This window comes from Cinclus cinclus, chromosome 7 (assembly GCF_963662255.1).
Source record: "Cinclus cinclus chromosome 7, bCinCin1.1, whole genome shotgun sequence".
Taxonomy (NCBI): Eukaryota; Metazoa; Chordata; class Aves; order Passeriformes; family Cinclidae; genus Cinclus; species Cinclus cinclus.
Window position 1 is genome coordinate 9,619,038 of NC_085052.1, and position 132,283 is coordinate 9,751,320.

Here is a 132,283-nt window from a genome sequence, read left to right on the forward strand (position 1 = left end):
ACTCGCTCCCTCCTGCCCTTCCTCCCCTAGACATACTAATAGCAAACATACCACCAAAATCCCCATAAAAACAAAACAGCAAAATTCCTCCTCCCATAGGGGGGAAAAAAAAATAGCACAACTCTTTGGAGCGTTTCTGGTGGATTTGCAGCTCGGGGCAGCCAGTGAGGGGTGTTCAGCTGGACCCTGCTGCCCGACACCTGCATCCCGTGTGTTACCTGTGCCGTGCCCCGGCCGCCCGGCCCCTCCTGCGCTTCCACCCTTGCAGTCGCCGATCACCTGGAGCAAAATGCTTGCACGGAGGCGAGCAGGTCACTTTCTAGCAGTCTTCCTTCCTTAGAGCCTGCTGGGTTGTTTTCAAACTCTCCCCTCCCTTTCTCACATGCAGGCCAAGCCCTCCCGTAACACCCAGGGGAGGAATCCATTGGCTGGAGCTCCCCAAAACGCGTGGAGCAGCCCTTCCCCCCGTCCGATGGCTGGTGCACAATAGACCCCGCGTGTGTCCGCGCCGCCCTGGCCAGGCTCTGCCGGCTCGCCTGGGCTGGCACTGCTGCCGACCTCCCGCACCAGAGACAGCAGTGAAAAGCACAAAGAACTTGCCTTGGGTTAGAAACACCATCGAGCATTTCCCTTGCGCTCCCCACTGCGGATTTTTCAAAGTTTTACTTTCTGTTTTATATATTTTCAATAGGCAGCATCTGTGCTCCTGACACCTCAGCAGCGCTGTCTGATTACAGTCGAGTTTGTTACTGTGTCACTTGGAATAAGAATTTCCACACATAATGCAGACAGCAAAAATGTATCGTATCTGTTAGATCAATCTGCTCTGTTCAGTTGCCTGTCTCTTGGCCTTCTGCTTTCTTTCCCATCAGATTACTTTTATTTTTGCATCTTCGGCTAAGGTGCAAACACAGCAAACCCATTCTTTTTCATCAGGTAGCGTCAGCTCCAGGTTGAAGGGGTACTAAAACACGCCTTCGCTTTTTTTTTTAATGCTCAGTAATTAGAGCTGCTTTTGAACATCCTCGTGCAGCTCCATCCGAGAGCTGGGAACGGGGCTGTGCTGCAGAGCTGGGCGGGCAGCGCCTGCCGGTGCTGGGAGCCCTTTGCGAGGTGCAGAGGGATCGAATTGCGTTTGTTTGCCTGAGTACGGAGACTGAAGTGTCGCCCACTGCCATGGCTTTGCATAAACGCTTTCCCGAACCACTGCCTTCCTGTCTCTCTCGTGGCTTCGCAGCACTTGCTCCTCGCATTGCACAAGAAGCCTCCCCTGTTCATGGTTCTGAGTACACCCTCCTGGCAGCGGCAGCGCCGGGTTTACTCCGTAAAACTGTTCCAGGCATGTCTCCTCGGGGCTGCCGTTGTCATCTGTTCATTCCTGCCCTAACAAAGGGCCATCGTGCATCTGAAAAGACGCTTTACTGGAATGGGCTGAACTTGTGAAACGGGCAGAAAAATGGGAGTACTTGATTTAAGAGTTCCAGACAGTGAGTTCATCTAAAAGCTAACAACCAGAAACACAAAATGCCACCTCAACCACAGAATAATTGTCCCTTTTTACTGGTTTACTGTGGGAGAAAATCTTAGGGAGCCATTTATTAAAACAAGGTGTGTTATTGCCTTGTAATTATTATTTGACAAGATGAGGTCCTGTGATTAATAAATCATGTGCCTGCTTTTTGTGTGTATATAATCACATGCTCTATATTTATATAGGCAGAGGTTTACAGAACATTTACCTTTGTGCTTAGGACTGGCAGGAACTTCTGTGCTATCAGGTCGCCTATCAAAGGCACCATGTGATATAATCCTTATCGTGACCTTGCCAAGTTCCATCCTCAAAGCGATTCAATATTTTGCATGCACGACTGCAGTGGGAAGGCCATTCCAGAACCACATTGTCAAATGGTTGGTAATGATCTTCTAATCAAAATGTCTGATGCCTCCTTTTGATCATTTATTCTGAACCACCACTGGCCCTTAGCACCATCAGCTCTTCTCTCTTCCCTTCCTGGGACTATTTATGCAGAGAAAGCCTCATGCTCACAGTATTTGCTTTGCAAAATGAAGTGAGATAGCCTTTCCTCAAGCTCATCCCAGCCTTCAGTGCAGCCTGGGCTGCACTCCTCCTGCTGCCTTCCAGGATTGCATTTCTCACTTCCTATTTCCACTGTTGGCAAGTCAGTTACTTGGTGATCAAGGTGTGAGCTGCCAGGGAGCTTGTAGGGAAGGCTTTGGTCATTTGTGCCTATGACCACCACTTTCTGCTATCTACCTTTCTCTGTGTAATATTTCAAGCCTCTTTTCTCCTGAGGTTGCTTCACATTTTCTGTCATCAGCAAATTCACCAGTTCTCCAGTAACATTAGTGCCAAGCTCATTTACAAAAAAGCACTTTGTCAGATCTGCAGAGTGATGCTTAACACTTCCCTGGTAACTGCCCTCCAGCCTGACAGCCCTGCTGCTCTTACGCCAGGTCTTTAGGGGTTTATACCGTGTGCAAAATCACCACTCGCTTTTCTTAAGAACTTTCCACATGGCACCATGTGAAATGTGCAATGTAAGTCCAGAGAGGTGCGATTCACCCCAATTCCTTCACTAAACAAATGGCTTGCAGCTTGCCTTACCCAAGAAGGATAAATGGGTTTGATAAACCCATTTAATCTCATGCCATTTACCTCCCTCTCTTTTGCTAGCCTTTCCTTCACCATTTTTTCTGAATCTGTCCTCATGCTATTAAGCTGAAATCTTCATGCCTCTTCTTGCCCAAAACTGTTCCCTTCTGTACAGGTTTGCAGTGCTCCTGTCCCTGACTGAGGGAGGGACAGTTAGACATCGGGCAGTTCTTCCAGAGCTCTGGCATGTGGATTAGCCCGTTCCTCTGCCTTCAGTGCAGGAAGCAGCCCTGAGATTTGCTTCTATCCTGGCCACAAACATTTCCATACCACCATCCTATTATCCCTCACATCTGCAGCCACATGATTAACATCCTCAGCAAAAGTTAAAGCATATTATGAGTTCAGGTTTTGCACATACCCAATGCATATTAATCTCTATCCCCTACATAATTTCTTCTTCCTCCTCTTTTCTTCAGCCATATGCAATGACAAAAAGATTTTCCCCATTTTTATTAATGTCCTTCAAAAGAAAAACTCTGACTCCCTTTTGAGACATAGCTTTTATATGTGATTGGTTCTTCTGCTTTTTAAAATTATTCCTTGTAATGGCTGTTCGTTCTAAGTAGCATTTCTGAGGTATACATTTATTCCACTGCAGCATCTGTCTCCAAGCTTTACCCTTTGCCTGGGTTTTATCTCCAGTGAAGTTAACTAGAGTTTTATCCCCTATCCTGGAGTCTCATGGCAGTGAAATTTAGACATGTTAATCACCAAGCTCCTAAGGAAAGCTGACTATATGGATTAGTTCCTGTTACTTATTCAAATATGCCCCTTGGAGCTCTGAAGTTGTATCAGTCACGCCTGCCATCATAAATGGGATATAAATATTTTGAACAGGGTACTGTTTATGACTAAAAAACCTGCAACATCTCAAGTCTCAAAAAAAAAAAAAAGAAATTGACCCAACTGGATTTTCATTATAGTTGTAGGGTAAAAATAAGTAGCTCAGTGGCAGAACAGAAGTAGTTGGTCCTTTAAGAATTTTTTGTTGTTGTTTTTTTACCTTATAAATATAGCTGTGCAGTCACCTTTTGTGGTAAACACTAATAAGGTGTTTTACCTCACTGGGGCCAAGAGACTCAGCCAAGGTCTTTTTCTGACCATTGAGGTCTAAATGTCTACATGCTTTTCTTCACCCCATTTCACATCTGTTTTTTTCTCCACCTCTTTTCTCCCTCCTTCTGATTCTTCTCCCAGAAAACAGGACACTGTCTTTAAGTCCTACCTCTGGACTGAAGCCAGAGAAGTGTCAGCATACAAGGACTTGACATTTTCAGCTCTGTTGCTACAAGGCACAAAGGTTTGGCACCCAGTGGCTCCCACAGCCCAGCCCACTGAGCTGGCCAAAGAGCATAACATCTTCTGATCTCCTGGCAGGTGTCTGAATGTATATCCAGGCTCCCCTGCAGGCTGGACCACCTGGTCTGGAGGGAGTCAGTGCTGATGCACCTTCACTGTAGCCAGAGCTAGTGGGAAAACAGCAGCCTGGCTGCAATGCTGATACAGGGGAAACCACCTCCAGTCCTCATTAGTGTCCCCCAGGGTGTGGAGGTTGAATTGTCCTCTCCTGAGGGAGGTCCTCGTGTTCTTCCCTTGTGTGTAGGGCCAGTGGGCTGGAGGGATTGTGCTGGAGAGGGGCTGCAGTGGCTGTGCTCAGCCCAAGGCCATCACACCTTGCCCTCCAGGCTGCTGGCTGCATTCACCCAGCCCACACAATGACAAGAAAAGCTGGACTGCAGCCTCAGGCTCAAGAGATTCCACGAGAGCCCCTCAGCCGTGTGCACAGGGCTCCCGGGGAATGGAGCAGAGCTTGGGAACAGTGGGTGCTGCTCCCAGCCAGAGGTGTCTCCAGAGCACTGCCCAGGCTGTGCTGATGCTCCAGGTGGGCTGAGCGCTTCCCCCATCTCTGCCCACCCCAAGGAGCTGGCCTGGCACTCTCTGCAGGAGAACGTGGGGTGTGTCTTCTCGCTGGGGCACGAGCCACAGAGTCAGCACTTCGGGGCTGGGTTCCCACCTCTGACGCCGACTTACTGCATGACCTAAGGCAAGTCACTTAGCTGCTTTCCTGCGTTTCCTGACTCTGCTAAACGCCAGGGATAATAAGTAACTTTGTGTGAGTGCTACGAAGCTTTGAAATCTTCAGATGAAAAGGTGATGCATAATTGCAAAGCATTTTTTAATAATGCTAATCATTCGCTTCGTTCTGCATTGGCAGTCTCAGGCTGCAGCAGCCTCCAGCAGGCAGCCAGGGAGCATCAGGCTTTGCTCAAGTGCAGCGTTTTCCTGAGTTTGTTTTCTTTTTTACCTAATACTGATCCAAACGGGAATCTGAGCTCAGCCCAGGACCTGACAGAAAGCTGCAAACTCAGAACAACGCCTGGGCCTTGCAGGCAGGAGCTTTCTGGAAAGCAGGGGTATCTGGGGGAAGGGATTTAAACAGCTGTGTTGACAACACAGACAATAGGGATCTGACTCAGACTGAGGGGGGCTACGTGAAAGGCGGCACGATGCTGAAATTAGAGCAACAGTCAAGAGCAACGAGATGGAAGAAAGGAGGATTACTTGGGTTGAAATGCTTCTGGTTTGGAATCTGCCACAGCCACGTGTCCCAGGAGATGCCTGGCTGGCACCAGCCTACTCTGCATCGCAGAGAGCCTTTATCCTTTTAAATGCACTCTACCAGGGATGCAGAGGCTTCTGGGGCAGAGTGCTTGAGTGTGAACATTAATCCAGAGGATTACAAAGGCAGAGCTTTTGTGAAGCACTGCAGATAGAAAAAGATGAGGTTATCTTCTTTAGTTAGGCCTGCAGAGCTCATGTTTAACCACAATATTATTTTTATTTGACTCACTAAAATGACATTAGCTAGTGATGCCTGCAGCTCACTGCAGTCCATTACCTCCTCTTCCAATCGGGAGACTGTGCACTGCTGGAAACTCCTGTGATTTTATCACAATTTATATGCTTTGGGGATTATATCCTAAAATCCCAGCTCCTTGAAAGAAGGGAATTTTAGCTTTCATTTATAAACAAAATATGGCCCTGGCCCTCAGGGGTTTGTGGATGAAAGGTCTGAAACCATGAAAAAAGTGTGCAACCTAACAGCTAAAAAAAAACTGGGAGGTGAATTAACTGATCCAAAATTTTGTGGGCTAACAAAAAAAAAAGGTTAAGAAAAGAAGTAGTGAGCAAACAACTTTGTCTTGGGAAATGGGGCAGGGCTTGGGCTGACTCCTGGTTTTTTGGGACTTGGGGTTGCCAATATGCCTTTGAACTTTGTAGCCATTCATAAATCCTTACATAACAACAGCAGCCACAACGCACTGGAGGCCTAGAAATGCTGACATGAGGAAAGTGGTGGGAACAGATTATTTTAGCAACATATGACAACTCACCTTGAAGCATTACCTGAAGCCTCAACAACCCATATCCCCTTGGAAAAGGACCATTTTTCTGCTCTGGGAACTCATTTTGCACTGTAGTAAACCTTTTTCAGGTAGAGAAGAATTCAAAGGCTCCAGAAGATCACAGCAGGGCATTGAAAGAGGTTAAATACATGACTCGGTCCCTTCCATTTCAGGAAAGAGATTCTTTGTTTCAGTGGGTGGTCTTTGCCAAAAGCCTCCAGGACCAAACAAGAGCAGATGTGAGCTTCAAAACCCTCATAAGCATCACTCTGCTTTATCCTGTCTGCATCTTCAGGCTGTTCACACAATCACAATCAATGAAGACACTGCAGTGGCTCTAGCTCGGGTACCAGCTGACCCACTCCAACTCCCTGCTCCTGCTGAGCCAACATCAACTCTCTTAGACCACCTGCATGGTGCTTTCAGCAAACAGAATTTGCTTCCCACTTTGCCTGGCTGACAAGAAGTGATTAATGAAAGTGAGCTCATGCCATTCTTCACTATGGTGTGAACATACCCCAAGTGCAGAGAAGAGGAGCAGCTCCTGGAAGGAACACACCCAAACAATATTTCTGAGGGGTTTCTTCTGTTTTTTTTTTTTTTCCTTCTTTGACCAGGCTGGCAGAGCTCATTGCTCCCTCACAGTGCTTACCTCTGCTGCTGTTTTAAACAGGCATTTAACTTACATTAGTGCTCAACTAGTTTTCAGCTCAACCAGACTCTCACTACTGGTTTTAAGATCAGACCCCACAGAAGGGTTTTGGAAGGAGATGTGCTGATGGCTGAACTGCAGCAGCAACTTATGAATCAGCACTTGCCTCTGAAGGAAGAGAAAAGCAGAAGAGCATGTAACTCACAGCCTGTGAACAGGCAGTCACAGGGACATCAGTCTGCTGATATTTTGGAAGACTAATATCTAAAGTATCCATCCTGCCTAAGTGATTTTTTCCCAGTTGGAATCAGGCACTGGAATAGCTCAGGTGGAGTGGTGCTGACCCCCATTAGTATCAAGACAGACCTGGACTGCTCTTTCTGTTAGTCTCAGTGTTCCTTCTTCTCACTCTGCTATTGAGCACACCTGTTTGAGGTCTCCCTTCTTTCGAGACCCCCTGCAAATCGTGGCAAGGGCACCATGGGGAGCACTGACACCAGTCCCTGTGAATGTCTTGGTGCAGCCGTGTCTTGGCAAGCTTGCCACCACAGCTTCCACCTACAGAGGGTGTTGTGGGAGGTGACAGTGAACAGGGTAGATAAGCAGGTTAGAAACTCAACTCGGGCACACCAAAACAGCTTTACTTGTGATTGTAATAGTGAAACATGTCCCATTGCCAGCTGCTCAGTGCTAAAGTCCATGCAAGGCAGCACAAGCCTTGCTCATGCACATGCATGCACACCCACCCTCCAACATGGCCATGCCTTGGGAGCCAGAACCTCTACAATGCACTAATAGTACTGCTATGAAACTGGTTTTTACATCTCAGCAGTGACACAAACAGGCAGCATTTTCCTAGTTCTCCATTACAGGTGTGCAAAACACAGTGTGGCTACACCCTGTGAGCTCAAGGTGAAAGTGTGCTGCCAAGAACACATTGCTATCTGCCAAAGATAAACCAGCTGCAGTGCAAAAGTAGCCCAGGCAGAGAAGAAACCCACAAACAAAACAGGCTTCCTGTGTTCTCTAAAGACACCAAGGCAGTGTTTAAGGAAGGTGGAACTAATATGCGTGTCCTCAAACAAGGCTCAGGAACAAGGGGAGGACAGCTTTTAAACAAGAGCCTTTGTTTCTAAGGCACAGGGAGGAAGTTAGGCTGGGAAAGCTGCCTCCTGACCCAGGGCTGTGCTGCTGATACTTACTGTGTTACCTTGAGCAATAGTGTCCAAGGCTCTGCCTGGCAATTATTTAAACATTTAAAAGACTGAATTCAGCATGCCCTACACAGCTTTCTAGTTCACAAAAAGCTTTTGGATGTGCCCACTCATTCAGATGATACAGTTAATTAAAAATTGATGTACGCTTCTATTTCAGTTTAAAGGAAGCTAGTTCAGGTAGCTGAGTGCTGCTCCTAAGAGACAGCCCTTTAGCCAGAACAGGCCTGATGTGAACTGAGAGAGCTGCTGGCTTTGGATATCTGATTAGGAATCTCAGCCTGCAGAAGGCTGATGCAATTGTGTGTACATCAGCCCTAAGAAAACCATCTTCACGGTGTGGAAGATGGATCCTGGTGGCCCTACTGCTCCTCTGCCTGCTCTCACACCCCCATGACACTGACCAGGGTCTACTGACCCTCATGTTGGCAGTAAAAGGGGACAGGTAGGAAGGAATAAATGGAAACTACTTCTGCTTCTTTCACTTCTGCATCCGGGGAGTGAGGTTCACATGGTGCCATGAGGATGTCAGGTTAGTACAAGACTGTTCCATAAAGATAGGACCAGATTGCCAGTGCTGTAATGTACCATAACTCTGCTGAAGGCAAGGAAAGGGGAGGTGGAGCATGGCAGGCGAGGAAGGATTGCTGACCACCAGGTCAGTAAGATCAGTTCAGGCCCTGCAATGACAATCACAGAATCACAGCTTATTCTGAGTTGGAAGGGATCCACAAGGATCACCGAATCCAACTCCTTGACAACCCCAAAATTCACACCATGTGCCATTTGTTTAAATGCTGCTTGAACTTTTTCAGGCTTGGTGCTGTGACCAAGCTACCCTGGTTAGCCTGTTCCAGAGCTCAGCCACCCTCTGGGTGAAGAACCTTTTCCTAATATACAACCTAAACTTCCCCTGACACAACTTCAGGCCATTGAATGCTGATCTTTGTGGGTATTTCTCTTGAGTTTCACTGCTGCGTTACCCAGTTCCACTAAGATGTTTTAGGGAGAATCCCTGTCTCTTGTCCCTAACTGGAGGAACTTTCCCTGCACAAATACATACCACATGCTCCCTTGGCCTCGTGTTGCAGCCTTGTATCAGTGAGCGAAACATGTGAGGAGAGTTCGACCTATTGACACAGATTTGTGGAGACTGGTGGAGTTGGATGTAGGAAAGTAAGCCAAGGCAAACCTGTTCTCTGGGACTGCCCTCGCTGCCACCTGCACAAACACAGCAGAGTTCCAGGGCAGTGAAAAAGCAGGAGGGGAGAGGCTGTTCCACACAGTGCCTGCCAGCCCTGTTGATGTGCCAGGGCAGCGTCCCCCAGCCACATCAGCCTGGCCCAAAACAGGCAGCACCATCCCCAGCTCCCTGCATGCCCCTGTCCTCCCTCCTGGCCACCTTCCCACAGAGGGTTCCTGTATTGGGACAGCCTTGATCTGTTCTGTAGGCCAGGCTGGACAGCCCTGCTGTTTGACAGCCTGGTTATCCAAGTGAGGTCAGACACAGCATCACTTGTGTCAAGAGGCCAAGCTGATGTTTTGTTCACCTGTGAAGTTTTCCAGACCTGAGTTCCCTTTTCCACCAAGAATATTAAGCGTGACTAAGCCTGGACTTGAAACATTGTGTTTGAACACCACAGTTTGGGTTTTTATTTCTTAGTTTATGGATATATGATTTCATTTGCCTGATTTCTAGAGTGAGAGATTCACAGTTCCAATGAGATGGTATCACATAAACAAAGGTTTCAATACATCCAGGACAGAAGAATTGAAACCATTTGTGCTTAAAATATACGACGTGTGCCTCACCTGCAAAACAATTACTTAAAAGACACTGATTTAATGAGTTGCCGAGTCAGAAAACTGACTTCCAGCCTTTCTGCCTGTTTCCCCAGCAATTCAGTGGGGCAGACAGGACCCATTTCCCTCCCAGAAAGGGGGGTGGGAGGTGTAGCTCATGCTTTGATAGTGCCCTATGTCCTGCCTTGCACATGGACCAGACATTGCCTTGCATCAGTTTTCCTCCCAGTGTTTTCCACTAAATGAATTCACCAACTCTTGTGGTAAAGTCTCCCCTCAGCTTTTGTCTTCATTGCATTCTTTAATATTTAGTGCAAGAATGAATGTCTTTACGTCACCATGGCTGAGGCTGAGTATTTCCTCCCAGGAGCTCCGGGTGGTGGCAGTGGTGGTGAGCCAGGGAGAAGGCCAGAGTGGGAAAGGTTCTTGTATTGCTGGGGTGGCACTGGGGAAGACACTGCTGGAAAGAAGAAAAATTAGGAAAGGCAGAGGGAGAGCACAAGGGAAACAGAGTAACTGGGCAAACTTAAGGGACTTAGATTGAGATGACATGGAGAAAATTCCTGGCTAAGGAAGATTTTATGTGATGCTATGGCTGAGAAGACAACCTGGATGGAGACAGCAAAAGGCCAGTGGGAACAGACAGGTTGCCCAGTTCATTTGGAAATAAAGAGAAAAAGGGAAGTATGGATATATCTAGAGGAACTCTTGGGTTATTGCCCAAGAATGGGTAATAACAATTAATAATAATTACAGAGTGAACTGTGGAGATGTGCTCACTTCAACTTTGGCACCAGCTGATGGCAATCACTCACAATCTGTACATCAGGAGCTCCCTGGCAAGAACCACGAACAACAACTTGTAAAAATTATGTTTAAAAACAAACCTTTTGTGCCTGCCTCTGCTTCATTCTTACTCCTTAAACTTTTATTAATTTTGATTTTTGATAGATTCCCCTGGGAAGCTAGAAGCATGCTGTTTCTGGGACAATTGCCCACCAACATATATGCTTTATAATTCTCTTTATTAAAATCTTTCTTCTTAAGAAACACAAATTGAAACACTTTGCAATCAGTTACACAGATTAGTTAATACTGGTGACAGTTCCTATATAATTAAACAAGTACTAACAAATTTCAACTGTTTACAAACCAAAACTTAAGTTAACAAGATTATATAAGCTCAATAAATAGTACATCTGGTCCAGTTCAAGTATAATTCAACAAATCACAGCCTTATCCTTAGAGAATAGAAAAAAACCCTGAATATAACCAGCCTAACACTAATTTAGTGTTAAAGCCAATGTGACACTTTGTCTGATATAACGGGGGAAATGTTTAATACTTTCATTTTTTTTATTCAAAGAAAGTAGGTTGCAGATTGACGTTAAAGACTATTTGAGATCAACACAGATTTCACAGAGATGAAAAATATAGTCCCTATTATGAAAGTGCAATCTTTGGTTGAGATGTATTGAAATGGTTTTAATATATTAAGGAAGTTCTTTTTTAAATATTAGTTTTTGTTTGGCTAGACCTGAGCCTGCTTTGTGCTATATATATATATATATATATATATATATATGTGTGTGTGTGTGTGTGTGTGTGTGTGTGTGTAAATAAACAGCATGGATTATAGTGATGACGAATTATGCCAACTAAAAAAAGTCAAGATTTCAAATATAATAAACCAAAATAAACAATATCTTTTTACACAAGCTGAGGAAGGTAAGGGGCTGCCTACAGCAGAATTCTTCCTTAGCATAATAGGTAGTAGAGAGAAGTTGAGGAGTGCCTGTCAGCATTGCATGATGGCCTGTTGGAAAGGGAAGGAGATTATCTCTGAGTTCTCAAAGTGCACAGGCTGAAAACTGACCATGGGCATCATTAGGAGCTAATTGAGACTTGGGATTGCTTTCAAAACTGTTGAGGTTTAGGGGAGAAAGGACCTTCTCAGAAGGGGAAGTGCCTGTTTGGCTGTTCCAGGATTTTGTAGATTGCTGTTTTGTCAGGACAGAGCCCAAAAGGATGGGGTGTCCAAACCACTCTACAAAGGGGCTGGGCTCTGCACCTGCATTGCTCACCTGAGTCATCTCCCTCCAGAAGAGGAAACTGCACAGGGCAGAGATGCCATCCAGAGCCACCTCCTGCCTCACTGGCAAACAAGGGCCTGTAGCTGTGACCCCAACAAGGTACTTGGAGCCAGGACATTTCTTACTGAGCCTCAGTCAAGACTCCATCTCTGGAGACTGAAACTTAAATGGCTGGGGACCAATGGATACCAAGACCCACTGTATCAAGAAGGGATTTTGCATTCCTAATGCAGCTGTCTAAGGAAAAAAATGAGGTTAAATGCAAGCTGTGAATAAAGGGAGTGAACCTGGTTCAGAACCAGAGGAGGGGGAAAGTAGTTTGAATCATCTCCCATAAATCCAAAAATAAACCCCTGGGTAAACACTCATTTTAATTATTCTCCTGCTGCCAGTCAAAATCTCATGGTTACCTGCTGCTTTCCCTGCCTGCCTGTATCCACCTGTTGTCTGTTTTCACAAAGTGTGATTTAAAGCTCTTTGGCCTGGGAAAGTCTTTGTTGTGGATTTGTGCCTTGCCTATAATAAAAGCAGTGGACCTGTAGCTTCTGCTTCACTACAAATAAAGAATAATAACAGTGATACTTTTCTCATTTGAGGTTACCTGGGGATAAAGTTGCTGGAGGCATTTGACTTTGATATACAGTCAGCTATGTCTCACATCCAATTAAGCTTAACCACATGGTCTAACAAGCTCCCATTAGGCTGGTGAGAGCCCTAGTTTGATAGCAGGGTTAGCTTCAAAGATTTGATGCTTGCATTTGTAGTGATTTCCTTCCCTTGTGTTCAGTTTGTGCTGAAGGGCATGAAGGGAACTTCATATTCAGATAATACATGACCAGCTAGAGAGCTGCACTTTAGAAGACAATTGCACAATCTTTACTGCCATTTTCATCATCTTACGGCCTGCAATACAAGCTCTTGTCCTAATAGCCCTGTGCTCAAGTTTCACTGCAATGTGAAAAAAAAAACAGTCAAAGGAAAACCCAAGCCTTAAAGGAAAAATACCTGGTTTGCAATATTGGTGGGTTTTTCCTTCTTTCATAGGGGAAAGAAAAAAATCAAAACCAAAAAACCCCAAAAACCCAAACAAAAAAACCCAAAAAGCCAAACAAAAAGACAAAACCAAAAATGCCCCCAAAATACCCCAAAAAAACCAAAACCAAAAAAAGCCCAACCACAAAAAACAGCAACAACAAAACCAACCAAAAAGAACCACCACCACCAAAACAAAAAAAAACAAAAAACCCCAAACAAACAAACAAACAAACAAACAAAAAAGAAACCCAAACAAACAAACAAAAAAACCCAAAACAAACAAAAAAAACCCCAAAACTAGCTGTTTTAAATGACAGATGGACACAGGTCTTAACATACTTGAAGCCTAGACAAGGAGGATTTAGGCTGTAATATTTTTCATTTCCCCTTGTCATTTGGTAGGCTCTGTCTGAATCTGGGATGCAAAGAATCCCTCAACTTGCAAGAAGCAGGAATTCCAACTATGAAATCTGAATCTACCTCTGGTAAAAATGAGTGGAAAGCACAGGCTGCGGAATGGAACAGGGCTTCAGGCAACCACACCAGGCACCTCTGAGAGACACTGCCTGGCTACAGGGTACTTCAGAGAACGAGCACAGCTGCTGGCACAAGACATAATGGAACAAATACTTTGGTGGAAGCAGTTTTGGCAATTTAGCCACTTTGCAGTATTGTGCAACATCTCTGTCATTCTTATGGATAGCTAGAACCTTCTGGGAAACTGTTTCCTCTGCACAACATCTGAACAGGACGTCCAGTACCAGCAATTTTTACAGAACATACTGTAACGAATATTAGAGTCAGGCAAAGAATGGAAATGCCTGCAAATCCCCATCTGCCCAGATTGCACAGGGCATTTTATAAACTCTGGGATCAATCCTGGCAATGGTTTGCATGCGTATTCACTTTAGTACACAAAGCCCTATTGAAATGAACCAGAAACTTGTACAGTGAATTTCAAAGGGACTTTGCAAAATACTAAGCAACAACTGTGCAGAAACAATAGCTCATAATAATGCCAGAGTTGATGGTGCATCCTGTGTTCTCAGTGCAGCACTCCATGAGCCATCAGTTGTTGTATTCACCTTAAAAAATTCAGGGAAATAAAATACAAAAACAATATTAAAAATCTGGCGCCTTTCCATAAAAACCAGGAAAATTCAACGTTGCCAAGCTGAGGAAAAGCAAGCTTTAAAGAAAACAAAAAGACCTCAAAAGCAAGGATCTCGAATAAAATGTCTAAAAGAGACATGGTCCAAACACGTGGCACTTTAAAAAGCCTCTCGTGAGAGTTTCAAGTCTGTAAGACTCAAAGTTGGCACCCTTTAGAATTATCAAAAAGAAGAGTTTCAAACACAACGGTCCCTGGAGAACACCCTGACCACACCATGGAAAATGCTGAAACCAGAGCAGGCTGGCTGTCAGCACGTGCATTTGAGCTGCTCTTGCTGTGCTGGGCTCAGGCTCTGAGGTCCCTGGGACAGACTGCGGCTCCCCCGGCATTCGCACAACACCGGCAGGGTACAGTCAGTGCTTGACAACACAAACATTTTGTCATTTCACCAAGCTCTAAGACATGGAGGTGGCTGCTGATGGGGTTTACATTATGCCATCTACTCACTAGTTTTAGCAAAATGGCTTCAGATATCCTATGCAAATCCTACTTCTCACTGGGGCAATGAGTGAAATGGCTGAAGATATTTTAAGCAACATTAAAGCCTATAAATAGTCATATCTCCTTTCCTTCCAGCGTCCACTGGAGAATGCTGAGTGCTTCTAAGTACTCCACCTGACCTGACGTGTTACATCAGAACTAAAACTTTAAGAATCCCTGAGAATTCTGATTTAATCTAGGAAACCACTCCCAGCACACAGAGTGTGAGAAAGAATTGCTCCACTTCTAACAGATATGCCAGCATTGCTTCACCGTGGGAAACAGTTTCAGGCATTTTGGTTTTTAATGGCACTCTGGGCATAGATGCATGGAACATGCTCTTTATTTCCCTTCCTCTGTACAGTGCAAATTGACAGTTATATCATAGAAATTAAAAAATAAAAAATATCAGCATTCACTCATTACAGCTCTTTCAGTTCATCTGCATCATAGTTTTTTCTTTGCAAAGTGAGGAACGATGCCAGTGTCATCCTGAGGCAGAGGGCTGCCTTCTTCCTTCATTTTCAGGCTCTCTTCTGCAAGCTGGGATAGGTACTTCTGCAATCACATAAAAAAAAAAACCAAAAAACTGTTACCAAAACTGAAAATATTCAACACAGGATTCTTTATGCCTCTTCAGAGCTCTAACTCTTCCAACAACTCAAAAGGGAAGAAAGCACACAGAAGTGCCATTTTGGTGAAAACTCAAGCCAGAAAATATGGCTGTGTCAGGCAAACTACCTGAATGCATGCAGAGCCTCAGAAGTTCAGAGCTTTACTTTGTGCCATGGGGGGAACTGGTGACAGAACCTGGAGGACTCTATTCCCCATCAGTCTGTGTAACCAGACCTCACCTTTTCTCTGCTCCCCTGTACTACAGGGCAGGAACTAACTCAGCTGAATTCTGCTTGGAAAGTACTGGTGTATCAGAACAGAAATGTGATTTCAGAGTCTCAATTTTAAGTTTATATATTATATTTTCAGCATTTCCAGTTCGGAGATATAACTTTTGCATGAGAACATTTTGTTTTAAGGGAATAATCAGACTCAGTAATAATTAACACAATTTAGCAGTTTGGCTAGACTATTTACCTTTTTTGTGTTTCTCTAAGATAAAGCCTTTCACTGCTTTGGGTACTCAGTGAGATTTAAAAGTGCAGACATGGCCAGTGAGGCTTTCAGCCTTTTGGCAGTGCTCTTAGTTGGCAGAGCTGCACACAAAATGGATGATGAATGGGTATGGGTCTCAAAATAGTGATCAGATCATTAATTCAAGGTCAGCAGACATAGAAATGGATGGAAAGAAACTTCATCATCAGCAGCTAGTGCAGAGACACCTGGTAAATTCCAACATAATAATGTAGAGGTATTCTTAGTAATGACTTACACATATCACATACATCACACTCAAGAATTACTGACCTACTCATTATTAGGATCATAAAACTCTCCTTCTAGCTATTTACTCATTCTGTTTTATTCTGAAAAGACCCTTTCACATGACTGGAAGATTTTCTTTACTTGCAGGATTTCCCCAGAGTACAGTTTGCTCTTTGGCATCCATGGGGAAAAGATTAAATGAGACATGAATGTAAAAATACTAAGGTCTGTGTTAGCACTGACACATTCTCTGAGGTAAATACAAGTTTTCAATAAAAGAGGTTCATCTGAAAGGGACTCAGCAATGGTAATGAATGGACATACCCATGACAAAGTGATGACTGCACACTTATTACTCTGAATAGAGAGGTTGGCATCTGGAAATTACACAACTCTAAGTCTAGATCTCTGGGTGCAAAATTCCATGTGGCAAAAAGCCAGAGTAAATGTTACAGTAGTATACAGAGATATAGGGACCATAAAGGCTGGGAGACGTGTTCTGCACACTGTGAACTGTAATAAATCACTAACACTTGTCCCTGCATCAGATAACCCAAGCTTTTGGGGCTTTTAATGAGCACCGACCAAAATAAGACTGAGTTTTATCCACTTCCTTTAGACAATGTTGGCAACTATCATGAGTACTACAAACATCAGGTTCGAAGTTTTCAGATTCAGAAATAATCAGATTTCAGATAATAGAATGAGAGTAAAGTAAAAAAAATGTGTATTCTTTTCATTTAAATACAAGTTTTGACAAATACTGCATAAAGCCAGGGGAAAACAGGACGAAATACTGCAGTGAGTTGCCAAGGTAGCTTCCACCAGATTAATGGTGACAGCTTTCTGTAGCTGGAGGAAGTGGAGGGATAGCAAAAATGGAAATTTGTTTAGATGTGGAAATTGCAGTGTATCTGTAAATACAAATATCACCTGGGAAAATAATTTATTATGATGAAGAGAATTAAAAACTACAAAAAGTCAGCGAGGCTGACAAAGAAACAGCCGATTCTTTTAAATCAGTCGTTGATGTTATTCGAGGGGCATCATAATTAGGTGAAGTTGACTATTTTATTTCAAGACAAAACTGTCATCATATAAACAAGGCTTTTGGGAGAAAATTGGCAAACAAGTTGTTTAATTTCTCATTCAAATCCAAACACTGAATATATATTTTGGAAGTGGCTCAAGAAGATCACATGAGAGACAACAAGTAGCAAATCAACTATAAAAGACTCAAAGCCGTGACACAATTTGGGGCGCTGTTGGTGTCACTGGATGATGGCATTTGGCACTCAGGAAGGAACACTGCAGCAGCACTCCCATAGCTCCACTACAGTCAGTGTCCCTAGCTCCTGTACTGGTAGATACAATTGTTAACTTGCATCATCACAGGAGAAGACTCGTATTCCTTGCACAATGCATAAATGAGCATTATGGCAACTAAAAGGGTTCTAGCAACACAGAACAGCGATTTGAAATTTGCTAAGTTTCCACTTGAGCAGGCAAAAGTTGGACGAGACATTTACTTCCTGTATTTAGTAAGATAAGAGGTATAGCTCAACAGAACAGCCTGTTTTTATTACTGCATTTGGCAGATTTAATTTTAACAGCTTTTATAGTCTTTGTTCTTTTATCTCAAGTCAGTGGTAGATATCCACCACAGTACTCATGGGAAATGTCTTAATAGGGAGAAAAATACTTTATTTTCACACTAAGTCAGTTTTAGTTGGGACTATTTCTTACGACTTTAACAAAATAACTTAGAAAACATAGATATATATAAAAAATCCCTCTTCTTCCCATGGAACCAGTTTCCAGGATGAGGGGCAGGAGTTGCAATCTTTCTTTAGTATGAGTTTCTTAAGGGCAGACTTGCATGAGATAAACAGGCTGCATTGAGTGGTGCCACCTCTGGTGAATCCCTCTGGTCTTTTTGTATGAAGCAATAAAAGGAATGCAAACTGGGCACCTGTTTTTCAAGCTTGTACTTGGAGGGTCCATTATGAGCAAGCATCAGAGTTCTTAGGAAGCCTTTGGAAGCCAGACGCCTCTGTATGATTACAGCTATGGAACTTCAGGAAAGCCAAGAAGAAAATTCTCCCAGAGAAATTACTTGACTGTGACTGTCACTAGAAAAATCAATGCCTGCTAGCCAGCTAAGGAAAGAGAGCTATTACTTGAACAGAAGCAGAGTTACAGCATTTACTGTGGGCAGAGAGAAGAAACAGAGCAAGGAGGAGCAGCTCTGCTTTGCTCTGCCATGACTTTTGCTAAGAATATAAGAATGCCAGCACAAGTGTGTGTGTGTGTGTGTGTGTGTGTGTGTGTGTGTGTGTGTGTGTAGTGTACACACCCTGCTCAGGAGCAGGGGCTGGGGGCCAAGGCTCCTCTGAGCAGCCCTGAGCATGGGACAGGTAATGCTCAGGCTGTTGTGACTGATTCTATCGGTGATGCATCTCAAAAGCGACAAAGGCAGGTCTTGGATTGAACTGCAGGCACACGTGGTCTCCCTGTGCTGTTATCAACTGCTGACATGTTTTTGTTACATTCTTACGGAGCAACAAGCACTGACATGCTCCTGCAGATCCTGATGGAAATTACTCAGCAGTGGTGCTTTGCACACAGGGAGGGGATTTCAGTGGTCACAGGAAATGCCTCCTAGAGCCCGTGTGTCACAGTGAGCTGCAAGCTGGAACACGCTGAGAAACCCAAACACAGAAATGGGTCTGGCTACATGATCACACAAATGCCATGTTTAATGCTTCTGACATTAAGATGTACAAAAGGCTGCTGCTGGGGTCACTCCCAGTGACAGAAACATCTGGGACCCTCTGAAACAGGCATTAAAGATCTGAGCTGCATGCTGTGCTAGTGACAAGGACCACGTGTAGATCAAATTATCACCTGGCCTCATTTTACCTATGATCCAAAAGTTGATTTCAAGGATCTGAGAGTGAGAAATTAGCATGCTAATGATTGGAACTACTGAAAAGTTTGTTTACCTGAATTTTAATTTCATCTGAATTCTATCCACACAATAAAAACTAATTTTTGTTGCATCATCCACCTTACACACAAACCACCTCATGATCTTGTTGTTAAGTAGTTTCAGGTGTGTTTTTACCTGGAGATTTTTGTAGTGAACAGTACTCCTGCAGTGACTTGTCTTTGCTGTTTCTTCATTTGTATAGAAGAGTCCACAGAGCTTGCAGTAAAACCCAGTTCTAGGCACCACAAATTCCACACCTGTTGAGAAATTCTGAATTACATTAAAATGTCAGTTGAAATCCTACCTCTCCCATAATAAACTTGTTTTCAAAGAAAAAAAAATGTGCTATTTAGTTAAATATTAGGAATAGGAAGAGTGAATTCTGGATTCACTTCTCTGATTCCCTTCATTTTGCAATATTGAGCTGCACTTCAAAATCCTTGTGCATTGAAAGCACACCTTTTCTCTTCTCTCTTAAATGTGCATGCTTTAAAATCTATCTTCTTATAATATTGACTGAAAACTTCTCTCTGTAACCTCAAGGGCTAGAAAAGCAAAAATACTTTTTAGCAGTAAATTCATGTTTAAGTTACACAGATTGCTTTTGAGGATGTACTTCTTCCAGGTGTTTTGTTCATAATCAGTATTTACACAGTAAAGCCAATACTTTTGCTTATACTTTTTTGCCAAAGGCTTTTAAATTACTAAGTATTTTTTCATATTTATTTCATATATAGTCCAAGGGAACTTATTTCATCTCATCAGCTACTTTTTGCCATTCATCCGGAATGAATTAGCAATGATCTAGAAACAAAAACTTGTTTGTTTCAACAGCTACCCGTCTGTCATATACCCAGTTCCTTCTCTCCACACATCTGTTCTGAAAAATAAATATAGCAAGTAGCCTTAAAGTGACATCTTGTTGTAAGCCCTGGGTATTGCAGTGGGCGGCCCAACATACCCAGGGGAATGCTGAGCTCAGTGAAGACGTCCTCTTCTTCCCAGCCTGGTGCAGAGGGCCTTTGTTTAGACTCTACCTCCGGGTATTCCAGCGATCTCATTTCCAAGTACCTAGAATTTGCTTAACAAATGAATAAATGTATTGAATGAAAACAGTTTAATAAAGAGACATTTGTAAACTTCTTGGGAACACTTTCTGGGAGGATCTATAAATGAAGTAAAATCAGTAAGGAAAAAAAGCTTTTTCATTCAAATAGAGGCCTGTTTAGTGCAACTGCTACAGCTTTACTATGGTGTGCAGTCACTCCAATTTCTCCCAGTAGACCATTTTTCTATTTCTAATTTAATGTTATGTTTGGAGGGTTTTTTTTGTATTTTAATCTCTAAATAGAGCTATAACATTACACCCATCTGGCAGAAGCTCGCCCTGACTGCAGCTTTGTAACACATGTATTGCTGTATGATCAGTGGTGCAGCTGGGCTGACACGGGAGCTGCTGAGATGGTGGGAGCAGCAGGACCTGATGAATATAATTCCCCAAACCCGCCTTTTGTAGGATCCCTGCAGCATTGCTGGCTTCTTCTCTCTGGAGCCACTCTTCTCCCATCCTTACCTCTCCAAAGGATAGTTCCTGCTTTATGTCTCCCAGCCACTAAAAGATTTTGTTTTCTGAATAGTAGGGATGGGATGGTTGGTCCCTGCTGGCTGACATTAATGGACACAGCAGGAGGGTCAAGATGTGGAAACACTGGATTGATATGCTGAGGCAGATATAGCCAGTCAAAAGAACAGATACTGTCCCTTCCCCTTCCCATGATTTCTATAATATGAACTACTTTTATTTTAAAATAGAGAAATTTGCTATCACAGAGCTACAGAATTACAAATAAACTGGTTTGATTCCTCTTCTTCAGTCCTTACATCAAAGAACTACCTCACTTACCCTGAAAAATTTCTATTGCATTGTAAATTTTGCCTAGATAAGGGATATATTTTCTTATGAAAGAAACATATTTTGCCCAAACCAAACCCTTCCTGTCTTTCAAGTCTGTAGTTCAAAGGTCCGCAGTTTCTGGCTATGAGAATGAATTTTCTTCGCTTTTAAATGTGCCTTAAACACTTTTAAATTGCATGGTTTAAGAGAAAATAATATAAAATCCTAACTGGTTGGCCTTCAAATTAACTTTAATCCTACCTCAGCATTCCAATACTCCAGCAGAGAACCTGGAAAATCCCCAGTAAGATGGTAAACTCTTCTGAAGACACCCAGGGTCTCTGCAGCAACTTAAGTCCCACTTAAGTTGATTTCTGTTCTTCTGAGCTGGCAGCTGTGTTTGTAGAGGGCCTAGAGCTTGGACTGCAGATCCCAGATAACAAGTCCATGTCAGAAACCTGGGAAGCATGAGAAGCCCTGGAGCTTCCAGGCTCCCTGCTGACAAGCTGGAAGCTGAGATGCTGGAAACACTAGTAAATATGCTCTTGAGACACCCAACTCTTTCATCAGCTGGCTGCCCAGGAAGCCCAGGAGAGCCAACTTTGCCATGCCCAGACCCATGGCAATGTTATCTCCAAATATGCAAGTCTGGGAAGGTGTCTTCAGGCCAATCAGCTAAGTACTAAAAACCAATGAGTTTCAAATCTGTCCTGGAGGAATAAGTCAGCTCAAAAATCATCTGTTCACATGAAATGTTTTCGGCATTGCACCCCCAAAAGTCTTCCATCAGCTTCTTTTCACAAGCCCTTGCCCAACATATATGCTCTGGCAGCAGTTTAAAAAGAGCATTTCTGACCAACATACTCAACGTTGTTTTTCACTTCATCTCACTATGCACAGCCCATTTGCTCAAGTATCATTTGACAAGGAACTGAACTGACTTTCAGACCCTCAAGATTCCTCTTTTCCTGACAGCTAAAAAAAAATATAAATAGGTAGCTATGGTTATGTTTATTGACATTATCTCACAGCACATCCTATCAGTTATATTAAAGGCAGCATGCAGTAGATAACAGGACATGATAAGGCAAGTCCTGGCAAAAGGCATGTATTTGCATGAACAGGGACTGAGAAGTAACAATCTGTGTGTGATATCCATGTTAATAATGCTTCAGTACAGTGTGTAAGAATACCCACCTTGTCCAGGAGCCAGCCAGACATTACAGATACTTTTCAGCTGACCTTCAGAGACTGTCACTCCTTTCATTGACAATTCAAAATAAATTTAGCAAGGCATTGAAAGACTTCAGCTAAACTCATGTGAACCTTGACATGACAATTATAGCAGCTTATGCCTTTCAGAAAGCTTGCAAGCTGCCTATCATATTTCCTTTACACTATTCATCTAAGAGGCTCTAATGGTTTATAGCTTGGCCAAAGGCACTGGGGTTCTTTTACTAAGCTGCTCCAAGGACAAGCCTTGATACTATTAACAACACTTATTCTTGTTAGCAATAAATTTCAGTCTACCCTCAAAGAAAACATGCAACCTCTCTACAGGCTGAAGGGAAAAAAAGCAGTAGTTACCCTTGGCCTCTGGACACTCTTGGCTTCCATGTCTTGTTTCTTCACTAGCATTTTTAATGAACATTTCCGTAACTTCTCTGCTCTCAGCTCCTTGTGATCCCATCTGTTTGTAATCATCTATAAATGAATCAGGGAGCTGGAGAGTTCCTTCTTTCAGATGAGCAGAAGGTATATGGTGATCTTCAGGCTCTAAACGAGTGTTAGAGCTTTTATCAATTTTTCCTTCTTTCTGCTGGCAATCAGAATCCTTAGCAGATTGGTCTTCTTTCAATTCCTCTGGCTTCTGTTCAGGGTCCAGATTTAGGCTTGATGCTTCAGTTACAGCATCATCATTATCATCACCCTCATCATCTTCCTGACAGCCACTAGAAGCCCCACTGCCCTTTGATGTTCTGAAGTTTGTTTCTAAAGCTTTATGAGCAAATTTGTCTTCACTCCCGGTCAAGTGGCTGTGATTGTTTTTCAATTCTAACACAGCTGACATACAGTGACACATTTCTGAAGCAGCTTTATTTTTTTGATCAACTGGGACTATTTCTTCAAGTTCAGTTATATCAGGCTCCATAATTAAATCATCTTCTCCCACTTCATCTACTGTCACTAATTCCTCCATGTTAGCAGGATACCAGGTCTCCCCTTCAATTTCACTTCCACTCTCCCAGTCTCGGTCCTGTCACAAAGATGTAAAACATTTGAGAGACTTGTTGATTATAGATCATCACTCTTAAAAGTGGGCCTTGAAACCAGGAAGAACCTTGGTATGGCCATGCCTAACTCCTCTTGCGTTTTAGTTTCAAAGAGTGATATGCCTTGGTGTTGTGATTTTAAACCTTATGAAAACTACAAAAAATTTCTATTGAATTATCACATAAACTTCCCTTGGTGAAGATTCTGTAACTACCCTGGTGATTGCAGTCTCTCCAGTCCCCTGCTTCTTGCTTTTCTGTAAGCAGTAGAGCAAGCCACAATGTGTTACACTTTGTTATGCAACTGATGCTCCTATGTGATTCCCTTCCTCTACCTCCATCTCAGTGCAATGAAAATATACTGAACCCCATTCAAGCCATTGTGGCTTTCACTTTGCTGGACCAGGTCCTTTAAATTCATGGTGACTGAGAAAACAAGGCTTCCCTTCTGCATTAATTTCCTTCTACCAGCAAGATCCCCCTGCCAGGCACTGTGCTGGGAGCCACTGGCCTAAACTTCAGGAAAGAGCAGGTTTACAGTTATACTCCAAGGTACATATTCTGAAATACCCCATACGAGCAGTTACAGACTTACAGGACTCAGGCACTAATACTGGACTTGAGAAGTCTTAGAATTAAAAGGCATATCTTACTTTTAAGACACTTGCATCTTAGATTTCAACTCTCAGACTCCTTGTGTACACATAATCTATTAATAATCTGTATTCTCCTCCTGTTTGGCCATTCCCACACTTCCCCTCCTAGAATCCTAAAACAGCATGAAAACTCTGTGAGCTGGCACTGCTCTTGCCAGGAGATCAGTTTTCTGCAGCAACAGATATTAATATCTTCCATATTTGACCATCCACCCATGACCCTAAAGATATGAAGCTGGAGGAATTCCAGGGACATTGCTCTTCCCAATTGCAATGCAGCAGTAGGGGTGCTGTAAAGGCATTATTTAATTAAAACCAGAAACAATCAGGAAACTGCTATCTATAGTTCATAAGACAAATGTTCTAAAAAGTATTCATCATAGTCCCCGCTTTCCCCACAAACTGACCACATGTCCTATTTTTGGGAATGGTTTGCGAAGCTACCCAGTTCACTTGGGCATACATTCCTTACAGCTGCCACTGCCAAGCACTATGTATGTGAAGCAATGCACACGAGCAAAGAGTAACTAAAAAAAGAGTTCTGGAGACATCAGGAAAAGTTGTCCCTTAAAGCAGAGGTCAAGATAAGGCAAGTTAATTTAGACAACCTCCTTCTCCAATCCCTTTACATGTTTTTTTCATGAGGGGTTAATATTTAATTAGGGAGAATGTGCTACCAAACCCGGGGTTTCAATCATTTTCTCAAAGAAGCTACAACAGCTGTGTCACCAACCTTCTCTTTCCTTGTGTTTTCCAGAATCTCTCCGGATTCTTTTCCTTGTTTATTATCTGAAGGTGAGCTCTTCACTGGAACTTTCTCCTCTTTTTCAAGCTAAAATAAATACATATACACTTACAGCAACACACAGTGGTGCTCTAGTATATTTCTATTCTGGGTTTAGAGAACCAAAGTCACTCACAAGGTCACATTCTTTATTTCTAAAGTTTATGCAAGTCAACTAGGCTGTGGGAAAAGACCCAACGATAAATTCCATTAGCAGAGCTGCACAAATAAGAATTAAGAAAAGGAATTTTAAACAAAATTAGAGGTGTAATTTATATCACAGAATTGGCTAAAAGACAGGTGGGAGAGAATGTCAATTCATTAAAATTTCCAGCCTCCACTCTTCTGTTCTCTACCCACATTTGTTATGTTGGCTCAGCTGTGGTAAGGAGAGCAGCAGTGTTAAAACTCTGCAGAGACCTTGACTGTTTTGTTTATTGATGTAGGATCAGTTGAAAATGGAATAGATTGTACAGTTCATACTTTGGAAGAACAAAACCACAGTTCTACCTTGTACTTAGCAAAAGAGGGACACAGCAAAAGTGAGTTTAAGACATACAAAACTATTTCTTCCTTTCAAAATAAATTACTAGAAATGGTCCCCAGAGAGGTATGCCTTTAACAAAGCCACAGTAAAATAACTTGGCAAACATGCAGAGGAGTGTGATTAGGATGCTGTCTGACATTTCTCTCTGACATCTCCTCCCAAGGAATCATACATCATAGTAAAATACCAGCCAAAGGAGAAAGATGATAAAATGTGATACAAACACACTTATCTATGGCATGAGGCAGTACTGCTGCTGGTTACTAGTGAGTTACAAATCTAGGAAATTCCACCAATTTAGCCCCAAATGAGAAGGTGGTCAACTGGAAACAACTGACAATGGCCCCAGCAGCACAAAGGCACAAGCAGGAGATAGAGCCCTGGTCAGCCAAGCAGCTCTGCAGCCTCCCGTGCCAGCAGCCCCGGGGGTGGATGGCAGCAGCCATCCCTGGGGGACTCCAGGGTCGGCAAGGTGGCCAAGAGCCAGTAACCAGATCCCCAAGGGGTGGGGATGTGAGTATGGGCTGTGCTGAGACTGAACAAATGAGGCATCTGGATGTGTTCCCCCTCCTTCTTTTTCCCAGTGGAGAATCAAACCCACAGACATTGCAACTTTACCACAGGAAGCACTTCTCCAGAGATTGCATAATTTTATAGGTGAGCTGATTCAGTAGTTTCTGTCATGGCAAGAGATTTCTGCCAGAACATTGAAGAGAGTGGTGTGAATTATCCCTGCCACTGTTGAGGGTAGGGACACGTGATTAATGAAAGCAATTGCTCTGTTGAGTTACCCAGAAAGAAATGTTTCTCATTAAAAGTTCATTCCCTATTTTAATAGTACAGCATCCACTTCCCTGTATAAATACTGTGCGTCTCTGTAAAGTATCACTTTATTTCCAGATGAATCAGTCCTCCTCACTGGCAGTGGAAGCAGGTGATGGATGCAGAAAGAGCAGCTATGGGGCATTCTGCATAGAGTTAGATCTGCGTGGTCTGGGCAAAAATACTGACAAGATGACCTCCGAAGACTTCATCTATGGGCACATTCCTTGATTTTATCATGGAAAAACATTTCACATTGCTGGCATCATACCCACAACAAGATATTTCAGAAAATATATTACTTCAGAAAGTACATTTACACTTCTTACATATACTTTTAGATCGCTATTTACCTCATTCTCAGGAGGTTTGGTTTCCTTCACATCATTGTCTTCAGCAGTAGCATCTTCATGGTCTTTTTCCGCTTTCTTCACCTTATTCATTACACTTTGTTTTTGCCTGGAGCCCTCAGATGCTTTGCTATGCTTCTGTTCAGCTGCCTCCTCCTTGGCAGTGTCCTCGCTGTAAGAATGCCTGCGTTCCTTTAACTTTGCCTCTTCCTTTCTCTTAGATCTCCCAGGTAAATCCTGCAGTTGCCTCTGAAACTTGTCAGATTTTGACTTGGAAGATTTTCGGTAATAGTCATCTTCCCTGTTCTTGTAACCAGATAAAGGGTGAAGGGACCCAGGGGAACCAGTCCTTAAGTATTTTTCTCGGTGCCCTCTGCCTCCTTCAAGCCGTTCATCCAAATCAAACTTGTCCAGTTGGCGGGAATAATGTTTCCTCTCGTGTACCCACGTGTCAGTCCTGTCCCTCTTCTCATCCCCGTTCTCTCGCCATTCTCTGCTATCTCTTTCCTCTTCCCGTCGAGAATAGGGCGACTGATCCCATGCCTCTCTCCCATTTCCCCAGTCGGTCCTGCTGGTCCCCAGCGGGCTGTGTGGTGAGCTGCAGGAAGTGAAGCTGGGCGTGTGGGATCGGGGTGACAGTGAGCGGCTTATGGGGCTGCGGGAGCGGGGCCTCTCTGTGCCATACCTGCTGCAGGGGGAAAAGGCAGCTGTAACTGGCTGACCCACTGTTGTCTACAATTCTTGTACACTGGAACCTCATGGGGACTGCCCTGGGGACTGCGAACCTGAGACCCCAGGCCTTTCACAGACATACACTGCACAGCTGCAAACAGTGAACAGGAGAAAAGGCAGTGTCATAGCCACAGAGCTTAACTAAATCCCCACAGAACTGTCAAGAGTATATTCATTCACTCTTAAAAGCGTCTCATAGGGGTTTAGCATTAAAAGCTTTAAATATGTTAATACCTTTACAATGACCCTAATGTGTGTGCCCTTAATACTCACTCAGCTAGGGCATCTCTGACACAAAAGTGACAAAGGCCACCTGTTTAAAAGAGATGTTTTAGGACTGTGATTCCTCTCCAATTTTGGTGAAAGTTCCAGAAGTCAGAGAGATCAGAAATGTACCCAAATACATTTTAATCTGAACTGCCTCCTTCCCACTTGGTCTCAAAGCACCCCCAAGCCTTAAGCTTTTCACTCAACAGGGAGGAGAGCAGAACAGCTTCATTTTTGCACCCTTCACATGCCAAACATATTTTCTGAGACACAATCAGTATGAAAGAATTATTTTCATAAAATGCACAGTTTCAATCGGACCTCATTGTATAGGCCCTGTACCAACTACCAAACTATATAAAAATATATAACATTTTATAAGTGAAATCCAAATTAGGAAAGCCAATGAAATAAGAGAGGGAAGCACATAGATAATGCTTCTTCTACCTGTGGGCTTACAGATTTCCAATTCTAAACTTGGGAGAAACTTTACCTGTCCACTTCGCGCAGCAGGTCTCTCTCCCTCTGTGAGTGGATGTCCTGGATTATAGCAGCCACATTCTTACCTGGTTTCTAATAAAAACAAAGACACTGTTTAGCAAAATGCTCTGCTCTCCAAATGGATAGAGGTGATTTTCCTTCAAGAAACAGTATTTGTGATTCAGTCAATTGCACTATAACTAGAAATATTTAGTTTCAATGTTGTGGTTACACTGTCTTTTGCAGTTGGCTTCTCAACTGCATGATCAAAGCAGTAAAATGATACAAATGGAAAATTTGCTCCATTATGTTGTAACACTCTCTCCTCATGCTTGGCTGCTCTAACAGGCTTTGAAAAGTAGCTTGTTCTCAAACCTTGTTACACAATCACTACAGAGCATTTTCTAGGAACTGGATCTAAGAGGAAACAAAACAGACAATTTTTCAGATACAGAATCAAATATGTATAGCAGCATATCTCTGATCCTCTAGGTTCGAACAGCCTTCGCTTGATCAGAGTTGCTAGTTCTGGAGTATAGCTCTAAAGGACTATGTTTAGACAAGGAGAGCTTCAGAAAAAGCTAAGTGCAAGACATATATTGGGGTGTTGATTACTCCTAGGATGCACTACACAGATCACTTGGAGCACACAGATCACAAACACTTGGAGCACACACAGATGAGCAATATAATTATGCAGGAATTCAGAAGTTTTTAGCAGCATATAGCTCATGCATATTTCCCTCTTTACATTTATTTATTTGCTTTCTTTCTTGAACAAAGAAAATAATTGAATGACCTGAAAAACTGTCATTGGAAAAGCAGAAAAATCTTCCTGGAATGTAAGCAAACTATCACATTCTTCTTGATAACTCTTTCCTCTTTGTCAAGATGCCCAGTCTCCACCACCTAACATCCGCTCCCTGTGCCACATTAGAAAAGTTTGCCCTGATTTATGAACTTTTGGAGACTCCTTTTAAGTCTCCGTAAACTGGTATACACATACAGGAGAGAAAGAGGCTTTTCCAAAGGGCATGCTAAACCATCCAAGTTCTTTTTTTTTTTTTTTTTTTTTTTTCCCAAGGCTCATAAAAGGACACTTAACATTAAATTGGAACATTACAGAGCTGTTCTATAAAATAACTTAGTGCTGTGTTAGGTAATACAAAATGGAGCTTAAAAGCTCCATTTTGTATTACCTAACACAGCACTAAGTTATTTTATCCATTGCCGGTTCTGGTCCAAGTCACCATGAAATAAAATTACTCTCTTGGCATTACATGGCAGTATATAAGCCACTATAAATACTTTCACAAGAGCAGAGATCTTTGGACATCACTCAAGTGTCCACAACAGAAGTGTCTAGACAATATTTCTCTGGTTCGACTCTATGTTAAAAGAAAAAAAAAAAAATCTTGCTTTATAACTTGTGAATTTCATTCACAAGAAATACAAGGAAATCAGCATGCTGTTTAGTCCTTTTACCACTGTTTGGTGTCAAGACTGTGCCATGGCTCAAGCATGGAAGCAGTGAAAAAAGCATTGTTCTGGGCTTAATGCCTGACTAAAAGGATAGGACCATCTTATTTTTGCTGATATGTTGAGTCTTATACATGGCTGTGTTTTAGACCTTTGTTAGTACCAAGGAATATAAGGAGCCTGCTCACAAGGAAGCTCAGAAGGGATTTTTGAAATAATGGCATGAAAACATCAGAGAAAATGGGGTTTCTTCCCAGACTTACAATTTAGAATAAGAGCAAGCAGCTAAGTGCAAGAGATCGATAATATACATTTATTAATTTATTTCTTTTCCATAATATTAAATCATTAATTAAAAATCAGTAATAAACAAGAATCTTTCTAAATATATTCTCCAGACATGCCATGGAAGCTCCCATGATTTGATCAGGAATGACCATCTTACCTTCAGCTGCAATTCCTTGTATCTTTTAGACATCCTAATAAGTAACTTGTCATCATTTATCATAGCAGGTTTTTCTTTGTAGTACTGTACCATGGCTTGGGCTGCTTCGCTGTAAGCCATTTCCAGAAAGGCCTAGCATCAATGGAGAGAACTTTACAATCTATTACATAATTAAAAAATACAAAAAGTACAAAGAGAGAAAAGGTAGCACGATCAATTTTCTCTGGATCCTTCTCATGCAAAATGTCTTGATAGTACAAAACTGGGTGGCTTTCCAGGCCTGAAGCTGAAATGATAGCACTCAGTCTATTTCTCAGTCTTTCTTTCACTGCTAATAATGGTTTCAAATCAGCTATTAAAGCCAATGTGTGATCTTAGAAGCTGGTTCAGTTAAAAACTAAATGATTGGTTTCCAGCCTTTCCTGACTGGCAATGCTCAAGGCCAGGCTGGATGGGGCTCTGAGTGGCCTGTTCCAGTGGAAAGTGTCCCTACCCCTGCCAGGGGATTAGAACTAGATGTTCTTAAAGTCCCCTCCAACCCAAACTATTATATGATTCTGTGATTTTTAAACATTACAATCTCAAACGTTTTCCACTGGCATGGATTCTACATTTTGTCTGCTTCAGGAATGTGAAAGAAGATATTCTATTCTTATCAGCTTACACTACTGGTATACTTAAGCAACTTAGGGTAGACTTAAGCTACAATAAAGAACAAGAGAAGTCTGAAAGTAACTCTAACAAATGGCTGAGAGAAGGCAGGAAGTAATTAGCTATAAAAAATGTAGTTAGAGTTTCACAACAGTTTTTCATAGAGATTGACAGGATTTTTAAACAAGAACTCATTTAAATGTGGTCATGTTTATGTCCTTATCTAATTCAGTGACCGCCAACTTTCTTTTTCACTTTGAGAGCAGGATTCATGTAGTTAAGTTTCTATTACTAAATAAGAGTGTTCCCCCCAAAGACTTTGTCTTCATGTTTTTATCTGCATATCTTTATGTCTTTATGCCTATAGATGTCAACACTGGTAACCCCAAATGTACAGTACCTGATTAGTAGATTTCATGAGGATATAGTTGGTGACCTTTCCAAATGGGAGGCCCAGGTTAATGACATCATTCTCTGTGCAGCTTCCCTCAGGGAGGTTGCAAATGTGAACAACTCGACCCAGTGTAGATTTCCTCTGGGGAAACTGGGGGGGGGGGGGGGGGGAAACAACAAAAAAACCAACAACCAACTAAACCCAATGCTTTTATGTTAGATATTCTCTCTACTAGATAACATCTTACATTTCTGCAAAAAATGAAATGTTCTGCTCACCTGCTATTAAGAAAAAATATTCTTTAAAAACTTGCATTTTAGCATCCTGGTTTAGAAGTACAAGTGGAAAGGGAAATATTTAGCTGCAGTACAGACTACAATGGAGTCTCTATCCTTGGACTTTGCAAAGTCCAGAGAGGATTTCTAGAAGGGAGACTGTCCTTCAAACAGGATCAATGATATTCCTGCAAAAACTAACTGCTCATTGCAGTCCTTGCTGAATTTATGGATATTGGAAATCAGTTTAGGTGACTACATGTGTGCTCAGGACAGCAGGGACTAAATTTAAATCCTTCTTTGTGGAACAGACTGGGCCAGGGGTAAAAGTAGTCCCACTTAACTTGTGGGTCACACAGCTGTACCTGGGGTTAGAAAACCTGCTCCTTTCCCCTCTCACTGCAACAACACATGGGAGGAGGGTCTTTCCCTTGGGAGGACAGTGAGCACTAGACATACAGAGGCAGAGTTCCTGAACTAGGCTGGCACAGGCACAGAGCACTGGAGTGGTGATCACTTCCCAAGGATGGAAGTCTATTTTGGAGTGCTGGGGCAGTTCTGTAAGAGCTGCCCATCACCCTGGCATGGGAAGCAGTCTCTACACTCCCTGTGCAAAAAGCATTAGGGTACAGCCAGAGAGAAGGTTAATTTACCATAGCAAATGACAAGCAAAACATCACTCGCATGGGATTAAATCTTTCCAGACTACCTCCATGCTATGACCTCTGCATTAGGATTTTACTGAAGAAGTAACTCTACCTTCAGTTAAAATTGTGCCATTCAAAGGAAGATGCAAATCATGTAATCTTGTGGGATCAAGTTCACCAGAGCCATCACAAATGTTTGGCTTGTCAGCAAGTTCACAAGTTACAGAGCTAATGTTATCTTATTTACACCTCCATCCTGTTGCCTTCCCTTCAGACTTCACCACTTAACCATTTGTGTATTTTTGCTGCATTAGGACCCTGCATTACACAGTGATCTGCTACTTAGCTTGCATCTCACAGAGCCCACCCAGGTGCATGAGGTAAGTAAAAGAAGTGCAAAAGTCCAAAAGTAAGGTATTTTACTGGCAGAAAAATAACAAAGACCTGATCCTGAAAAAAATGATGAAGCACTCAACTCCTTCAACTCCAACTGAAGGGAAAATGTAGTAATGTCTGCATGAATCTGGCAAGGCAGCATGTATCACAGAACAGAAGAACTCTACTACAGCTAGAGGAAAAGGAAAAGGAAACATCAAATGCAGTCCCCAGCATAAGAACACCCCAGGTCACCAGTCACCTTCTGTTTGTTTTGTTAGATCTGTTCAAAGATGGTATGTAAGAGTCTATTAGACTAGAAAGGCTCAGCTCCTCCCTGCCTTGGCTCCAGAGCCCGTGTTCCCACACACAGCCCTCAGTACATTAAATCAAACAACTCTAAGACATTGCCACTTCCTCACAATTGGCAATGACTTAAATTAAAATGCTGTGCCGTAAACCTGCTGTAGTCCTTGATTAAGAAGTGGTCACATACTCATGCCAGAAGTCAACAGGCTGTCCCAAGCAATAATCTTGTCAGCTGATTGCAGTTAAACTGGATCCATTCATTAAACAGAGCTGTAAATCATGGCCAGAAAAGGAATATACACCTTGCATATCTACAATCAGGAAGTTAGAGGAGCTGTTGCATGTCAGGTGTTGAATGTAATTTTCATTACATCTCCAAGTTAACTTTCTTGGCAACCAATGTCCACCAGAGGTTACCAATGCAGCTGCATGGCTATTAAAAAAAAACTAAAAAAAATTATGAACAGCAGCAAAATGCACTTCATATTATTTACAATATTATTTCACCAACCCAATTTGGTGGGTTTTTATCACAGAGGTTTTTTTACATTTTTTGTCACTGTAGTTGTTTCTTGCTTTTCAAATTCTTTATCCCTTTCTTGAGCTTCACAATAAAATTTTTTGAAAGATAGTAAGAAACCACCCATCTCATCCCTCCAATGCTAATGGCTCTCTACGCCCAAGTGAATACTGGTAGCAGTTGCCTTTTACAGAGGGGTAGAGTTATTTGCAGATGGACAGCACAGAGCAAGCTCTTCCAGAAATCTGAACACTTTGTTTATGATTACATGCAGGGTCAAGTGTAATCTCCTACTGCTCAGTTAAATGGCAGCAGCTTAGCTGAAAGTGAATACTACCGTGCAAAGGTGTAATAAATTATAAGCCACCTGGGTTGCAGAGTGAATGACAGCTGGCAAACTCAATCTTAACACCTCTAATATAGCTCTCTGTTCATCCAATGGGCTTCTGAAGAGAAAAGGGATTTACAGCGTCCAGGAAAAATCAAAGTTATTGTTTCTTTTATGACTCAAAATGCAGCAGGTCATTCAGAAGAAGGACTTCTTCAACAGCTTAAATGATAAATAGTGACAGATTCTAAAGAGAAATGACACTGGTATTAGCAGTAATTTCATTTGTTGCAAAGCTGACAGACATGATGAAAAGGAACATTCCTCTGCACCCACTACTAGTCCACCTCTGACCTTGGAGGCAGCTGTCATGAGCAGCTCTGCTCTTTTCTGGCCTGCACTCACAGTGTCTGTGACAGGCAGAAGCTGAAACCCCTTCAAATAACCTCTTGCACAGTAAAACTGCACGGTAGAAAATTGGTTGGATTAAGGAAATCTGGGTGAACTTTCTGCAAGCAGTGCCTGATGTGAACTGGAGTGTCACAGGGACACAACTCAGCCTGGCTTTTCAGAGTGTCTGAGACTGTATCAGGAGAGATATATACATAAAAGTTAACAAGGTGAAAACTTGAATCCCTGGATTACTGCTGCTATTCCATGTATGCCCTAACATAAGTCTTTGGTGTGTCCAGCTCTAGTCGTAGCTTTCTGATACGTGAGGAGTTTCATTTTCACCCCAACAACTTTGTATCTTCATTATTAATATGGTTTGCTTTTATTTTCCTTTTTCCCCCCCTTTTAAAATGTTTCTGCTTTGCCATTGTAAGAACTCCTTTCAATGTTGGGTTTTTTTCTAGCATTTTTTTATTATAAATCTAGGCACTTGAGTGTGCATTAGAGCAATGTAACTGGGGACCTGTGTTGAATGCAGGGCAGGGATTAATAAACCTAAACCATGGAAGGCTCCACACCAAAGCGAACTTGCTGGAAGGCTACCAGTGACAACAGAGGGTATAAATACTACACTAAAATAAACTAAGGAAAAGTTAATCCAGTATAATGAACTGGTCTGGGACCTCCAGGCAAATAACAGTGAAGCTGCAGCCACTGTCTTTGCCACTATTGCTGCCTGGGAGAAGGACCTCAGAGTGAGAGAGGCAGAGAGCAATTGCTACCAGTAAATAACCAGGGAAATAGAAGATTGCTTGATGAGGTCAGTCTTGAAGGTAACTAAAAACTAATTCAAATCTTCAGTTCAAGCTGAAGCTGACCTTCCTGGGTCAAAAAGACTCAGATAATGGGGGAAAAAAGTCAATGGAAAGCATACACAAACCTGTTTACCCACCTCCCCAAATAACTCAGACAAGCAAACAACTGTTAGCACTGGAAAACAACAAAGTAAAACAAAAACTACAATCAAGTTCATATTAGCTCAAAATCAAAAGCATGGAAGAACTATAGGGAAGTTGAAGTAACAGAGTGAATATTCAGATTACTGTCTAAAGGAAGCCTTCAGGGTTTTAATTCCAATAAATAGAAGTGGTTTCTACAAGAATCTCAACACAGACATCAATTTGTTTAGGTACTCACTCTTACCCCTGATGGAGGAGAAGAAAATGTAGGACCTGGCTGGCCAAAGGGTCTTGCTGGTGTAGTGATAAAAGATGCGCCAACATTTGGTGGATAATCTGAACAATGGATTACACACATTTTATTAAAATCTTGGCTCATATTAATTGCATTAATGTGTTCAGTAAGCAACACCCCACTTACATAGTAAATAATTTCATAGTCTCTACACCAAATTATACACTGTTTTGTTGTACTGTGAAAGCAAGTTATTGTTTGAAAGAAAAATAAATTCATATTTCAAAGGGCATGGTATTTGCTTTCATTGTTTTTTGGGCACAACTCCTCAAATTTTTTCCTTGGAAACCTTTATCACATTCATTTTTAAAAATGCAGTTTTTCTCAGAGACTGATTTCCCTTTCAATTAAAAAAATGTGTTTTTAACTATTACACATACAGCCATTCACCTTCGATACTAGATGGGTTGAAAACTGCTGCATTATTTGGTGATAAATGCAATGTTCCATCTGCTGAGCTTAACACACACCGGATACCAGTGCTGGAAAAGAAAGAAAACAACTTTAGGAACATGCATGATGTGCTAAGAATATTAAAGCTTAATTGTTAGGCAGTAAATTCCCAGTGGAAAACCACTGAAGTAAGGCATACTCTGTTAACAATTGAGTTTGAAGCAGTCACTTTAAAATTATACTTACTTATCTGAAAAAGCCATACATTTTTGGATGTGAAGACTTCCCTTAATGTGCTGATCCCAGTCCTATGTTGAAACAAAGAGACGATGAACACAGGAAAAATCCTGAGACAAATTTACAGAAGATTATTCCTCCATTCAGTTTACCTTATTCTAAAAACGATACTGAGATGCTGAAGATCAAACTGTGTGATGTCAGAGCCAAGCACACCTTTGACCATTGCATTTACTGATTTGTTATTTGAATGCTAAACTATCAGTTACTTTACAAAAGGAAACCTTCTCTGTATTAGCTTTTAAATTCAGTATATTTCTAGCAATGAAGTTATTTCACTCTTGCTGAAATCATCATCCTGCAAGGTGCTAAGTACCCTCAACTCCCGCAGTGTCCATAAAGAAAGTGTTCAGTATTCAGGGCAGCCAGGACAGTGCCTATTATTTCACTAGATCAGCAACATTTGGCAAGTACATTCAGCTATTTACATTTCTATGATCCAATTGAGGCAGTGTATTAAGCACCAACAGATCCGCTGAAACTCACTTCAATTGTATTCCCCCTCCTATTTTTAAGTGTTTAAAGAAAAAAAGAAATGCCCAGCATGCCCTAGCCAGGGGCTACTTCAGCCCAGCCCTGCAAGCCGCAGAAACAAAAAAAAACTTTTTGCAGAAACAAAAAAAAACTTTTTGCAAGCAGTTGCTAAAAGAGGAAAAGGTAAACACCAAAGCAAATATATTCAAATATCCCAAATCCCCGGGGTACATAGGGATCAGGTACTATTTAATTTGCTGATCATTTTCCTTCCTACATACATGCTGTTATAATTTTATTGTCAGGCCATCATTAGCATGAGAATACATACATGCCTTTGTGGTTAGGTGCTGGTCCTGTGATGTGACAGAAAAGGTCATAAGGACTTGTTGACCAGGGCTCACCAGGAGGCCAGAACAACCATGGATGGCTGTGGGCCTCAGATGGCCACTTAAGTTGCCTTCTCCAGACCTGACCTATATAACGTGACTTACAACACGCTGCCTGGGAAACTGGGAGGTTGTTTCTTGAGGGTGAGGTTGAATTTGGAGCTCCCTTGGCAGTATGAACAGAAAAGTGAGAGAGAGCACAGTCTGTACCATATGTACCGAGCAGCTTCTTGCTTTCAGGTCAAAGTCCCTGGGGACCTTGAGCCCTAAATTTTCCTATGAGACACAAGAAAGAAAAAATTCCTCCAGAGGAATAGTTAAAATAATTTTATCAAAAAATGCACTGTTTTTTAAGCAAGCTGCTTCCATGAGGTTATTAGGGGGAAGCCTTGGGGATCAGAAAAGGAGAAGCAGATGAAACTACAGATGTGGGGTTGCAACACTGGCTTGAGTATCAGGGGATCAGCTTCAAGCTCCTCCCCACCTTGCTTCCAGCCCTTGAGGTGAGCTACGACCTCGGCTCAGACCTCAAGTTTAGACCTCACGTTTCTCACATCAGTGCTGTAATCTCACCATCTTTCACGGCAGGATGTGGAACAAAACCGGATCTCAAAGCTCTGGTAACTGCCACAAAACAGATGTACCATACCCTCAGCAAAACTATGGCCCTTTGTTTCTGCGTCTCTCAGGGCACTTCTGTGGGGATGGACATTGGCAGTGAGGGGTGGCAGGGACTGGTGGCCAGATCAGTCACCTGGCAGCCTGTTCAAGGGTCTGAACCGTGCCCAGGGACACCCTCAAACGACTCACCTTCAGATCGAAGATCTTCTTGTCGCACAGGGCGCAGATGTGGGGGAAGTGGAGAGGGGCCACGCCGCGGAGGTCACCAAGCTGGCCTGGTGGCAGGGAGCGGGCGGGCAGTTCGGGCGTGCCACCACCGCGCTCCTCCTTCTGCCTCATGCGAGGGCTGCCGAAGCTCTGCGCGCTGTGGTTGAGGCGGCCGAAGGCGGGGGGTGCGGCCGTGCTGAACTTTGTGTCAGGTGTCGGCTCTTCGGGGTTGTACAGCTCGTTTCTTATTTCATACTGCTGCTGACTCGCTGACGGCCACAGGCTGTCGCCGGGCATGAGGTCAGGCTTGTTTTGGCTGGGGAAATTAGGGATATTTTCCCACTGGTTGCTCGTACTGCTGCCATGCAAGACAGGGCCGGGATCTGCTTTCGGATGGGAGCCTGTGTGTGGGTCGCTGGGGAAGGCCCGTGCTGGCCCATGCTGTGCTGCCACCCCGTAGGACTCCTTGGGAAATGGCGCTGCCGCCTCGTGCTGCAGCTGGCCAGGGGCCCCAAAGTGACTTTCGTAGCGTGGCCCTGCTGCTGAGGTGGCAGCATGGGAGCCACCAGCAAGGAAGCCGTGCTGGCTGGACTGCTCCCCCTCCGAGGCGAATGCCGGAGAGGCGGCAGCGACGACATTTTGCTTGTTGTACTCATAAAAGCCCCCTGCAGCAGTAGATGTGGAAGCCTTGTTGAGACCTACCATCACGGGTTGCTGGCCGGAGGTCGGAGCCATGACGCTTCCAAAGGGATTCATGACAATTGTGTTGGGGGCCTGGGCCTGGACGGCTCCCAGCCCTCCCCCCGGGGTGGCTAAGGCAATGCCACCAGAGGGGAACCTGGTGCTGGCAATGCCAGGGCCCTGGGGTGGGCCTGCGGTGTGGCCCTGCGGGGCGTTCATCACCGTGGGGTGCCTCAGCTGGTTGAAGAGTGGCTGGGACATGGCCACTTTGGAGAGCACCTGGTTGAGGACAGTGGCAGCGGCCGGGTTGTTGGTGACGGCGGTCTGAGCCAACTTCAGCCTGTGGAGCGTGAGCTGTGCCTGGAGCTGTGCCAGCTGCAGGCTCGCCGGGGAGGGGAGCAGGGGGCTCGGGGCGCCGACAGAGAATGGACTCTTCTCCAGGAGCTTGGCAGCACTGCAAAGGATCAGCATCTGAGTTAGCCAAAAATTCACCCCATGCCTACCAATGCTCACCTCCGGTTAAAGCCCAGCATGGCATACACAGCCGCTTCCAGAGATTTAATGTATCCGAACTCAGGGAAAGCAAAGGGGTGATTGAGGATCTATCCATAGCAGGCCATTTTCCCTTTCACAATGGCTGCTGCATCTCTTTTAATCAAAAAGTTAATTGGTAGGCAACTATGCCAAAGATCTTGCTTTAAAACCCTAATTTCATCCCTCATCAGCCTTTGGATCAGAGCTTCAATACTCATTCTAAGTATCCATAGGTCTTATGCTTCTAATGAAGACCAGGAATGGAGGCCATACAGGCCCTCCCACACCATCCCCAAATCAGCAATATTTCCCCTTTTCTGCACTTCATGCAACCTCCAGCCTCTCTTCTGAGACATCACTGGTCCTGACTGATTTTGTGATATCACCATTATTCCCTTTTTCCACAAAGCAGAAGGATATAAAAAAAAGGACATTAAATGGGATTTTAAAGCCAGCCACACATGTATTTCCCACCTAGCACAAAGCAACATGAAATATTCCACAATATTTATTTTAATTGTTTATAGTTTTTGTATTATTAATCTGCACAGCAGCCTGTTCTGTAACAAAGCCTGTAGTTCTCTGCTGAGCAAATGCAAATATAGAGGAGGAAAAAAACTGAATGAGAAGTAACAACAAACAGGCTGTCCTGAAGAGTTTTCCCTGTTCGGCTGAAATGTAAGACAAAATTTCTGCAGTACCAGCTGGTGAAAATCAATGTCTTTATACTTCCTAGAAATAAGAGGTACACTGAGTGTTGTCCTTCAAGTCTCATAATGGGACGAATAAATGATTGAATTGCCTGCTTGAATTCCAGAGCTCAGAAAATAGGAGATAAATTTTTCAGCCATATAGTGGTTCCTTGCATTTGGAAACACCTTTGAGACATCTCACCAGCTCACAGCACCACCACCAAACCATCATTTTCATGCTCCTACTGGAAAAATATTATCCTTCACTTTCCGCCACCTCTGCTCACAGACGGCACAGCTACTCAGTGCATTACAAATGACTGTTCATTCAGACAGTGAGAGGAGAGAGCACTCACACAACAGGGATGTGATCCAAAGCTCAATTAATCTATATTGTAAAAATGTATTGAGTTTCAATTGAGGCCTTTCAAAGTAGCAGGAACTATGCATCAACCACCATGCAACCCTCACTGTTAATAATTGGCCAATTTGCTAAACTGCATGGATGAAGCTGTAGTTAATGATAAATGTCTTGTCAGCATGCTACATTTGAAAACCACAAATTAGGAAAACATCTGCTTAAATCCAAAGTATGACTAAGAGAAAATGAATGGGTTTCATATTTAACATTTAACTTCCACTAGCAACTGCAAGGCACATCTGTCTCCCAAAGCACAAAACACCGTTTGGATAAATGCATCATTATGTAATGACACGACTCCCTGCCAGCACAGGCTGACACCAGTGCTCAGCTTCAGAGCTGAGGTGCCTTTTGTTTGCCCATGTGGTTTTTATCACTTACTCTCTGACTTGCACTTACAACCCAGTTTGCTGTAAATTCGATTATGGATGAGAATCAGGGCACAAGTTACAGCAAAACAACATGGAGGGCCTCACAAACCCCAGCCCAGGAGACCCTGAGGACTCTGAAAAATTGCTGAGGAATGCGTGTGGTGAGAGGGTCTCAAAGAGCAGGGGATGCCACAATGGCACAAGCATTGTCATTGCCACTGGTGGACATGACATGGCCCGATATTGGGCCACCAGCATCTAGAGTGTCCTGACTCACCACTCTTTTCTGTAATTCACCACAGACCTGACAACTGTTTCATTTTATAGCTAGTTACACCCTTTGTTCTTTAACTAGCTGCAAAACTCTTTTAAAAACTTTTACAAAGCATGCAAATAAGATCTGCCCAGTGGTCTCAAAAAGAAAAGCCAACAGCACGTTTTCAGCCCAGAAGCCACCGATGACTCGAGTTCCCAGCAATCTAATTCCACTGTGCAGCAAGCCTACGCAGCAGTGTGCTTATCCCAACAGCTGCAGTCGCGTCCCAGCTCTGGTGGCTACCTGCTGTACACAGGCACAGGGTCCCTCTCCAGAGAAACCATCTCAGTTTCACTTGACACTGCCACAAGTCCTGAAGCTGCCTCAGCCTCCTCATGTTTTGACCAAGTTTGGAGCACTGTTTCCAAGAATCTGCACCCCCGGCTGGGCACGCCCTGGGTGCTGGCTCTCCCCAGCTCTGCACTGGCTCCTGGGATCTGCTGGGTACAGGGAAGGCAGAGCCAGGAGTGCCCTGCACAGCTGCACTGGAAATGCTCTGGCCACTTCAGACCAACAGCCTTTGGACCCTGCTGTGGAGCAGGGCAGCACCAGCTCCCTGTGCCTGCCCATTTCATCCCTGGATTGCAAGCCAGCAGTCCAAACCAGGGAAAGACTGTGGCTGCAGGAAACATTACCAAAAATGAATGTTGCATGACGAAGCCACAGACTACAATCCACTTAGAGAGGGACAGAATAAAAGGAAACAGTTGTTCCCATGCACCAATAGGTTTGGGAATGGCCAAAGCTTCAAAATCCATGTCTGTTATGAATTTCCAGATTTCAGGGCGTTTCAGGTTGCAAAGTTTATCCTCCCATAGCAGAAACAGAATATTTTATCATCTAACCAGGGCAAAGAAGGAAGTGCTTGTTCTTGGGTCAGTGGGAAAGCAGATATGCAGATAGAAGGTTGGAGAAGAGCTGTACATAAAGCACCTTTTAGAGAGTTATACAGATTTGAGAATTTCTGTTCTGCTGTGAAATACACAGCACAAGAGATACACCAGGCCAGCATGCACAGCTTTGAAAGTTTCTTTCTTTCTATTCTACTACCACAATGTTTATATATTTGATAACATGATTTTGTAAAGTATCTTGCTAACTAGCTAACCTACTGGAAAATGCAAACACAAGGTGAGGTTAGCACTCAGCCAGGGTATTTTGTGGGTGCCATTCCCCACTTGGACACACACACACCTCCCACCCCCAGCTCATCCTCATGTTACCAAAGGGCAGCCCCCACCTGCTCGTGGGGGGTCTCTGACACAGGATGATTGAAAGCAGCTGAATGAAGCTCTCATTCTCCATCAAGCACTCAGGGAATTGGCCTACGTCAGACAGAGTTAGCTCTATCCCGTGCAAAACATTCCCGATTATAAGGTCAGCAATGTAAAAAGTAAACAGAAGTTGTCCTGTGCAATTATTTATTTAACACCCGCTGTACAGCTGGCCTACACCAGCACCACTAGGAACATCAGAAATGGTCTTTCTTTGCTGAAATAATGCCAGGCAGGAGTGCTGCTGCACAGTTTCAACAAAGAAATCCATAGTCCAGAACAAGTTTTCACACAGCTGAGAGACAGGAGTTGTAATCCTACATTGGTATTGCTGCACTCACAATGCGATTGCAAACACTGGCAAGGTCATATCACCATAAATCAATTCAGCCCACCTGCTAGCCCTGTAATCTTTATTATGCTTTTAGCATCCAGGAACAGTGTCAGAGGTAAAGTGTCTAGATGGCTGGATTATTTGAGCAATCCTGTCTACAAGAGTGATGAAAAGGTTGACCACAAAACATGTCTATTAGAAGAGACCAGCAACATGGAGCTTGATTTTCAACTGACAAAACTAAGGGTTTCAAAATGCTGCCCAGCACCTTTCAAAATTAAGAAAGAAATTTAAAAATCTGGACTAATAAATTGATGATCTGAGTCACAACTATATATATACTTACAAATATTTGAAGTGGTGCATAAGGTGTGAATTTGAATGTTTTAAGAAAAAAAGACTAATTCATAGCAGTGCAGATTTTTTCTTGTATCTTCCATGAATCTTGCATATCTTCTAAGATTTTTGTATTCCCTCCCCTGAGATGTGTCTTTACATATAATTATACCTACCTGTCAAAATATTTGCATGCAAAATTTCTAATAACTTTTGTTCCAAAATGTGCCTTCCCCCCCCTCCCCCAAGCAGTCTGTATTACTGTTAAAATTTCAGAATTAAAATGACAAGGACATTAACAGACCCAAGTATCCCCAACTTATCGTCACTCTGCACTAGTACAGTATTGGATTTGAACATGTGGAGTAGCATGCTGGTTTTTCTAATGCTGCTTCTGCATTGATTTTTCTAACAGTTAGTAAACTTTAAATTTATGACCCAGGACTCTTGAATACATCACACAGAACCATTTCCTAATTATGCAAGCACAAAATCATTCCGTTATGCAGAAATGTGAACATCCCTTCCTGGTAATGTATCATTTATGCAAAACATATTGGGCTGCCTTCTCTAAACTCATCCAAAACAATTGTCACTGTATTAAAAAAGCAAATAAAAATACCTTAAAAATATACAAATTAACTGTTCAATGATGAAGTTGACAAGATATTAGGGTTAGACACAATTTTCAAATTAAAATGCATCATTTGACAGTACTTCATTAAAATTACCTATCTGTATGTGAGGACAAAATCCAATGTCTTGAACACAAGGGAACAACAATGTCATATTTCAAACACTGGTAGGAGTAAAGACAAAGTCCACAAACTCCACGACATATATTAATTATAAAAAAATAATTATTATAATTACATTTAGTACAACGCTGTTTTGCTGACCCTATTAATAATACAGGGTCTATATTCACTTTTACTTGTTGAATAAATCCAGCACTTATACCAACAAAGACTGGTGCATTGGTTAAAAAATAAACTCTGGAAATTTTTCCTATACCCTTAGATTGTTTCTGGCTGATACTAAATAACTGTTCACTTCCACTAGAAGGTTTTTTTTGTTTGTTTGTTTTTTGTTTGTTTGTTTTTCTTTTGGTTTTGTTTTTGATTTTGTTTGGTTTAAGTAAAATGAATTTCTTGGTCAGAAAAGCCTGGAAAGACTGCTGAAAGGAGAAAACCCTTCACCTTTATAAATTAAGCTCTGAAATCATCTACAACCAATTTTTTTTTTTCCTGAGTTCTGGTTAGAAATGATAAAAAAAGAGATCATGTTTCCTAGTAAGTTTAGCTAATGATGGGGCACACTAAAAACCTTAAGCTACTTTAATACATGCATAAGCTGCAAGTAAAACCCTTCTTATCCCAAATAATGATTTCTAAAGCCTTCCATTATGCTGAGAGGAAAATAAAACATCAGCCAATGTATACATGTGCTTTGCCAAGTGAGTTTTGCATGTTTGGCAATGCTAAACTCTATCTGGACAATTGTCCAGCCTAACAGTTATCTGGAAGATGAAATGTAAAATATTATCACAGAGCTGCTAACCCTGATGTTTACAAAGCTAATGGGAGTTATGTGCTTGCCTCCTACCAAGAGTCCTTCTGTTCATGTGAAACTTTTAAGCCAAAAGGTTCTCTTGCCAGGCAATTTTCACTGAGAAAGGAATAAGACAAAGGGGCAAAACACAGTAGCTTTGTCTTGGATAACTTCTTTGTTGTGATCACAAAAACAAAATTGGAAGTGATCTTAGGAAGACGGTTACACCAGTTCCTGAAGTGGGATCAAGCTGAACTGAACCATTCCGGACATATTTGTTTAGTCTGCTCTTAAGAAGCTTCTTTGGTGGATATTTCATGACCATCAGGGATAATTAATTGCTCAAATCCCCTTAATTCTATAAAACTCTTCAAAAGCCTATGGTGGCTGTCTGCTGACACCCTAAGCCCCTCTTCCCTTGCACACAGAGAAGGGCTTCTCTTGCCTTCCTGTAGCTGCTGCTATCCTATCTTCTCTGCAATCACCCCAGCTCCTTCCTCTACACATGTTGTGTGTGGTGTTTGTTTGCAACCCCGGCCTGACTGCTTTTCTTTATAACAGCACTGTCCTGTGGCTCCCTGTTGCACCCAACCCCTTTCCTGAAGGGATGTTGCCCAGATATGCTGGCTGGAAGGAATCTCAGGAGCTCAGCTGGTCTGACTTCCCACACCACGAGGACTAGCTCAGTCCTTGCTTCTTTTGACTGCCCAATGGATTAACTGTATTACCATTTAATTTTATGCTCATCAATACTGCATCACATTACATCAGATCTGGTTTGTCAGAATTGTTCTGAATTCTCTTGGTGCCTCCAGAGAACTTGTAAACCCTTTCCTCTTGGCACCAATTGCAGATTTAATGGCTACTTTGCTCACCCAAGTTATCAGTGAAGGCATTGATTAAACTAAGGACTGTTCCAAATAAGGAAACTGTGGTGCGCTTTCCATTTTCTCTCCGAACACCAGTAATTCAAGGACATATTATCCACCTTGAAGCTCTGCTTTGCATGCTTAGGAGACCATGTTTTTCCTCCCTGACAGTCACTTCTGTTAAAAAAACCCCCAAAAAATTAATATTTGCATTTGCAAGAATAAAAGGGTAGATCACCTCTGGTGAGACTGATTTGTTATTAACAGCTCTTGCTCTATATTTCTGGGGAAGTTGTCTCAGATTGTTGTTTAACATCAACTACATGTTCTGGCTTCTTTTCAACAGCATTTGTTTCTATTTCATTTGAGTTGCTTTCTGTTGCTGAATCCAGTGCCATAGAAAACAGCTGGCACTTACAACACCAGAATAATACCAGGTACCACCAAGGTATGTGCTATCCATCACATTTCCTGTATATGTTACTCAGTACATGTTTTATTCTGAAAATATGCTTCTTTTACTGTGTGGAACTACAGACTACATAGTGGGTTGTTGTTGGTTTTTTTTTTTTTCTGTTTTCCCCCATGCAATGCATCTCCCCATAAAAATTTAGTTAGGTAAAGTTCAGCTCTTTTCAAGTAAGGCACATAGCCTAGTAAATGTACTACCTAAACCCAAGACTCTAAGTGGTTATTTCCAAAAGCTGGGAAAGTTATCGTATTGTTTCATGATATTTAACTGTTGTTTGTTTTTGATGATGCGCCACAGTATGCCAAATATGTCTCTGAGCATTAGTGTGCACATAGGAACATTAGTCTATATTTTAAATTTCAGTAGGTAACCATATTAATTCCTTTACTGCAAGCATCTAGCTGCAACAGCTTCCCAAGGAAATCAAATCCTTTCTCTACTGAAATTGAACTATAATTTAAATGTACACTACAACCTGTCAGAAACAGCTATAGCACCAGATCAGTGCCCTTAGTAACATGTTGCAAAGTTCTAAATTAGCAGAGAAATCATGTCACAGTTTTGCGGAGCTTTCAGGGCTTGCTGTTACAGTCTGGAAGTGCCACACTGCCTGTGCCTGCCTCCCGAGCACCCTTCCTGCAACAGCTCTTATCACCTGGGCTTCAAATACCCTTTACTGACCGAAGTCCTGGTTGGTTGGATGATCCCTGCGAACCGACAAACCAGCAGGGGTCCTGTAAGGAGGGGTGTTGGGGAACCCCAATAATTTTGGACCCCGACAGCCATGGGCCCTGTGCAGATGGTGGTATCGGGGTGCTAAGTGCCCGTGGCTCAAACCCCTCCTGCTCTTGCCCCAGGTTGCCAACAGAACAGCCCTGGGGATTTTCCTGGGGCTAAGGAGCACAGGTCTTTTAGGGGATGAAAGCAGAAGAGAAGGTGGTATGGACCATAGTGCAAATCCACAGGGTGAGCAAAAAGGCATGGACAAGACTTAGCATTGGTGGAGCCAGATAACACTGTCAGGAACAGGGCAGGTGGCTCCAGCAGATGCACCCCTGCTCTGGAGTGCTGTTGCTCCACCACATGGCTCTGTGCTCCCGTCTCCCCTCGGAAAGAACAGAATTCTGGGGGGAAAGGGTCTGGAAAGCTTATTGTAATGTAATGAAGAAAAGAAAATGCAGATTTTAGTAAAGTAAAAAACCAGGTCAGAAACCCTTTAAAGGTTTTTACGTGAGCACACAGACAAACATTCAACGAAAAAACAATCATCTCCATATAGTATTTACTACAAGAGATATTACAGTAATATCTCACTACACCTCCTGCTACTGTGTTCTCTGCATGGCATTGTTAACCACTACAGTAATAAGAAGTTTGAATGTATCAATATCATGCAGTACCTGGAGGCACAGCTGTTTTTATTTATATGTTGAAAGTAGGAGCCATAATGTGTTAGGTCAATGATTCCTCGTTTGAATATGCCATTTTTATTTCACAGTAATGTAAGACAATATAAAAGCCCTTTTACCAAGGTAATATCTTCAGTTTGTAGACAAGAAAATGACATATAACTGTGGAAAGGGTAGATGACAAAGAAGGATGATTATTTCTAAAGTAACTTCATTTGTGTTCAAAGAAAGGATTGCCACTTGTGGGGGAAAAAATTAAACTCTCCTTTAATTTTAAATATTTGTGTCAATGATGCATTTGAGAAACTTAATGAAAAAGCTTATTAGTAATCTAAGTCTCTGTCAGAACACTACTGACACAGGCTGCAGAAATCACATGCAAACCTGAGCTCTTCTGTTTGTACCCTAGGTCAGCCGAAAAGTGACAGCTTGTCACAAGTCACCTAGGAGTATCACAATAATTTCAGAATTAATCTAGTATCACCATCTCCCCTGAAAGCTGTTTACATGCTGTGTGCTACTAACCAACACAGCACATGAGTGCACAAGCAGAAATGCTGGAATATCTCCTATCTGAAGTGGTTGAGATGATTTATTTTCTCTTTACTGCTAATGTTGAAATGTTCACAATTTAAAGTAATAATTTTGTTAAAAACCCCGAAGCTTCAGTTATTTTTCAATCAGATTTATGATTACAAAACTAGAACGTCTGTGGATTTCCTAAGATAAATATATTACATGACCACATACTTCGGCCTATTTTTCAGTTTTTCTTTTATGCATATTTTAAAACAACATAAATGTTATAAATTCCTATTGTTTAGGTACTCACACACACACCACTGGTGTACATAAATTATACATGAACCTTGTGAAGTCCCAATCTAATTTAGCTGTTACTGAAGCATGCTGCAAAGCCTTTCCTGATTTCACTGTAGCAAGAGCAATGCTCCTGTATCATCCTGTATGCTTCCCTTTTTGGTTATATTTAATTTAAGCATAAACATCAAAGTTTGCTCTCTTTCCATGATCTCTTTGAAATCAGCCTTTTATACTAGGCCAAAATATTCATAGTGTTACAGAGAAGTAATAGGCAGTGCATTTTAGCCTAGAAGCTTTCATTATCTGTTGTGCAATGAATGTTGCTCACTGTTTTCTTTAATGCATTACAACTTCTAGGCTAAAGAAATTTAATGTGAATCGTAAAAGATATATAGGAGGTTTTCTTTAATTTTATTATGTTAGAGGGCAACAGAGTTATGAATCAGACCTGAGCATGTTTCTTCTGGCAGAAAACAGCCTGTGCCAGAACTGTTGCAACTCTTTGGCTTTGAGAAATTTAATTTATTGCCTTGAATAATAAACTGCCATTCAATCAACCTTGTGAAACAAAATATAAAACAGGACTGTGCTTAAATCTTGAACAGGAACCAAAAGAGTTTTCCACAAAGGAAACAAAATTGGAAGAGGCACTTTGTATTAAATAACATCAATTATTTTGTTCTCTCTTTCTGTCTGCCTTCAGTATTAATTAGGAGTAACTGATAGTTAATATGCTCCAAGCTCTGCACGGTAAAATTGATTAGTATACTAAGACAGAAAATAAGAATCAGTTTTTGATGAAAAATATCAGGTTTCAGAGCACTGCATGTGGCAGCTGTGAGGAAGGAAAAAGTGTGAAGATATTAACCTATCCCAAACACTGAGCTGGGCATTTGCCCAGTCTGCTGACAGAACTGTCAATGGAGATAGCCGACCACTACTTTTTGGTTAAGCACTGCCTTATTTCTCCCTGATTTTTGCTTGATGCTTTGTCCATTTTTACTATAATGTGCATGGTCTGCTCAGTAGCTAGTGTCTTAAATGTTTAAGAAGCTTACGTGACTGAAGAAAAACAAGTTTTTACTTATCCCACTGGCCGGCACATTAGATGTTACACCTTGTGTTATTGGTGTATCTTTTAACTGCAAAACACCCTAGGACCCAGATTCATTTTTTGTGTGAAAAGATGTCTAAATTATTATTTCTACTGCTTTTTTTGTAAAAAAAATATTTTATTTAATATTATTGTACTTATTTACTAAGCTTTACTTCTGAAAATAAAAATCTCTCTTGAAGTATAAAGTATCAGTTATTGGAAAAACTCCAAACAATACGACAAAACAAGCAAAAAATAATAATGCCCGTGATTCTTCTTTTTTCTTTTTTTTTATTCCAAAGAACTCTATTCATAGCCTAATGAAGGCATTTCCAAATGTCTTTGAAATATTTTGGTATTCTGAGATCTCTCACATTTTTGTGAAAAATTCTTTGCCCACTAGTTGTAAACAGCACTAATATAATTCTGCTTTGTGCCTACTAACGCAGACTATAAGGCTTATTACCGGGTGGTTAACCATGGCAAATCAATAGGATACAATTGGGTGTGGAATGTCTTTTAAAGTCTAAAAGCCCTTTATTAGAAAAAGCTAAGCACGATAAGAAGCTACTGCCCAAAGCAGATCGTATCTTTAATCTGAAATCCCAGTTAGCTGTTGCCGCCAGAGCTGCACTTCCCTGTCTTTTCCCTTCATTACGGACAGAGCTGTACTTCAAAATTAAATTTTAAAGATCGATAAGATACTCCACTTGGCCTATTAGTGTCCCTCCTTGCTGAGAGGACGGGGACACAGGCATTTTGGCACAGCGGTGGGTGGACACGGGTGACAGGACATGATCTTACCTTCTTGCAACATGAAGGGCTGTCGGGAGCAGCGAGCGGGTGCGGAGGGAGCGCGGCCAGGAGCCGATGTCAGCGTTGCGCACATGCCTCCTGATAACATCCCACTGACATTCTACCTGCTCTCTGCACCCTGATTATTTACAAGCTTCCTTCCAGAAAGTCACAACTTTAGGAATGAAGAAAACCCACCCCAAATGGAGGACTGGAAGGCGGATCACGTGGCCACCAGGAGCCGGTCCTGTTGCATTACACGCAGCAAGTGTGGATGGCAAACAATATCGGTTGATGTTTATGCCATATGTTCTCGATCTCTTCAAGTAAAAGCACCAAAATCCTGCTTCTGTACAGTATAATACCACGGGATCCTACTGGGAAGAAGGTCACAGTCTAATTAGGCAAACTGCGGAAAAAACACGGCTCACTAATGAAGACTGAGAGAAACTGAATTTTACAAAGCAAGCCCTTGCTCTGGAAGGCAACAAGTATTACTCAGCTGAAGTTTTAACAGTTTCTTAAAGTACTCAAATACATAATATTTCATCCCCTAAGCAATTTGTCCATGTTCGGGCTGGCTGCTTCCTAAGGACAGTTGAGGTTTTGAGGAAAGCCACTGCTGATATTTGCTAGCTGGAGCAGTATTATCGCTCAAATCAGCTATCTTCCCGTTCGGAAATATTCAGCGAAAGGAAAAGTCATCATCCAGAACTAACCCACTGCCCCAACAGTGTACAAGTGCTGACCTGTGCCACAGGTTCTGCTGGGACCCAAGAGCAAGAGGTAACGCAGAGCCTGCACACCCGCACGCAGCCTTCGGCAAGTTATCGCAGCAGGCTTCTTCTTACTGCTGATCCACCTTTTCCTTGAAGACCAAAGCTTTCCAAGAACAAATTTTTCACTTTCATAAACCCAAATATGTTAAGCCTTACATCTGGGTGGCAAAATCAAGGATCTTTCCTGTATTTCACATTACTAAAAATTTAACATAGATAGAAAACCTTCTATTTTGCTGCCTCTGCTTCTAACATGACATAGTATATATGTCAATTAAGAAATAAATTCTATTAATAAGAAATAAATTAACTGTTCTCTCATATCCATGGGTCAAAATAAGGCAAATATTCCTATTTTGCCACAGGGACGTGAGCCTCTTCAGCCCATCAGATGCTGCTCCTTACAGCAAGAGCTTGTTAAACTTCCTTTTTTCAGCATTAGTCTGGAAACCTTTCGCAACAGCACTGGCACTCTGTATGTGACATGATCCTTCTATGGAAGATGCCATTTCCAAAATTACCTAAGGCAAGCCACAAATTAAATCAGCCTGCAAGTGCACACCTCTTACCTAAAAAAAAAAAAAAAATAATAATCCTGCAATACTTCACACTCACCCAAAGTGGAGACTGGAGGATTCTCCATCCATATTTTCTAATTTTTTCTTGCCTTATTTCTTCCTTCCAGCACTGTGTCAGAGAGCTCTCCCCGCCCCTCAAAAGGAGAAAACTATTGTTCAAATTGTTGGCTTTTGTCCAAATTACAAAACCCCCAATGCTTACGAGATGGCAAAGACCATGACTGAAAGGGGAAAGGCACCTAACAGGTGGTCCAAGGGGGGTTCCTTCACACATACAACTCCCATCAGGAAACAGCGTAAAATTCAGGGGAAGGAGAAGGAATTAGTAAAAGCTACAGGGCTTTCCTACAGCCTGTCACATCTCCCTCCCGGCACAGGCACCCTCATGCTCTGCATCTGCATTACATTAAACAGGGTGAAGAAACACAAACCCAACTTTCACTCGAATCTGAACTCTCCACTTCATGTCACCCTCAGGACAATCATGTGAAACACATATGGCGAGCTCAGCCTGGGAACCGCACGGGGACCTTTCCGGCCAGGAGCAGCGCTAATCCCCAGCACTGCCCGCGCATGGCTCATGTGACTGAGCGCTGCAGGTTGTCCCTGCCCGCAGCTGCCTGCCCTGCCTGCCCAGGCCAACTGCACCCTGTCAGCAGGACACCGACCGGCATTTTTTCCACCCAGCCAGAGCAAGCCAACGGTGAAGGAAAGCAAGGAGAGTAACACGGGCAGTTTGATTTCAGAAAACATTGCCTAACACACAGGCTGCATAGCTGCTGATCTCTCCGAGGATGGAAAAAATTCAGTCTCTCAGTTATACAGTTTTCCCCAACCTTCATTTTCGTCTGTCATCAGATGCTTGAGTTTCCCTTCACAGCCAGGGAAAGAACGTGCCCCAAAACCACGGTGTTCCAGCAGTCTGGCAAGTCTCATCCCTGTGGCATGTCCTCACCTCATCTATCTGCTATGCTAGGAGGAAAGAAGAAAGAGAAAGAAACCAACATCTAGTCCTTTCCCTACCTGCCCACATGGAAAGACCTGCCATTCAGAGTAAATCATTTAACAGTCACTATTATGTGCCTTTTTAGCTTTTCAACCTTAGAAGTGATCAAAAGAGATCAAAGATAAACATAAATTTTGAAAGTGGATGAACTTCAGAGAGAGACTGTGAAGTCTCTCAGCTGGTTCAGTTTCAGCTGGGAGCATCTTCATTGTTTTCAGATAGCCTCAATGTCCAAATTTTTGACACATGCAAGGTCTTCTGACTGCCTGATGCCCTCTGCTAAGGTAATATGATGCTCTCAGGGGCTGGTGAGATGAGAAAGGCTCACTGGCAGTCTTTAAATATTAGTGGGAGTAAGGAAAAAAAACCATTCAAACCACTTGGATCAAAAAAATGAAAAAGCATAGATGAAGTAATGCAGCTGAGAACAGATTTTAGCTAAGCAGCTGTGACACAAGGAGAGATACTGTGTCAAAAACAAGAATATATTTGATGAGGAGCTGTAAGTCCTGTGATGCAGCTTTTCAGGAAATTTTGCTCTCTACCACCTAATTTGGGATTGTTTAGGCTTGACTTTGTAATTTAGCAGTCAGTCTTTTTATACAAATGACCTAAGCATAATTTCTGGACTCCGATGTCTCTTCACATGATTAAAAATCTCTTTACTGCAGCAATCACAAAAAATATATATATATATATATATATATATAATATATATATATAAATATATATATATATATATAAAATAGATTCTGCCCCTATCTCCAGAATTTCTGGATCATAGTACTACTGTTACAAAAAATATCAGTACGTCATTTGGAAAACATCCTGAGAAGTCAGATGCATTAATGCAAGCCAAGCAGGAATGTGGCAGATCAATTTGAATATTTAAACAGCAGAATTTAGAAAAAGAATTAAACCAAAATCTCCAGATGCAGGAGAATTCCCTACTCAGAGAAGATTACTGAATAAAGAGCACATCCTGATACTTGGATGGAACATGAGCCTAAAAGGCTCTTGGCATAAACCACCTTCTGCAGAGTAGGGTTTAGAAGATGCTTATCTCCATATTCCACAAAACTGAGCTTTAGACTCGTGCTTCTATAATACCCAAGAAATGAGATGCTGGCAGACAGAATTGTGGTTGGATCTTCTGTAAGAATTCCCGTATTTCTGTAACAATCAAATAAGTTTTTTTAAATGGAGTGTGTTTCATCTCAACCTCTACAATGTAATGGACAGTAAAACAGATCATCTTCTTCACCCAAGAAAAAAGTCAAAAAGCTGTGTTCACAGTGCATGCAGAAAATGCACATATATTTTTTCTGCTTTTACTCATAGCCAGTCACTCCTCCTGAGCTCCCATCCTGCTCCATATAGCAACATTCAAACTAATTATTTTAAATAGGGAAGCTACAATTCTTTTTGTAGCCATTAGAGCATTACAGCCTGACTTGACCAGGACAGGAAACCACCTTCCTTACTGGGACTGGAATCAGACAACTTCATCTACAACTTCTTTATGATAGACAGGAAAACGGAACTTATGTCTTGAATGTCTACATCTAAACTAATAAGTTGAAGACCAGAAATATTTCACACAACTGTGATTCCAAAATGTTTGAGTATCTGGACATTGACATTTTTTGAACAACCACTACTAAGACCATTCAAACTTCATAAATACTTTTCAACATGATATCAAGAATCAACAACAGACCTTAACATAGTCTTCTGGCATTATAAGTGTAATTACTGTTAGATACTAAAAGACAGCCACATCAATATTTCTAATTTTATTTTTTTGGATGCTCAAGTTCCTGTAGAGATTGAGGCTTCAAAGATTGGCAGCATCAAATCTAACTGCCAATATATACTACTACTGAAATCACAGTGTAGCACTGATGCCAGGGTCCAGGTCAATTCTGGTCCCCAGTATAACAGGGGATGAGTTGTAAAACCTGGGTTTGGGAAGATAAAGTACCCTCTGGGTCACACAGTATGAAATACCTGTGTTTCACCTGAGGTCAGACTCAACTGTTAAGTGGTCCTTTTTAGCTAAGAAAACCTCTACCAAGCTTAGATTTGATCGTGTGTCCAACATTCATGCTTCTTCTGGACTTGGTTCAAGGACTGTTCTAATCAAATACTCTAACACAAGTGTTTTTGCTGCATATAAAACACAATTTAGCAGAGGAAATAGTAATACTTTAAGCAGTACCAATAAATCCCCAGTCACCTATATGTGTAATGTAGGCTGAAGCCTTCTAATTGCAGAGAAATGCTGGCTTCCTGTTGGCTGCTTCCAACAAAGGGCAGAGCACAATTACCTGGTTTTTATGATGTTTTTCCTACTTTTCTGTTATCCCTACTAGATTTTGTATTGTAGTCCACAGTGAATGCAGTGGTTCATTATCACATAGGGAAATAATTTGGTGGATGGGACAGCAGGTGAAGATGGTGTTCAGTGCTCAGCTCCGTTAAAGAGATCCTGAGCAGTTTCCATAGGTGCATTGGTTTTCAGTTACTTAACTGGATTGCCTAAAATCATCCTGCACAACACATCAGCCTTGAAGTCTCTTGTCAGATTTAGTAAGCCTTCAGTCAGGTCCTACTGCTATGATCCAGCCTATGGTTGGTAATACTTTCAAACACTTTCACCCTCTGACTCGTCTACTGAAAGCAGAGCCTTTGTTCATCACTGGAGCTTCAAAGAGAATAATACGTACAATCAGCTTGTCTGCCCACTCCAGAATTATCACATAGATAACTCAGAGGGCGACCTAGATGTCCTTAATGAAAACTCAGTAACAAGTAATTTAGTTGACTTTTGTCCCATTTGGCCATACACTTGGAAAAGGACACGGTCAGACAAGCTTTCACCAATACAGGATGGTATTTCCTGCAAGATGTCTGGTCCTGCTCCATTATTTTCACCTAATACAATGCACTGATGTTGTAAAAATTAAAACTCTTGCAGAACTGCCATTAATTTGCAGCAAAGGAAAGATTCATTATCTTTTTCCTCTAGGAATGAGTGTGGCTCAGTACATAGAGCTAGACATCCCAGCTCTTCAGCAGCTCTGCCAGGAGCATGCAGAGGTACGCAAAAAAGCTCTTTCCCTGTCTTATATGTCGGTCCTGAGGGGTGTGATGGAGACAGCCAGTCCCAAGTGCCATCTGCCACGCTACATGTGAGCATCACACTCTGCTGCCCCTTCACATGCCTGCCTGGATTAGCCAGTGTCAACAAGATAGTTACACCCTTCCCTATATGGGCACATGTGGGGCATCCAACTCCATGTGCACCATGGGGGAGGGACTGCAGGGAGAGGACAGACAAAACACAGACTTGAAGTCTTAGGAAGCACTGCCAATCTACTCCTGACTCTTGAAACAGGATCAGAGACCCTGGGAACAGAGCCCTGGAGCGGAGTAGAACACACTGAGCAGATTTTGTCCTGAATACAAGTCACCTGATTGCAAGCTGTAAGACAACCCAGCATTTTGGTACTGCCAGCCTTTTTGGTTCCTCCTCTCTCACCCTCTCCAGGTTTTGCACAGCTGGTGTGGTGAGTACAGCAGCCCTTGAACATCTGGAAGTGATGCTCAGGGGAAAAGGCTCAAAGATCTCACCAGCCTGGAATATCTCCAGGCAGGGCGCATCTATCACCAGTGCTGCAAAAGCAGAAGGGAATAAACCCAGGTTTTACTGGGTGCTTTCCCTGTCTATCGCATGCTGTGTTTGCTCAGGAGAAGGTTGTTGACTAGGAGCATGAGCAAGGATATGCCAATGGTCCTTTTGGCCTCCTGGTCTCCAAGGAGAGAAAGAAGAAAAGCAACATGAAGTCTATAAACAGATCATGGAAAGGATACACATGTTTAAAATTAAGCTAAAGGTTGGCTCAAAGCTGCCCTAAGGTGGTAAATCTGGGGGTTAAGCAGAAAATTAAATTGTCAGCAAGAACACAAAGAGGGTGGTTGGTTAGAATGTATGTTCTTCCATTTGAGGCATATACCTTAAGGGAAAAAAATGTATTTTCACATAAATCAGCTGAATGTAAATGTGAAATATAGCATGAAAATCACAGGAATAAGCCTGAGATTTAATACCAATACTAACATCTAGGATGAGCCATTTTAATAACATCTCCACTTTGCTTCTACCCAGGAAAACATGCTGATGCAGGCTGGGAAATCTGAGGAGCAGCTCATGTGATGCAGACTCCTGACATTCCCCCAGACATGACTAAGCTTAAACAAGTGGCATTATCTGGTGCATTTGAAAGCAAGATGTGAATGTGATCATGAGGGCTTTTTTTGGTACCTCTCAAAATGTTCCTGTTCGGGATCAGGGTGGGGTTTGTGAAGTGAAGGATATTACGAACAAGGTAAAATTTGCTTGCAGCTTTCATAGTCTTGCCAGCCTTGAACTTAGGAGAGAGTGCTGAGAGCTAACAGCATGAATGTATGAAACAGTAATTCTGTGAAAATGCCTATAATGGAACTGACACCATACCTCATGACAAAAATAACTACAATTATTATCACAGAAAACACAGGCTTAGCTAGAGATAGAGCCTAAAAGAGGCACTCTTAGTCAGTTTTGCAAGTTTTACATCATCATAAATACATTGGTATTTTAAGTCTGCTGTCTCCAAACGTAAAATTAAATAGTAGGTTACCACAAATGTTATTTTCCAATCATGAAGCTGAACACATAAGTGAGTTTTGTATTAACCAAAAAATGGAATAAAATTAAAATAAATGTATGATATGAATCCCATATGCTATTACCCAGGTGTATGTGCTCAGCTCAGAACAGCAAGCTCAAACAGCACCTAAGCCCCTGTGTAGGCACACCCTAACCCTAAAGGCACACACCCACCACAATGCCTGCACAGCAGTTTCCCTTATTCTTAGCATGGGATTAATTTTATTCTACATTCATAGGTGCTTTTAAAAAAACCCTGATATTACAAATAGACTTCTGTTTTTGAAGAGAGTAGAGCAAAGAGATTATACTTAATTTTAAAATATTTTCAAAACATATATGGCATGGAGTTAAACAGCCTCTTCCAATACAAACCAATGTATGTTTTCCATCTTAAACTTGTCATTTCTCATCTTTCCTTTCTAGACTTTTGCATTTAGTTCAGCAACTATTGGAGGTGCTCACTGGCTGATACTGCCACCCAATGGCTCCTTAGTCATTAACAGATTACAAAAAATAAAATCAAAGCAGATGTAATGCAAGACCAGTTCTGCTTCCGCTACGGAAACAGAAAGTGCCTTCATAGTAGGACATTTCCACTAAAGAGCTCCTCTGAAAAATGACCACATAAAATACATGTTAAAAATACTCATTTGAAGATGATGGAAATGGAGCCAATTCCCAGAACTTCAGCTGAATATTCTCACTACAATCTCCAGCAACAAACATGGGTAAGTTACTCACCTGACAGAGACACCAGCTTCTGCACCCAGTCCTCAGCCAGGCACTTCGGAAGGTGTTGCCCCACTGCAGGAGAGGGGATAAACAGCCTCTTTCTCCTTCTCCTTCTCCTTTTTGGCTTTCTAGCTCTGGCTACACTTTAGCCCTTCCTGACATAAAGCAAATCTGACTGGCCCTCAAAAGACATTTTAATTCAGGGCATGGGGAGGGATCCAACAAATTATCTTGTGATCTCTGAATATGTATGTATGTATGCATGTATGTAGAGAAAGTAAAAGGGCTTCAAGAAGAGAAGCAAAATTATTTAAAGATTGAGGAGAAATAGAAAACTCTGTTTTCATTCCTTCAGTCAAGTCCATGAGACATTTTTTGCCCGCAGGTGGAGGTGACCCTATGGTGGAGAAAGCAATACGAAGCTTCCTGTGGGGAAGAAGACGGGGGTTTACAGCTGGTGCACACCTTCACTTTTCCTTTGAATAACATGGGAGTTCCCTTCTTTCTCCCATCCCAAGTGGTCCTGAAAGTGACTCCCCCTCCCAGGTTGTGAGACCCCTACTGCATTTGTGGGCCCCATTTCTCTCATAACCAAGGAGGGTCAGACAGCTGCACTACAGCCCCAGCCTGGGCAGCTCTCAGACAAAGAGCAGCCTTGGACCACTCCTGACTCACACCCAACACCCAGCAGCCACACAACAGGGAGTTATGGTGAAGCCTCCAGGAAGCAGGACCCCAACAAGAAAAACAAGTGATTGTGTTTTTCCCTGAAAGGCTACAAAGGGTTACATGCAGCAGAAATATTATCCTGCATTATTATACATGCTACAAGGTCACAACAATTTTACTTTAATACAGTTATCTGATTCACAAAGCAATGTCCAGTAATTAGTTATTTTTGTTATCTTCTTGTTAGCAAACAAGACTGATCCTGCTTTATTTTCTGCATACAGTCATGATGACAAACATCTTCATGTGTATTTGCTGTGTCATAAGCAGTAATAAAATAATTCCCTTCTATATATCAGCAAATTTTTTCCCACATGCAAATTTTAAGTACTAAGACACCCACAAAGAATGCACTGAAGTAACAGAGGGGCTACAGCTGGTCTTCCTGCTCTCTGTGTGTGAGCAGAGCATCTTTCCCAAAGTGGTACTCGGTGTGTGAAAGTGGAATAACCACTAGATGGGGATGTCTGGCTTCAGAATGTTAAAAAGCCAAGAGTTAAAAACAGTGTAACAAACTCTGCAACAAAGCTTTTTCAGGGCACTAAAAGGAAAGGATAAAAAAATTAAAAAGAGGAATAGAGAACACATGCACTTGCCTTCTCCACGTCTTTTGCTCTATTGAGTGAAAGACCATGAAATGATTCATATTGTGCAAGGGATCAACGGTACAACAGAAAACAGGTAGAAAACAGTATCAGATCAATGTGCATATTTCCAAACTGACCTGAAAATAGTTTCAACAAATATCTAGGCAAGAGCAAACTGCTGGTGTATCTCCCTGATCTTCTACCAGGTTCTCCCACTTCTGACCATCTCTCTTCTCTGGCAAGGGATCTTTTGCAGTTCCACCCGCTTGTCTTTTTTCCACCCTGCTATCCACATGGGTCCTCTCCCCTCCAGCATCTGGTGGTGAAATCCTGCCTCTCCTCTGTCCATATAGTTTCATCAGGTTACAGCTAGAACTTCAATGTGCATCTCCTGTCTAAATTAATGGGACCCACGCCTTCATAAGATGTGCATGGCCTTCACCCCTTCCACCATGACAGAGCTCTTCAAGTGGTTATGTAGGTCCCAAGGCTTGAAGCCCTTCTTATAAATCCTCATTCTCAAACCCTTCACAGCACTGGCAATGCTCTTTCTTTACCACGTCATCAGCTTTGGGGCCCACATGCTCACTTGTCCCTCTTTCTCCCTGTGAGTGTAATGCCTTCTGCACTAAAATCCAGTCTTTTCATTGATCACTTTTTCTTGTCCCAAGGTAAAAGGTTACAAACAAAACACCCCTGTTCAATGCTTTGAAAGTAGCTGGCCACCTCCTTTTAAAACACTGTTGTATAATAGTGAAAAATGGCGCAAAACTAAAGACAAAAATGTTATTAAAAAAGTTTCCTTCAACTTGAGGTGCAAAATTTTGAATTTACTTCTAAAGCTGTGTTTCAGAGATGACACATATTTAGTCAGGCTTTCAAACTCTTGATTAAACAAACAAAAGAAATAGTCAATGTCCAGTATGCTTTGCCATAGCTTTCAACTGATAGAAAGTAAAGATAAACACAAAAAGCACTGCAGGCTGTATTCCTGACTACCATTCTTTTCTCCCAAAGATAAAATATTTATTGATCTCAGCAGTACAGACTCAGCCTCCTCTAGGCATTTGCTGTAACCTATTTGAGATCTGAGAAGATGCTGTTTACGGTCACATGGGAGCCTCAGTCCGTTTACAGTGCAATTCTCTGTCACACCACAGTGACAGAATTAGTGACAGAATTAATTTTTTTTCAGTGTAATTCTACAACTCCCATACCTTTGTACTGATAAACATTCGATCAGGCTCACTGCAGATTTTGAAACTCTCTGCATCTGACTGTAAAGGAGCACTTTGTCATTTGCAAGACAGCATTCCCCATGCTCTGGTCCTGCTCAGCGCTCTGTGCAGCCAGTTAGGCTGTGGAATTCCTTCCCATCAGCCATGAAGAAAGTAATTCTTAGCATTATGCTTGAGCATACCAGTATCTGGGTGGGCACTCCTATTTACTAAAAGAATATGTGTGCATCAGAAAAGATGTTAACTACAGCTCCATGAAAGATCCTATGCAGAGATCTCTCGAGGAGCTGCAGACAATACTCCCAAAAGGAAACCTGATTCTATTCTCGGAATTACAACATCATCCACTACAGCAAGGAAGCATAAAACAGCTCATTAGCAGCCCTATCAAGTGACAGACCTAAAGCCAGCTCCAAAGTCACCCACACCTGTCTGCCTACAGTGACTGCCAAAAAGCCAAATTCCTTTGGGATTAGAATCCTTGTCCCTTTTCTACATCTGGATCTTACAACCCCAATTTGCTCCAGGGAACCACAGGTTTTAGAGCAGCAGAGTGCACAGCAAGGGTGAAAAGATACGCAGATGCTGTAGATCACTCCCCACAAATTACCAAATTCCACAATGTTGTGTTTTAAACATGAAAATGCAAAATGCCCATCAATTTTGAGTGTCGCTGTTTGAAGTAGCACAATATTAAGTCATCCAGCAAAATATACACACTGGCACTTCTAGCACACCTGGTTAATTTATGGTTATAAATGAATATGCACAAGCCCTACCATGATCTTAAGATCTCATTTATAGTAGGCACCCTGAGGTGTTCTTTTGATGGAGCAAGAGCAAACAGTATTAATAATATGCTAGTTATTGTGTGGTTTCACAATGAACTCCAATACCACAGTGAAATGCCTTAATTACGATAAAGCTGAGCAGCGCTCTTAAAAGCAAGCCTTCCACATCACGATTCACAATGATCTGAATGTGTCATCAGTCTCCCAGGATCTGCTTTCTATGAGGAGTGGGATGTTTCTAACATACTTTACATACAGGCCTCAGGGGTGATCTATAAAGAAATTTGTTAGTGAATTCAGAGAAATTTAACTAACAACTGACAGGCACATGTATCTGTCAGAGATTCAGCAACAGGGCTACAAAGATCACATCCACATCATTCATCTCTCTATAGGAAAGATGGGAACAGCCTCAGTTAGATCAGACAATCTCATCCTTCTGGAAATCTTCCCTAATCATAGCAAACTGCTAGAAAAAATACGATGAATAGATAATACAACATGGTAGAAAGGGTGAGAGGAGAGAGAGATGCGATTTTTTCTGGACATTCTAATAAGAAATTTCAGATCATTGTAATGATGTCTTGAAAGTGTGAAAAGAGACTCCTCACTAATGCTAGCCTTGTTTGTTTTCCTTCCTGATATAATTAGCATTATTACTATCAGAATTTACTGCACTGTTACAGTTAAGGACATAAAACTAGATGCAATAGAGCAGGGGTAGTACATATCTGTAATAAGACCAGCACCACTGATCCTATAGCAGATAAAATTATACAGCAGAAAATTAAAACTCACACTGCAAAAACACTACAAGGTACAGCACCGAGGTACAGCACACTTGTAAGCCCACGTGTAAGAATTTTTCAGAAAAAAATTACAACCTTGCAAGAAACAAAAGGTAGAAGAAACCTTCTGAATACTTCCCTGAGTGATTCCTTCCACTGCAAGAATATAAACCTACATCCTTTTTTTGTATACATTGAACTCCGTGTTAAGTTTTCATCCCAAATAACATTGAACCTAAATAAGTGAAGACATGAAAAGAAGGCCTGGAGCTTTTCTGCTTGGGAGAAAAAAAGGATTTAACAACAGCCTGAGTTTCTTGATCAGTTCACTACAGCTTCCTTATTGTCTAGAACTGTCTTAAATTGCAATTCTAATAGTAGGCTTAATTAATTCTTAAAAGAAATGCATGGTTTTGATGTAAGGAAAAGATGCACTAACGCTGGAAGACCATTTAATCTCTCTCTTAGCTTAAAAAGACTTGTCTAGCAAAAGTTTGAAGCACAATAATGATCCTGAAAGGAAAATCTGAATGGCAGCATCCACATCTAAACACCCACTTGCTTTCCTCCACTGCCAAACTGGTATAGAGTCAGCAGCCAGCACAGACACCTAACCAGCATCTTCCAAATTTTGGAACAAGCCTGCATGAACAGGAGGAAGGGCAGAACCAGAAGCAGTTTTAAGCAGGCAGACAGCTGGCCTGAGAGTGGCACAGGAATTCAGTAATCTGAAGGGCTGCATTCATGGCCCACGTGAAGGGACCTACAGCTCCAGCTGCAGGATGCAAGTGCTCAGAAGCCCATTCAGTTTAGAGATTTACACTGGAGTAAAAAGTCACATATAATCTCAACATATTTGTGAGAGAAGTTCAACAGCTCCTTATTACAGGCGAGAGGGCAGTAACTAAGAAGAACCTACTTACCAGGCTTCCCCTCCGGGCCAGAGCATTGAGACACTTCAACTATTTCTCACTCAGCATTTTGCCTTTCACCTTAACAAAACATGCACAAATTTTAAGGAATTTAACTACCCCACCTGTGATTTAAAAAATCCCTATCTCTGGTTAAGAATCTATTTGGTATAAATGTGCTAAGAGGCATCACCTTCAGCAGGGTTTTTAGGAATAAGTACCTACCTTATGAAGATAATAAAAGTCAGATCCATTGGAAACAGCTGCAGGTTCTTCTAACACTTGAAGGGCATCTTTAAAGAAATTCCTGGGACCTGTAGCTGTAATGCCTGGTGGGAGAGCGCAGGGTTCTGCCTGGCTGCTTGGTCACACACACAGTCTGAAAGTTGATGCACTGGATTCTGCTCTGCACCACCGCCCTGCGCTTGCTCAAGCAGAACTTCAAACCTCACAGTCTGTTTGGAATAATACCTTAAATCGTAACCCATGTCTCCCTTCCAAAAATGCACACTAACCCAATTAATTCCTTTTGTTTTATCTGTTACACATAAACGTTGTTCAACTGCACAGTAGATGGCAGTAAATCTTTACTTGCCATGTTAGAAACCCTCTGGCCTCCCGTAAGAATTTAAACAATTTGTGAATACATTTATGACATTTTTCAACATACTGCAGAAGTAAACTCCCATTCAGCTGCATGACTTCAGCTTTCTCACCAACCTTTTCCCTAGGTGTACACACATGATTCTATTATTTCACACATGGCTCATTCTCAAGAGTTCTTTTATTTTTGAAAAGCAATGGGATGTACATGCAGTTTAGTGCTCTCAGATAAAGACTGGCTTATTTCAGTGTAAGGTAATCCAAAAACTTATGAAACGTTAAATAGAGGATTCTTAATCACAGCTGTAAATGTGTTGACACACACAGAGTGAGGAAGGGAAGAAAACATACTTGGTGTTGCTGACAATATGTCAAACAGTATTACCAGAAAGAGACAAGCTGCAGCATGAGATTTGGATGACACTTTGGGAAACAGATATACATCTCGATTTGGATTTTCTGCCATAGAAGAGAATCCTCTTTCTGCCAAGCCTCTGCAAAGTTCTAAATCCACTTTAAGTACTCTAATGTTCATTATTAAACCTCTTCTATCAAAGATGCCATTTCAAGTTTTAAAACACTTCATGTCCCAGTTCACAAAAGGTATATTTGCTAAATAATTTTACAGCTACTCAGATATGTCTGAGTAATTTATAGGACACTTAAAGCCATAAAAATTGAGCCAAGAAATGGTTTTCATAGAGGGTTTTACCCAGAACATGAATTGGTAGAGATATTTCCAGTTCCCTGCCTTTGCTTTTGGATCATCATCAAAATGAATGAAGATTTGCTAGACAAGCATTTTGATGAAGTTCACAGTCAGTTAAGTGGCCATTTTTCCAGTGAAATTGTCAAATTTGCACTAGTGAGTAAGGCAGCCCTTTAAGTGCCTTCTCTTCCAGTGTACAAATTCAGCTAATCTCCAAAAAATATTGTTATGCCTTGCTGTGTTTCAGAGATTTCCATAAAAAATAGTGAGAAGCCATAAAACAATCCCTCTTTACAAATTAATGATGATACTAATTCAACCAGATTAATATTGTACTAACTTGTAACAGCACACAGAAATCTGGTTTATATCACATCTTTCTGACGGACTGCATTCCAAAATAATTTTGGTGCCAGCTCTCACATTCCCAAAAGTGTTTTAAAAAACCACCTTGCAACCATCTGTAGAGGTCTCTTAGCTTGCATCCAGCATTGAACACTGACTCTCCGGGAATTCTGGGATAGCATTCAAGATCAGTACCCTGGCATCTGCACAGGGCAGTGCAGAAGTGTGAAATCTTTGGGACTCAAAACTCCACCAGAAATGTCTTCTGATCACGCTTCATTTATATGAAAGTCAGTCAAACAGCTCCTGCAGCTCTATTTCTCATGAGCAGCAGCTGAATTGCTTGCACAAAGCAATTTGCCTGCTGCACTAAAGCAATTGCCTCTGCATTGCTCCAGTGTGCTGGGGCAGCAAGGACAGAGATTTATGCCAGGACTCACAAACAATACTGCCCTTGTACCCTTCTGTTCCAGCGTGGGACTTCCTTGCAGGGCATGGGGAGTGCTTACCAACAATACAACTTTTCTTCAACAGAATAATGTTGTAGATTCATTTCTCTTGTAATTTTGAAGTACTCTGTACACAAAATTGATGTTTTATACATTTTAAAAGATCCCATCGGGGAGGACTAGGAGTCATTTGCTGCAGAGACAGAAGGCAAAGAGAAAGCTGCCTACGAACACCAGTCACAACACAGATGAGCTGGATGCAATGCAGTATCTGCTCAAGCTGAAACTGCTTGAACCCAGGAAGAATGTTAAGAGGAAATTTTCCTTTAAATGTTCACAGCATTGTTAGGTGAACAAGGAGGAGCAATTTCAGCCCAAGACTCTCAATCAGCTCAATGTAATTTGATTTAAGTGAAGCACAAAGGAACCTTATCAACTGTACTCTGATGTTTCACAGCTTATGATCATCTCCCTTCTCAAATGCTGAACTGGACACCTAACAGGGCCACAAACTTAAGATTTCCTTGTCAAATTTTTATAAACCCCCTCACAAGATAATCCAGTATCTTCAAAGTGGCATTATCTTCCATGATTAGAGCTGAAAACTTGCTGAAGAAAAGGCTGTAATACACTATAATTTAAAAAAAAAGAATAATGTCACTCTTTTCTTACCTACTAATTCTTCCTTCACTGAAGGACAAGTCTAACTTTTGGTGGGTTATTGATGGAATTAAGGCAGTGGAATAAATCAGTGAACCATTTCTGTTGCTTCCAGTATAAGCAGTACTGGAATTCTTCTGTCTGTTTAGGCCACAGACACTACAATCAATGAAGTTCTGTAGGATGGAATTATATTTACATAATGCAAAGAAGCATTTGCTTCACCCTCACCATAGGATAATGTGTTCAGGAAAAGAAAACAAAAATCCTTGTGGTGATATGTACACACTCACTCTGGAGAAGATAATATTCCAGTATGAACAAAATGAGCTAGATAAACATCTCTTCACACTCTAGTAAGTTGTGAGCCTCCTCCACATCAAAGACAACACACAACAGCTGAGTCACATGCAATATTTACAGGATGTCCATTTGTCCAGCAGACAATGCCCCTACAGAGCCTAAATATCTTCAGTCTGAGAGAGAACTATAGACAATCCTCTGATACTGCCACAGTGAACACAAAAGATCCAGACACTCATAGGCTTGTGACCTTTATCACAGCCCATCACAGGCTGCTCACCAGCATGTGGACAACCCTATTTATGGCATCATCAAACCACTGCAAGTTATCCCCTGTCTGAGAGCTTGGAGACCAACATACCTGAACCATGAAATATTGCAGCATACCTCACATGGTGCTCAGTTTGCCCTAGCAAGACAGACAAATCAGGGTTATCCTCAACCAGCCTTGGTTTTAGTTTTTTACAGGTATGGGCACCAAAAAAGGAATTGATGCTGTGGTATGAGGAGCCAGTGCTCACACCTGATTCCTGATGATCAGATAATTTCCATGACACAAATAGGAACAGAAAAAGGATTTTGGCAAAAATGTTTGCTCATGAGCCAGAAATCAAAGTGGAGGAGTAAAGTAGTTGGGTATGATGAGAGATTTTACTTTTCACTACTTCTCCCTTTTTAATTCTTTCATTGCCTCCCTACTGGATAAATGCAACTTGAGTCTGTGTCTTTACCTAAAAACTGCTTCTTCAATCTTCGCCTTTTGCAAATTTTGGTTCAATACTGATACTACCTCATCTGCCTTTTCCACTCCTCTGCTTTTTATGCTGCATAAAATCACAGGTTTGCAAAGTTCAAGTCTGGACATGCCACTGGCTGACCCATTACCCTCTATGCCACAGCCTGGGAGGCTTCACCTTGTTCACTTAATAACATGTATTCGCATGGAAGCAAGACTTTCTGCAAAACACCACGGTTCTGACCCAATTTCCCATATTATTGCAATGGAATTGTATTTCAAATATCATTTTCTGAACTTACTACTTTGGATTTGGCTTTAGAACATATTGTGTTTATGAGGGCCCACTGAGGTTACAATGTTATTGTTATTCAAAACTGCAGGAGTTTTTATGCTTCTAGTGAACAGCATCTAGGTTCACTCTAAACTATTGGTGGAATTGCTGAATAACACTGCTTACAAGTCTCTATGAAAAGATCCCTATTGGAAGGAAATTCACTATTGCCAATGGTTCTCAGACATTTCAAAGTTTAGGGCTTTTAATACAATAAGAAGTTGTTGTACAGAAAATGTGATTCTTCCCTAAAAATAAAAGGCCTGGGAGATATGAAGCAAAATACATCTCAAACCTGAAATCTCACTATATATACAAACCCTTATAAAACAAAACTAAAAATCTTGAGGGGAAAATAAGTCAGCTAACTCCTTTTAACAGAAGATTACATTAACTGAAACAACTACACTCCTACTCTCCTCAGTCTTCATCATCCCTATTCACCTTAAAAATTTCTGCTATATTGTTTCTTGCTTGTATCAGGCTAATCACACTAGAGCTGCACAGACCATTCCAATCATAACTTTCCAATGCTTATCCCTTCTTCCTCCTTCTTCCAAATTATTGCCACATTCCATGTTTTTTTAATTAAATTCCCAGGGCAAAAATGTCTGGGAACTTCTGGATCCAACTCTTGAGATTCTTTGGTGCCAGTAACCAGATGGGTTAGTTTTAGTTTTATTTTTTAGTGCAGTTCTACTAGGAAAAACATTACCATATTCTCACTAAATATTGATTTCAGTGTACTGTATCCTTCTGATTTGATACAACAAGGTTATCCTGCTCTTTTCCAAAGAGAAACGAAGTATTTATTGGAAAGCAAGATATCTCTTGAACAGGTTTTTTTTGTTGTTGTTTTTTGTTTTTTGGGGTTTTTTTTGCATCAATTCTAACTCCTTTATGGTCTTTTTCTGGTACATGGTCTCAGTCCTTCCTAGTGTCATTCTCCTGGAACAGTAAATTCTTCCATCAGCCATAGATTTTATTTTAAACTTCCCAGAGAGAATATCCCTGTTGACTTTTCTGTGATTGAGTGTGAAGAGTGTAGTAAATATTCTGCAATGTTTCTTTACAAATGCCCAATTTAATTTATTACTTCTAATTTTTTCTTCTCAATCAAGTTTGCTCAGAAGATTTTTTCCCCAAAGTGATGAAATTCAGCATTTCTGAAATGCCACATCAGCATGTTAGCCATCCAAACCAGCACATGCCTCTTCTTTGGGAAGTAGGTCAGGCTCAGTGGTCCCTAGGCAACCACCGAATCTCACTGCCTTGATCAATTCATCTGCATCCCTGTTCATGACATTTGAAATGGGTTCAGCTGCTATTGCGTGCTGTGTATTTTGCATTAGAAGATTATTATCTGTTTTTTTGCAATGCTAAGTGAGTTATTATTGGCTGCATCAGGTCTCTGGCACATTGAATAGCTCATTTTTAAATATTCAATATGTACTTTCCTTCTCCTCCCACATACTGCCATACAACAGACTAGCTCCTATTGGTCTCTGACTTTATTTAATGGATTATTTTTCAGACCTTGATTATCAGATTCATCCTTATGCAGTCAAAACTCGGTAGTTATGAGTTACTCATCAATTCTTTAATACTATAACATCCAACTTCATTTCTTTTTTTTGTACTCATCCTTTCTAAGATGTGGATGGGCACATGAGAAGAGAGGGAAGCCACAGAGTACACCCCCAGCAAACTGCATTGTTCTACAGACAGGCACTGTCAGGGCATTTGAAAGTATGAGAAGTGAACAGGCACCATATAGCAAGGCAGGGACCAGAAAGCACAAGGGCAGAGCTCTGTAAATCTGCTTTCACTGGGGCCAATGAGATCTCTTGCAAAAGTTGCATCGAGTGCCCAAAGGTGCTGTTCAGACACAGTAGCCTGGCCTGGCACTGGTTCAGCCACTGAAATATCCCATGAGTTTTATGACCCTCATCATACAAGTAGTTCCCTGAGGGTCTAGCAATACACATTTCTTAAAATCAGTGAGAATATCAGTTCCCTCTTGCTGGTTTCCCACTGCCCATGAGAGCTATGTGAGCAATTTCTCTCTCACATATTTTGCATTAGAGGATCAATCTGTTCACTGCAAGATGAGTTCAGTTTGTACATTTGACTTAGCAATAACACCCAATGCAGTAAATGAAATGTTAATTCAATGCCTTTATATCTGCTTCTTGTAAAGCCAGACATGTTTTACCTTCCAGTTTGCAAGGTACAGGCTGCTGCATGCAGAGAGCTCTGCAGCTCCCTGGAACGCAGCCCAGACTCTTGGGCTCCACTCTTAGGATAACTTCTACTGGTTTATAAGGAAACACCTCTTAAGGTGCTGCATACTTTTCTTCTTTTCTCCTGACAATTATCTTCTGGTTATAGCTCTGAGCTAAAATGAAAACCAGGACTGTTTTTTCTTAACTATATCTAAGGACATTTTGTACAGGTAAGAGCAAAAAGCTAAGAAAGTCCAAACTGCAAACCTAAAATTAAATTATGATGGAGAGACTAAAGCCAGCTACCAAAACATGGATATTATTGTGTGAAAGTAATAACTGTATCACACTCTTTCATACTTACTGTAACTACACCTGTATGATAAAAAAAATGTAATATACAGAAATTAAACACATATTTCCTATTGACATACTTGGATTTAAAACTGGTGAAAAGGAAACAATAAAAACAAAATATGTGAAATGTAAAGGAAAATGAGAACAACATACTTTTGAAATGTTCTTGCAGATGAGTGATGGGCATGAAACAATGTTTTTTTTATATTTGGTTGAAAAAAAAATGTGTTACCTGGTTATCTGTCATAAAAGATGCAGAGAAGTAAAGGAAAATTTCTTCATAGTGATTAAAACTGGCATTTAGATCCCAAAAGAGACAACCACAATACGAGACCAAATTCAGCCACTGACTAACCCTGGCCATCGCCCGCCCCAGCTCAGCTCATGGATGGAGGGAGCAGTCATTCCACACAAGCAATTTCAAGTGACAGCAGTTTTACCTGACATACTCAGCAAATGCATCAACAACACAAGTGAAGCAGATGCTGCATAGATCTTCACTGGGGAAAGTATGACAAATATACCTTGACTAACTCCTCACCTCCATGGGATTGCTGCACTAATCATGGCTTGTCTTAAAATCACCATTAGCTCTCCAAAGCAGCAAGTCAAGAAGCTTAACAACCAGAGGCATTTAGGGAAAACTGTTTTCATCCCTCCATATCCCACCAGTTGCAGGGACCAGGGGTCTGGGGCCTTGGCTTTGTTGTGTGACTGGTGTTCACATAGCTGCAGCCTTAAGACTTGCTGGGCATGACAGCCTGCAGACACAGCAGATTTCCATCTGTCTTCATCATCAAGCTGTGGCTGTCAATCCCACCAGCTTCACGGGAAACCTTGGTGTTACCAATCAGCTTAGCCTACTGTACACACGCCACACAGCTATAAACCATAAAATTATTGTTTTTACAAGGGCAGTGGATTTAAAATTGCATAAGCCCTTCAAGTGAAGAAATGGGAGGCTATTGCACTGACTTAAATAAACATGTAAACGGATGAAACTATATGCACCAGTGTCTTGGGATGTATTTGAACCTGGAAGCTACAATATATGTATTTATGCACAAAAGAGAGAAGGTATTCTGTATTCCTCACAGAATGATTTCTACAGGAACTGTCCTTGAAGCAGCAGTTCACCACATGATCTCTGAAGCCAGCAATGGCAGCAGCATCTTCTATGGATACAGAGAAACGACAGGTGGGAGAAGCAGACAAGACAAGACAAGACTTCTTTTAGGTGTACAAAGTTTGTATTTCATTCATGCTATTTCTGAAATGGAATAACATCAGCAAGTAGTCATGAGGCCACAAGTTAGGAAATTACATCATATATTTGGCAAGGACTGCAGGATATAAATAAACATGAACATCAAACCTTTCACAGAAACAGATGCAAAAAGGGATTCATTTGCCCCTGTGCAATTTGCAGTTTGCAATATTTACGTGTTTTGTGCAAATTGTTTTTTGCTTCCCAGGAGTCAAGACAGATCTGAGAGAACTGGGCTGAACATTCCTACATGAAGGGCAGTGGGTGATTGTTACAAGATGCAGAGCATAGCACAGAACCTAACTCAGTACACCAAAAAAGCATAAATCCAAGAATGTATGCCAGGAACATTTTTCTCTCTTTCCATTTCCCCATTCAGAGTAGTTATAGAAAGAGAAAATACTCAGTGTGCTACAATCTAGTATGAGTAACCCTTAAAAAAATTCTCTGTAGCCAACCTTACAACAGAAACACACTACTTCCCTTCTTCCCTTTGGATTATTTTAAACACATTTGTAAGTAGTTCAATACCTAGAGGCAGACCCTGCAAAGATAAAAACACTGGAATAATTTTATTACCACAACCTGTCTTACATGTCCTTCTTGGAGCAGATGTGCACACATGCTTTCAGAAAAAGGCATTGTGAGTAGACAAACCTAATTGTCAGGCCAAATAATTTGATAAATATTAATTCATAATAATGCAAACCAAACCAAACCAAAACAACCCAAAAAACCAAAACAACAACAAACCAAAACAAAAAATCTCTTTGGAAATACTCTTAGCACTTTTTCCATGCTGATCTTTAATAACTTTCCCTCTTCCTTTCCATTCCCACCAGGGGATAAGCAACAACCTCAAGATGCTGCTGAAGAACTATGCAAGTGAATCCTACCCCTTCCACTAACAACCCTGCTTGCATGGGGACAGTACTTTCCAGCGACATTATAAAACAGATTCCAGGCAAAATATTTCATCATATCTTACTGCCTGGCAACAGCAAAATACAGAGTTTTTGGTATGTACTATGCAAAATTATACAGAATAAATTCTTGCTATTCAGCTCCCCCCCATCTTGCAACACTGTAAGAGTTTGAGAAATCACCTCAGTCTGGATTTACCACATTGAAAATTTCTATTGGTGGTCTTGCCACCCCATAATTAGCCTTTGATATTTCAATCTGCAAAGTCTTTTCTTTGTTGAAGAACTCCAGTGTGCTTTAGTACTTCTGCTTAATTATGTTTTGCTGTTTTGGATTGTTGGCTATTGAGTGTAATGTACTTTTTACAGGTGAGCAAGGAGAAGGAAAACAGACATCAAGCAAATCCACCCAAAGCAGGACCATGACACTGGCATTTTCTTAAATCAGATTAGCACACATGCGTAACTAGCAGAGATGTACACACATGGCTTCAGTAAGCCTTCCACAAGTTAAATCAATAGTGCTCTACAGCAGAGAAGTTCACTGCTCACTGAAGCTTAGGTAGCTACTGTTTGAAACAATGCACAGGTTAAATAATTGAAAATTCCAGAAAAGTGCCAGGAAAGGTGGACAGCTTATCTATTCTAAGATTTGTTACATGTCTTTGTCTTGCAGCTACAATTCATAACTATATGCAGAAGTCCTGAATTCTAAGCATTAAATTGGAATCATGATCATACAAAAATAACTATCCTGCAGCATAAAATTAATCTAAACACAGAGAAACTATTTCAAGCAAATGGCAGTCTTGCTGATTGAGATTTTACAGATGTTGCAAGGATATTGCTTCCTTGCTTCTAGCACTACCATAATTTTAAAACACAAATCTAAACACATCTTTATAGTGTTGGCCTTCAGCCTTCACACAGGGCTGCTGTAATCACTCCTCTCCTATTTTTTTCTTATTTTTCATAAGGATTTTACTTATTTTTATCATTGCCTCTTACTCATCCTCTCTTGCAGTACAGAGTAAAACACAGAAGTTATTTAAACACAGAAATCCTTAAAGTAGATTTCACTGGGGTTAGGGGCTATTTTTAGCCCAACCAGCACAGAGATGCACCAAAGTGTTTACTAGCTTGAACACAGGTCATAAAGTCTGCATTTGTTCAAAGACCACCTGCACTTTAGATTATTTATGATCAGTGACAACTGTGTGTTACTCTCTAACAGGCAAATACATTTAACCCTTCTCTATCAGCCATAAAGCTCCTGAGTGCACTCTGCAGCAATGACCTTTGTGGTGTCTCTCAAGTGTGTCTTTCCATCCTTGTACCTCTGGAAATATACAGGGGGCTCGCTGCCCTCACATTTACAGGCTTTTCATGCTGCTCAGATCATCAAAAGGGGAGTCCCATTTGGACACGCAGGGACAAAATCCCTCAGGAAACCTCCCAGAAACATCAGGCAAATTATCTGGAAAGCAAAACAAGCCCATCTGCAGAAGATAGTGGAAAGAATTTGAGAACTCAGACCTGAGAACTGCATACGTTACTGCATATCCATCACTTCACATTTTATCAATTTCAGTATTGTTTCATCTCAAATTAATCTTGCAGGTAGTTATAAGTCTATGTGAAATATTCAGATATGAAATGCAAAGCCCCTTACTCTGCACAGTATTGTCAATTATCTCCTCTACTGCCTTTATTACCTATTATATTTGTATTAGCTTCCTGTTGTCTGCCACTGTCACTCCATGTCCCTATGGCAAATTCATGAAGATGTTCCTAAAAGAGTCTCCTGGCCCACCTCTCCCTTGCTGACTGCTCAGGGTAGGAGGCTGAAGGAAGTTGCAAAGGGCAGCAAGACCTTAATTGGTCAGGTTTGGGCAAATACAAGAATTTGATCAGAGGTAGTGGTTTACAGGATCAGGACTCAGTTGCTCTATGGTGGCTCTTTTCTGCTTCATTAAACATTCTGCATTTTTTCTGCAGAAAAGCTGCTGTATGGTTCAGTCCCATAACAATACAAAGAATGGAAAAATGAATTCATGATTTTTGAAATCAAGGAAATTCTCCCTGGGAATACTGCATTACTCTATTTGCCTACTGCAATACAAATATGATAAGCTTAGATTTGTAATCACCCCTGGTTTCCTCTACAGTCAACAGATAAAACTGGTGGTCAACAAATAAAGTCACATGATATTTATCATTTGGATTTTGGATTGCCTAGATTGGGAACAATGGAGTATTTCTCTATGACTTCTTACCGCAAGAAACAAAAACAAGTTTAGTACTTTTTTTGCAAGCCTACTGAATAGAACAGAGCTTTTTAAGTCAAAACAGATTCCCATTTTTTCTCCTCTTTACAATCAATTAATGAAAAATAATGCATAGATCATCTTGCATCTAAACCAGGTGCACAGCATCACCTGGAATCCACTCTCTAAGCACAGAAAACAAATCTGAAATCTGACTTTCAAAACAGAATAATCACTCCATTCCTCACCAGCTCCAGTTCACCATACAAATTATTCTGGATGAACTCTCATTTGTTATTTGGGTGAACACAAGTCTTCTTGCAATTAATGTCCATGAGAACCCAAGCTTAGTCTGTGTCACTTGTCATGCCTAGATGAATACTAACACTAACAATTTTACACAGTGAATTATTATCTATCATGTAAGTAACTACCATGACCTCCTCAGTGCCTAGTATACTCAGAGCAGTTAAAAACAACTATCCTGATGTTATTCCAAACTTCGATGAAGCCAAGAGAAAGATTTCTGTTTATTTCCAAAAATAATAAATTATTTTAAGTATATACTCATGGCAGCTTTAAAAATGTTGCCTCTAAGTCCTTAATTCTTTTGCAATCAAAATATTTTTTCCAAAAGTATTTGGTCATACAACCCTAGCAGGACTCCTGGGGTTTCCTGCAAGACCACTACAGTCTGCAAGGTTGGGTTTCTGTTTCTCCACTGTCACCCACCAACCCGGCAAGCCCTGGGAGAGGTGGCTGTGGACAGGGCTTTTGGGGCTGGTCTGCTGGATCTCGGTAAGGGGCTGGGCAGTGCATGATTGCATTTTGCACTTGTGGAGGCAGAAACTTGAAGCACTGGCTCCACTCCTGGCTCCATCCCAGGCTGGATGCCCTGGGAACTCAGGCAGAAGCTGCTGAAACCACCAGCAACTCCTGGTTCTCTGTAAAGAGCTCCCCCAGCTCAGCCTCCTGAGCAAAGGGCCAAAACAACTCAAAGATCTCAGTTGCCATGCAGCAAGAGATTCAGAGCCAACGCCTCTCTCAAACAGGAATCTCCTACTTGGTTCATTTGAGAATTTAAAAAAAAAAACCCAAAAAAAACCAACAAAAAAGCCCAAACAGTTAGAAATTTCATATCTTAAATGCTAGCAAGAAATAGCCCATTAGTTAAGTTCAAACAATACTCGCTGTGTCCTTTCATAGAGGGACGCTGATTTAACAGGCAAGCTGACACATTCTGCACTGGCTTTATCTTCTAAATGATTTCATACTCTGTGCCAAACTCAGCACATTATAATAATCTTGCCCTGGAATGGAATGTAGGAGAAATTATTTATTAGAAACATTCACATACATATATACTTCCCAAAATAATTTGATGTTTGCTCATATTAGTAGCTGGAACAATAAATAGATTAACAACTTATTATCTCTCTCTTCTATGAAGATTATAACTCTCTGCTCCCTGGCAAGCACTTTGGATTTTGTACAACAACATTACATTTCATTCTGCACCACTGTCACATAATTTGGTGCTATGAAGCTTTTGTGCAGGATGTCAAATTTGTTACAAAAATCTTAAAAGTGAATTAAATTTTAGGTTGTTTCATTCAATTGCTTGTTGATGCCATTAAATATCTTCTAAATCCATATTCCTGACAATGCAGCTTGAACTGCAGATGACTTTGAAAAGGAACACTTGTTCATAATTAATGAATTAGTTTACACTGCTGAGCCACATGGAGCCCAAACTTCAGCCTGGTTGCACAAGTGATTTAGAAAAATATATGCAGCTGAAATTAAGGATGCCAGATTTACCACTGGGATATTATTTTGCATTTCCACTGATCTCCATAGCATTGGTTAATAGCAAAGGTCACTTTGCATTCCAGCACGCTTGAACAATCCCCTGAAGAGCAATGCCTGGGGCTCTGGAGAGATTCTGAAGACTAACAGAGAAGAGGGGAGGTGAACAAGGACAAGATGTCACTGATGTCTTGAGGTACACCTTCATAAACAACCAGAACTGTTAGAACTTTCTGATTGCCACTACTATTTAATCAGCATACTTAATGTCATTCATTACGATGAATATTCACTCACTGATGAACAAACCTTCTGTCACATTTGTCAGCAATAATCAGTTCTTCAGAGGAAGGCTGAAGGCCTCACAGCCCTTTGATGAACATGCCAAAAGACACCAAGATAACCAACAGTAAAAAACTGAAATTGGCTGTTTAAAGATTATGTTCAACTGGCCGATGTACATCTCCTCAAACTCTCATGATGTCTGAGAGATTAAAAACCCTTTTGGCAGTGAGACCTTTGCAAGTGTAGGGTAATCTGCATCTCCTGAACATCAGATCCCTGCCTCTTTTGTCCCCCCAAGCTCATTTTCAAGCTTTCAGTTTTGCTCGGCTAAAGATAAAGGGGGTTCAATGCTATGCAGGTGAACATGTACAGCTCCTGCTGCTTTTGGGGTAGAATAAGAAAAATAGTGCTACTCCCACATGTTCATATCTTTTAAAAAAGCAGTAAAACTTGAATTAAAACTATGGTAGAGGAATTAGGTATTTCGGGAAACAAAACAGCAGATGACTCCCAAATTTGGAAGGTTTATTCCATCAATGAGGCCACAAATTTCAGGACAGCCCAAGAAAAGCTGCTACAAACCCAAGAGAATGGAGCTCTCCAGCTCAAGTGCAGCAGACCTATGCTCTGATATAATGTACAAGGATTGAGCAGTGGCCTTACAATACTTTCTGAAGATTAGTGTAATATTTCTTTCTTAGATAACATAATTATGTCAAGAGTCAGTCCCAGTATTCTAGTCATCAATACCTTTATGCACTGTCATTAATATATTTCTAATTTTCTTATTCCTAGGGAAGAGATCCCATTAGGATTAGGTATAACGCCTTTTACTCACACAATCTTATTTTATAACTTGCCGTCAAATGTATCCACTGGGGAACAAAGAACAGAATTTTTCTGATGCTGCTATGTTACTGTCCTGGAACAGATGTCCATTGTAAAAGATTTTCAGATTATCAGGATGGGGTAAGAGGAATGTGGTCTGTATAGGGACATTTATCAGAAAGAGGGCATTGTCCTCTGACGCAACAAAAGGTACTTTAAAAATGTTTTTAAGTAATTAAACAGAAGGTTATTTCTAAAATTCAACACACTGAGGAATTTGCTTCCCCAGCTGAGGAGTGTGTTTCCTTGATGCTGAAATAGACTCAGTAACATGGGATAATCCTTCCTCTCAGTCTCCACATATGCCAGTGGATATGTCCATTAGGGACGCGGATGACAAGGCACTCAGACAAGAGTCTGGAAACCACAGTTTACTGCTGAAGAAAACATTAGGCTCTTCTTCAGTCAGTTTTCCTGAGATCAAGAAAACTTTTCCCCTACTCTAGTAGGATGGAAACATCTGGGATAATTCACTTTGACAAGTCACAGAACAATTAAACACTTAAGAAGAAAAGTAATCTGTCAGCTTGCGGGGTAAAAGAGATTCACATTTTGTATCTCAAAATGCAATGGTGGCAGAAAGTTGTGCAAACATTAATGAAATTTCAGATTGCAATCCTGTGGTTGTGAACAAGAAATTATACCTTTTATCTAGCAACAAATAAATGCAACTCGTGCAGGAAAGGAAAGACGTCTTACATGAGAAAAAAAAGAAGCAAGGGAAATTAGTCTGTAAAACTTAATTCCTAAGATACTTATGTATCTGGCACGGGTCAAGCACTAGAAAAGATGCATGAAGGAAAAAGGTTCTGATGTGGATCCATGTTGCCAGAGCTCTGGAATGCTGCAGTGTAGGTTTAAAGAAAGTCTTTCTGAGAACTGCAGGATCCACATGACACAGTGCACACATGGTGCATAGTATGGCATTAACTGAGGAGAGGATCTGAACAAGTAAAACATCTGCATCTTCTCCTTTTTACATGGCTACAATGTCTCCTTCACAAAGGAATTAGGTGACCCATCTGCATCAGAGCTAGTGCTGGCCAATACAAAATTTTCCTCTGGAAAGGATATTTTTCTAAGGACAAAAATCTGCTTTGAGAGTTCAACTTGAAGCTATTCTGCACACAGTGTACTTCAATAACATTTTAAAAAATAACCTCTGATTCAGTTTTCCTGATTTTTAGTTTATTATGGTAGTATTTGCATTTTTTCCATGCACTTTCAGTGTTGAAAAGCCAGAAGTAGGTGAATAAAACTGATCATGTATATAAGTACCAGGAGAGACCTGACAAAAATAACATTTAACCAGCGAGGAGGCGCCCACAGGCCATATGTATGTGGGTTTACCCATTTCACTGTGCATGACTTGGCTGTGCAATACATATTTTACATCAGCTTCTGCCCTGACGTTGTTCACATTAAACCCTTGTAAGAAGATCGACAAGCTCTTAGGAGGATATGAAATTACTGACACAACAGAACATACATAAGCCATGGCTTAATTCAGCAATGTCTTTAGGTGGTCACCTTTTCCTAGAGTATTTCCAGCTTCCACAAAAGTTTCTGGAAAGCAAGAGAGCAATATTTAAAAGTCAGCAACGGTTTAACTTAGAGTCTTACATTATTTACATCTATTTATCTTTTCTTTCCTTGTAAGGTTTCCATGTGACGGGAGAGTAATTTGCAACTGATAGCACTGAAATGCATGACTTTGCATACATTACCCACTATGGTGCAGCATAGAGATATTTCCAGATAGCTTAAAATAAACTGGCTTGAGCACAATAAATGGGTTGAGATGTAGCAACACAGAGCTCTGCCCACAGCTTCATCCATCCCAACAAGGACCAAGAGCAACTGGCACAGCTTGCAGATACATTAGGCTTGGATCAGTGCCCACCTCTGCCACTCCTACACCATTTTGAGAAGGCATTTTATTCCATTTTAACAGCACTTCTGCAGAGAAAGCTTAGGCCCTTGCTACCCATGTCCTCAGTGCGCAGCCACTTGTCACCAGCCCTTGCAGCAACACCCACGTCAACATCAAACAGGCAAACTAGCCATGCCACATGCCACAACAGCAGCTGTGGCATCTGCAGAGAGCAGGAGCCTAAACCCCTCCCTCAGACCCCCATGGAGACCCTGCACTGGAACAGCCACCATGGTATCCTGCATTGCTGCCACACTGGGCAGGGGTCAATGTAAAATTAAGGAATAAAGATTTCATATACCTCAAAGGTGATTTACAAGTGGAGAAGAGAAAATGGGACAGAAAAAGATATTTTCCTCCAAATTCGTATGTCACATGAAATTTCCTTCTTAGCATACCAGGTCCTTTCATGATATAGAAATCGTTGTGACTTATAAAATAACAGGATGATAACATAAGAATCAAAACAAAAATTAGATGTCTGAGACACAAAACTATATAAATATCTTTGAATTTATAAAAAAGTACTGCAAAACTTTCAGTATCTTCTTTTTTGCCTGAGCAATTATATGTTAATGTTCTTAAAACTGCAAATATCAAAGAAAGAGAATCAGATTCACTCCTTCAGTGAAATTCCTTATTATGTAGAAAGGAAGTATCAAAACTCCAAAGAGTTAAAAGACCAAACATTTAGTATACTTTGAAATACTAAGTTCATACTCAATCGTTCATCAAGTTTATCTCTTCCCAGATTCAGGGATGTGACCTTTTCTGGCTTTAAAGCACTTACCAAACATCACTTCCCCAACACCACCTAAACAAACAATGCATTTGTATGCAGAGTGCCTGTTTTATGATCTGCTACACCAAGATTTCCTGAAGTATGTTCAAGAAAAAGGTCAGGTGGAAGAGGACTTCTTTTCACCTGCACAACCTAATTAATTTGCAGTTGCTTCTGGGTTTTGGGAGGCTTTTAATGCTTCAGTTCAATTTTTATTCTACTCCCTCCTCCAATCAAGAAAGGAATCTAGAAACTTAAAGGATAAGTCCAGGAAAAACTCACAATTTATTACAGAGGCTTACATAAAAGCAAAAACAGCCGCAGTGGATTAATGTATTTCCTTTCCCACAGCTTTTTCACTTAAACCATAACTGTTCGTATTTACTGCAACTCTTCCATCTGCCAGCAGCATTGTGCTGACACATCCGGCACACAGGCTGAGGACTGATGGCAAGGAGACAGGTCCCACCACTGCTCTCAAACTTTGTGATTAATATAGCATGAAAACTGGTGAAAAGCCACACTTACAGACATTGCTATCAACAGTGACCCAAATCCTTGTTATTTCAGCTCTTTATCCTAAACGTGAATCAAGTCTTTAACAACATAAAATGCTTATAAACAAAAACTAAAATAGATTGTCATCAAAAGCTTAAGGGTTATAATCAGACTTTCTCCTTTTTCTTACAAGTCCTGCATAGCCTGTGTAGGGGAAGAAGAAATGGCTCATGCAGGCATTTGGTTTTTCTTTTATGAAAAGCAGTACAACCAAAGAGGAGGTACTTACCTCTTGACAAGGTCAAATAGAGTCCACATCACTGTCAGAATTTATCCTTTGAACCCAATCCTTTCAGCAGGCATATATATAAACACACACACTTGACAATATGGGAAGTGTTACTGATAGATAAGTTATGTAAATGATATAGCGTACTATAATCACCTCTAAACTTATTCTCAGAGGTTTCTGGAAGAGATCAACCAGCCTCAATGTCACTCCAGTGCTCCAACATGACAAACCCACTAACTGCAGCAATGTCACAGTAATCCTTCCAACAGCTTGGTGACCTCTTTGCAAACCTCTCTCCAGCCTAACACTGGCCTGAAAAAACCTAGCTCCTCCCCAAACTGAAAAGCGTGTATAAAACTCTATATGCTGCTTCCATGCAGTGAACTTCAAGAAAAGTGATCTTTTCTTTTTTGTGATGGCAAGTCTGTTTTGGAGGATGGCTGTTTCTGAAGTGTCATTCTTAATTACTAATAAACACATTGACTGCAATTCTGACACTGACTTTAGAGGTCAGTGGTGTTTTGCCCCTCTTTCATATTTTCTTTCCGTCCAACACTTTCTACATGACCAAGATGGGCAAACTCACAACAAAATGTGGCCATTTTAGCAGCATGAGAAGACCACCAAAAGCCATATATACACCCAGTTGTCAAAAAAGCTAAAATCCAGAGGTCTTCAGACTACTGGAAAACACAGCCATCCTAACCACCAGCGTCCTACTGAAGCACCAAGCAAGTGCAACAGAGCCAGAACCAGTAAAGTAAACCCATGTAGCTCCCACACCATGGTAATGTTGACTTCTTCCAGAGGTCAAAGCAATGCAGTCTTCCTTTGCTGAGAACAACAGGCAGGCTTGGTGATACAGATGTTTATTCACTGGGAATACAAATCAGACATACCAGTTTGCTGTGCAGAAAGCCAACAAAAAAATCCAACCTCAGATATTTCCAACTGGGCTTTACACTAAAAACCATGATGCGAACACAGACAGTCTTTCCCTGCCCCATGAAGTTTCCTGGCAGGTGTTTTTTCCTTAGAGATGACTATTACCATTGATGACGCACATCAATGCTTTTCACGGCCATTTAAAAAGAAAAAGCTGCAAGCTTTCTTAACTCTCTGCTATAAAATTTAACCATTTACATCTTAGCACAAATAATATTTCCATGTGCCACACTAGTCTCATCTGATATCAAGCTGTGAAAAAAGAATCACCTACTGATCTTGACAGGCTTAAACGTAATAAAATGACTTTTGGTCAAGCGTGTCAGTTAAGACAGCAATCTCATAAAGGAACCTTGTAAGAAATACCACCCATTGCTGTTCATAAACACAAGCCTGGTTTGGCTATATTCAATTACAAGCAAAGAAGGATAATTAAACAGTTCATGATATGGAATGTCTAAAACATGTGCAATCTTATTTATGTTCTCTGCACCTGTGTTTTCTATGGCTTAGATTATAATACTGAGCTTTTAAACTGCACTCAGAGAGTATCCCAGTTCATTCACATGGGACTGATATGTTCTATTTTTAATTAATATGTAAATTTAAAAGGATGCAGGATATCCCAGAGCCTTATCACTAGCCAAATATATACTGGCAAATAACTATTAGGATATTTTTTCTTGTGTCAAGGCAATCCAAGTACTTCCAGAAGTAGTCTGTGTGCCCCGTTTGTCAGTGTCATTCTTCCCCTTTGTTCTCTCCACCTTTATTTTGTTCTTTTTGGTCCTTCAATTCACATTATTTAATCCACAGTGTAATGGAGACCTCCTGTAGCTCATTTTTCAAAATGGATTGTAACCTCTACCTGTGTAAGCTGCAACTGCATTTTCCAACTCTCGCAGCAATGAAACCACAGAACCCTTGCTAAAGCCCTCTAATCCTTAACAAAGTCTTTGAGGTGGAGGCACCCACTGCAGTCAGAAGTGTGCAGAGGAATGGCACAGGCAGCTCTCGGTGCTCGGTGGTGGCACTGAGGGTGACAGCTCCAGCTCTGAGGTGGCCGTGACTGCGGAGCGAGGGGTGACCAGTTCCCCACTAATGCCAGGTGGGTAATTCAGCAGGTTTATTGCAACTGCCTTCCCTTGTCCTAGCACCGACACACTGCTCCCGCCCTAAATATCCTGGGAAACATAGCATCCTCCTGCTTTTACTTAGTTACTACAGTTTGATTTAATTTTTGCACTATCATGGTAGATTACTGTAATGTCTATAATTTCATCTGCCCTATATTCCAGTCATTATTTTTTACAGATCTTACAGGAGTTACAAAATAATTCTCAGGTATTTTTATCTTGCAAGTTTCTTAAAAATACTTGAAAAGAAAGCACTGATAATTGGTTTCAGTATAATAATTGAGTGAAATAAAATAGTTATTAATAAAAAAGGTAGTTAGTTTCAAACTTCCTAAACTCAAAGAAAGAAGAGACTGTGCAATATGTGTGTTTCTAGACAGGGAATTCATAATATACATGACTGTTCTTTTTTCCAGGTAGTTTTCAAGTGTGCGGGTAACACGGTATGATATTTTTTGTTTGGTTATACTTTCCCCTAGGGTAGAAGGACAAAAACGGCTCAGTACAGGAAAAGAGCAATTTTACAACTGAAAGAAAACTAAACTACTTTCAACATATTTAAACACATGCAAAGGAAAACAAATTTATATCCTTTAAAATTTTAAAATGCAACCTTAAACCCACTGTAATAGTTAAGCATAACCATTAGCTGAATTCTGTATTATAATGTGGACTACTGGTAATTAAAAATATTTATACAATGATCTATTTTTTTTTATATATATATATATATCTTCCACAAAAATCTAATGTCAAAGTTGTCAGATAATTTTCTGACACAAAAAGTTTATATTATTCAATCTTTGTAGTACACTGACATTTAACTATAACATTAAAATGCTTTTGCATTTGTTCTCTGGACAGCACAGAACTTTCTGAGCTCAGTGAAGATTTCAAGAAAATTTTTTCTTTGCCAGTATTAACAACACATATATTAACTTCCAAGAAATAGAAGTTATGTAACATTTTAACTACTCTCACATACTGATGAAATGACTCATTTAAAAGATTATTTTTCCCTTACTGCCAATCAACTGTCCTTCATATTTACTATACTTCCCTTATAATGTCCTTCTTAGAAATACACGGAAATATACTTAAAATGTACTAAAAAAAGAAGTTTGAAAATACTTGACTGAAAAAATAGCAAAACATTAATTCAAGCCAGGTATTATTTTTTAAAAACAAGTTTCTAGCATAAGAAAAATTATTTTAGAACATTCACAAAGAATGAGATGTTTTAAATAAGATTTTCCTACTATGACAGCCAACACCTAGAATTATTTTCAATGCACTTGTTTTTCAACAACCCAACAGCATAGCAGCTTCTAGCTGTATATGCAACTCAATCCTCTCAGAACAGCAACAGAAAAACAAATTTCTTAAATGCTGAATAGATTATCAGCAGCATAGTAATGACAAATTATTCTAGAAGTTATAACAACTATAATACTTTCTCCCAAGTAATTAGAAAAACATCTGTTATTTACACTGGAGTTTTTGTTTATAACTGTTACTCTTTCTTTTCTTTTTACCTCTAGGTGATATTTTATTTCACAGTAAAAGGAAGTGCTTAGCCAGTTTTAGATTATGAAGGATTACACGGCATTAAGACTGTCAGTAGAAAGAGTGAAGGCAAACTGTGAACCAGCCAGATTAACACCAGTGCTATCACCAGGGTTTTCCTTCCAGCACCTAACTTTTTATATTTAACATATTGTCTAATTTTTAGATTTAAAACTAATCCTTCAAACAATCTTATAATTACCTTTATTTGAACTTATGATACGTCCAGTGCTATAGTTCCAGTATTTTGCAGACTTCTCTGCTAAGAAGGATGTAAAAAATACATCTATTTACTATTTTGTAATCCGTGGCTTCTTAATGATTTTTTTAAAGATGACAATTATACAACAGATGAAATTGAACATTCCGTCTTAGTAACCAAAGCTGAATACAAACAAATTTTAATACTCTGAACACATTACTGAGACTTGTACTCAAGAAAACCTACAGAAACTCAGATGACTGAAATACACAAGTAATCTTAATTTTTGGGATTTACCATAAAAATGAAACAGCAAAAATAAACATGCTGAATTGCCCCTCAACACGTACTGCATCACTCTTTTAATTGCAGGGTTTTTCCAATATTAAAAACATCAAAACCAAGTTTATATACTTTTAAGATTATATTCTATCATAAACAACGAGGAATGAATACAAAAAGTAGTCATTAACATACTTATCTACTAGTTTCAATAACCCATAATTTCAAGTGTGGTTGTCAACCCTTTACTTTCAGAGCTTTCCTGAAAAGTTTAAAACTCCATAAATAAAGATGACTATAACCACATTTTTTTATTACAACTGTTTTGTAAAATTTACTTCAACATATATTCTGAAACAGATTCTTTATTTTTATATTAAGCAATTCTACACTACTTCATATGCAGGCAATTAGGCGATTTAAAAAAAAAAAATCTTTGAAATAGAAAGTAGAGTTTTAAAAGTTTCCAGACAACTTTTGTAACCACTATTCCTTAAATCTAGCAGTGTTAAGAATCAGTTCATGGTAGTCCATTTATGGTTTCCTTTTTGCCAAACAAAAAACAAAACAAACAAAATATTACACAGCCAACAAATCTTTTTGATGGGATACACAAAAAACAAATCCAAATTTAATAAAAGCAAACAACACTACTTAGGAAAAATTTTGACAGAATTCCCTGAGAGCATATTTAGTTGGAAACAGAGACAGATGAATTAACATGAAGAAGTACAGAAACACATTGTCTACCAAAATATTTCTTCCTTTCATTAACTAGCCATTTATCTTAGAAACCGTTGAAATACATTCTGCTAAAAGCTGCCTGCTAATATGATGTTCTTGGGCCATTTTCACTGCACATTGATCACAGGAAACACTTTCATGCTCTACTGCAAATGTACAGGTATTTTTTAGCACTCTTTCAAGCATAGAAAGAACTTCCTTAAACAACCTGATTATGTGTTTAATGTTCTCTGCTTCATTGGACATTCACATAGATTAAATCAACTAAAACAGAAAACAATCAACAAAAATAAAGGCATAGATTTGATGTGTTTGCTTACAAAATTCTAAGTGGACAATGAAATGCATTAAAATCTACTCAAATTTTTTGCTTGTTTATTATCTTGTTTTATCGCTTGTTTTGAGGTTTGGTTGTTTTGGTTTTCTTTTTATAAAAGCTAGAACTAGTTTAAACAGTCTCCCAGAAGTTATTTGTTGAAATTATTTTACAGTTTTCCAAGGGAGACCTGGGTTCAGACTTTAGGGTTTGGAACCTTCAGTGGAAAATCTGCCCAAACTCCAATCTCCCACATGACACAGAAACCTGCCCTCTAAAGGGATTTAATCAGTCAGAAATCAGCTCCAGAGATAAGATTCAAATGCTGGGTCCAGTAATTCCAGGTGTTCTCAAAGCCATGTTAGCATCACAAATGGAGAGGATTTTACCCTTGCCCACATCCTGTTTAAAAAGCAGATGTGGGGGCTCCCTGGACCCTGCCAGAAAACTCTTTGTTCCCAGTTGACTGGAGGGCTAAAGAGAACGGGGTTTCTCTGTCCTGGTTGTGTTATGAAGGAAAGAAAATTTTTAATTCCATCGGTTCTTTAGGGGGCACTTCTCAATGAGAGTGGTCAAGGTTACCAACATCTCCACAAGTTTGACAGTTGGCTTATTTAAGGCACTTTTTGTTTTGTTTTTCTCTCAAGCCCAAAAATAAAAGTGAATCAATTTTCATGAATAATATTTCTAAGATTGAAGATCTATTGAAGAAAATTAATTTGGCTTGGGCTTTAAATTGTCTCGTGTCAACTCCTCATAAAGGAGTATTTGAAATTCCTGACTGGACACAATGAGATAATTTTCCTGTGCAACGAAGCCAAATTCCCATTCTTTCTTTAGCTATTTCATTGAGAAATACAGCATTTATTCCTTCTGCTGGTTCTCTAACAAATCTTAATACTGAATATTAACACCTATTTTGCTTAGATACCAGAGAGCATGAAGAGGATTCCCTGGGAAGTTCCCTGAAGCAAAGATTAGAAAAATAATTGCTAATTCTAAAATAGAAATTTTCAAGCTCCAGGGGGACTAATGAACAACATACAGAAAACCTCAAGCCAACTGATTTTGGAAATTTTGCATAAAATTAAAATTATGAGAGAGTTGAACAGAAATATCTAAAATTAATTTTTGGTACAATCTTACTGACAGATATGATGAAGATACTAAAAGGAATAAAAAAAAATATTTTCATGTTCCTGAAATGGAATGGTTCATGCTACTTCCTGCTCTTTGAGGGCAATAAAGCAGGATATATTTTTGGTATCCCTTATTAGATAATTTGGTAATTTATTGGAGTTCTAAAACAGCATGGTTTTATTAGTTTTATGCCTATAATATATCTACACTGAGTAAAAAGGCATATATAAAGAACTGTTCCTCAACTATTTATTCCTAAGGAATGCAATTCCATTCTGATTTTATTAAGTGTACTTTAACAATGGCTTTGGAGTATTTTTAAAAGATAAACAAATTTTATGTCCCATCAATGTGGTATTTGATATATGGTACAAATGAGTAATTTGAGATATATTATATATACAATATAATTTGATGTATTGTGCAAATGAGAACTTCTTCACAGGTTTTCTCCCAGTGCTGTACACAGAAGCTCATTGCCAGCACCAAAAAAGTTTCGCTGCAGTTTAGCAGCTCCAGTTTTCAGTCACACAATGCTGAAGCAGCGACAATATTATGAGTTTTCTTTGCCATTCCATTTATTGGGAAACATTTTAATCAAACCATATGGAAGACCAGCAGTAAGATCTGATTAAAAAAGTAACCTCTCTAGCTTTCACTCCAGCTAAAATAAAAACACACGGGTCACTGCTTAAGAAAGCAAACTCTAAGCGAAGAACTGCAAAATACCACTGAAGGAATCTGTTACATTCAGCACGGTTTTTATACTCTGCTGACTTGCATTACCTGTTTGATACATGAAGAGCCTGAAAGCTGGAGTTTGGAAAATTTTAAAAGTCACCGTGACAAATTTTAACACAAAAAACATCAATGTGTTGCAGATGTTAAGCCATTTCTACTGCTCAAGCAGAATATTTGGGCTGTTTAAATCCTTCAAGATAGGTGACTGAAAGAAATAATCCCAATTCTCCAACTGCAGAGATGAAGAGGACCTGGCTGGGACCAGAATAGCTCATTCTTTACCACAGTTCATTTTTTTTCTGTTTTGAATTATTTTGTTTTGTTGGGTTTTTGTGGTATTTTTATCCTTCTAAGCATTTTTTTTCCTTTTTTGACAGTTGCAAAATGGGTGAATGACACTATAGAACATTGACACTTCCATTCAGCAGCTCCCCAGATCTCTAACCAGGAACCACGTACAATCTACTGAAAAAAACAACAGTACGCTATTAAACAGGTAAACACTCTTGTATCTACTCATCTAGTCCTAGGAGTCACTGGGGATGAATTTACATTTACAATCCATAGGATTAGGGAGTGCTTCAGAGCAGTTTATGCTGCTAAATTTGCAATTTTTTATAAAAACTTTTCACAAATCTGTGTGCTTGGAATTATCAACTTCCAGGACAAGGAGTGACCACATTGTCTGATTCAGATTTTTTAGTTAATAACTAGAACTGTTAATAGCTAATATACAAGTATCACTTGTGGGGGTGACTGCAACAGAAACCATTTATTTTAATAGTAACTAATAAGATACACCAACAGATTTCTCCTGAAGGATATGAAGATATTTGCTGCTTAGGGAAAAACAGGGGCATAATTAGGCTACGAGTTATTCTATGATTTCCTCCTAACTTCTGTTTTTCACCTGACACTGAGAAATTATCCATAGTGTTATAAGCATGATATCAAGGAAATATCCGTTCAGCTCTTCTAAATACTTCTTGAATTTACTCATACCAACTTGCAGCACTTTTTTGTTCATTCAGTACAAAAATACTCTGAGTTAGACTTCATAAAACTCATTCTAACCATTTTAAAACAGTTTGCTCAGGTCCATGAGATTAATATTGCAGATAAATAACACTTAGACACAAAGCAGTCAATACGTTGAAGATGTTCAGAGAAGACCTTATACAAGCACTACTGGACTGTGCAAACTGCCTCTATGATAACTATATTTTTTCCAATTGAGAAATAATTTTGAAAGAATTTCAGTTTTCCTTTCACAGCAGTATTTTTCCCGAGTACAGAAATTTTTGCCCATTGCCTAATAAAATTACATAGATGCAGGTGTTAAATAGTTTCTGTAAGGATTCACTAACACATGGTCAAATATATATTATTTATCACCTTAATTTTCTTTTTCAGTTATAATTTGCCACTACTACCAATCACACAATAATTGCTCATGTTGGTAGGCATGTCAACAATTGGCATAAAAGAACCTCCATAACCCCTGAAAAGAGTATTCGGCGTTTACCACGAGGAAAATATTCCTGTAATGTATTTTCCATGGTATGAGTAAGTTGAAGAGACAGAGGCAGCTTAGTGATTATTAATAATTACATTTTTATACAGTCTGAACACACAAAAAGAACGTTTCATTTTTCTGTTAAAACAGAAGTTCATAATTTTCACTTCTGCCTTCAAAATTCTGCTTAAATTTTGCAAATGTGTCTTTGGATAGGGAACCATTTGCCAGTTAAATGCCTATATTGAATAAATTGTTTCTTCTCTTTGTACCTTGCCTTCTAGTAAATAAAGTTGCTATATTATGTAAGAGACTGAAAATAGAGGAAAAACTATCACTTTGCCAAAACCATCTATATTTATTCATAGTGATAACCATGTAAAGTTTCTTATGGGATTTTCTTCTTGTGCATTATTTATAGCTAAAAAAAAAATAAAATTTCACAGTTACAGTTAATTTCCATTATTTTATTCTATTTTTAAAATACCAACATAAATAACGCAAATCAAAACATACAGTTTCTCAGTTATATACTTTTTTATTATTAACCCACAAACAGAGACAGAGTAGCAACTCTGCAGTTAAACTGCTTTGCTCTTTCCACACTGCAGGGTCCAAGAATTTGGAGCAGGGGGCAGTGTAAAACCAAAACACTAAATGGTTAAACCAAACTCTTCATTTAACAATGTAACAAACTTTTTTATGCATTCTAACAGCTTGCACAGACCCTGGATGTGTTCCCTCTAAAGCTTCTTTCAATGCCTTACCTTTATGAGGGCCTATATTAAGTTTTTATCACTTATCTAACAAAAAAATCTCTTAAATTATACACATAAATAACTTCTTAAATAAAACATTATGCAATTGCACTGGTCTTCTTAAAAAGGAATTAAGATGAGTTAACAGGTTAATTTTTAAAAATCTCAAATGCACCAGAAAAATACACTTTGAAAGTACACCTATTGAACAAAACCAATAAATAAACAAAGATATTTATAATTTATTTTAATACTTCCAGATTGTGTACATTAATTCATGCTTCTAATACATTCCTATTTAAGGAAGCATGGTTTCCTATCGCTTCCTGGTCTCTCTAGCAGTTTTCTCCCACAGCCCTGTAGCTCACTGAGCCTTGCTAGAGACTAATGAGCATCCTCAAAAATAGAAAAAAGTTTGTGACTTCTCCTATCTAGGTCTTTTAAATGCCAGCACTATCAAGCAGTCACCCTAGGACCCAGGAAGGATAATGGTATGTTGTCAACAAAGGAAAAAAGAGATAAGGTCTTCGGTGCCCACCCCCTTGACCTAACAAAAACCTGGGGCTTGATATTGGTCTCCAGGTCAAAAATAGACTGTCTGCATCTGAAAGCAGCAGAGTTACACAGTTATCCTTTTCTTAGTCGTTTTGCAAACCACATTAAGAACTTCAGAAAAACAGCACCCATATATGCTGTGGAATCATTTGGGAACAACAACTCTGAATGATATTTGAGAAAAAGCATGTTTTACAAGAACAATAGATGCAAATAAGAGAAATAAATCCTACCCTGAAGTCCTTTCTCGTGTACATTATGGTTTCAAGAGATGTCTTCACAAAACCACCAATAACCCATTCCACTGAAAATTAAAACCAAAACACGTAGACCTCCCTCTGCCTTTTTCACTCGACACAATATCACACACTGAAGGCACAAATACTTAACAAAAGATCGGATAGCCACACACATCAGTGATATACACTGCCTTCCCCCTCTCCTTATCTATCAAGGAAAAAATAACATTAACTGCCAAATGTTATTCTAAACAATTTTAACAAACCAATATCATCAAGTCAAATGAATACACTACCTTTTCTGATTCATTATCTTTGTTTTTTGTGTTTCTCCTCTTATAAAATTTTGTCTGCTTTCCTCTGATAAAAACTCAGTAATTCCCCATGCTCTTGCTGAGCACTCATGTGAGTTCAAATGGCTCAAATGCTTGTGTTGCTCAAGCCAGTATAGCTTAAATCCCAGTCAGCCAGGAAGCCAGGCAGATAAGCACTGGCCTATGGAAAATTTATCTTTTGAAAGGGAACAGGGTGCTTGAAACAGAACTTAAGGTCAGGACAATCTGTAAATTAATGTAAACGAGAGTTTGTAGATCAAGGATCCAGTAAATGCATTGAACAAGATTACCTGCCAGGTTCCACTAGGTATTCCCAATTACAAATCAATTAATTTTATCTAATTTGAATAGGTAGGTTTTGGATCCACACTTTCTCCACCACAGAATTTCATAATTTAATAATAAAATTAAATAAACCAGATTCTGAGATATGCAGTTTGATTACTAAAAAGGTGGTGGAATGCTTTTTAGCTGAGACATGCAGATTTCCTTGCAAACCAACAGAACAAAAACATTTTCCAGTGGAAGGCTCTTTTGCATAAGAAACTTTTTCTTCTTTCTAAAGGAAAATTTTTGTTTTTATTTTAAAATCATATAGTCTAAAATCAACTGTTCTATAAACTGAGTACTGGAGGGTTGTTTTCCAAGACTATACTCAAACATAAATTTCATAATGTGCTTTAAATTCAAGATCAGAAAGCTTTAGAAAATAATATTTGCCTTTGAAAATCTTCAGGTGTAATGGAGTTCTAAGGCATTGAATAGTTGCAAAACAAAAATTTAATGAAACCAAGGGGTAATGTGTCAATAGTAACTGAAAGCACTACTTATTTTTAAGTAGTATTTATGTAATAACATTTGACAAAGTATCAGCGTACAGAACAAAAACACTCACTAAACCAATGAAATTAACATTATTCAACTACATTTGTTCTTGAAAGCGACTTCCTCTTATTTAAAAGCTTTGTATTCACAAATTTGAACTAAATTAAATTAATGAGTTATATCCAAGCCTAAGCTAAAAAAATAGTTTAAACAATAGTTTAACGTAAAGAAAATTTCAAGGCTTTTCCTGTATGTGCTCTGAAAAATAATTCAAAATACCACCAAAGAGATTCCGACATTCCTAAATAGCTTTCATTGCATAAATTAAACTAAATTCTAACCTAAATATTACATATATTTAGTTTAGAAGCAATACAGAATTTGACCTGCCTGTCTCCAGTCTGAGATTCTAACCCAACAGGAATTTCTTTCGCCAGAAAAATTAACTCTTCCTTTTGGAAGAGGGTTTTTTCAGTGACACACAATCTTCCTGATGGGATACAAATAAATGCATGCGTTCTCCTTCTGCACTACATATATATCCAAGAATGGGAAACAATTTAAAATTTACTCATAAAATATCAGCTTCTTGAGCCAATGATTTCACGTTCTGTGCTCAATGTACTTAGAGAGCAAGCATAAAAATTGTATGTTTCTGTAGCTGTCTTGGAAGGAAGAAATACATTGATAAAGTAAGCAAGTATGAACTACAGTATGAATAAATGTGAGACATTATTTTGTTAAATGTATCTAAATAGAAAATATTTAATTACAGTAAAATTGTCTGATGTGCCACAGTATGTTACTGTTGACAGATGGAAAAACTTAAGTGATTTTCCATTTTGCTTGTCCAATTCACACAGCAGTTCCACATCGCTTCCCCCTAACCCATTCAAAAGAGGCCCTTTACAGGACAAGACTTCTGGATGGTTATTGGTTTGATCTCATCTATTATCAATGAGAAATAAATAAACAATACTCTTTGATATCCTGTTCTATGATTTCTGCAAATAAAAAAAAATTCTGTAGGTAAAACAGAAGATCATGTCCTGTGACTGCTTCATAAAAGCCTCCACCTTTAAACAGAAAAAGGGCACTGTTAATAAGCACAACCTGTTGTTTAATGACTAAAGTGGCTTATGCAGGAGAAATGGTTTATGGTTTGCTCTGTTGCTTTCCCGTAGAAGTTACAAGTTCGACATGGCGGATTTAGATAAACACAGCTCCTAAGAAACAATGATGAAATATGGTACTGCACTACTGATTAAAAAAAATTTCCTAATGGGGTTAATTAGAAATTGAGAGCTGAGGCAGGAAAAAAAATGTGGTTAAGAATGTTAAAGGAACATTTACATCATAAAAAAAAATCTTACTTGTATCTCAATATTTAACCTATTCATGCTAAATGATCCTGTATTACTGCTTCAACAGAAAGATGCATGGAAGTATTTTAACCATATTATGTCTAAAGAATTTACTTCTAGACAGACAGTTTTTACACTGAAAGACAACTTTTTTCTTTTAAAATTAGAAGATGGTAAATTCACAAAAAGCAGAAAGAAGTAAAATCTTTTAAAAACACTGTCTTTTGATCAGCTGATTTTCCTACTGGCAGTACCACTTTAAACTGCGATGGAATCTTAAAAACTGTCCTGAGATATCTAAATCAAACTCAGGGTATCTAACAAATTTCTCAAGTTTCTATGACTAATAGTGTATCACAGAGTTGGTAGTTATGGGCTAAATGCGATCCTGACCTTTTGTGCTTAGGGCTGTGAGCCCTGCAGTCTGCACGCTGAGCCAACACAAAATCTGCGCTTACAGCAGGGCTCTGCACACCAACAGTCCTCCCAGGCAGGATCCCCACTCAGTTTATAGCCTCTTTAAAATACAGGGAAGTGTTCCTAGAATCACAAAAGGTTCCCTACTCCTCCTCAGGAAGTTAATGTCTTTTACAGTTATTTCCCCTTTGATCAAGACAGCAGATTTTTTTTTGGAGAGACCTTGTAATGCCAGAAAGCCACTGTTAATAGAGCATTTTCAGGCTTTAGACAAATGTTACATTTCCAGAATGTAAAGTTTTCTCTTTCTATCAAGTCTGAAAATCTGTGGTCTCTCTCAGTCAAACAAATGCTGAATTTCTATTCCTACCATCTTAAAACAAGTCAGTGGGCTGAATTTCTGAGCAACAACACTTCCAGGTCTCCAATGTGCTGTGATTCTCTACGGCATTTCTTACAAACAGGAAGAAGCAATGGATATTTCTACTTTGTGCTTTATACACAAGTTTCAGCTGTTGAGAAAGAAGTAGCCAATTAATATACCCCCCCCGCCAAAAAAAATTATAAAATCAAAGACTTGGTAAAGAAGAGGAAACTAGGAATATGGCAGACACAGACACGGCAGGACATCAGGAAGACTAAACAGATTTCATGTGGGAGAAAACCTGATGAAAAAGTTGCTGAGGAGCAGAGGAAGAAAGGGAGAAGATCTGTGGGAGAAGAGCATGAAAATAGTATCCTTTCAGGACCTTTTCTCCACCTCTGTCCCCTTTCTCAGCCCTTAAATAACTGGTGAGCCCATTCTCCACAAACTTTTTGCAAGAAGAAGAAAAGTTGTTACATGAAACTGAGCATCACAGCTCTTCCCCTGGGCTTGAAGGAATTTTAAATGAAAAATGCAATTAAGTCTCTCCTACTCTTCAATTTCCAAAAGCCACTGTCATTAATTTTTGTTTCAGATGACAAGCCACAGCAATCAGAATGGCAAAGCACTTCAATCAACAAGCCTGGCTGACTGACTACAAACAACAAATGCTTCTTACAAGCAGCCAAACTGAAGATCATCAGGAAACTGTAAAATGAGACATGCGCATCATGCAAACCTCTCCTCTTTCCATCCTTCCCTACAAGGGGTTGATCTGATACTGAAGTGTGGAATTCCCCAGAGACATGATAAAGGAAAAATAAAAACACCTACCAGTTAATCTATGCCATGCATGATAGAAAAGATGAGGGAGTCACTGGGTAAAACAATAACACAAACATTAAAAAAAAACCAAACTGTGTTGAAAACTGCTCTTCTTTCCAGTGTTTCTCAGCTGCTGTTCCAACCCTCCTTGCCTGAAAGCCTACAGACAGGGTACAAAGGGCCATGCCAGATCAGATCAACTAGCCCAGTGATCTGAACCTGCCAATGGCAACCTGTGGCAGAGAGTCCATGGATAGATGAATAGACAACCACAAGATACTAAACCCACATAGGAAATTTTCTCATTTCCAGAATCTAGTAAAACCCATGTATTTATGTCTCTTTTGCTATTCTCTCCATCCCATTTTTCTGGATTTAACCAAAGGGTAGGATAGCCTAAAGAAGTGCCTACAAAGCCCACTCTACAGGATAACTGCCAGCAGACTGAAACCTCCTACTCCAGCCCTAATTTCCCTTGAACACTTCTTGTATGTAGACTCAAGTGAGAAACCCTACACAGCTGAACGTCAGGATGCACAGGGAGTTTTCCTTCCCCACGTACTCCTCAAATCCTCCCTCTTCACAACAATACTGCACCTGTCCCAATGCAGTACCCCTGGCGCCTTCAATTAATGCTGAGAAAATCCTGAGTTAAGTACCTACTTAAATTTGATGGGTTTGCCATTCAAATGATGCTCTGTCAGCCTAATAAAAGCACCAGTTAGTAAACAACATCACTGCATGAACATGGGCAGAATTATGAGCAACTGCAAGCTGCAATTAATTTGACCTTAGCCACCATGCCCACACAACCAGTGATGCTAATGCTGCGATTTTATTTCAGATCAATGTAAACAGCAACAAATCAACATTCCTGTCATTTCTCCAAAGAGCATTCAAAACTACCCAGTGCAGCTAGGGGAATTTGCAATTGAACAGATGTAAACTACTTCATAGCCTTGAGGAAAATGGAATTCATTCACCAATGTGTAGCTTGAGCTAAGCTAATCCAAGTTGCATATCCAGTTCTCCAAGAGCTTTGAGTAGCAATCAATCTTCCTGCATTCACCAAGTGATTTGTTAAGCTGCAGTTTTCATAACATAATAAAGAACATATGGATTAACCAGCTATTGTTCATAACAGCCTGATGAGCCTCTTAGTCTCTTGGTTACTTACTGGGTATAACAGTATCCAGTGCAGTGAAACAAACTGGGCAATATGGATTACATCATGTTCTACCATCTGGAAAGCATTACAATATAATCACTAATACTGTGAAGCCTCCTGAATCCGTTCTTCATTTATAACGCGACTGTTTGAGCTCCAGAAAGAGCATCTGAAGAGTGATTTGTAAAATATGTTACTGAAATCCTAAGTAGGATATTGTTCTTAATAAAAACCATACCTAAGTACAAACTCGATTTTCAGCTTATATCCTTAACCAATTAGGTACTGATGCAAATCTCCACTGATAAGTTTTTTTGCTAAATCCATTCTTGCAGTAGATTAGTTAGCTCAGAGATACCATACTGGGATAGAGCCTTCCAGGAAGGTGATTTGAACATTCCCCAGTGCCTGGTTAGCACCCTCTATTATGTGTACAGAGAGACTCAAGACTGATGGCATTAGACAACAACACAGAAAGGTGGGTCACAGCTCAGCGAGTGCACGGGACAGGCTTGCAGTGGGCAGAGCCACTGCAGTCACAGGAGCTGTAGATTATTCCTGGTCTACCCACTACTCCTGTGTTGATGGGTAGAAAAAACTGCTCATGGTCAGCTGCTGAAGAGAAATGCTGCCCTAAGAATGCACCACAGAGCAACGTGGCAGACAAACATTGTGTTCTGTATAGTCACAGTTGTCTTTAGTGTCACCCACTTTTCCCACGATGAATGTCCAGCATCCTAACTTATTTCTGGCCCAGGGTACACGTGCTGCAGGGCTCGTTCTCACTACAAGAGAAGCCAGCCTTGCTCCTTGCCAGCAAGGGACTAGCTCTGCTTCTGACATGTGAAGCAAAGTCTACACAACAGCCCTTAGATCCAATTCTGTGAAACTTGTTCCACAGCTGAAAGCCAACAAGGGTCAACAACATGCAGCAGTTTAGTTTCACAGTGAATCCCCTTTACAAATAGCCCTGGACTGATAAATGCCACCATGCTCCTTAAGATATTTTTTCCAGTAAGACAAAGACAAGCCCTTAATAGGGCAACCTGCAGAGAACTCAGTAAATGAAACCTCTGGATTGGCTTTCCCAGGGAGCCATTCCCATTTTACTTCCAAGACTTCAGTATCCCTAAGGAGATACGCAACAGCGTGATTATCCACAGTTCAAGAAAATATATCTACATCTGTGTGCATGTGTATATATACGTAAACACACACACTCTTCATACAAAACCACATTGATACAACAATCTCAACTATCCCATGATCTCCAGATTCCCAGCTCTCCAAACAATCAGGTCCGGCTGACCCTTTCACAAATTTATTACAAGTGTGGTAAAACCTATAGAAGGAGCACGTTCTAGAAGCTACTGTAAAAGTTAGGTCATGTCACATGTCTTGCAATAATCTGAAATCTCAACTGGAGAAAAAGGTAAGCCATTTGTTTCTAAAATTGCACCCTGAAAATATAAAGTCAGTTTCCACCATATCAATGTGTTGACTCAGGGAGCCTCAGAAATGTGGTAAGAAACCAAGAGATATTTTGGACAATATATCTTATCATATACATCGTTGTTCCAACACTGATTTTACACAATTTCCTGGTGGAAAGAGCCCAGGCCTTTTTGGATGACACAGCAGCTGTGTGGGAGACCAGAATAAAGTATTTATACATTGGGAAAGGTTAGTGATATTAATAGCTAAAAATGTTCATAATCTCTAAAACAGGAGCTCCTTACATAAATAGAACTACATATAAGAGCACAAACACACACACTCCAACAAACACATGCACACAAAAACGTAGATGTATTACACACATCTCTTACTAACACTGAGAGAGATGTTCTCTATTCCACCTGCATGATATGCTACACAAGAAAGTTATTTTGTCTGCTTTCCTTATCAGATCACATGACAGAAATTTTGCCATTATTTTTATTCATTTCAGTGAAAAGCACTTTATGTCCTGGCTCTTTAGTTTTACTACCTACTTAAACAAATACATTTCATGTGCCATTTTTGCAATAAAAAGGAGGATGCTTCAAATTCTTCAAATAAAGTCAACTATTGCAACTATTTAAAACCCTAGTATGAAGGAAATGTAAGAATTTTTATAGTCTTTTTAAAACCACAGGTTTAGCTCAGCTTATAAATCCATTCATGTGAGCTCTGCAGCATTCAAACAAGTGGATAAATGCTCAAGCTGCTAAAAAACAGATATAGTTTCCAATTCTCCAGTTATTTAACCCCATCTATTGAAAAGGACATTAGAGAATTCAGTGTCTGCTTTAAAATAAGATGGTAAGACATTACAAAAATAGTTCTTTTTGCCACCTTGAGAAGTTCACTTTTAAGATTATCTAGAAGAACAATCAGCAATTTTTCTAGACCTGCAAGCAACAAAAATCTTGCCCTTTCAGAACACTTCAATCAATGTTGAAGGTAATTGCTGTCCTGATCACCAGCTCATATTGAACAGATGAGCACTAGTAAATCAAAAGCTGTCCAGGTCGCCTACTGTGGATCAACATATACACAATGGCTGCTTGCCCATGACTGGAAATCCTTCTGATTGCTTAATGCTGTCAGGTGCTTCATTTCAGTGGCCAAAACATAACGTAACATTCCAGAGGACCAATTTTTTCAGGCTTCATTTCAAGCACAGAAGTATGTGGACACCATTAAAACCCACCGATTTTGCCAAGATGTTTTTGTCAAGCGTGCGTTTCACTAATTCATTTACAAAAATAAACTTTAAAAACTAATCAGTTTAGAAAGCTAAACAGCAACAGAAGATGCAGACAAAGATGACAGAAGCAGAAGTTCTGCAGGTGCTGTTAGTTCGGCATTTTTAACATTGGACTACAGTCTCAATTGGGGAAAAGACAATCTATTAATGTAATTAGCATTATTTTTAAAAATTGTCCAGGTGAACATCACATTTGTATTTAAGTCTGAAAATCAAATTTTACATTTCTCAAGGAATAAGTGGCCTGTGTATTTTTGTACAGGATGCAATATCCTCACATAAATCTTTGTGCTGACAGATTTTCAATCTGAAGTAAAAAAATGGGCAGCAGTACAGGAGAGCATGAACAGGGAGACAGAGGCCAGCCAAGGCAGGAGGATTTACAGAAGAGATGGTTTGCCAAGTGTTTTCGGGAGAGGGCAGGGAGGGGGTGGAAGCTTGGAACAAATCAATGGGCAAACTGTTCCAAGCACCAAGATTGGCATGGGAAGACACGTCCAAAAGACTGACTCCAGGTTTGTGTTACTTAACATCACTGTCTGGCTATCTAACCATACTGACACTAACCACTGTGAATAGCAACACGTTTCTCACCAGTGATACAAATGCGCTGTCATCCAATACCCAAATCTATGAAATCTCTGGCATTTCTGGTAAGCAGAAGATATGCGAAAGTCCAGCAGTGAGAACAGCAAGCAGGATTTGCCTGGGCAGATGTAATCACACTTAGTGCCATGCCCAGGTACCAGCCACCCCAAGGACAATTTGTACCAAGTCATTTACTCATTTAGCTGTCAAGGGTAGGAGTGCAAATAGACTCCCATACGCACGCTGCAGGAGTATGTGGATGAAGGCAGTGCCTTTCAAAACCGATCATCTCACCCAGCTTCATCTACCTGACAGCTCACGAAGGACTCTGCACAGTGGAGCCTGATCACTGCTTAGCCAGACATGAGAAACTGCAGGGAAAACTTCCCGAAATCTCCGTTGTCACAGCTACTCCCCACTAACAAAAGCAAAGGAACCAGGAAAACACTGAGGAGGTTTTTCCCATTTTGCGCTATGGTTAGGGTCAAGAGCTAGTCACACGAGTATGCAAAGCACTGTGCTCTCTCGGGAGTGTCCTTTCCAGGTGCAGGGATCAGTTGGGAATGAGTCCCACAGCCTGTGCTTCAAAGAGCTGAAAGTCAAAGAAGTCAAGGCACAAATGCCACAGGGAGCAGAGACGGCCTTTTCCTTTGGTACCTGTGGGTGCAGCGCTGGGTTCATGGGCGGGGTGTTCCGGGCGCGGATGCTGGAGAGGAGGGTTTGCAGGAGGAAGCACACCCTCTGCAGGCTGACACTGCGCCACCGCAAAACAGCAGCGCTCTAGGCAAGAAAAGGCAGCTCGGTTTGAAAGGAAGCTGCACGGATTTTTTCAAACTCACTGAAATGCAGGATGAATAATTCAGTACATCTAAATCAGCAGGGAAACGGCACAAATCTATGGTATATAAGCAGTTCCACTGCATCTCCTGTTGTGGGACCACATTGCCGTTTTCACACAAGCAAAAGAAAAGACAAGAAACCAAAATAAAATAGGAATAACTTTGCACAAAGCAAAAGATGTGAAGAAATTAAAGAATAAAAAGACATTAATTTGAATACCTACATTTTAAATGCACTTTCTCATTATATTTTCCAGCAGAACACATGGAACAGATATACAAGAACCTTATCTACTTGCTAATTTTTAACACATCAAAATGGATTTTAAACATTCACCATGAGTTTTCCATCACTGTAAATAATAACAGAACTACAGATTAAGCATAAAACTAATTAAACAAACATCAAGTAGCTAAAATATGTCTACAGTAGAGATTAATATAATTATAGCTCAGCAATTTGAGAAGAGAATATTTTGAATAAGTAGGTAATTAAGTTAAGAGAGGCCTAAAGAAAGATTTCACACTCACATTCATATGCTGAAGCAGTTTAAAAATAGAGAGCAAGAACTGCCTGACTTCATGTTTTAATTTTAGCTGGGTGATGAGCTGGTCCCAAAGACAGAAAGGGACAGCAGGATTTTTTCTCAGCAAAGTGCCCTTCGTATTTTTATGTGAAGGAAATGCAGTATGTTCTATTAATATCCTGTTGTGGCCCTACATAAGCCTAGGCACCCTTTCAGTCAGGAAAACGTTCTAGTTTGCTTCTTCAAATCATTTCATTTTCAAAGACATACACAGAAGTTAGAGAATGTCCGCACTGCTCCGACCACTCCACAGGTAAATAACATCCACACAGGAATAGACACTTTGTTTTCCCATCAGTCACTTAATGCAACTACTAAAGCTGCAGTTTTCTATCATGAGGAGGGAAAAGCAAATGATTGTGTTTGCACCTTAACTTCATTCTCATTTTAATTAAGAGTTGGGAAAAAAATGTCAACACCAACCAGAAAGGTAGGTGGGTGCAGGAATGAAGAAATGTTGTTTGACTTCACGCTGGCATAATGCCTAGGCTCTCCCAAAAAAAGCTGTGAGAAATACACAGACTTTTCCCACATAAAGGAAGATTCTTCCTCTGGGTACGGCTCCCTCATATGCTGCACCTTCCTGACACCTCTCTGATTAACCCAATCCAAGCAAAAGCTTCCCCAAAACAGGATCCTGCCAATCCAACAGTATTTCAGGCTGGCAAATTTTGACAGTGGGATGGGACTGAAATTCTTCCTGTTCAATAGCATCACATTGAAAAGTTTTCTGTCCTTCAGGGAATGATGGAAATGAAGGCTAACCAGCTTGTAGATTATTCTTCAGTCATACTCTTCCCAAAGTGACAACTATGCAAGTGAAGGTCAGATTCTTCCCTAAATCCTCAGGCATCACAAAAGCACATTTTTAACTAAGAGTGGTTTTCTTGATAGATGACAATGGTTAAAACCTAGGCAGGAGACCGAGTTAATCCTCCAGTGAAAACAAGCCTGCTGAAGTCTCCTGCTCTCTTCCACAGCTACATTCCCTTGCTTGTATTTTACAGAAACAATCAGCAGTAAGACTTCAGAAATGTTCCCCCTCTTACATTTGGCATTTATTTATAGATTCATCTGAGGCTTCACTTGTAAAGTTCCACATGCATTAATACTGGTCATTGATTCACTCCAGCTCCGTCTGTGAATAAGCATTTGCAAACTTTATTTGCCAGGGAAGTGAAATGCAAGTCAGTCGAAGTTTGCATTAACATCCTGCTGGTCAGCACTTCCTAGGTGAGCACGTCCTGCCACGATGACCTTTAGTGTGTCCAAAAGCACAGAAGGACCCTTTCAGAGACCTGCTTCCCATCCATTCAGCTCTTGAGGAAATAAAGCAGAACAGAGCAGAACATTTAGGCAGGTCAGCCTAGGAAGATGCATGTACTTTGTTTACACCCATATAACTGATACATTTTGGTTTTAATCTTAGAATGGGTTTGCATTTTTAATTACCACAATGTGTTTTTTCCCCACAATCCTACCTAACCCAATCCTAATTTATGTTAGAAGTTCCATACAGTTCTGAAAACTTTTTTTCCATTATGCTATTCAGATGAAGGTCACTGTCTTTTCTCTGAGCAAAAGCAGGCTCTGTGTTTCATTTGTACACATGAAATGCACTCATTTACTCTTATCACTCCTAGCATTTCTAGTTTTAAGTGTCAGATACCAAAACAGGCCCAGGCATCAAGAGCACTCTATCCCCACCATTGGAATGACAACTTCCACTTGACTTCTGGCATCAAATGAAGTTAAAGCACTTGAAACTAAAGACTAGAGAGATGACCAAGTCCTTTTGTTTTGCTGAAGACCCCTTTATTTTAGAGGTGCTCCTTTGCAAGAAGGTTGTTGGCTGATATTTTTACTTTCTCCTGCTTATGTTCAACACAAAGTTTGTAGAAAGAGATTATCACTCACTGCATCACTATTTACAGTTAGTTATTCCATCCTTATCCTAACAAGACCCTAGTCAACAAAGCTTCTGATCCTCCCAATTTAAAACTGTAAAATGAAGGCATTTTTATTTTAATTTTTAATATAAATGAAATTTCTGCTTTTCTTGCTCTAAATTTAAAAAAAATATTGAAAATCCAAGGACCAATTCTTCTTCATTTCCCTTCCTAAATCGTTCAGATAATGCTTCTCTTCCAGTGTAAACAAATTGTTCATGGGTTCTAGGTACGAGTGGTTGGTTTTCTGTGGCAGAAGACAGAGACATTCAATTTATTTTTCTATCTTCTGAAAAATGAAAAATACCCTTTGAAAGAGTTTACCATGCAGACACACCTTCCTTCTACACAGCCCTCTTGCCCCTTCACAAGATGATACACCAGACTCCATTCAAGGGGCAAGTACATCTTTGGCAAAGCAGTTCTGATTTCAGAAGGAAACATACAAAATATTCATTGCTTGCTCAAATAAGCTGTCAAGTCTGAGTTTGCCTCAGAGCCTGCCCAACAGGATCTAAATGCAGGGGAATGATAGGAACCCCTCTGGCTTTATTAGGCTGTCTGGCAGTACTATATAAGAAGCATTCTCCAGGTCTTACTGAAGAAGTAATGCTGTCCCTACAGCACTGGCTTTCTTGCATGTGAGGGAGTGCAGGGATCCAAGCCAGGCTTCCAGGTGATCCAGCAATACTCCCACCACAAACGCCTGCTGCCCCCGCTGCTGCCACCCATACAGTTCTGTTCTTAGAGTAGTGCTGAATCCTAAAAGCTGGTCACTCTGCCAGCTTCACTACAGATAAATAAATACAATTACCTCAGGGAGCTTAAATTAAGAACTGCCCCTCTGTCTCACACAGTTATATACAACTCTGTCATGTTCAAGCTTGAAGATGCATTTTTTCCTGCTCCCTTGATGGTTTCGTTATTTCTTAAGGACAGGGACTAGAAGTGGAGGGCTAAACATTATGTACTCCAAGTCTCCTCGAATTACTGAAATGTCTAAACCTAGATCTGGGGTCCATTTGTCACAAGTCACACTCTTGGTCAGTCTCCACTTTGTCCACCAGGAGCCAACCAGCAAGCCCTCCTCCCACACTGTGCTATTTGTGCAAACTGCTAGATTGGAGAAAAAAAGTAGATACAGAGCTGGTTTACCTCTAGTGAGGTCCCCCTGCCATCCAGCTAAGAGGTGAGAAAACTAAATATAACAAACTTAAAACTACAATTATTGTATGGGAGTTTGCCAGAGCCGCTCTGAAGCTCCTAATGGTCTGCTGGGGATTTATGGATCAGCTGTGAAAATTTACTCACAGCTAAAACTTGCCAATCAAGTCCTTGGCTTTGAACACTGCTACCAACTTCTACATAATACAGTTTGAAATCACAGAAATGTCAAAGCAAAACAGTAGGTTTTAATGCTTCAGAGAAGTATATCAAAAAAATCCATCATATTAAACTGACCAATAATACAAGTGTGCAGAGGCTCCCTTCTGAGTGTCTGTATCTTTGTATAAAATGGTCTTACATTTTTACAGAGCAGGAGATTACAAGTGCTGCCAAAATACACAGTAAGAGACAGTATGTTGTGCAGAAAAGACTACAAACTGCTGTTTTGCAGTTTAAGAGCAGATTCCATCCATAAATTTTGCCAGTGATCCAGAAAATAATATTATTTGCTGATATTACATGGTCTCGCCATATGAATGGGGATATAAAATTTATAAAAGCTTCTCTGAAATTGTATCTGCTATTTCCATTTAAAAAGGGCAGCAAAAATAGCTAACAAAAAACCTGAGAACTTACACAGAAAGCAAAGGAAGTAGCCAGCTTAGATGAGAGATGTAAGACCATGCCTTTTTTCTCCCAAATGCTCAGCACGAATGAGAAGACAATAGTGACGGCCCCCTGTAAGGGCAGCGCTGTGCAGAGGAGCTGATGGGCTCTTTGCATACCCCTCTCCACCTCCAACTCTACAAATCCCTGCAGCTGGGGAAGCTTCAACACCCCAGAGTACTGGTTTGAAAACATGTCAGATGTCTAATATGCTACTAAGCACCACAAAGTAGCATGGATCCGTATTCCTCCCTGCATAGATCCATACCCTTTTAAAAGAGAAATTTTAATGCTGCAACATAAGGTAACTTTCTATTATTTACTTTGGCTTCCACTACATTAGGTCTCTTGTCAGCAATTACCCCAAAAAACAAACAGTGAAGAGTCATGAAGCCTTGTGAATTTAATGATAGGATCTGATCCTTTAAAGCCTTATACAAATAAATAGTCCACATGTGTATGAATAAGGCTTTACAAGATCATAGGATATACACTATACCCAAAGAGGCATTCAAGTCTTATTTACCACTGACAAGCAAACTCTCGGTCACCTAACATTATTTATGTTATGCTATAACTTATATTATATATTTATAAAATAAAGACATAATGCTTTACTCTGCACAGATATACTTTTACCATCTGCACAAAGTGACCAAGGGACTTCTAGCCCTTGAAAATTTCAATTTAACTCCTTTTTTTTATTTGGAAGGAAAATCAATATTTTAGTACTTTGCAATGCACAAAACCTAGGTTGTATAATAATGTCTTTTATAAGTCTGATCCTCCAAAGATACATGACATGTGATTAATTTAAATTTCATTGTCAAATTTGGAATATTTAACTAGCATTTTTTCATTCACCAGAAACTGGGAAAGAGGAGGCATGTTCAAGCGCAGAAAATGAGTTGACTTGGATTCAAGTACCACAGAACTTCAATTATTTTATTACAACACTCTACCAATGAACCTGGTTGCTCATGCCACCCACAGAGGTACCTATATCATCATCCCAGTCATTATTCTTCCATAATTCTTACAAACATGTTCACCTCTACATGCAGCAATGACACTTTGTTAAGTGTAATGCATGGCAGGGTAACCTGAGGCAGACCTCTTGGTTCATCTCGGAGTCAACAGAAGATGCCAACAGAAGGGTCAGCCCTGTCTGCACCATGAGAAAGTGTTGCATCACAACAGTGACCTTGAATGAAGCAGTAAATAAAGAAAACAGGCCAATGTTTGGTTGTGAGCTGGCAAGACAGGGGAAAATTGTGGGTGACCTTAAAAGAATGTGCCATGAGAGGAACACAAATGGATGGTGCAGAGTACATGGACAGCAAGGGTGTGAACGTTAAGATGTGTGAATGGAAGACATTGGAAGATAAGAACCTAGGGCTGAAAAAGAAAATCTCATCCTAGTTCACTATTTCTCTCTATGGTTTCAGGAGATGACAGTTGTCTTTTCTCCAAATGCCATCCTTAGTCTGAATTGTGCATAACCTCTGACAGAATTTTATGTGGAGGAGCAGAGGAAACATTTGACAATCACTGGAATAGAATCCAAACTGCAAACCACGTAAATACCCATAGCTGTGCCCAGCTCTGCAGGGACTGGAGAAATGTTCTCTGTACCAGAAATTAATCTACTCTCAGTCTATTTCCAAGAAGAATAGAAAGAAGGGTGAGAAAGACATTATTAAAATATTGTTTTAAAAATACTTTATTGAGGCCAAAAACAGAACAGTAAAGGTTGGTCAGTGTAAGGAACTGTGTGTGTCATCAACTTAACATAATTACTTAGCAGGTCTTCCCTTAGGGGGAAAACATGTTAATCAGTAGTGGCAGAAGTAAGATTTGCTCCTGCAGAAACAGACTGTATTTGTTATCTCAGTAAAGGCAATATCAGCCATCAAGCCACTTGTCAGAGGTACTTAAAGCTTGTTTCCTAAGACAAATATTAAAATGTAAGTAAAAATGCACTACAGCTCCTGCACATTTTCAAAGAAATGGCCCTAACTCACAGACACTATCAACTCACACATCTCCCTACATCCAGGAAAAAAGCAAAGCCATGACACATAAAACTGTAGATTTTGAAACTACCAAATTCAAGACATTTGCATTGCTTGAATTCTAAAATTCTGCATCCTAATCTACAGAATATCACAAGTTTTATGGCAAGTTGAGGTAAGTTAAGACTAGATAACACCAGATGCTTTTGTTATCTCAAAAGCTGGTAAGTCAGAGAAGGGACCAAGTGATCAGAAAACTGTCAAGAAGCTCTCATAACTTGCCCATAATGCCATTTTCTCTGTTCATTCTGGACAACAGAAGACATTACTCAAGGGAATGTGAGTTAAAGACTTCCTTATCCCATCCCTGTCTTTTTTTTTGGAAGAAGTAATCCAGAAGTGGAATCTCTCTCCAAGGAGTGGTCATCATTAAGATTTCACATAGCATAGGCTTTAGAGTTAAAACCATGGAGGAGTTAGCCTACCCCTCACAACTAGCATAGGGACATAGGTCCCTGTCACCTCCAAAGTCAGGCAGGGCTCATGGCATCTTTGGAGCACTCTGCAAAGGCTGGTGACACAGCTGCACATCTCTAAACAACAGAGATGATGAAGAACCAATCTGAACTGCATCATTCATGTAACAGCCAAAAGAACAACAGCCTGGTCCTGTTCGTTGCCTGTTCAGCTCATCTCCCAACACAGACAAGGAGAAAACCAACAACAAAGGCATCCTCCTTGTAGTTCCTTAGATGCACAAGATAATTGTACCACAAGTTGCATATTCAATATCAGCAAACTCCCGTTTCACAAGTTGCAATCCAGAAATGCAATTAGCCTGATACAAAGTAACTGTTTGTGTACTCATACCTACCGATCCTTTAAAAAAACAAGTCTGTGCCTCCTTCCTGCAACAGAATACCCAATGCTTTTACTCAGCATTTCTCCTAAATAGGCAAGAGGCATTTGTAAAACGGGCTAGGCTTCAGCTGTCAGAAAAGGACAGATATTAAACGTTTCTAAAGCCCAAAGGGAGACGTTTTCTGGCTTCCCCCTCTGTGTCAAGTGACAGCTCCACTGTGATGGGTCATTAGCGTGACAAAGGGAAAGCAGCTGGACATAGAGAGGGGCAGAGGCTAACAGAGCGATTACATCCTTAAATCAACTATAAAATGCTACAAAGGATGAAGAGGAGGAAAAAAGGCAGGAGAATATTCAGGGGAATAAAGCCAGTTGATAAAGTGTCCAGCTGCAAATCATATGAAATTAATTCATTTAAATAAAAGAAAATCAAGACAACTTAGTCTTCTGAGAAAGCAGATTCTATTTGAAGGAGTATTATAAAGTAATTGAAATTACTATTTCATGCAAATAACCCATTTTTCCCTCCTAAATACATTTCTACAGCCCCTAGGAAGTAAAAATATACCTTTGACGATCTAGCTCCTCCCATTTTGATAGCCCCCAGAAAGGATTAGAACTGGTTACTGGGGTTTTTCCTATCTCCATTTTCCTTTCCTCCAAATGAGATTGAGAAGATTTTAGCACCACAACACAGCAATATCTCAGCAGGTCACACACAACTCTTACTGTTAGGTGCACACAGCTCCAAAAGGACAAGTGGTGAATTAAAAGGAAAAGTATAGGAACATATTTTCCAGTCTTCCCATTGATGGGAAGAGTATATTAAATTTCCAATAAAAAGTAACATCCAGTCAACTGAGTTTTACTAAAGAGGACTCAATTGCCATGACTCCAGAAGTCACTTCATATATTGCTTTTTATAAATTGCACATTATTTAAGTTTTCTCTGAAGTTGGCATCACTGCTGTTATGTCCCTCCCCACTAAAATTTGACATTTCTGGGCAACTAAGAATTGATTGATAACTCATAATAAAAGTCAGATTACTTGGAAATGTTTGCATGCAACACATTCCTTCCACATTCTTTTGCTCTGACTCCTTTTATACCTCTGTGCTTTCACTTCAGCCTTTTTATTTTGCCATTCTGACAGTAAGCTGCTGGGTTTTAAATCAGAAATTAAAGAAAAAAATCGACCAAACAGAACAAACCCAAGTCCCAAACTCCACGCTTTCAGTCATTTTTGTTTAAAACAGAGAGCATCCATATGATTAAGTCATCTTTAACCTTTGGGTCACAGCTGATATAAAGAAGGGGTCATTGTTTTCTATTAAAAAGAGAAAAATAGGATAAATTAAAAAGAAATTTTAATTATGTGATTTGAAGATAATTATAATCACTGATGCTAATTTTGGAAAACAACTAAACTTAAAAGTGAAGTACCCTCTATTTGTCCCTGTCCCCTCCATGCACACACACATTTGGTACATATATTTGGCATTTTAAATCCTGATTCTAATCTCAGGTGAGTTGTAAGAAGAACCACAGTAATTACACAGCAAGAAGCCAGACAATTCCAGAAAAACTGCATTTCCCCCCACTGCGTGTTTCATAATATACAGAGACAATAAATGGGAAACACAAGGAGAAGCTTAACAATGTAGGTTTACTTCCCACATTCCCTGGCAAGTCCCACACCATGCTGCTTTTGCAGCTCCTGTACCTTGTTTTGGTAAAGCTGCTCAGCTAAGACAACTACAGCCCCCTCTGTTTTGTTTTCATCTCCAGTTAGGGCTGTTAGATTTGTTTCAACACAAACTCCATGAGTTTTCAGAGCCCTGTCAGATAGAGAAGAAATTCAGATTTTGGAGATGTACTTTAAAAGGCAAATAAGTATGGAAAGCCTGTATCAGTAACAGTAAGAAGAGAAACAGTAAAACCAGTGTTTCTCCTTGTTAAGCACCAGCTTAGCCTTTGCCATATATGCCAAACTATTTGCCATGACTAATGTATATAATGGTAGTACATTTCATATTTTATCTCTCTGGAGAGACTTTGAGTTGGGGAGGGGAAAAAAAAGAAAGGAAAGAGAAAATACCACACGACACAAAACAAATGGATAATGAAGCAAAAAAAAAAAAAAAAAACAAACAACAAACAAAAAACCCCCCACACGTTTAACATAATGGGTTATAGTTTTAACAAAAAGATAAACTGGAGGCAATTTTTCCCAACAAGTCTTCTCCTTGCTGCTATAGGAAATAGAGGACTCAAAGCACCCCAGCCTGCTTCCTCCTCTCTGCCCCCAGAACTGGCACAAACTGATGACAACTTGGGCACAGATGTTGGAAATTCCATCTTCCTTCCAGAGGAGCTCAAAATCTCCAGGGCACAACCCCTTAGGAGAAAAAATATTAACTTTGGTTTTCACCCCATTGTTTTAAGGTGCCTTTTATTCAATTTGTAAACCAAACATATTCCTATATCAACACAGGGAGTTAAAAACTGCACCATTTCCAGTGGACAGATATGACCCGTGACAAACCATTAGAAACAAAAGCATACAAAGAGTTGGATTTCAATACAATGTGGTCTCCTACAATCACAGAGTTTACTTATGACAAATGTTTTCAGCAAGAACTCTCACAGAAAGCACTCTTCATGCAACATGTCTGTAGTTAACCCACAGCCACCACTCAGTCCTTTCTCTTTTATTTCCAAGTAGTTGCTCTGCAATTCATTGTAGACTGCAATGAATCACACACCTGGAATTATTAATAGGAGTCTCCACACTCTCATGCTGCTTGGCCATTGCAGCCAGTTCTAAACAGCAAGTACTAAAATTTGTCACACACACTGACCTGTCATCCAAAAAGTACATTTTGCAATGCAACTCCAAATTATAAACAAAACTTTCAAACCATATAAATTTTCTCATAAGAGCAGACTTACCGAGAGAGGGAAAAGAATCCCCAAGCCAACAGTTCCAAACACACATTGGTCTTTTCAGAGATATTTGTGTTTCACTTGCTGACACTACAGACCCTACCCTGCATTTCTACTCCTTCCACACGACTGCAACAGAAACCAGTGATGAACACTGGCCAACACCATTACCACTGTTCTTCTCAGTCTTCTGCTTTATTTCATACAGAAGGGTATGTTTTCCTAAGTCATCCTCTGAAGCATATAAATTCAGGTTTCCCTTTCTCAGCAATTTCTCTTTGGCTCTACAGCTTGAGGGCTTTGACTGCCATAAGGCTTTTAGTTTTGGAAAATAAGAAGTATTTTCCCACCAAACATCACGACAATCTGCATAGATAGAATGCTTTAACTCTGTAAATCTTATCATTGGACCTTCACTATCAACACAATTGACGTTGTCACTCAGGGGGGAAAGTACAACATGTAGAGAGCATATTTCAGTTTATATCTTATTGAAATTGGATACTATCAGCAGGGAATTTAAAACTAGGGGTTTAGCAATACTTTCATTTTAAAATAACATTATAAATATTAAAGCAGAAGGGCGTTCAAAGAATATAGTACATGCTACCTGGGTTGCATGAGTTCAGCCAATGTAGCTGCTACGACATTTCAGATCTGCAGTTTCACTAAATTTTAATCCTTGTTCAAAGCTTGGCACTCAAAGTGAAGCTTTATCAGCTGCCCATGTTGGAAGCCATATTTTAAAATTACGTGCTTCACCTAACATCTCTAAACCCTCCCAACAAAACTATTGAGGGGGGAGAAAGAAGGAATCCAGAGAGCATTCAAAGTTTAAATGGTATAATGAAAATGTATATTTTATACTATATTATAATGAAAGATTTGAAACAGGGAGGTGCTTTGTTAAACACCACAGATTATTCTGATCTACTTGACTCTGAATTAGCATTCTGCAACTGCACATTTGTTTACTGCACCTTGCAAAGCAAAAAGATGGCAGCTGTTGAAAAAAAGTCAAGAAAAACAAAATGCTCAGAAAACAAGATCAGTGTTTCTTTCCTACAATGCAACCATGACTTCATTTTGTAGAGGAATCACTGTTTTCCTTTCCATTGTATTTTTACCAGATGCAATACCTGTTCTAGCATGTTAGAAATAAATTTGGAAGAGCAGTTTTGCTCTTACATCTCCCTTCTAATCATTCACTAAATATTTAGTTTAGATCATAAAATCAGCAAAACAAAGTACAATTAGCCTGCATTTCCAATTCAGTGCATTTATTAATTGACAGGTAAACAGGCGCACACCAAATTACGCCACACAGTTACAAAACTGTATGATCAAGTTGCAGGACCTTAGATGGAGATGTTCGATGTTTGCCACCCTGCGTCACATTAACATGACAAAGAACACTCAGAACATGGCATCTCTCTCAAATCTTTCCATTAAAGGCAGGGTCAAAAGGAAACCATTTCAAGTTTCCTTACCTATAATTTGCTAGGAAGCATGACTAGCAAGAATGAGATGCCCTCACATGTAACACACACCATGTCAGAAATACAATCGTGAAGTAGTCTCAACAGATCTACCTATCTCACTTGCAATACACAGCCACATAAAGTCTTGGTGATTGTGAGAAAACAAGGGTCATCTTTAGAGACTGTAGTTTAAAATTTAAGACTGATTTTGAGTAAGTGTAAATTACTCTGTGGTTGCACAATAATTCACGCGTACCCCAGCAACAGCTCAGTGGACTTAGGAAGAAACCATTAGTGTTTCCATTTCAGTGCAAATCTCCAATCAGAAATAAAAACGTAGGTAACAAGAACCTTGAACATTTTCACAACTAAGTTACAAGCCATGATTTAATAGCAAACAGATTAAAAGAAAATCAAGCATCGAATTTCTGGACCACATTCTGCAGAAAGTTTGAAAGTCCAGTTATTTACGTATTTATAAAAGCTGAAGTGATTTCCAACTTAAAATAACGTTCATATTTTATATTTGCGGTAACATCAAAGCATACATTGCACATAAGTATTTCTATGCACGTGTGTATTTTGCAAATGTGAGCAAATTGAAAGCGTTTCCTCCATTAGTTACATTGTTGAGTTTTGTTAAGAAAGTGACAATGGAGATGCCTAAGCCAGCGCCTTTGCTGAACGGGTTGTTGCAGGAAAGCAGCTCAAGCCCAGCGGCAAGGCCGTGGCAGCTCCTCAGTGCTTTGTCATACCCGCGCTTGGCTTGAGGGCCGCACACGGACTCAGTCCACTTGGCAGTCTGGGACATGATATCGAAAGCGGTTCTCAGCCTTCACTACTGCGCAGCACCCAGTGTCCTGCTCGTCACCTCAAGCAGCAAATCTTAAAGTAATAGAAGGCAATACCCAGCTCCATAGCTGGGTATTTGTTAGCAGATTAAAAGTCCTTACCTCTTTTAATACGTTATGACTTAGGGAAAAATCACATACAGTGCACGCAACCAGCACAAATCATCAGCTTAGGCCTTACTCATGCTTCACCTATTAACTACAGAGCATTCGGTTTATCTTCAGGCTTCTCATTTAGCCTGGTAAGTATCAATGGCACCACTGCATCTGTGTAGCAGAAGTGCTTTCTCCCCGCTTTCTGGGTGGAAAACGAAACAGCAAAATGCCATTCGCATCACTGAATTCATTAACAAGAACTTTCAGCCCGCACAGGTTACTTTCCCCGCGACAGTTTAGCAGAGATGCGATCGCTTCTGGCACCCCACGAGTCCCTCGCTCTAGGCCTGGCGGGGGGACCGCAGCAGCGGGACCCGGCCGGGCAGGCGGCACACACCGCCGCGGGGCGAGCGACGGAAACTGCCCCGGCCCGGCTCCCGGGCGCGGAAGACGCGGTGCCGGGGGAAATCCTCGGGAAACTGACACGAGCGGCTTTTCGGGCAGAAGACTTCTGAGGGCAGCGAGGCCACCGCCGGTCTTTAGGGCAGTCCGTGCCCCTAACAGCGGGGTCGGGCCCGCCGCCACCCGCAGGGCGAAGCGAGGCAGAGACCCGCGGGGCACCGCTCGGCCAGGGCCGGTGCCGGGCCGACCCTCCGCCCGCCCGGCTGTCAGTCTGGGCGCGGGGGGAGGGAAGGGGGGCACCGCCACCGGGGAGGGAGAACGACCCGCGCCTGCCCGCCCGCCCTCCCGGCGCGGCGGAACGCGGGGCGGCTCTTACTTGTGAAGGAGCTGGGGCAGGCTGGGCGGCGGCATCCCTCGGCTGGGGGCCCCGCTGCGGGCATCGCTCTCCGGCGGGTCAGCGCCGCGGGGAGCCGGGGCCTGGCTCATGGCAGCGGCGGGGACCATACGGGGCGGCCCCCGCGGCGGGAGAGGCGCGGATGGCCGCACCGCCCGCGGCGGCGGGAGGGTGGGAGGGTGGCAGAGAGAAGGGAAGGAGGGGGGTAGAGGACCGGCCCTGGAGACAACCGCGCTCCCCCCGCCGCCCCCCCGCCGGGCTGGCGACGGCGGGACAGGCAACCCCCTGCGACTGAGCCCGCCCTGCCGGAGGGCTGCGGCCACCGGCGGGGGCGGCCGGCGCCGCGCGGAGCCCCGGAGGCGCTGGCGGGGCCGGAGGGAGGGGCGGGCGGAGCCCTCGCCCGGCCCCACCTGGGTGCCGGGCCCGTGCCCTCCCTCCTCCGCCCGCACCTGCCCGACGGGAGGGACCCACGCCCCGCGGCAGCCCGGCGGCTCTGCCCTGTGTCCTAGCCGGGGCAGTGTGGCTCGGGCGCACCTCTTCGCGGCAGGGTGGCTGGGGCGCACCTGGCTCTACCCGGGATGGTCCCGGGGGCTGTACAGCAAAGAGTGAGCAGCACCGGCCCCTTCACACCCCGGCAATAGTTTACAATCATCAAACGCCAAGGGCAAGAGGAAAAGCGTGTGTGCTGTTCTAATCCCTCGCTGGTAGCACCTCTGAAGAAATGTTATCAATAATTTATCAGACACAGGCTCTGCCGGCTGATATAAAACAGGAGAGGAGAGTGCATCCCAGCCAATTAATAAACCTTCTCGGGCAACGAGTCGTCTCTATAGCACCCCCCCCCCCCCGTTTGGGGCCAACCACCATGGGCTTTTAATAAAGGATGTCGATCCTGGGCTCCCCAACCATATGTTAGCACGATCAAGACCTGCTACTCAGGAAGGCTTTACCTGCAGCTGTTATAATACAGGACTAAGAAGTGGGATTGCTGCCTGACGACACAATGTGACAAAAAAAAACTTTTACCTGCACACGTTTTGGGAGAAAATTTCAGATGACCGATGGATCAGAAGTTGCACTCTTGCATTATACAAATAACACTGAAAATGTTTTTTTCTAGCTCTTGCTCCCTTTGTAATGTGCTGCTTTTATTAGAGAGACAGGTCAAAGACCATTTCAATACTTGCTCCTGCACTACCTCTGCTTGCCACACACCCTCCCCCCAGCACACACACATACCGAGGAAAGCAGAAACATCCTGGTTCTTTTGAAAAATTAATCCTAATTCAGGGGAAAGATGAATTTTGAAGGGGTCAGGTTCTCCTCCCCCTGCACCTGGCACAGTCATTTACAAGTATGTTGCCTTCTAAACGCGAACAAAATGCCACCTCCGGTGACTGGAAAATTTTAAGTTAGTTGCATTAATCACGTACTTTACACTTTGCAGATGGAGAGCACCAACCAGGTGCAGGGCAGTGGAGATTTGGGCTGGATTTCAGTTGCACATTTACTTAATGGTAATGTAACACCAAATGCACCTTGTAAAAATGAATAGTAACAATACTTCTTTAGACACTTCTTTTGACTTATATTATATTCTGAAAAATTAAAAAAAATTTGAGCTTCACATCCTTTCCAAAAAGGAAAAAAAATTTGCAAATTATGTGTTTTCTTGTTCAGTGAGGGCCAAGGGGTGGTCAGCACTCTGTAGCTTCAAGATGCCTGATCTTCGACCAAAGAAAAGTTAAGGTCTGGCAGACAGATGAGACAACTAATGGGAAAAAAAGTTTAATGTGTGAGACCATCTCCACCCAAAGTTTAATGCAAACCCCAGGTGTACACTGATCATCCACAGAAAAGTGGCTTTGTGTGAATTTTCGGAGTAGTAGTGAAAGCCCTTGAGACCAAGCAACAGCCACTGCTGCCTGTAATTATTTGAGGAAGTGAAAGATGGTGACTCATGGCTCAGAGGGCAGGAGGAGCACAGCTATGACACTAATGCACGGCCCTGGATTAGGAGGTGGATAGTCACAAGAATGTGCTACTTCACACAGACATATTACATCACTTGTAATAATGGATCAAGTGTGTTTTACTAGGCACTACTATTTCTGCACTTAATATATCCACTGTACAACTTGGCATTCAGTCTCAGCATGGGGTCCTAAAACTCTGCAAAGATTTTCTCCATTCATTTTAACAGTTCTCGTCTCTATGTCTGCTTCTTGTCAAGGTTGTTTTTTTTCTGTCATATCCCAGTGTTTGGCTTGGCATGATCTGGTGTGGCAAAAGCACTGACCCGTCACCACCATCTGGTCCTTGCCTTACCACAAGGCACTAGCAAAGGCTCACTCAGAGGTTGCCTACAGAGAAATTAGTGGGTGGGTGTGAGCAAGCACACACTGACCGATGTTCATGGACTCTCTTATTCAAGAACTCAATATAACTTTTCTGGCCAATCCTTACAGTATTTCTGGAGCACTGCCACAAGAGAAAAACAACAGTGACTGGTCCAAAAACACAGTTTTAGGGTCTGAGTTTGGCAGTAGAACTGAACAAGTGCTAACAGCTCTACAAGTTCCTATTCTCCTAAAATGGAACATAGTTATACACATGGAGAAATCAGAGCTGTAGGTTTTTTCCCCCCTGGCTAGAGACACATTCTGTGTTTGTGTAACTGTCAGCTAATAGAGATTTTGTAAAAAATATTAACAAAACACTGAGTTTCCTGTTGATGACTTTGTATGTATTAAATATCTATTATTTTAGATTTAAAATATTGATTTTTTAAAAGTATCTATGCCATGGGTATTAATGAGAGCCCATGCAAAAACCAATTCTGGCTAGTAATTTCAGCTGAGATTAATATGCTCACTGCATCTCCCAGTACAATTAAATTATCCCCACCTCTTACAATTAATGCTTTTTTGGAGTTTTCAGTTGTAGCAGTCTGCATGCTAAAATTGAAATCCTGATCTAACTGCTGTTCTAACTTGCATGAAGCAGCTCTCTGGTGTAAATGAACTCACACCCAGAATATTCCATTTTTAGGAGCAGATCAAGACAGGCACAGGCAGAACCTGGAAAAAAAGAAAGGGATCATAAACTGGGAAAGTGATGGAGCAAGGCACACACAGGATACTGTATTCCCAAATAGTTCAACATCAAATAACAAAAACAGCAAAGATTTCATTGTTTTAAGGACTTACTTAACCATAGAGTTTCTCAGTAGCAAGGAAACACATCTAATAATAAAAGATGTCAATCTACCTATTAGTCTGACTAAGGCCTTTCATAGGTTTGTGCCTGAATCTGTTATTCTGTGACCTGAAATTTAAACATTGGAGATTTAATTGCCTTAATTGTAATCTTCAGAAAATTAATATTATTAAAAATTAATCAACTCTTTCTTATCAGGGAAAAGAAGCAGTTGGAAAAAAACCCCAAAAGATAGAAAACCTAGATAACACAAGTATCTCAGGGCCAGGGCTGGCCCAGCTGTATATGTTGTGCCCTGATGTAAATGTCCTGCTCACTTAAGCTGCAATGAGCAGCACCAGTTTAGGTACCACTGCGTGTGGTTAACTCCTGAAGTGGGTAAGGCACCCAGACTCAATGGAGAATAAACTCTGGTTTTTACTGTTACTACTGTGCACAGGTACTTTAATTCATATTTATAAAGTGTGATCTAGATAGTGTTATGATGGTTCTGCAGCAGCAATAGTCATTAAAATACAAACATGATTTCATGTAGAATGAGATGACATCTCTGAAATAGGACTGAAGTAACATAAGTATCCAGTTGCGGGAATAAAAGACTTCATCTAGGAAGAATGGCAACGTCGTACTCCTTAACACACTGGAGAGAGGCAGGAAAGCACTCTCTTACTCAACTTCTTTCCTTCAAAACTAATGAAGGAAAATTCAGAGGGAAAAAAAAGAAAAACACTTTAGTCCAGTCAGTTTATGGTTATCAATATATTAGGTTTTCTCAGGTTACACTGAGCCCTGTTTCTGGAGCTTGGGGTACATATTTTCTTGTTCTCTCTGATCATTGTTTGGATAGAGAAGCTGAAGACTGAAACCAAAACTTCCAGTGCCTGGGTATGCAAAATCTGCCTTCTGGGTAAGTCTCTATTCACTTTTATCAGCTTCTTCTGAAAAATATTTCATCAGCACCACTTTTGACTTTTTCCTTTTCAGTGATTTTCTTTTCACTGGATATGAATGGCAACAGGTGGCCACAACTGGTAGGTTCTTTTGCAGTTACTCTGGCTTTGCATTTTCCTGCACCTGTGTGGGCTCTACTGCTCATGACTGCATGTCATTGAAATGGTGGTGTTCAGAAATACTCAGGGTACATTTACAAAGGACCAGGTAAAATTTAGTTCAAGCCTGCAAGTTGCTTTACGAGCAAACAAAATTTTCTGCCATTTGAAAGCAGAAAGTTTCCTGATAATTTGAAAGGAAAATACAAGGGAGATCTAGTCCTTTAGAATTAGTTGGTTATAGAGCAGATGTTTTCATAGGAGAACAGAATCACCTGAAGAATATAACTAAACATATTAGGTTAGGATCAAATTAGTCACTCCATGAATAACCAAAAAAATGAAGCTTATGAATGATTCAACAGGAAACACAGCCTGGTTCCAGACCTCTGAAAGGTGAAAAACAAAACTCAGGAGCTGGACTGACTGCTTCAGTGTGCAGATGATGTGCTTTCAGGACAGTCTACCATGATAGCTAAGACTTTCAAATATGCTGGGACAGCCAGCTAATGAGAGACAAACACTGCAGAATTTTAAGCCTGATGCAGAACAGTGTGGAGCCAACTAATAATGTCTTTTTGCAGGTACTGTGAGAAGCTGTGTACTCCCTCAGCACCTTGAGCCAGTGACAATATAATCCTCAATTCACCTGTTATAAATTTAGAAAATATTGGAATGTGCAACTGATCCTACCTAGGAGGTACACACTCTTTGATCCCAGAATACTGGCTCATGTCATTAATGGCTTGTATCATGCTCGTTTTTAGCTGCAGAAATGGCAAATATTTACTCTTTTAACTATATTGTCCAACTTAAAGAACAGCTGAATGTAATTAAAGAAAACATAATGGCAACAGTAAAAAATTAATGCTAAACTACTCTGAGGAAAAATGGCCTTTAAAAATATCCTTGATGCTACTCTCAGCTCTTTAGATAACTGAAATATGCATGTTAATAACCTGAATTATCTTTCCATGCCTTCACTATTACATACTTCCATTCATATCATGGTGTACTGGTCTGCTTCCAGTCATCCTCGCTTCTGTTTCTCATCCTTTATGGCACCATAAGCACAAGAGAATTAACAATAATTGCTTATTTATTTGTTTACCCCGCTCCTTTCTAATGTATGAGTGGGGAGGTTTTCCTATCATTGCCAGAATGGTAGATAATAACTACTACATCTTCACTATTAATAAAAATACCCATAATTAATATATTTAGTACAGATTATACTTCAGTAATTTTTAATTTTAAAGATACTGCATTAGAAGTAAGATCCAGCCTTTAAAAAGCTTAATTTGTCAAGCTTTTAAATACTAATTCTTCTTTATGTGCATGCAAGCTCTGAGGATATATGCATAGCTGGAGGCAAAGTCTAAGCTTAATGGTTTCTTTACCCATGGTAAAACACTGATTTTTGCATAAATGCTGAGTACCATTTGATAGTGATAAACACTACTGACACACAAGGACAAACTGGGCATAAATTAGATTACCAAGTAGAGTCTTTCAATATTTTATATGAAGACAAGCAATTTCTGGAAGTCTGCCTAAGTTCAACAGCACCAAAGACTGCCCAATTTATGCCCCTATAAATGAAGTTTAGTTATATTGAGGACACAGCGACCTGGTCTACGGCAAATAGATCCATCCCCGGATCCGTTCCTCTCACTTGTGAGAGATGTTCTGCAGCACTGAGTTTTAGACAGGCTGCCTGTGTGACCCCGTCTGCTGGTGTGATGTGCCGAGGTGCCCCGGGTCCGGGACGCTGCGGAGCTCGCACAGAGCCAAGGCCAGAGCTGCAGTGCCTCCTGACGGAGCGAGGCAGGGCTCCTTCCCCCTTGTCCGCTGACAAATTGCACAGCTGTGGTGTTACATGTCAGCACTTGCAGTGCGGATCTCCGGAGACAAACCAGGAATGTTCTGCATGCCAGACAGTGGCACTGAGCCATTACATTGAGACAACCTTCTTGAGGGAACCGTGGGCCCTGAGTGAACAAGAGTGGGGAACCCACTGACATTTTGACCTGCAGCCATGTAACCATAGGCAGTCTAGTGCAGTGAGGCCAGATCTACAGCTGAAAGAAAAGAAGTCTTGCAAAAGTGTGCCAAGTCTATGTAGTGTTTGCTGCGTAGATACTACTGTGATTTCAAACAACTCTCGTGGCATTTAGATAAGGTAGGTGAGACTATGTGCCCCCTGAAGTCTGAGATATGCTTTCATCAACATTCATGGTGAGCCCAAAGTTATTTAATGATGTTTATCATCATCTGGAATACTTCCAGTGGAAAACATGATCTTGCTGATCTGGAATCTAACTCAGCTCCTGCAATCTATATATTCAGGGTAACAGTCAACAGAGAAATGCACACTGACACTTAATGCAGAGAAGCAAAGGACTCTGAAGTTATCTGAAATTATCTGCTCACCTGTTGAGGTCATCTTCTAAAATCAGCCTTTCAGTTTAGAACCTACAGTTCTCGCTTGTTTCACTGAACTACCACAGCTGCTAACCTTTCACCTGCTCCTTCCCCTCAGAAAATCTACAAGGACTTTTAAAGTAGTTTTCCTACTGGGAAGCTGAAGAATATACAATATATAGGATTGTGAAGTAAATTTTGTAAATAATTATCCTAGGGATTGAAAAATGAAACAGCAGTACTGAAAGACAATTATGGAGGGAAAAAAGCCCAAAATGTTATTGTAACCATTGAGGAAAAAATGTAACTTATTACTGTGATGTCAAATTATTAAATGTGCCATCTAGGATAGGGAAATAATAAAAACCATTTTGACTTGGGTTCTGGAGGGCTTCTCCTTTGTTACTTCCCACTTTAGTAGTTCACCTCTTTATCAACATCTGGTGAGGAAAGGCATAGAAAACAAATAGCAAAGAGAAATATTAGTGTAAAAAGAAACAAATTAAAGAGCAACAACTCATGGTCACAGGTAACACAGCAAAAGCTTCATGATCACAGAAAATAATCTTAAAAGAGAACTAGCAGCATACTGTAGATGAGGCTACAAGAAAATTAATGCACAGCTTTTTGGAAACCTGTACTTACAGCTGGTATGAGTAGTCTGCTGTCAAACTAGAAAGGCGTATAATTTGGAAATCTGGAAGGGTTAATTCCTTTTCCTATATTGTTATTCAGCGGTCTGGGTAACAGAACAGATCACACATCTGAAACGTGCATGTGGGGTGAAGTGCTATAGGCAAGTTGGAGGAGAGAAAGAGTTTTCAGAACGATTTGGAGAGATCAGAGAAACAGTGAAAAACACAAGATTCAGCTGAGGAAGGACAGGTGTTAAGTCCTGTACTTAGGAAGGGAAAATATTGTCTGGGAAAGTACAGGATGGGGAATGACTAGACAGAAAACAGTTGTTCTGAACAGAACTTGGGGAGTATTAGAGAGGATCACAGCTGAACATGAGTCAACAATATCATGCAAGGAAGGCATCCATCAACCTAAGCTATATAAATAGGAGTTTTGTCTGACGTAACTCCCTTATTTTTCTTGATGATGATAAGGCCTCAGTAGGAACACTACATCCACTCTGGCAGTGGTTCTTTCACTAGGAAATGGATTGAAAAATTCAGAAGAAAGGATAGGACTGACCAAAAGCCTACAAAAGAAGAGCCACAAATTAAAAAAAAAAAAAAAACAATATGGAAAAAAGCACTGCTCAGTCTAGAAATGAAAAGACTGAAAGCAGAAAATAACCTTTAAATAGAATGGAATAAATTGGTTTTGATCCCCCAGGGTGAAGAAGATAGAGGAAAGTGGACCTTAATCACAGCAAGAGAAGTTCAGATTAAACCTGCTAATCACAAATGAGAGACTAGATCAAATTTTGAACCACCTGCTGTAGCAGTTTCTAAAACAGGTTGCACAAAATATCTGTCAGGAATGAGTTAAACATGATCCAACTTTTGGGCAAGAGGAAGAATTAGATACTCCTAGATACCCCATTATCCATGATTATTGGAACAAGCAAACTCTGGAATGGCAATGAAAAATGAAAAATCCATTGGAAAGCAAGAAGCACAAAAGTTGATATAACTTATGTAGTTTGCAGGTCCAGCAAGTCTTCACAGTCCGTACAAATCCATGGTTCAGGTTGCTTGAAGATGGCCAACAATTTATATTAATAAAAGGCATGACCATGCATCTAAGGAGGATCTTGAAAGTGATACAGTCAAAGTAGGGAAGAAGAAAAGGCTGTTTTCTTAGGGAGCGAGGCAGAAGCAGAGATCACACAAACATTTTGAATGTTTTTATTTGTACCTAGTGAGAAGGGATGTCATATGGTGTCTCTAAGGAATGCATCCCTCTCCCAGACACAGAAGCCATTGCAAACACAGGCCCTGAACAGAAAATAAGGTTTCACACGTGGAGTGTGCCTTAAATTCAGCCCCATCCAGGAAACCCTGAACTGGAGCCTAAGGAAATCTTTGTTTAACTGATGCTTGTTTAAATCCAAGTTATTAAATATTTTGGCTGGCTAATAGGCAGTTCAAGTAAGAGTCTTGAAGAAGATATGTCTCTACATAAAAAATATAAAATAAATATTATCATATCAGGATGCTTTGCACTTAAAGAATCCTGTCTGAAAAGTCAGATGTTTTAATCCACTCATAAACGCAGGCCGTTTTCCCTCCACTGTTAAAAAAAGATGTGTGATGAGGCTGTGGCTAGCAATCCCAGAAAGAAGTGGTATAAACCCTTCCCATCAGTCACAGTCCACAAAGCTTTTACTTGGACTGCCCTTGGCTGAGATAACACATCATTACTAACCTTCTGAACATTACATACACACAATCTGGAGTGCAAGGACTACCATGCAGTCAGGAAACAGACCAAAGCAAAGCCGTTTGATTACTTCATGCTTGGGGTACAAGGAAAAACAAAAACAGCTTTCAGCCATGAAAAGCCTAAAGTCTACCTAAAATCACATATGAAATTAATTCTGATTTCTGGAAATGCTAATTTCTGGAAACCTCACAGTGGTCTCCTTGAACCAAAGAACACATAATCCATCTTAGGCACTGAAAGCTCCCTTACCTTTCATCGTTCACAGAGAAATCAATTAGGCTGTAGTTATAATATATGGGCAATTTCTTTCATTTTTTTCTTTAACAGGGCCCTTTCAGGACAAAAAGCTGTAAAAAAGAAAAAGAAGCTTTTAAAAATCATACCTTTCCTATTTCTTTTTCCCCCCTCCACTTGTTTTTTTCATAAAGAACTTGACATGTCACATAGTTTTTTCCAGTAAGCTGATCAATTGCCAAAAATTATGCAGGCTCAGGCAAACTTTATCAATCAGCTCATGCTGAACACAGCCCAGGAGAAAAGTAATACTCCTGAAAGAATTATGTCATTTATCTTGATTTTTCTCACAAGCACAGTTGTGTCCTTACCTTCTCAGTTTCAAGAGACACTAAAATTGTAAGCAGAGTCATAGACATTACAAGTGAGGTCACATACTTGCAAGAAACAAGAAAACTTCTCAGGACCCCTGTGATTAAAACAAAAAAAACCCAAAAAAAACCAAACAAAAAAACCCAAAAACAAAACAAACAAAAAAAAAAAATAAAAAAAACCCAACCAAACAAAAAAAATAGCACAAAAAACCAGCAAGCCCATTCATAAGGACAAGCAGGAAGAAGGGAAGATGGAATTTAAAAGAGAGAAATTAAACCTGAATAGTTCCAGTTCAATAAAATTCTAAGTAATTGAAAAGAAATTTTTAGTAAAGAGAAATGTCAGGAAAGTTCAAATTTCTCTGTCTTTTCAGAGGATGAGTTTGAACTGCATGTTCCCATCTCTCCAAATTTAGCTTAATTTACAGTCTTCTGAGTTTCTGGGACTGGTCTCTTCCTTTTGTATTGAAGATACTTTACCTAATATAAACATATAAGCAGCAAAGCATCAGGAATTCAGTTCAAATGTAAGTTAACTCTCACTAAGTCTGACTCTGGTGAAGCTTTCACAAGATCAGGGATTATTTTTCTTTCTCTCTTTTTTTTTTTGAAGTGAACATAGTGAGCATTTAAACATAAAACAATTTTTTTCAGTTCTCAAAATAATCACATAAAAGTTGATTTGAGTTAAGCTTAAACAAAATGGAATTTTGGAACAATGATCAGAAGCAGTTATTTGGCCAAAATGTTTGCTTCCAGATGAGCTTTTTTAGCATCTCCAACTAAACTGTCTGTTCTTTCTTAGAACGTGATTAGAGGGCAAAGCATTAAAAGTCCAACTCTTAAGTGAATGGCCCATAGAAGGATTGAATCCACAACCTTGGTGTTATTACCACCATGCTCTGCCCTCTGAGCTGATCTCATTTCAGATGGCTAAGGCTCTATCCCACAGAGTACTGCCCAGCTTCTCTTGCATAGCCTTCTTGACTGCACCAAAAACAGTGCTAGAGCTTGTGGAGGGTTAGAGCAGCCAGAAGCACCCAGCCCATTGGTCTGAAGGGTGCAGCACTCACCAGGACCCTCCCTCACCTCAAGGGAATGGCCCCAGTTACACAAGTTACAGACAGCTCTGCCATTCTCCAGGCAATGAGAACAGACCCCCTTTCCATCCACATAAAGACTGGATAACAAAATATGGAAATGATACAATTAATTGCTTAACAGTAATATATTCTTCCTTTGAGGTATCTGCTTCATTATTTCAGCTGGTGGTGAAATTATTCTGGGAAACATGAAGACTGGTGGCCTGTGACATTTTATCAAAACTAATCTGACTAGAGATGCTGTTTTTTAAATCCTAAATGCCTAATCCTACTATTTTAAATATTTTAAAATTGTCTTGACATCATCCTACAACTGTAAGCACCACAGGTTAAATATAAATCATTATTTGTTTTACATTAGTAGCTCATAAAACATTTCTGAAAAGAGTGTGAGACTAGTGTGTGGCTGCACAGAGAACTTTTCACACTTTTCATTTGGAGCAACCCCATTACAATATCTGGCCTCTTTTCTGGATATGGCTCTGAATGACTTGCCTTGAGCCATTCAAAAAGTTCATGGTAGACCTGGGTGTTGAAAGTAGTTCTCACAAGGGCTCATCCAGAGCTTATTTAAATCAACAGAAGTCTTTCCAACTGATTTCAATTAACTTCTGAGCAGGTTCTCAGGGCACTGCCCTTGCTGTAGCAGCATGCTTTTTATACTGCTCATTTTATACACCTATCATATTTCTTCCAACAATTCTTTCCAAATTAAATTGCCTTAGGGTGTAAGGGAACATTTCAGAGAGATGAAGGACTGTAAGGTATCTTATTCCCACTGAAATCAATATGACTTGGATACCTATCTGCAATGTGTGCCATTTAAAATTTTCCACTTAATCAAGCCAGACCTTTCTGCAATGCCTTTCCCCATTTTTATCTCTTCTTTTTCTGTGGATCACTTTTGCAGTCTTTTCTGATGTATAATGGGAAGATGACAGGAGATCTTAGCACAGATGGACACTAGATATCCCTGAGAGATTGATACGTGAGAAATCTACCTGAAAAAGTACAGTTACAAAAAAAAAATCATTAAAAATGAATGAAATTGGTTATTAGCTCAGTTAAGATGTGATCCTCCAGTTTTATCCTCTGATTCCAGTAGCACACCAAAAAAAAGGCTGGCCTACTGCCATGATAAAATAGGCCTATAATTTTCCAGTGGTTTAAATATGGGTCAAAACATTTAATCAGGCAATATTAATTTATTTTAGTATTCCCTGGGGAAACCCAGGGTGACTTTAACAGAGAACTCCTTCTAGCTCTTGAAACAAAGAAGAAATGGAAGGACATCCGTTGTGATTTATTTTCTCTGGATGATCAGTGGAGAAATTGGATACGCATGACACATTCATTTAGTCCTCACTTGCCTTTGATGATTAGGGCTGAATTTTCATTCTGGTATATGGGGATTTGTGTGTGTCACTCCAAACAACAAGTGTCATACATCTAAGTCCAAATGTAACTTTCTAAGAGTGAAGTTCAGAGACAAGAATCTCCAGTGTAAGTGGCTAAAATATAATATCGCAATAGCATGCAAGTAATACTTATGCTCTAACATTGGAGCCTGAGCCTCATAGAGGCTTGACTGAATTTGTAATTCAGATCCTCTCCCTAGCTTTGGTGAAAAAGCACGTTGGAAATATGTGCAGGCATCAACCTAATTAAATCTATAAAAACTGATAAGCCATTTCAAAACATCTGTTACTTGGTCCTTTGCACACTATTGCAAATAACCTCAATAATGAGGTGTGACCAATTGCTTTATAGTGGGAGCATTGCAGCCTCAGGCAAGGGAGACTGAAGAGGCCTGGCTGTAGCTGCAACTGATTGCAGTGAAATGCTGGGTCTGTGTAGTTAGGTGCTGGAATTTCATTTGTTTATAACAATCATTTGTTTATTAATATAACCCTTTTATAGAACATCAGAATTAGATAGAAATTTGAGCAACAGTTTTTCCAGCAAAATCCTTTACCCTTTGGGATTACTTGATATTCACCAAAAGAGATTATATGGAACTAAGCTAACTGAATGAAGAAAGGAAAGCTATATAATAGACGATAAAGGTTTGTTAATTGCTGCTTGCAAACCCAGAGGCAATTTGAAAGGCCACTGCTGTGGCATAATATTTTCCAGTTTTCATTCAGTCCCAATGTCAAGTGATACAAGCAATAAAACTCTCCCTTACCTTCCCCTGTAAGACTATTCCATACATCACACTGTGAGCAAGTTTTATTTTTGGACTGTGATGAACACCTCACAAGACCAAGCCAGTAGCAAGGCACCAAGCACGTGGTGGTGATGCATCACATGGATCAAGAGCACTGCCTTCCACCACTGCAGCATTGGCTGCACTCACTGAAATGAACACTTAATTAAAAATACAACACAATTGCATTACTGTTTAAAACTTAAAGAAATATAATCCTCACTAAATAATCACACTGCACTACTGGCGTGTACTAAACATCTGGTAGATCTTTTTAAGAGTAGTCACATAACACCCCTGGACAGGTCTCAGCACTAGAGGAATCAGATGCAAGTGCTCACAACCACACATGTGCACTGTGAGAATGAGAAAGGCTGACCTTGTATGTGCCAAGCTGTACCCAGCAAAAGAGAAGTGGCAACAGCAAGCAACTCAAACTCTACTTTGAGGATGCAGCAGCTGTGCAGCTGCCTCAGCTTCATTTGCAGATAACCAAACTTGACTCAGCTCAGGAGAGAAAGCTGATACATTCAGTGTCTGAAACACCTCAAGTCTTCTGTGTACATGTATTTTGTGTGTAAATCTGGAGAAGGGAAAATAAAAGCAGCATTAAAAATATAACTTTTTGGTATCCAAGGCTTATGTCTTTATGTTTAAGAAAACAGAGCAATTTTACTCAGGTGGAAAAATGCCATGGCTTTGTTTCAGCTAGGAAACTTAAAAATAATTTCTTGAGGGAAGTGAGAGAAAAGCAAAAGTTATTGTCATTGTCATGACAATAATCATTGGAGTGAAACAGAGAAAACATTCTCTTCTGTTATTCCTCCTTTAGTAATTCCAGGCATTAGTGTTTGAAAACCTTGGCAGTGGAAGCTCTTGTGCCAGCAGGAAGCCCAGACTGCAGTACACTGAGAAAACTTAAGTCTGATAATCCTCACACAAAATTTCCATGCTGGGCATTTAATATTGTAATTTCCAGCCCACACAGATAAACCTGTGCTGGAAGAATGGCATAAAACAAATCCATTCCCACTGAATGGGCTGTTTCAGATCTAATTCTGAATAACAGATTGCATAATACACTCAGGGAAGCTGTTTTTCTCAGCATCTCCACCAGTATTTCACTACAGTGGAAACTGCAGTACTGACAGCCTATGCTCAACAGCAAAGGATGGGCAGACCTGCAAACTGATGACAAACACACTGTGCGGCTGCAGGCCTTCCCCCAGGCTGCTCTCAATCTGTATTTGTCCTCCCACAACCCAGACTATTTTCCTGACAGACTAAACAGTGCGTGAGTGATCTTTTCTTGTCATCAGTCCAGCTCAAGGGCTACAATACAGGACTTTTGCTGCTATAAATGGGACTCCTTTAAATGGGAACAAATAACTGGCCTTAAAACTATTTTGAATGATCCTGATAAGATTTTTTATAAGGGCATAGTTTGTGGTGCTGGTGGATAGAAAGTTAAAACAAACAGAACACACGAGTCCCAAACCCACAAAAGCCATCTCAGAAAGTGCAATTGGGATCCCACCAATGAACACGATTAATGGGCCATGGGTACTGTTAAAATGCTGCTGCAGGAACTGTTAGCCCCCCTAAGTTTTATTTGGCTTTAAATGTGTTTTTTATGGAATTGGGTTTTTAGGTCAGAGCAGATATGCAACTTTGGAAATAATTTTGCTTTTCACACCAGCTACTTATACATTCTACGTAGTTTTATTTTTGATTTTATTAATTCCCCAGCAAATTCTACAGTTAGATGGGTAAAATGTCATATTTTGTATGAATTATTACACTGATAGGGGTTGAAAACACTTGGCCCACAGGCTTCTATCTCACTGTACACCCAAGACCTCTGATAATCCTTCAGATGTACACTGTGCATCAAATGCTGCTTCATTAGAAACATACTTCCTCAGTCTGCTTACCAAAAATCTGTCAAGGCAGCCAATAGCTGTGTGGTGAGCCACACTAATCAGAGGTGGCAGAGGACCAACAAACCACTCTGAAGTAGACTTCATTGGCAAAACTCCTCCATGTTTACCTGCAGCTGATTTTTACTGCAATTACCTTCCCTCTTTGGTTCCTTCCCTAAAAATGTATGACCTAGATCAATGTGTAAGAAATTACAGAAGGGTTGAGCTCCCCGTAGAGGTATTTTCATCACCTTACAAAAACAACCATGAAAAACTATATATTTTTCCGACTCCTTTTAGGACAGGATTGTTATTTGCATATTCCATTTGAATGGTGTTGAAGTAAATTTATTTATTTAAATTTAAGAATTAATTTAATTCATTTTAATATTTAACTCTTAAAAAGCTCCAAAACAAACAAAAGAAAACTTAACAAAATGCTTAACAGGTGCAGTACAGACAGCAGAATTACCTGATTGGGCATACCAGAAAGTTCAACTTACATCTCTGTCACAGTTCACAGCTTCATTTTCTATATCCTTATCCAGGAATAATGCTGCTCTCTTTTTACAGTAAAGTGACACGAAGACGGCTGTTAGTATTACTACCACATATGACAATTTCAAATTAATTTCAAAATTAAGTAAGTTCTTCTCCAGTAATTGTTTGATGTCATCTAATTTTCTGCCAGTTGGTAAAATCAGAAAGAGACAGAAGTCTCAAAGTAATCTGAATTTTATGGTTCTGAATTTTTCTCCCTTACAAGGAGCAAAATATTTTTTGCTCTGGTCTTTGAGGGATTATTAGTGCAGAGGAACTATTATAACAACAATGAGGGGAATGTTTGATTTTCATTTCAACTCATAAGTCCATCTCTGTTCTTAAAACTATGATCCCTTATGTGCTATACACTGAGAACTGAGCAAAAGTTGTCTCAAAGGCTCATTAATAATTAAACACTAAAAAGAGCATCAGGAAAACACATCAAACTTTTTATCAGTCACTCCACCATCAAAACCCCATTTCCTCACACTGAGGTTACATGCAGTGGATTAATTTTCCCTTCCTCTAGGTCACTGCATAATAACTTCCAGCAAAGTCACAGAGAGAGGCTTAAGGGGTTTTTATAAGCTAAATTCCAGCAGAAAAAAAACCCCAAGGCTATGTCTGTTCTGCCTGTTACAGAAGTTCCAAGCTCCCTCATGGCAGATACTAATTCTCTATAGTGTGGTCCAACAAGTGCCTGTGAATGTACACTCTGGGCCACATGTGAGGGGGGGGCACAGCATCCAACTTCATGTGCCAGGGCAGGCAGTCATGTGGCCTCACACAGACCTGTGACTGCTCTAAGACCAACCTTTTAATGCAGCATAAGCAGGACCTCATCTCAGAGCAGCAATCTCATCTATTAACAGACAACCACAGCTGAGTCTGGGCAGGCTCTGATCTTTAGAAGAGGGTGGATTCTTCTCAAGGAGTGAGAACAGCTATTTGCATTTGCAATTATCAGCCTTCAGCATCAGCCTCTTCAGCTGCCTCACTTCCAGACAGGACTGCTTGGACCCACAAGACAAACCTCTGAACACTAGCCAAAACAGGTGCAAAAACATGTAGTCAAGTTGAAAAAGAAAAAAAAAGAAAAAAAAAAGAAAAAATAAGAAAAAAAGGTGCTGAAAATTAACAACCCTTTGGATTTGTTGGGTTAAATTATATTGTGCATAGAATTTGCCTAGTACTATACATAATTATTCTTTGTCAGAGGTAATCCTTATCTGAATAACACAAGAGTAATTTATTTTCCAGGCATGCTACATCTGCTTTAGCATCTACTTTCTACATGCAGGAATTTCCTCCTCTTATTGCTGGTCAACTTAATTAAATCTCATTCCACCAATCCCTCTGCTAGCTCAGTATCACCTCTTCCAGAGGTGTCAATGTAGATCGATGATGATCTGTACCATCTTTTAGTCATATCACAGGATGGCAATTTCAGGTTCTGATTGAGAAATTGTTCCTGGCCCTTTTGGGTATATATAACTGCTTTGAAATGTGGTTTGCAGGCACCTTTAAAGGCCAAAATGGAAGCATCAAACAGAAAGAACCTACAGCCTTCTATTTAAAAACAAAGCCCCATCATTTCAATACGCTCTCACTTTTTTTTTAATACTTGACTCATCGTCTTGTAACAGCACTGGCAATACTACAAAAGTCACTTCCCTGAGGAGCTGCCCAGGCACTTGTATATCCCTGTGATGCCTGCCAACAGCAGTAAATAAACTTTTCAGTCTTACACTCATTCTAAAGATCTAGCTATTTACAGGAAAGCTTCCAAAAATTCCCCAAGTGCTTGCATGCATTTTACTGTTGTATCTACACACTAAATCTAAAGCACAATTAAACTCCACAGAAAAATTCCCATTAATCTCAGAAATCTTTGGATCTAGTTCTAGAGGTACTAGTGCTAGCCCAATTTATAAGGGTTGACCTTTGTACCTGTTTGGCTGCTGATACTTATGCCACTATCATATATTTTTATTTCATAAAATGGAGCACAATGGAATAATCAAAGACAATTTTACTTGGCTTTCTATTTTTGTTTCATCAAAGCCTACCTTTGTCTCAGTAGTGTCTTAGTGCATCTGCATTTAATATTTTCAAACCTATGTTCAGTTCATTTGGTCAAGTGTCCTCTGCTGTTTTAGGTGCAAATCAGGAAGTGTCTCATTTATGATTTGAAAAACTAGTCCTCTTGATAACTTTGGGCTTAAATAAAATACTGTGCAAGCATTGGCTCTGTGCATGAAGGAAGTCCCTATTACCGCATTCTTAATGTTACTGTAAACAGATCTCTTCTCTTTGCATGGCATCTCAGGCCAGTGGGTGCATAACATACTGGAGAATTACCCTGGGAAACTGAGGACTGAGCCCTCGAGGGCTCAGCAGCGAAGGTCACAGACCCAGCCTCCAGACCTTGACCTTGGCTGACTGTGTGACACTGCCAACATTCCAGGCAAGAGGAGAGTGGGGGAGAAGGGTCAGCAGACATTGGAGACAGATGGCCTAATTCATCATACACCAGAAATAAATAAATAAATAAATAAAAAGCTGTAAGCTTTACACGGACAGCAATGGTTGTAAATTCCACAACTGTGGAAACCTGCCAAGCCATTATACACATACCCATACTGCAGTCACTGGGTATAGCTCCTGAAAGGTGAGCTCAGGAGAAACTACAAAGCATGAAGGGTGCTGAGACCTCAGGAAATTGGTTCATAAAATGATCATCCAAGCCCTAGTGGAAAAACAGCATACAGAAGTTAAGGATTGATGTGATATTACAGGTTATTTATAAACAATGCACTTATGCAATGCATAAGTTGTCTGTGGATGTGATACTAGGTATTTTATACCTAATAAACTTCTTTCAGTAATTTTTTTTTTTTTGCTCTGATTAGTTTCCCAGTTGGAGCTATTTGATGGCATGTCCTGCTAAATAAAGTTCTCTTGTCACCAAGCAGAGTACCTCAGAAGAAACTGGCAAGGCTGGTGATGCCACTTTGGGAGTATGAAATGCAAACCAAACAGAGCTTCCCCCAGACCATGTATTTTGGTTTCTCTGCAGAAAGAGCAATAGAGCATCCTGGATGCTGCTTTTCAGTTTTTGGCATCTAGAAATCCACAGAGAGAAAGAAACAGAGTGACATCAGTAATGGTGTTTGTTGCACAGGCTGAGTGGCCAAAGTGGTTTTGTGAGCACAGCTTCCCTACAATGACAACAGCAGCCATTGAACTACCAAATGTCACAAAGCAACTGCCAGAGAGCTTGACGATGGCCTTCATTCAGCCCTTTAGCTCTCTTTCTACACAGGCCAACATCTATGTTCTACACAACAGAGTTATTAATACAACCTCCATAATCAGCCAGAGTAAAAACCCACACATACATCTGAGGGGTCCATTCAGGGGTTCCTTAGGAGCACATGGTATGGATAACTCTGCAAATTCTTGTCACTAATCTGAAACTGCAACCCACAGACCAGCCTTTCCTTTTGCTGCCAAGTGACCTTGGAGGGATCAGACAGGAGAAGGAACTCCTTTCTGTACAAGGATGTTCAACAAACAAATACATTTGACAATTCAAGTATCCCTATCTGACTGCCAGTCTCAAAGTTTGTGGTTCTGGGTTGGTCTCCTAGTAGCTTGTGCTGTGTCAGAGAACCCAGAAGTGACATAGCACATGTCTTTTTAAGCCTTCTTAAATAAAACGTGTTTTTTAAAGTGGGTCATAGATACCACCACTGTGCATTTCAAGAACTGTGTGAACGCCTCCTCTGCATTACAGTGATTTTACCATCTAAGCAAGCAAACCCTATGCTGTCCAGTCCCAATTCAGACAAAAATTTGAATATAGATGTAGGCTGTAAACTTAGCAAGACTATTTCCTTAATACGTCTTTCTATATTCTAGATGTTTATACATATATTACATATTAATACCATTTAATATTACATTTTTATAATACATATAGTCTAAAATTTAGAATTAGCTGTCTTGGAAGCAAGATAGAGTAACTCCAGCACAGTTTTTGGTATCTGTACTGTCAGACTGAATGTAATTACAAAGCAGTGGGAACGCAATTTATTCCCAAGTGATCAGTGCTGAA

General features: G+C 40.5%; 1 protein-coding gene across 1 annotated transcript; it reads right to left on the bottom strand.

The window, feature by feature from the left end:
* Positions 1-14,887: 14,887 nt before the first annotated feature.
* On the bottom strand, positions 14,888-112,799 carry RBM20 (RNA binding motif protein 20). Its single transcript, XM_062496315.1, has 14 exons — positions 112,672-112,799; positions 37,146-38,298; positions 35,422-35,483; positions 35,173-35,264; positions 34,726-34,823; positions 30,688-30,831; positions 29,637-29,768; positions 27,726-27,805; positions 26,237-26,921; positions 24,464-24,562; positions 22,389-23,058; positions 19,869-19,988; positions 19,043-19,164; positions 14,888-15,093 (listed from the first exon to the last, which is right to left on the bottom strand). Exons 1-14 carry the CDS (start codon positions 112,797-112,799, stop codon positions 14,983-14,985), a joined length of 3,696 nt encoding a protein of 1,231 aa, XP_062352299.1. The 3' UTR covers positions 14,888-14,982.
* Between the last annotated feature and the right edge of the window lie 19,484 nt (positions 112,800-132,283).

Excerpts from the sequence above, each read along its gene's own strand:
- RBM20 (XM_062496315.1), bottom strand. The coding sequence starts at position 112,799 with ATGGTCCCCGCCGCTGCCATGAGCCAGGCCCCGGCTCCCCGCGGCGCT. Across the intron at positions 35,484-37,145 it reads AGAAGATCTTCGATCTGAAG|GACTGGGATCAGCACATTAA; the intron begins GTGAGTCGTTTG and ends GTTTCAACATAG. Across the intron at positions 26,922-27,725 it reads CTGCTGCGCGAAGTGGACAG|CAGGTATGGCACAGAGAGGC; the intron begins GTAAAGTTTCTC and ends TTCCCCCTGCAG.